Source organism: Amblyraja radiata, chromosome 1, assembly GCF_010909765.2.
Source record: "Amblyraja radiata isolate CabotCenter1 chromosome 1, sAmbRad1.1.pri, whole genome shotgun sequence".
Lineage (NCBI taxonomy): Eukaryota > Metazoa > Chordata > Chondrichthyes > Rajiformes > Rajidae > Amblyraja > Amblyraja radiata.
The window spans coordinates 149,236,394-149,358,289 of record NC_045956.1 but is presented as its reverse complement, the minus strand read 5'-3'; the positions used below and the strand labels follow the sequence as shown (position 1 = coordinate 149,358,289).

At 42.6% G+C, this 121,896-nt stretch overlaps 1 protein-coding gene across 4 annotated transcripts; it reads right to left on the bottom strand.

Annotated features, from left to right (window-relative positions):
* Nucleotides 1–7,833: 7,833 nt before the first annotated feature.
* On the bottom strand, nt 7,834–84,694 carry LOC116980377 (interleukin-11 receptor subunit alpha-like). Of its 4 annotated transcripts, XM_033032555.1 has the most exons (14): nt 84,553–84,680; nt 53,064–53,134; nt 50,525–50,607; nt 50,263–50,356; nt 44,486–44,546; nt 39,230–39,396; nt 36,786–36,900; nt 30,328–30,494; nt 26,478–26,635; nt 18,558–18,699; nt 15,544–15,642; nt 14,877–14,967; nt 12,510–12,581; nt 7,834–10,322 (listed from the first exon to the last, which is right to left on the bottom strand). In XM_033032555.1, the coding sequence occupies exons 4-13, from the start codon at nt 50,354–50,356 to the stop codon at nt 12,512–12,514; spliced, it is 1,164 nt and encodes a 387-aa protein (XP_032888446.1). In that variant the 5' UTR covers nt 50,525–50,607; nt 53,064–53,134; nt 84,553–84,680; the 3' UTR covers nt 7,834–10,322; nt 12,510–12,511. The 4 variants fall into 4 exon arrangements, with proteins under 4 accessions (XP_032888446.1, XP_032888429.1, XP_032888437.1 ...); XM_033032538.1 differs by lacking the exon at nt 50,525–50,607 and having other exon boundaries at nt 53,064–53,119; nt 84,553–84,694; XM_033032546.1 differs by lacking the exon at nt 50,525–50,607.
* Nucleotides 84,695–121,896: the final 37,202 nt, after the last annotated feature.

The window sequence follows — 121,896 nt, the reverse complement described above, 5'->3', positions numbered from 1 at the left end:
ACAGTGTGAAAGCAAAGACTTTGAAAGATTTGTTGTGTAGAAACAGCGTCAGTGTCTTTTGACCCAACTTGCCCACACCGACCAACACGTCCCATCTACACTAGTTCTACCTGCCTGCGTGTGGCCCCTATCCCTCTAAACCTGTCCAAGTATTTATTGCACATTGTGAAGCTACTTGCCTCAACTCCCTCTTCTGACAGCTCATTCCATTCCCCCACCAACCTGTGTGAGAAAAAGTTACCCCTCAGGTTCCTATAAAATCTTTCCTCCCTCACCTTAAATAGGAACCAGAGGGTGCCTTTTTCAATAGCCGCTCCATTCTCTCAGCATATGACAGTCCCCCCATCCCGGGAATTAACCTTGTAAACCTACGCTGCGCTCCCTCAATAGCAAGAATGTCCTTCTTCAAATTAGGGGACCAAAACTGCACACAATACTCCTGGTGTGGTCTCACTAGGACCCTTTACAACTGCAGAAGGACCTCTTTGCTCCTATACTCAACTCCTCTTGTTATAAAGGCCAACATGGCATTCGCTTTCCTCACTGCCTGCTGTACCTGCATGCCTACTTTCAATGACTGATGAACAAGGACCCCTAGATAGATAGATAGATAGATAGATAAGATAGATAGATAGATAGATATAATTTATTTGCCACACAACCAGGGTTGGTGGAAATTTGGGTTGTCAGCAGCAGTACAATAATAAAGAACACACAATAAAACTGTAACACAAACATCCACCACAGCATTCATCACTGTGGTGTGTACTTACCCTTTTCCCAACTTCACACCATTTAGATATTAATCTGCCTTCCTGTTTTTGCTACCAAAGTCCTCACATTTATCCACACATTTATTCACTCAGAGGGTGGTGGGTATATGGAATGAGTTGCCAAAGGAGGTAGGCACAAAATGCTGCAGTAACTCAGCGTGAATGGCAGCATCTTTGGCGAGAAGGAACGGGTGAAGTTTCTTCAGTCTGAAGAAATGTCTCGACCCGAAACGTCACCCATTCCTTCTCTCCAGAGATGTTGCCTTTCCCGCTGAGTTACTCCAGCATTTTGCGTCTACCTTCGATTTAAACCAGCATCTGCAGTTCTTTCCTACACATTCTGCCAGAGGAGGTAGTTGAGGCAGGTATAACAACGACAATGCAAACAGTACCTCATGTAAATGTAGATTGTATTTGAGCATGTGTTTGAGCCATCTAACATAGGCAAAGGTTCATAGAGTGGTTGGTTTAGGCACAGGTAATATTACCAGAATGGAGTTGCTTGCACCATAAAATGGCATGCGTGCATATGATATGTGTAACTAAGTAAGCAAACATAAATTTATACATTCACAATGTTATAACTTGTTTATTTTGAAAAGACTAGTAAATATAAGAAAATTCAAATTACTGTGACAAAAAAAGTGTATTCATGAGCAAGATACTGGCAATTTTCATTAAAAATTGCAAATGCAATTCAACCAGTCAAATTTTCTAGAATGAAAAAATTGTCAAAAGCTTTTTCTCAGAACAGATGCTAAAAAAAATACATAGCTTTGTTCATTAAAATCACATTTGATGTACTGAAAATAGATCTTTGGAACCAATAAAACATAACTTATTAAAAATCTTTTAGATACAACAGAAAATATTGAATAATACTGAAGTACAAGTATTGAAAGGTCCATTCATATATTTTACCACTAATATTAATTGTTCTCATTCACAAGAGAACACACAACATCCACAACTTGCCATTACTTTGCTGCTAAGTTAATTTACAAGTAAAAAAATAAAAGGTAGCTAGAGAACTGATGCTTCTAAATAAAATCAAATTCTAATTTACTCACCAATATTTAAAAGTAGTATTTCGCCCACTTACAAAATGATTCAAAAAAAATACAATGCTGGCATTTTTTATTCTCACATTTAGCTGTAATTTCTCAAATAGTTGAAATCCCCAGTATTTGATTATCTTTTGCTACTTTTCTTTACCGATATAATAGGACAATTGCCAAACTATCAAAAATAAACAATGTTCCTTCCAAAAGATAGTTTGGTTGGCTATTAAATATAATACTGAAGTGGCAAATACAATATTGCCCACATTAAACTAGGGTCTAGTGCCAAATTTGAGTATATGATATTATCATAAATGGCAGAACCCATGCAGTCTTTTCTGGACAGATTATTTTACAAGGCCAGATGTTCCAACATGTTGGTCGAGTTGCTAAACATAGATGTGAGAGTTCTGCTTCATCCACTATTGATCCATTCAATCAACTTGTCAATTTTCAGCTGAACTCAAACAAATTATTAATCCTACATTACATTTCATGGAAACTCATTAAAATTACTGAGTTAAACATCACCCATTACATACCACAAACATTATTTATTTGCTGCATTGATAATTTCTAAATAAAAATCATTCTCCACAGGGTAATGTTGCATTATTAAAATCTATGAGAGTCAAAATGCTTCAACTCATCAAGACATCATATGCAAGTATCTCCGGATTTGTCCCCTTTTCACAATTGGTATTTCGTAAAACAAATAAAGATGAGGAACAAAGCTTGCTGGCTAATTAAAACTGGTCCAACTTGTATTTACTTTGAGGATGCAACAATATCTTTAAGATTTTCATAATCAACAAAGCTTTGTTTTCAGAACTTTCCTCTAATTTCCACTCAAGTTATTTGTATGCAAAATCTCCCCAAAATCGATATCATTTCACTTTCGATCAATGCACATTTTAGAAAAGTTAAAATAACTCCGGCATCTTTAACATGACATTTGTGACAGTGGCAATCTATAAATTGGGATTACAGTTTTAATTTGTGAGAATATGAATGAATTTACTGTCAGAGCAGCAAATCAGTTCAAATCTTTAACATCTTTATTGGTACCCCATGTGTTCAGAGGAGCCAGTTTATTTTATAAGCTTTCCTAAACGAAGGGTTTCGGCCCGAAACGTTGCCCATTTCCTTCGCTCCATAGATACTGCTGCACCCGCTGAGTTTCTCCAGCATATTTGTCTACCTTTGGTCTGTGCAATAAGTGGAAACTCTGAAAAGTATATTTATTCAACCAGTTTTTTTGGATGGCACTACCTTGTGCTGTTTTTCTTAAAAGTAGCACAACAGATCAGGGAATAGGGATTTCCACTGAAAGCTCCAGAATCCTTTGTACACAATACAATTATTTTGGTTGATTGGTTCCAAGATAAATATCCCAAGTCCATCCTTATTTACATCTGGACATTCTTGCCTAGATTGTTGCTTTTCAGTAACAACCTTTCAATGGTGACGTCCATACAAGAAAAGGAGGTACAAATGAAGGGTAAAAGCAAGCCTTTAATATTAGTTTTAAGTAGTAACTTTTTAAAAATAATTCTGATAGTATTAGGCATAACAATTAATGAGGGAGGGGATAGAGTCCTAATGCTTCATGTTGAGGTCAACAATATAATGAGTGGACAAGGAGGTCCTGTTTGGAGAATACATGGAGTAGATGACTAAAATTATAGAACAGAGAACAGTGCCTATCCAAAGGCCTCTTACATGTTATTATTGTATCTGCTTCGCTCAGAGGAAGGTGGGTATGTGGAATGAGCTGCCAGAGGTGGCAGTTGAGACAGGTACAAAATCAACATATAAAATGCACTTGGACCAGTACATGGCTAGGAAAGGTTTAGGAGGGATATGGGCCTGGACGAGTTGGGCCAAAGGGCCCGTTTTCGTGATGTTCGACTGATTCTCTATCAACATGCCAAATGTCTGGATTATTTCCTCAAATATGTGCAATCTGGTATGTGGCTAAGATTACAAAAACAAATATGTGCCTGAAGATTTAGTGCCGGGACAAGGGATTTCATTTCACTTGTTATAACAGGTTGACCACTGAAACCAAAGCAGCCCCAATTGGCCTGGGACCAGGCTCCTAACAGAGAATTAAACTTGCAAATGTAAAAAAAGAATTAAATATTAAAATGCTGCAGGAGTTGCCTTTTAATTGGCATCAACTTTTCCCCCTAAAATTCTATGGTGATTTAATAAAGCATTCAACACTCACAGGTTTCTACCATATCAAATGGACAGTAAGGATCACAAGGCAATGAATGAATTTTGAAATATTGAATACAATTCAGGTATACATTCCTGCCTGAGGAAGGAAAAGTGTTATGAATGTTCCAAGATGGATAAATCTTTACTCACAATTAGGAATAGGGGGTCAAATAAGCATTTAAAACTTATTTTATTCTGAATGGATTTTCTTTAAAATTATTATTATTATTTATTTTTTTAACACGTCTTAATGTCATTGAACAGGTTCTTTTGAGATTTGTACGAGACATTTCAAGCTACAGAAATACGTGTTGGGGAGGATGCACTGAAGATTAGTGCAACCTGTGGAGTCTTTGTGAAGAATGATTGCAGTCTGTCCTTCTCTGACAAGACACTGAAAGGGCTGACTCCTGTGCAAAAGCATCTCAAACACAAGTTGTGTTGTATCATTCAAAGGGGCGTACATGGGTGGCAGCGGCACTCCGTATACAGAATATGTTCACATTGCTACAATGTATAGAACTAATAACCCATATGAATATATAGATGGAATATAAAGAAAGCCAAGCACTTCTCTGTATTCCTTGCATATATGAATAAAGTTTATATTGAAAGACATAAATATGTGAAAGAGCATAAATTTGCATTCTGTAAAATATTTTGCAATGGCCAAAAAATATAGCAAAGTTAAGCAATGTATTCAATTTTGTCAAGCCTGCATTGCAAGTTGAAATTGGGCTAATAATATTTTAACATTAGCTACTCTGTGGAATTTGCTATTTTAGAAACATAGAAAATAGGTGCAGGAGGCCATTTGGCCCTTCGAGCCAGCACCGCCATTCATTGTGATCATGGCTGATTAACCACAATCAGTAACCGTGCCTGCCTTCTCCCCATATCCCTTAATTCCGCTAGCCACAAAAGCTCTATCTAACTCTCTTTTAAATGCATCCAGTGAATCGGCCTCCACTGCCTTCTGTGGCAGAGAAATCTATAAATTCACAACTCTGAGATGAGAAAAAACGTTTTCACCCAGTTTTAAATGGCCTCCCCTTTATTCTTCTACTGTGGCCTCTGGTTCTGGACTGCCCCAACATTGGGACCATTTTTCCTGCATCTAGCTTGTCCAGTCCTTTTATAATTTTATGTTTCTACAAGATCTCCCCTCATCCTTCTAAATTCCAGTTAATACAAGTCCAGTCTTTCCAATCTTTCATCATACGACAGTCCCGCCATCCCAGGGATTACCCTCGTGAACCTACGCTGCACTCCCTCAATAGCAAGAATGTCCTTCCTCAAATTAGGAGACCAAAATTGCACACAATACTCCAGGTGTGGTCTTACCAGGGACCTGTACACTGCAGAAGGACCTCTTTACTCCTATGCTCAAATCCTATCGTTATGAAGGCCAACATGCCATTAGCTTTCTTCATTGCTTGCTGTACCTGCATGTTTACTTTCAGTGACTGGTGTACAAGGTCACCCAGGTCTCATTGCACTTCCCTTTTTCCTAATCTGACACCATTGATATAATAATCTGCCTCCTTGTTCTTGCCGCCAAAATGGATAACCTCACATTTCTCTACATTGTACTGCATCTGCCATGCATCTGCCCACTCACTCAACCTGTCCAAATCACCCTGCAACCACCTAGCATCCTCTTCGCAGTTCACACTGTCACTCAGCTTTGCATCATCTGCAAATTTTCAAGTGTTACTTTTAATTCCATCATCTAAATCAGTAATATATATGGTAAATAGTTGCAGCCCCAGCACCGAGCCTTGCGGCACTCCACTCACCACTGCCTGCCATTCTGACAGGGACCCGTTTATCACTACTGTTTCCTGTCTGCCAACCAATTCTCTATCCATGTCAATACCCTACCCCCAATACCATGTGCTTTAATTTTGCCCACTAATGTCTTGTGTGGGACCTTATCAAAGGCTTTCTGAAAGTCCAGATACACTACAGCCACTGGCTCTCCTTCATCCATTTTACTTGTCACATCCTCAAAAAATTCCAGAAGATTACTCAAGCAGGATTTCCCCTTCATAAATCCATGCTAACCTGGACCAATACTTTTACTGTTATCCAAATGCACCGTTACTACTTCTTTTGGGTTATCATGGTTTAGTTTACTTTGAATAACTAATTTATTGTATATTCATTTTTGTTATTGTTGAGTCCAATGGATCCATAAGAAAGAATTTAACTGGTCTAGTTCATATCCGGTGCAAATGACAAATAAACACTACTGATCCAGATTCATGGCGTGCTTCATTATATAAAGGGCAGCTTTTTTTAATTGACATCTGATGGCAAGACCAGCCTCAGAGTTACTGAGTGCAAAGTAGTCAGTGTATGGCATATTTCTGCTGCCAATTATGAAACAAGAATGAACGGAGAGGGTTCTCAGAGAACAGAGATTAACAGCATTGAATCACAAAGCCAATCTGTTCTAAACTGCACTGCAGCTCAGCATCTGGCTGCGAATCTGTGACATTTGCCCTTTCAAGCTTCACGACTAAATGTATAACTTCTAGACAGCTAAATAATTGTAATAGATAGAAGTTAGTCACAAAATGCTGGAATAACTCAGTGAGACAGGCAGCATCTCTGGAGCGAAGGAATGGTGATGTTTCGGGTAGAGACCCTTCTTCAGACTGGTTAAAGATAAGGGAAACAAGAGATATAGACGATGATGTAGAGAGTTAAAGAACAATGAAAGATTGTTGTTGAACTTTCATTGGAGAAGAACTTCTTCAATATTGACATACCTTGACATAATCATCTATATATATATATCTCGTTTCCCTTATCCCTAACCAGTCTGAAGAAGGGTCTCAACCTGAAATGTCACCCATTCCTTCTGTCCAGAGATGCTGCCTGTCCTGCTGAGTTACTCCAGCATTTTGTGTCTATCTTCGGATTAAACCAGCATCTGCAGTTCCTTCCTACACAATTGAAATAGATATCTATGTTTACCAGCCTACGATCAAGAAATGTCTCAAGCATGTATCAAATACATTATAAAGCATAGCACATACAGAACAGGCCATTCAACCCACAATGCCAACTTAAACTCATCCTATCTGCCTGCCCATGATCCATATCCCATCAACATCTGCCTGTTCAAGCGCCAGTCTAAATGCTTCTTGCATGTTATTGTATTTGCTTCTACCACCTCTCCTTGCAGTATTTTACAGGCACCCTGCATTGAAAAAAAAATGTCCTTTAATTTTCGCCTCTCACTTAAACCATGTCCTCTAATATTTGACATTTCTACCCCGGGAAAAAGACCGATCATATCCTATCTATGTCTCAAGTAATTATAGACTGCAATCAGGTTGCCCCTCAGCCTCTAAAAATCCAGAGAAAACATTCCAAGTTTGGCAAATTTCCCTTGTAATTAATCCTCTTTAATCCAGTGTGCTGGTGAACCTCTTCTGTACTGGTTCCAAAGCCTCCACATTCTTCAATTGGAACTGCAAATAATATTCAGAATTTAGCATAAATGAGTTTATGCATCTGCAGCAGAGGCAACTGACTCCTTGCATTGCTGATCAATTGTAACAAAATGATGCAAGACAATTTTGAGAAATCACTGGCCCCCATGCATCTAGTTATAGACTATATCCAGTATTACATTCTCTCAAATGCAATAACAGTGTATTTTTAAAAGGTCAAAACTTTTGATAAACACCTGTTCAAATCACCATTACTTGGACTTTAATATCATCTCCTCAAATGGCAATTACCTTATCCTAAGTTTCAGCTATATTTTTTATCAATATCAAATGTTCAACAATAAAGCTATCTAGAATTAGAGATACTTCAAAAGGAATTTGACTGATAACTTCTAGAAAACAGTCAAAGCACATTGCTCAATTGGCCTCTTCTCTGCTCAGAATGACAATATCTGTATGGCATAAATGAAATATTAGCAACTTAGTTTATCAATTTAGTCCTTGATGCTAACGTTTTCAAACCTAACCATTCATGAGATCAGTGAGGCAGTGGAGGCCAATTCTCTGGATGCTTTCAAGAGAGAGTTGGATAAAGCTCAGAGTCAGGATATGGTGAGAAGGCAGGAACGGGGTACTGAATGTGAATGATCAGCCATGATCACAGTGAATGGTGGTGCTGGCTCGATGGGCCAAACGGCCTACTCATGCACCTATTGTCTATTGAGATATTCTTCTGGTAGAAGCAAGCCGACTGGTTGGTTAGTAGAAGAGTTTCATAGCGACTCACTTGACAGTTATGATCTTGCAATTAATGCAGCCAACTCTATGACAAATAATTGACAGATGTTGGCCAGTATAAGTTTCATTTTCCCATCCAAGATGCACTAGTTGCTTCACAACAGAAAGTAGACCATACTCAGACAAGTGCCTTTTCTCCTTGCACCAACTGCTTAGTAACTGATTTTTAAACTCATTTATACGGCAATGCTAATTTGTGGTTAACAATTATATAACGTGCATTGAGGGCTACCTACTGGGAGGGGGGGGGGGGAAATAACTGCCTTTCTTATGCCATTCACTGTCTCTAAATTGTCAGACTGCCTTTCAATGTGCTGGATCAGCACACATTCCTCCTATTAAAGACAGGAGATGAAACCACCATTTTTGGTCTCCATCATCCTTTGATACCTCTCAACTTTTCCAATGAACATCTGATTTTTCTTGCTCAACTTCCCATAAACTTAAAATGATTAAATATTCTCACCACCAGTCTTCATCTGCCAAGGCCCGACAATCTGAATTTCCTTCTGTTTCCATTTCTTCCTCTGACCTTCATAAATCCCATAGTTTAGACCAAGGTTTTGAACATCTGACCTACTCCTTCATTGCGGCTTGCCCTCAGGTTGTTATTTGATTCTGCCCATCAAGCAATTTTGCTACAATATAGATATAATGGCAGATCTCGTTGTTTGGCTCATTCACAACTTAAAAACTGATGTTGCAAACAGTTTTAATATCTCCAAGACCTTCAATAGTAATTTCTAGATTTGTATTAAAAAGCATAAATTTCCTCAAAATATTGGCGAGAAATCAATAATATTGAAATTATACACAGAAAACATGATATTTCATATTTAGCAATACTGGCAATTTTAGTGAAGGATAACAATTATTTTACAATGTTTTTCAGATGGCACATTTTCGTTTAATGAAAGTACTCTTGTTTTGGTGGATTCACTGGGTTTAAAAAAAGCTTTAAAAAGCCAATTTTTAAACGTGCTTTTCAACCTGGATGACCAAGCAAATTTTACTGTATCAGGAAAATTACAGAGTTAACCACATTTTTCAAGAAAGTATTTTGCTCAAACTTTGTACAGCTTGTATGCGTGTTTACGTGATGAGCGTGTGAAATAAATTTGTACAGAAATTGAACCAATTTGGAAATATCTCCATTAAATAGACATTTAAATGTCTTACTAAATCATCACCATGCTTTGGCAAGGTATTCTTTTGATTGAAGAGCAGCAGCCACAATTAAATTGATGCAATTTGACATTTCAATAATAAAGAACAAAAAAGTTAGGAACCCGAATCATTAAGCCACCTTTAATTTTTATGGCTATTATCTAAAATGTTTGATTTCAAGCACAATTTGTGCAAAAATATTAAACTAACAGCACTCCTGCTCTCTAACGGTTAATTTTATGTATAGTTTATGCTCTACAGAAATGAGCAAGGCTGCACAGACAAAAAGCAGCGATGTACATAATCCGCATCTTATGTCTTTTCCCTTCGATGTACATCAACACCTGTGCAACACAGAGCATTTCTCCTTTGCAATTAAAAAGTCACAGAAAATACTTTACAGATGTGATTCTATACTCAAATGGTCAAGAGCTTTAAAGTAAGCAAAGACCAAAACTGGCTCAGACTTTTACACGTAATAATCACTATTTCCTTAGCACTTAGCTCCAACTTCCTGCTGCAACAGTTGTACGGTATCTTGTGGTTGCAGGTAACGGAGACAGTTAAAATTAAGAATGATTTTTTCTTCTGTACACTGCGGACATTTTGCGACACGATGCAGATCTGAAGACTCGCCACATTCTTTCTGATAGTTATCCTTTGTTAGTCTTCGGAAGCTGCCAACATTTTTCTTCTGATAACAAGCAGATGTTTTTTGGTTGTTGAGTTCATCGTGTTTAAATTCTGCTTTTCAAAAACCAAACTTAGCGGCAGAAACCAAACCGCATCAAACAATTTGTGACATTAGGCTATGATAATATAGCCAAATTCTGGAAAATACATAAATGGATATTAAGAGGTCATTAACAAGGAAATTTAACCACTGCAATCACAACAAATCAGTTTCCAATAAACTTATAGAGTTTTGTAAAAACATTGTATTTAGTATGTACTGTTGAGAACATCAACCAAGTTAAATGTGGTAGGTACACAAAATTGCTGGGGAAACTCAGCGAGTGCAGCAGCATCTATGGAGCGAAGGAAATAGGCGACGTTTCGGGCCGAAACCCTTCTTCAGACTGATGGGGGGTGGGGGGGGGGGGGAGAAGGAAGGAAAAGGGGAGGAGGAGGAGGAGCCCGAGGGCGGGCGGATGGGAGGGTGGAAGGATACAGCTAGAGGGTTAAGGAAGGGGAGGAGACAGCAAGGGCTAGCAAAATTGGGAGAATTCAATGTTAATGCCATCCGGACGCAAGGTCCCCAGACGGAATATGAGGTGCTGTTCCTCCAATTTCCGCTGTTGCTCACTCTGGCAATGGAGGAGACCCAGGACAGAGAGGTCGGATTGGGAATGGGAGGGGGAGTTGAAGTGCTGAGCCACCGGGAGTTCAGGTAGGTTATTGCGGACTGAGCGGAGGTGTTCGGCGAAACGATCGCCCAACCTACGCTTGGTCTCCCCGATGTAAATCAGCTGACATCTAGAGCAGCGGATGCAGTAGATGAGGTTGGAGGAGATACAGGTGAACCTTTGTCGCACCTGGAACGACTGCTTGGGTCCTTGAATGGAGTCGAGGGGGGAGGAGAAGGGACAGGTGTTGTATTTCTAGCGGTTGCAACGGAAAGTGCCTGGGGAGGGGGTGGTGCGGGAGGGAAGGGAAGAATTGACGAGGGAGTTGCGGAGGGAGCCGTCTTTGCGGAAGGCAGACATGGGGGGAGATGGGAAGATGTGGCGAGTGGTGGGGTCACGTTGGAGGTGGCGGAAATGGCGGAGTTAAATGTGGAAACTGGTTGGAAGCATCTAGGCATTTTCTTCAGTTTAGAGGACCTTTATCATCCCAGTCGTCCCCTCCTCTCCCCTCTCCTGTCAGGCAGAAGATACAAAAGCTTGAAAACACACCAACAATACAGGAATTACTTCTTCCCTGCTGTTATCAGACTATTGAACAGTTCTCCCATAGGCTAAGATGTCTGTTAACCTACCTTATTGTTTGAGGTGCAACCTATCGCCATCAGACTATTAAACACTACAACCTCCAAATAACCCCTATACTACATAGACTTGGAGGCAACCATTAGCAAAAAAATAAAAATCAATATAGATCTATACATACACACTGAATGTTTCTGTTGATTATTATGGCGTGCACAGAGTACTATGTTGTGCTGCTGTACATTAAAATTCTATTGTTCCATTTTAGGACTTATGACAATAAAACACTCGATTCTTGCAGACCATGGATGATTTCTCCGTAACTAACACCATAAAGCTGTAAAATTATATTCTGCACTCTGGCATTTTTCTTTTTGCACTACCTGTTGGATTGTGTATTTGAGTACAGCTTGATTATACTGATGTGTGATATGCTTTGATTGGATAGTACCCAAACAAAACTTTGCTATATCTTTTTGAAAAACGTTTTCACCCAGCGAGTTGTGAATCTGTGCAATTCTCTGCCACAGAAGGCAGTGGAGGCCAATTCACTGGATGTTTTTTAAGAGAGTTAGATTTAGCTCTTAGGGCTAAAGGAATCAAGGGATATGTGGAGAAAGCCGAAACGGAGTACTGATTTAGGATGATCAGCCATGATTATATTGAATGGCGGTGCAGGCTCGAAGGGCTCAATGGCCTACTCCTGCACCTATTTTCTATATTTCTATCTTAGTTCACGCAACAATGATAAAGCAATACCTAATCAATCCCCCCAAATTTTAGAAATTAAATTAAATTTGTTCTCACAGAACTTGCAGAAAAAAAGATTTTAAAAATATATATTTTGAAAAACTTTGTTGACAAACACGTGGCTCTGGGAGCTGGACATTTTACGAGGAACGCAATCTATCCCATAATACAGGATCACCAGTATGTATTCCAGTAATATGTTCCAACTTAATACTTAAATGTAGAAAATTGTACCAATTCCCACATACTGAATTATAATAATTAATAAAAAATTGCTCCCATTTTTGGTTTCTTTAAAAAAAGATTGCAATAGGGAAGGAGCCAGAGTTGTATACATACCATTAAAAATATGGTAGTGTCTTCTTCATCAAAACGTTGGCCTCATGTGCTTCTTGATTTTTCTTTCTGACCCTGGAAAGAAAATATGTTCAATCATCCTAAAATTTAAAGATCGGATTCACATTCAGGTAACAGTTAAGGTGATTTACAAAGCAATATACTAAAAATACATTTGAAGTAACTGTTCAGACTATAGAGTAATGACTGATAATATATTGGCCATTCTCTAATTTCGATCAATATCAGGAGCTGCATCTTCAAGTTTGTCCTGCAAAACATATTGCTTACGTTTTGTTCCAAGTAGAACTAAAAGGAGGCAAGCGATCCTTTGGCTAGTTCCCTGGCTGGTGATTACTGAGCAATTTTCCCCATTTATTCATTTTCAAGACATGTGCATTGCTGCAAAGTCAATATTTATTCCCACAACCCAAAGGCCGTGAGAAGATGGTGGTAGCTGCCTTTGTGATCTGCTGTAAACCTTCTGGTGAAGTGATGGAGTGGAAATTCCAGGATTTCGACCCTGTGACAACGAGTGGTCTGACATACATTTTCAAATCAATCCAACATGGAGGGAACTTAGCTACCATGGTGGGAGATGCTGGAGTAGCCTACCTGTAGTACAACCGCAGTGCATTTGGCAAGTGGTACAATTTGCCATTACTGCACGCCAGCAGTGGAGGGGATGAATGGTGCCGAGGATGCTGCCAAATAAAATGGACCGATGTTGTACACTCTGAAAATTCATCTCTCCCCACTCATCACTTCTAGAGGCCTCAGTCCCACCCATGGGACAGGATGTAGCCTGGGATTATGATATGGTATGATTCAGTGCTTACAATTGCACTAGGTTGCTGCTTAACTAATCTACGGGGCAACCACCTGGTTTGGACATAAGACCAGAGGCGTTCGAGGAAAATGTTGCTACGTTAACAGAGCTAGGACCTAATTTGCCGTGCACAAATTTGGTGTGTTGGGTGACATCAGTTGGCTGGTTTAGTTTTAGTATTTGTTTTTAATGTTGTAAAATGCAAAGAGCTGAGTGATCTGCAAAACCATTCCACAAAGTAAGAAAAAGCCATGTATACGCAAAAGAAAAATGAAAAGGTTGGGAAAAGGGGAAGTACAACGGGATCTGGGGGTCCTTGTACATCAGTGTATGAAAGTAAGCATGCAGGTACAGCAGGTAGTGAAGAAAGCAAATAGCATGTTGGCCTTTATAACAAGAGGAATCGAATATAGGATCAAAGAGGTCCTTCTGCAGTTGTACAGAGCCCTAGTGAGACCACACCTGGAGTATTGTGTGCAGTTTTGGTCCCCTAATTTGAGGAAGGACATTCATGCTATTGCGGGAGTGCAGCATAGGTTTACAAGGTTAATTCCCGGGATGGTGGGACTGTCATATGCTGAGAGAATGGAGCAGCTGGGCTTGTACACTCTGGAGTTTAGAAGGATGAGAGGGGATCTCATTGAAACATATAAGATTGTTAAGGGCTTGGACACACTAGAGGCAGGAAACATGTTCCCGATGTTGGGGGAGTCCAGAACCAGGAGTAAGGAGTAAGCCATTTAGAACGGAGATGAGGAAACACTTTTTCTCACAGGGAGTGGCAAGTCTGTGAAATTCTCTGCCTCAGAGGGCGGTGGAGGCAGGTTCTCTGGATGCTTTCTAGAGAGAGCTAGATAGGGCTCTTAAAAATAGCGGAGTCAGGGGATATGGTAAGAAGGCAGGAACGGGGTACTGATTGGGGATGATCAGCCATGATCACATTGAACGGTGCTGGCTCGAAGGACCAAATGGCCTACTCCTGCACATATTGTCTATTGAAAGGTGATTTACTGTCCTTACACAGTGTGGTCTATGCACGAAACAAGAGAGATGCTGGGAAAACTCAGCCAGTCAAAGAACATCCTTGGAAAGACAAACCAGTCAATTTGCAGACTTTAACAGGTTTCTCCTTCCACAAATGTTGCTTGAGCGGGCCAGTTTGTCCAGCATTTCATTTTGTTTATACACAAGTTAGACTAAGGGCAGAACATTTCTTCCTCTGAAGAAAGAACTTTTAGTGATCCTGAAGTCTTATTACAAAAACTTGCAAGGTCAGGGTCATCACCACTATCGCTTTTCTTTCAAATTCCAGATCACTCCCGTGTCTGAGTGTTATTTTAAGTCAGTTCCAAGCACCCAAATACACAACAGTAACCAAACATAACTACCACACTAGGATTTGAACCCTGGTCTCTGCAGAATGTAACCTCTGTGCATTTACCACACCTTGTATTAAAATAATTAATTTCTGCTTAATAAGTTAAACATAACACTACCTCAGAATAACATATACAAATATCAAAAGTAATCCAAATTTATACCATAACACAAACACGGTCGTTATTGTGAGTAGTCCAACCAAGATGGCAATTGAGATCAATATGACAGCGTCCTTATCCAACACATCAGGATCTGTGGTCAAAACATTAGAAACATGGTCAGATTTTAATGCTACAGAATAACACAAAAACACACATCTCACCATTTAGAATTTATTTGTGGCAGAATTTTAAACAAAACATGGAACTTATCCACAGTTTGTCAATTTATCTTCCCTGCTTTTATATTAAAGCAACTATATAATTGCAAGTTGTGTTACTGTTGCTTTCACCATGGAAGTATTAAAATGTATTGCATAATGCGAAAATGGGTTCAATTACATTTCTATAATTAACTTGCTAGTGCTCGTGCTATATTTAAATTATTATTAATCAATTTATCATTTTTAATTGGTTTTCAAAAACAGAAAATATACCACCTTGGGGGAAACTGTTGGAACATGCACAAAGTACTAAGGAATTCATTCTTCCAAAACAGACTCAAAAAATCACATCAGAATTCCTTCCCTTCAAGTGATTTATTGCACCAACATTATTCCTTTCCACTGGCCTGGACCCGATTCTACAACATACCAAGTCTTATTATGCATTGACATTATACACTGATCCTTTACTGACTACCAAGAATAACATTAAACTCTGAATTTACCTAAAAGTATTGAAGTCGGAGAAGAGGCAAATACTGTTTGTTGACTGTGAGAGTCCATGTAGTCCATTGTAAATGCAGGGATAGTGGTTGGGATAATTTCTGCATTGGAAAAGAGTTGATTTATTAACAAATTTCTATATGAAAACAATCACACAAAGTTTTAATCTCATATGTTTGCACTCAAAAGATTTCAGTAGAGCAGCTTCGCATATTTTATGCCATTAGCTTGTGGAAATGTAATCACTACACACACAAATGTAGATTTCCTAAATTTAATTCATTGAAACACACGAGGAGATGAGCCCAACATTCAGTATTCACAAGACAATGGTCCCCTATCAATCTGCCTCAATGCACAGCACTGGCGTCTAACAATAAAGGTTCATGGCGAAGCCCTGGAGAATGTGGACCCCTTTCCACATCTTGGGAGCCACTTCTCAGTGAAGGGAGACCTTGATTAAGAAATTCATTGAGGAAATGTGTGTTTGAAAGCCAAGACTTGAGCAAGCACAAAAATCTCATGGTCTACTAGGCAACAATAATCCATGGCCCCTTGTAAGATTGGGAGACTGACTACCTATAGCAGGCATGAAAGCTACCATTATCGTTATTGCCACAAAATCCTTCGAGCCCATCATTTTTGAAGAAGCACACAAGAGGATGAGATTTTACACCGTGTAGCCACAAAACCAAGATTCCTCTATATCTCAGAGTTGCGCAATATTCTCCTCTGTACTAAAGTAGGTGGCAATGTGGACAGTGAAGATGGGCATCAAAAATGACGGCAGGATCTTGATCAGCTCGTAACGTGGGCTGAGGAATGGCTGATGGAGCTTAATGCAGATGAATGTTGCATTTTGGGAAGTCAAACTAGAGCAGGACCTTCACAATGAATGGTAGGACCCTGGGGAGTGTTGCAGAGCAGAGTTCCCTGAAAATGGTGTCCCATGTAGGATGGAATAGAAGGCTTTTAGTATATTGGCCTTCATCAGTTAAGGTATTGAGAAGTTGGGATGTTATGTTACAGTTGTTGGTGAGACCACATTTGTTTTAAAGTGTTTAGTTTTAGTCACCCTGATATAGAAGGGATGTTAAGCTGGAAATACTACAGAAAAGATTTACGAGGATGGTGCCAGGACTCAAGGACCCAAGCTAAAGGAAGAGGTTGGGCAGGCTTAGATTTATGCTTTGGAGCGCAGGAGGCTGACGGGTGATCTTATTGAGATGCATAAAATCATGAGGGGAATAGATATGGTGAATGCACAAAGTCTTTTACCCAGGATTGGGGTATGAGGAACCAGAGAACATAGGTTTAAGGTGAGAAGGGAAAGATTGCATAGGAACTTGAGGGGCATTTTATTCTTCTCAGAAGGTTGTGGGTATATGGAAAGAACTGCCAGATGTAGTTGAGGCAGGCACTGTACAGCATTTAAGACACTTCAGCAGGTACATGAATAGGAAAAGTTTAGAGGAATACGATCCAAACTTGAGAAAATGGCACTAGCTTAGATGGGTAATCTTGGACAGACTCCCAAACTAAACATTGTACTCCAATGTAATGGGAAGACGATATAAGCAAATTGAAGACAAAAGCCTCCAGGAAAAAGCTGCAACCCAATGACTGTCAATTCTTGGGGTACATGAATATCCAATTCTATATGCATCGACAACATACATAATAAGCCCTGTGAAAACTGAGGGAGAATGATATCACTTGCTTCAGCAGGCATGTCCTGCCTCTGTCTGTGGAAGATGCTGGCATCTGGAGTCACCTCAGAACCCACAGAACTTAAGTGGAAGCAAGTCATCCTGGATTGCAACAGACTGCCCAAACTAAAAAAGGGAGGTTACACTTGAATTATCAAGGGCACTGTTGAGACCACATCCAGTGTACAGTATTGGTCATGTTATTTAAGGAAGGATGTTAATACACCCGATTCAGATCAGGGAAGCTGTAACGAACTGACACCTAGAAAAGGCAATGAGAGAGGGTTTTTTATTTTTTAGAGAAAATAAAATCGGGCCGTGCGGGGCTGGGGAACAATAAGGTTGGAGGCTTTAGAGGGCAGAGAGCCGGAAAAAATAAAATCAGAAATGGTGAGTGATATTAAGGTCTGGTGCTCATCTGTGGGGTCATGGTCCAAGGACCATGATCCCTGGTCAAGTCGTCCCTTCCCACCCAAACCACCCCCCTCCCCAGGTACTTTCCCCTGCAACCACAGGAGATGCAACACCTGTCCCTTTAGAAAAAGGGAAAGGGAAAGACCCTTTGAGGAAGGGTCTCGACCAAAAACATCACCCATTCCTTCTCTCCAGAGATGCTGCCTGTCCCGCTGAGTTACTCCAGCATTTTGTGTCTACCTTAGAAAAGGCAAGCTGTTTTATGAGAAACGTTTGAGAAAGTTGGGTTCTATGATAACGGGTAAATTATAGAGAATTGAATATTTTTAACACAGAGCCAGGTAGAAACTAGATAAAGAATGGGGTGTAAAGGTTCTCCTGGGAGGATGGGGATGTGAAGTTGGGGATACAATGGGAGAGCATGAGTAATGGGCCAAACGACCAGCCTCTGCTCTTATTCCCAAGTGCACCCAAGCTCTTCACATACTGTGGCTAATATTTAACCTGCAGAAAGTACTTGATTTATTTCTGTCCTTCAGAAAATAGCTGAGCTACAAAACAATGAAAGCTCTCTAATTAGAACAAGGTACTTTTATCCTGCATCTGAAGGTCAGGTGCATTAAAACGTCTTCTCCATCAATGAGATTGTTAATTTTCTTTTATTGCCACATCACTTTAGGTCAATTATTTATTTTATCCTTTGATCGCCTTTATAGACCTCTCAGCCATCTGTGAAAGCTGTGATTTGCTACTCTTAAATTTTACTTGCCTAACAAGTGCTGCTACGAGTGCTGTAGAATTTATCTCAAGTACACGCATTAAGTTCAACATTCTACAAAACCAAAACTAATTTGACTTTTGATTCTGAAACCGAGATTCTGTATTTTGCTTACCACTCCATGTAGTGACAAATACTTCAGAACTCCAGTCACTCCACTTCCCAAAGTCTAAAGAATCCTTTGCTTTAACACGAATCACATACAGTTGAGCAGTGATGGCATCAGTAATAGTTTCTTCTTTCTCGATTGTCTCCATCTGAAAATAAAGTTAAGGAATAGGATTCTAAACGCCATGATTGTTATTCAAGAGGAAATATTTATTTATAATTTATAATAAATATATATTTATAAATAAATAAATAATAAAATGGTTATCAATAATCTGATATATTGGGCAGCAGAGTGGCGCTGGGGTAGTTGCTGCCTTACAGCAACAGAGACCCGCATTTGACACTAAACTGCGGGTGCCATCTGGACAGTTTGTACGTTCTTCCCATGACGCTCCAGATTCCTCCCACATTCCAAAGCTGTGCAGGCTTGTAGGTTAAATTACTTCTGCAAATTTTACCAAGTGTACAGGAAGAACTAGTCTGCAGGGATCGCAGGTTGGCATGGACTTGGTGGGCAGAAGGGCCCTTTTCCTTGCTGAATCTCGAAACTAAACTCAAAACTAAATTATTCTCGTAGTTGGATTACAATTCCAACATTAGTATTCTTTACAAGCAAATGCTTATTTTGAAAATACTGACGCCACTTCTTGGCTTTTCTGAAACTTGAAATAGATCACAAAATCACTCCATATTCCCACCGTACGTTTCCTTCTGCTGTATAGTGGAGACTTTTCAATATAGTTGCCCAATGCCGTCCTTTCAGTTTCACACACAGCTCCTCCACAAAATGCCCACAGCTGATAATGATTCTTGGACAAGCTACAGATTTTCCAGACTCATGTATGTTATTCCTATTAACACCCCAACTCACATTTAATTAACTTTTATAATAAAATTTGCTTTGTTATAATAAATTTTCCCGGGGCATAGCTAATTGGAAAGAGGCATGATAAACTTCAATAAGTTTCAGCCAATTCGGGGTTGAACTCAGCATTAAGTTCAACCAATTATCCTACTCAACTAAAACTCATTTTCATGTGGTGAGCCAGATGACAAAACATTGGAATCTCAAAATATGACAGATTCCAGGTTATTGGAGCTCTACCATATTGGTAGTTCTGCTGTAACGGAATAGTTGTTCCTAAGAAACCTCGCATTATAGAAAATTGCATTCTATAAAATAATTGTGCCAGTGGGTAATAAGGCATGGGGGCTACGACGTTTCAGAATTGCAGTTATTTTTCCTGTAGGATTTTGGAACAAAAACTAAAAATATGAGGGGGGAAAGATTTCATAGGAATCCAAGGGATGCCTTTTTCCCCTCCAGAGTGAGTGGTGGTTAAATGGAATGAGCTGCCAGAGGAGATAGTTGCGAGAGGGACTATAATGATATTTAAAAGAGATTTGGACATGTGAATGGTTAAGGAAGATTTAGAGGGTATGTGCCAAACACAGACAGTTGGGACTAACGTAAATGGTCAGCATGGGCAAATTGGGCAACAGGGCCTGCTTCTGCGTTCTATGATTGATTTTATGTTAAATGCTAAATGTTACATTGTTTAATTGCACGTGTCAATAAAATTATTCCTGCCAATTTCAATAGCCGCCAACAGGGAACTGTGTTGTTAAGAGACAATGGTACATGATCAGTGCTGGGAGGGGAGGTTACATGGACAGTTTATTTTCCTTATTATATTTTTCCAAGACAACTTTTATTCTGCTTGTACGGGTGGCGCCAGCAATGGCTGCCTTGCCAACAGTCTGCCTGTCCCTCCCTTCTGTTAAATGTATGTTTTTAGTGTTCTTTAGCTTGTTTTATGTGGGGGGAGGGGGGAGAGAGAACATTAAAAAAAAATCTCTTACCTCGACGGAGATGCGATTTTTTACCGTATCGTATCTCAGTCTGTACTGTGGCCTAACATCGAGGAGTTGGCGGACTCTGCTGGAGACCGACTTTGGGAGATCCAACCTCGGGAGCTTGTGGACTTACTATCGTGGAGCTAGTGATCTCTTTGCCAGGGATCAACTTCTGAGCTCCAACCACGGGAGCCTGCGGACTTTAACATCGTGGAGCTCGCGGTCTCTGGTTAGAGACCAACTTCGGGAGCTCCATCCGCAGGAGCTTCGACTGCCCCGATGGATGGTTCGACTGCCCCGACCATGGGGGGAACGGAGGGAAGAAGATTAGATTTTATTGCGTTCCATCAGTGAGGAATGTTGGGAATCCGCTGTGGTGGATCTATAAGTTAACTTTTATGTAGTTGTGTGTTTTTTTTTAAAAGTATGGTTGTATGGTAATACAAATATCACTATCTTAATTGGTACGCGTGACAATAAAAGACCTTTGAATTTCCAAACTAACTTTAAAATGGCTCTTTTGTTCCGAAAGATAAGCCAACACAGAATGAGAAATTAGAGTCATACGGCACAGAAACAGGCTCACCTCATCCAAGCTGAACAAGTTGCCCCCATCCATGCTGGTTTCATTTGCCCACACCTGGCATGCATCACTTTGAAGAGTTTCTATTCACATATCTGTCCAAATGCCATTTATATGTTGTTATTTTTACTGCCTCAATTACTTCCTCTGATGGCTCACTCCATTAATCCACCACCCTCCGTGTGAATGTTCACTAACTTCTTATTAAATCTTTCCCATTTTACCTTCAACTAGTTCTTGATTTCACTACCCTGGGAAAAAGACTGCATTCAACCCATCTATTCCCCCAATGGAACATAGGCACATCATACCCAATATCTTTGTCATACATGATGCCAAGGCAACTCTGATTTGATACATGTGCAAGAAGGAACTGTAGATGCTGGTTTAAACTGAAGATACAAAAAAGCTGGAGTAACTCAGTGGGACAGGCAGCATCTCTGGAGAGAAGGAATGGGTGTCTGAAGGAGGGTCAGGAACTGAAATGTCACCCATTCCTTCTCTCCAGAGATGCTGCCTGTCCCGCTGAGTTAATCCAACTTTGTGTCTACTTCTGATTTTATACACCTCAGACTCCTGTGCTCCAAAGAATACAGTCCTGGCCAGTGCAACCTCACCTGATATATCAGGCTCCCAACACCTGTATATCTGCAAGACCAAACATAGACTTGGTGACCACGTCGCTGGACATTTGCGTCTGGTCCGCCTAGGCCTACAGCATCTCCTGGGTGCCAACCTATTCAACTCCCCTTCCCATACTGCCCTGGGCCTCCTCCATTGCCAGAGTAAGGCCATGCGCAAATTGGAAGAACGGCACCTCATATTTTGCTTGGGTAACTTACAACCTAGCATTATGAATACTGAATTCTCTCATTTTAAGTAACTTCTACTTAAACGCACCTTCCCTTCGCCTCCTTCCTCCACCCTAGTCATTTTACCAGTTCTGAAAATGCTCCACATTGTTTCCGTCTTGAGATCACGCCTTCGTTGGCCCACAATGGGCCTACCAGGCCACACCCTGCCAGAGGTCATTTGTGGTCGGCCCTCATCTTTTCTCACCTCCAGTTCTCCACATCCATGTCTCCTACCCCTACTTAGTCTGAAGAAACGTCCCGATCCAAATCGCCACCCATCCTTTTTCACTAGAGATGCTGCCTGACCCACTGAGTTATGTCAGCACTTTGTGTCTATCTTTTTCAAACTTTTGCAAGGTCAAGTTTAAAAGTGATGGCAAGACATATTTGAGAAAATAGTTAAATTCATACATCTATCCTAGAAATATCTTACCAAGCCCTTGGAGCAAATTACTTGTTTTGGGATTTTGGTAGTGACCATGCAAAGTTGGCCTGCGGAGGCAATTGAATGCAATTCATATTTTGGTACATATGAGAATTAAGCACTCTTGATGACTCTTGGATGAATGTATTGTTATTTTAAATTCAAATTTAGAATTTAAAGTACAGCTTGGATAGAGCCAAGCACAAGTATTACCACAATCCCCTTTGTACTGATTAGATTAATTTGTAAGGTAACCACCAACTTCTACCAACAGTACAAAAAAAAGCCTTTGAATACCTTGAAGAAGCTCCTATCCATGATATTGTGGTAATAATTATTTGGGGGAAAACTGGAAGGCAATGTATTAAGCATGAGCATTAACTCAGTTAAGTACAGGTTTGTGACTGACTTTACAGGTAATGGAAGTTTATTTACAGTAAAAAGAACAAGTCCTTCAGCCCTACCAGCCATGCAGATTAAGATGCCCCATATAAGCAAGTTGTGTGGCTCATATATCCCTCTAAACCTTTCCTATCTATGTACCTGTCCAAATTTCTGTAAAATGTTGTTAAGGTACTTGTCTTAACTACCACCTGGTGAAAAAGTTGCCCATCAGGTTCCTATATTACCCCTTATGTCCCTATGTCTCCTGGTCATTGATTCATTTACCACCGGTAAAAGTCTATGCATGCAGACTGTCAATTACCCTCACGATTTTATAAAGTCTATAAAATTACACTTTTGCCTTCAGTGCTCTAATTAATGCTAGGTTGCCCAGTCACTCGTTTTGCTCAGGCCCTCGAGTCCTGGCAACATCTTTGTAAACAACCTTGTGGAAAGCAGATTTAAAATTAAAATCTTTAATTATCCATTTTGCTATGCTTGTCACTCAAATCAGAGATTCATTCAGAGGAGAAATCATCAGCATATATTCCACACTGAAAGGCAATTGCCTAAGCAAGTTAATCATAGCTTAGTTCACAAAGTCTTTGATGAATATATTTTCTGCTGCCATTGTTTAATTGGAATCCATCCAACAGTTCGTTTAGGATTGGGGAATTATCAAGTAGTTCCGTACAAATAATAAAAACCCTGTGGGAAAGTTCACAAAACATCGTTGGCAGCTCCCGTGAATGCTGGCTATCACACGCTAAGCAAGGAGTTTTTGGCATTCGATAGAAAATATACAAATTGAATTGTATGTTTTAGGAGGTTGTATAATTCAGAGAATAAATACATCTCTATCACCGCAATAGTAACTTGGTAATTTCTCATATTCACCGCTTTACTATTCAACAATTTTATCTGCCAGTTCAATACTCAAAATTCAATCATACTGCAAAAACATCAACATCCCAAAAAGCATGATTTCCACATGCTAAAGCAGTCCACAGTCTTGGATATTAATCTTGGAACATATTGTTTATCTAGTTACTGGCCAGCTTCGAGAGACAAGATTTGATAGTGGAAGAGTTAGAAAAAAGTTGATTGGGAGTTCCTACTACTTAGCAGAAAGAGTTGCTCTCCAAGTTTAGGTATGTTTTTGGCATGTTTAGTTTAGAGAGGCCCTTAGGCCCACGGAGTCCGCTCCGACCAATGATGCCTGCATATTAACACTATCCTACATACACTAGGGAAAATTTACACATACACCAAGCCAATTAACCTACATACCTGTACGTATTTGGAGTGTGGGATGAAACAGAAGATCTCGGGGTGAACGTACAAACTCCATACAGACAGCACCCGTAGTCAGGATCGAACCTTCGTCTCCGGCTCTGCAAGCGCTGTAAGGCAGCAATTCTACTGCTGTGCTACTGCGTGTAATGAGGTACTGTGTAAAGTTTTGTCCAGCATGCTACCCAAAGAGATCTGATATACATAAATGCAATCCGCTCATAATCAAACAGGCCTCACTCCCCACCAACATCCTCAGGACTTTCTACAGGGGCACAGTGGAGTCTGTACTCGCGCATTGCATGAACACGTGGTACTCCAACTGTAACTGCTCAGACAGGAAGTCTCTGCAGAAGGTAGTGAGGGGAGCAGAGAGGATCATTGGCGTCTCGCTACCCTCGGTACAAGAACTGTTCCAGAGCCGCTGCCTGAAAAAAGCACTGAACATAGCAAAGGACAGACCGCACCCACTCCACACACATCTAGATCTCCTGCCATCAGGAAAGAGATACCGTAGCATCAAAGCCCGGACAACCAGACTGGTAAACAGCTTCCTTCCACAGGCTGTGAGGCTGCTAAACAGTCACTCCACCTGATTCTGCTGCTTTTGCACTGACAATGTAATAACTGGCACTGAGTAATAACTCTGGCACTGGCTCTGGCCACTTAAATCAGCTGCCCTGGACATTTTATGACTGTTTTTACTTGTATTTTAATGTTGCTCTATTTACCTGCACTTTTTTAAAAACTATTCGTACAGTTTTATCAGGAACTGGATTTTTTTAAATCGTTTTTATTTATGCGTGAAATGTTTAAGTTTTATGTGCGATGCTCCGGTATTCCCTGGGAAACATCTTCTCATTTTGCACTGTACAACTGTTGCTTTGCAAGATGACAATAAAGGATGATGATGATCAAGCACAAAAGAAGATGAAGATATATGCATCAAATCACATCTTCCCCCTTTGATAAAACTGAGGGCCTGTAAATGCACACAAGTGTGAGGTTTTACATTTTGGGGCCAATTATGAGGTCTGACCAGGGTACGAAAAGGATGACAGCAGAAAGCAGAGACCTTTAACCTGATTCCTTGGAGTGCAGGAGGATGAGGAGTGATCTTATTGAGGTGTATAAAATCATGAGAGGAATAGATCGGGTAGATGCAGAGTCTCTTGGCCAGAGTGGGCGAATCGAGGACCAGAGGACATAGGTTTAAGGTGAAGGGGAAAAGATTTCATAGGAATCCGAGGGGTGATGTTTTCCACACAAAGGATGGTGGGTGTATGCAACAAGCTGTCAGAGGAGGTAGTTGTGGCAGGGACTATCCCAACATTTAAGTAACAGACAGATACATGGATATGACAGGTTTGGAGGGATATGGACCAAATGCAGGCAGGTGTGACTAGTGTAGCCAGGACATGCTGGCATGTGTGGGCAAGTTGGGCTGAAGGGCCCGTTTCCACACTGTATCGCTCTATGACTCTGACCATCACAGATGGGTTAAGACACTGCACAGAATGGTACAACTACTGCTCATCAGCACGAGTACTTTTTTTTTTTACCAGGAGCATTTATTTTGCAATTTTATGCATCAGTATAATTCCCCACCACTAATAATAGGCAAAAAAAGACAAAAGACTGATGTTCATACATTAATAAAATTGCAATTTGATTGTAACAGCTGGGACACTTGAAATTACAACATTAACAATCCTTGAACCTTCTGAATTTTGTAGTCGGCAGGGGAGTACTCTGCATATCGCCAACTTGGACAATTTTACATTTTTATCAAGCCAATTAATCAATCCAATTAACCTACAAACCTGTACGTCTTTGGAGTGTGGGAGGAAACCGAAGATCTCGGAGAAAACCCACGCAGATCACAGGGAGAACGTACAAACTCCATTCAGAGAGCACCTGTAGTCGGGATCGAACCCGGGTCTCTGGCGCTGCATTTTGCAGTAAGGCAGCAACTCTACCGCTGTGCCACCGTGTGCCACCGTGACCGACAGTTGATTTTTAATTTAACAATACAAAATGAAAGAAAGAGTATGGAATGCATTATGTAATTCACTATGCTTTGGATCTTAAGACCATTTACTCCATTTGTTTTGCTCAATACTTTTCCAGTCTCCTTATAAAAGCATTAACTAACATTTTGCAAACATTTATTGTAATTAAATTGGCTGCCCAGTAGCAAAATGCATACTTCCCGACCTTTATTGACTAGCATCAACATCAATTGTTAGTACCAATGTATTTTCCATCAGTTAAAGTTCTAAGATTTCAGATCCCAGACCACAACAAGCTGAAGTGCAATGTGATCAGCTAAGATCACACCAAACACGTGACAAAGTCAGCACTTGTACATAGACAATATAAAAGACAAGCAAAATTAAAAATGCCACAATTAAAACAGAAATCAGCCAGAAAAGGGTGTGGTGGCCAGAGCCCCGAATAGATCTCCAAATTCATCAGAAAATTCAACACAAGCCATAAATAGTAACCTCAAGCCACTGGTGAGCTTACCCTAGACATGAAGTTGTTTTGCTGAAGTTTATATTCCATGATGAATTTTAATTCAAAATGTGGACTCCATGATAATGGATAGTTCCACTGGACTTTTATTCTTCTGGAAGATCCAAAAACAGGCTCAGCTTTTACATTCGAAGGTGGATCTGGCTGAACTGAACCAAAATAAAAGCAGAAAAATAATGACTGGTTAAACTGTCAGAATTGCTTACATCTGCTGATAATGTAGGCTTGTATGCTGATGATTAGTAAAAGTTATGGAGACAGAAACTCATGCCCATTTAGAAAAGTCCTCCGACATCCATTAAATAAAGTACTGGAGTAACCCAGGTCAGGCTGCATCTCTGGAGAGCATGGATAGGTGACCTTTCAGATTGAGACCCTTCTTCAGGATTAAACCCTAATGTTTATATTAAATATCCCATAACCTACAAGGCCGAGGATCCAGATTTAGGAGATGGTGTTTGGCCTGAGACCTTTTCTAGCTGAGATAATGCTACGGGTTGATTGTTTCCTTCGATGCTATGAACAAATCAGAGATCATGAGTGTGGGTTTTGTACGAATACAAAATAATTATTCCATTCAAGAGAAAAGGAGGATTTTTGATCCACTAAGTCTATGACAGCTCACCCATTACCCCAACTAGTTTTCCCTGCAATCTATTTTCCTACGTTTCCATCGGTTCTACCACCCACAGAGGCACAGCATTAACAGCAGCCAATTAACATGCCAACATGCATGCCTTTGGCAGGAAAGAAAACTGGAGTAGCCAGAGGAAACAGACGTGGTCACAAGAGTACATGCACACTCCAAACCTGACCTTTGATGCTGTCTATGGGCACTGGAGTCATGAAGCAACAGCATTATTAGCTGTGTGCTAGCCAACAATTAACTAAATATGCCAAAATAAATTTCAACTCAAATCATTACCCCATTCAGTCTGGACTTAACAGAGACGGGACAAACTGTCTAACCAACCCAATTCCAAGATGGAGATGCCTGCTGCATAAAAGAGCTTTAGTACTTTTCTAGCATTATAGTCATACAAGACAGAAACAGGCCCTTCAGCCTAACTTGCCCATATCGACCAAGATGTCCCATCTACACGAGTCCCACTTAGAAACATAGAAACGTAGAAAATAGGTGCAGGAGTAGGCCATTCGGCCCTTCGAGCCTGCACCGCCATTCAATATGATCATGGCTGATCATCCAACTCAGTATCCTGTACCTGCTTTCTCTCCATACCCACTGATCCCCTTAGCCACAAGGGCCACATCTAACTCCCTCTTAAATATAGCCAATGAACTGGCCTCAACTACATTCTGTGGCAGAGAATTCCAGAGATTCATCACTCTCTGTGCAAAAAATGTTTTTCTCATCTCAGTCCTAAAAGATTTCCCCTTTATCCATAAACCATGACTCCTTGTTCTGGACTTCCCGAACATCAGGAACAATCTTCCTGCATCTAGCCTGTCCAATCCCTTAAGAATTTTGTAAGTTTCTATAAGATCCCCCCTCAATCTTCTAAATTCTAGCGAGTACAAGCTGAGTCTATCCAGTCTTTCTTCATATGAAAGTCCTGACATCCCAGGAATCAGTCTGGTGAACCTTCTCTATGGCAAGAATGTCCTTCCTAGGAGACAAAAACTGTACGCAGTACTCCAGGTGTGGTCTCACCAAGACCCTGCACAACTGCAGTAGAACCTCCCTGCTCCTATACTCAAGTCCTTTTGCTATGAATGCTAACATACCATTCGCTTTCTTCACTACCTGCTGCATCTGCATGCCTACTTTCAATGACTGGTGTACCATGACACCCAGGTCTAGTTGCATCTCCCCTTTTCCTAATCGGCCACCATTCAGGTAATAGTCTACTTTCCTGTTTTTGTCACCAAAGTGGATAACCTCACATGTATCCACATTATACTGCATCTGCCATGCATTTGCTCACCCACCTAGCCTATCCAAGTCATCTTGCAGCCTCCTAGCATCCTCCTCACAGCTAACACTGCCCCCCAGCTTCGTGTCATTCGCAAACTTGGAGATGTTGCATTCAATTCCCTCATCCAAATCATTAATAAATATTGTAAATAGCTGGAGTCCCAGCACTGAGCCTTGCGGTACCCCACTAGTCACTGCCTGCCATTCTGGAAAGGACCCATTAACTCCTACTCTTTGCTTCCTGTCTGCCAGCCAGTTCTCTATCCACATCAATACTGAACCCCCAATACCGTGTGCTTTAAGTTTGTATACTAATCTCTTATGTGGGACCTTGTCGAAAGCCTTCTGAAAGTCCAGATATAACACATCCACTGATAACACATCCACTCTACTAGTTACATCCTCGAAAAATTCTATAAGATTCGTCAGACATGATTTACCTTTCGTAAATCCATGCTGACTTTGTCCAATGATTTCACCACTTTCCAAATGTGCTGCTATCCCATCTTTAATAACTGACTCTAGCAGTTTCCCCACTACCTATGTTAGACTAACTGGTCTGTAATTCCCCGTTTTCTCTCTCCCTCCCTTTTTAAAAAGTGGGGTTACATTAGCTACCCTCCAATCCTCAGGAACTACTCCAGAATCTAAAGAATTTTGAAAAATTATCACTAATGCATCCACTATTTCTGGGGCTACTTCCTTAAGTACTCTGGGATGCAGCCTATCTGGCCCTGGGGATTTATCGGCCTTTAATCCATTCAATTTACCTAACACCACTTCCCGGCTAACCTGGAATTCACTCAGTTCCTCCATCTCATTTGACCCCCGGTCCCCTGCTATTTCCGGCAGATTAATTAAGTCTTCCTTATTGAAGAAAGAACCAAAGTAGTTATTCAATTGGTCTGCCATGTCCTTGTTCCCCATGATCAATTCACCTGTTTCTGACTGCAATGGACCTTTATTTGTTTTAACTAATCTTTTTCTCTTCACATATCTATAAAAACTTTTGAAGTTAGTTTTTATGTTCCCTGCCAGTTTTCTTTCATAATCTATTTTCCCTTTCCTAATTAAGCCCTTTGTCCTCCTCTGCTGGACTGAATTTCTCCCAGTCCTCTGGTAGGCTGCTTTTTCTGGCTAATTTGTATGCTTCATCTTTTGTTTTGATACTGTCCCTGATTTGCCTTGTTATCCACGGATGCACTACCTTCGCTGATTTATTCTTTTGCCAAACTGAGATGAACAAGAAACATAGAAAATAGATGCAGGAGTAGGTCTTCTAGCCAGCACCGCCAATCAATGGCTGATCATCCAAAAATCAGTACCCCGTTGAATACCCAGTTGAGTATAGAAGTTGGGAGGTCATGATGCAGTTGTATAGGATGTTGGTGACCCTTGCTTTCCCTCTCTCTCCATCCCTCCCCACCCTAGTTTTCCTACTAGCTTCACTGTCCTCCTGATTCATTTTACTGTTTGTACATCTCATTGTCATCTTCCCCTCAACCAACGATGAACCATTCTACATTTCCTTGATCATCGTTTACTTTGATCCATCTTTACACACTCTTTGTACCCTCCCATACCTCTAGTTTCATTCTCCTTGACTCTCAGTCTAAAGGATCTCGACCCGAAACGACACCATTCCCTCTCTCCAGAGATGCTGCCTGTCTTGCTTAGTTACTCCGGCATTTTGTGTCCATCTCTGGTGTAAATCAGCATCTGCAGTTCCTTCCTGTGCAATAATATTATTCACCTGCTTTTCTATTCTCAATAATTTGACTCAACGTGTAGCTAACAAAGTTTCCATTTTATCACTGTTGTACTCATGTTAGCCAACTTTTATCATTGGAAGATCAACTGTTTTTACTGTTTAAGTATGCATTTTAGCCAAACAAAATTACTTACCAATGTCTGGTGTTAAAATTTCTAACAGTGTGGTCCTGTGGCCAACTGGATTGACAGCCGTTATATTTATTACATATGGGATGGGTGAAAATAATTCAGGATTGTCTATTTGACAAATATTACTAGGTACTTGTGTCGTGCAATTCCAAACGTTGCTCTCCGGATCCCTAAAAAACAAAAATATATATTTTTAAACCCAAATAATACCTAAAATATTGCAAACTGCAAATTTTAATCAATAGTTAATGGCTGTGTCGCAAGCTAAACAGGGCCAGTGGATGAGATGGGAGGGTGTGGAAAAGAAGAAGTTCAGCTGGAAGGACATGTGGGAGATGGAGGCGAGCAGAATAAGTTTCCTCATTCGGGCAACCTATGATGTCCTTCCTAGCCCAAAAAATCTCAACCAATGGCTGGGCGAAGATCCATCATGCCCCCTGTGTTCAACACTAGCCACACTTAGGCACATCCTCATTGGGTGTAAGGTAAGCCTCTCCCAAGGACGGTACACCTGGAGACATAATCAAACCTCATATCCAGCAACTTGTGAAAAAACTAAAGATAAAATTAGGTTTTTACTTTAGAAACAAATCTTGTTTTTCTTTTGAAGCCAAGAAAGACTTGTTGCTGCAACGTTTATGTCTGTGTTGGACTATGGTGATGTTTTATATATGAATGCATCTTCAAAATGCCTACAGTCTTTGGACACGGTCTACCACGGAGCACTGAGATTTGTTACTAATTTTAAAACCCTCACGCACCACTGCACTTTGTATGCTCAAGTTGGATGGTTTGCCCTGTCCACCCGCAGACTCCATCATTGGCATATCCTTATTGATAAGACTATCTTCGGTGTTCTTCCTTCATACCTGCAGAAGTATGTAATTCGAAAAAGCACAGGAACTTATCAGCTCCGCTCTGCGGACTTGTTCTTACTAACTGTACCTAAAGTCCGTACTGAACTGGGGAAAAGGGCATTTAGTTATGCTGCTCCCTTCGCATGGAACCAGCTGCTGAATAAACTGAAACTTAAGGAGCTGGTTTCTATAAACAGATTTAAATCCCTTCTTAATGATGTTGAAGCGGGCTCTTCTGTCTGTACATGCTTTGTTTGGTGATGTTCTGACTGTGACTCTATTTATATGTTCTCTGTTGTTTTTTTAAAAATTATTGTCTGTAACTGTGGAACTGTGCTGCTGCCTGTCTTGGCCAGGACTCTCTTGTAAAAGAGATTTTTAATCTCAATGAGACTTATCCTGGTTAAATATAGGTTAAATAAAAATAAAAATAAAGTGCTCAAATGCCTGGCAGCGACTCTGGAAAGCAGGAGAACAGCCAATAATGCCCTGCTGCCCAGAACAACCAACCCAGTTAAGACAATTGCCTTTGTTCGGGAGGGGGAACAAAGGCAATGGAAAATTCCACCAAGGACCAGGTTTGGACAGCTGGAGGCAGCCCGGGATTGGCAGATGCTGGTGGACGTGGACCAACGGCTTACAGTTCCATCAGAGATAGCCATCACCAACTTGAGGCCTGATCTTGTCCTCTGGTCGAACTCTCAGCGCATGGTGTATCTTGTGGAGCTCACAGTCCCTTGGGAGGATGCTGTGCAGGAAGCCTTCGAAAGAAAGAGACTGCGATTTACAGAGCTTGCAGTGGATGCAGAACAGCGGGGCTGGAGAGCCAAGATCTGCCCGGTAGAAGTTGGGTGTCGAGGATTCGTAGCAACAGCAACCTTAATGCTGATGAAGGACCTGGGGATCAGCGGACAAGCCCTACAGCAGGCCATCAAGGAAACATCACGGGTGGCAAAGCGGAGTAGCCAGTGGCTCTGGCTGAAGAGGAAAGACTCCATTTGGTCTCCCAATTAACCGACTAGACAGATGCAGAGAGGGGTGGTTCTGGGACGCCAGAATGCACCGCTGAGCCTACTGGAGACATCGTGGGTTCAATCAGCGAAACGACGAAGAAAGTAGGTGCCCATTTGATAACTCCAATGACGTGTCTGCCTAGCCTTTCTCAACATCGGAGGAGCATAGGTGAGTGCAGAAGGCTCTCATCACCACAGGGAGCAAGTTAACATTTGGCACTTTGGATTTTTAACATCTTGTCCTGTATATCTGGAAACACTACATTTTGCAATATGATACATGATCTTTGATGGGCCCTTAAAATTCAAGAAATATCCATAACACCTATTAAAGAATAAATGTTGTAATATATGAATTAAATGTTTAAAATATTGCAAAGAAACCGAGCTAGAAAGTTGGTAGCAACAAAATGACATCGTCCTGTTCCTTAGATTTCGTGAGATTGAATCAATGGTACACTGAACTCCACATATTTTCAAATTATGGACAGAAAAGTTCAGACGGATATGGGCGAAACACAGGAAATTGGACCAGCTTAGATGGAGCATCTTGGTTGGCATGGTCAGGTTGGGTCAGTTTCCATGTTATATAACTTTAGTTTAGGAATACAGCATGGAAACAGGCCAGTGAATCCACGCCGACCAGCAATCCACGCACATTAACGCTTTCCTACACCCACTAGGGACAATTTACATTTATACCTAGCTGATTAACCTACACACCTGTATGTCTTTGGGGTGGGGGAGGAAACCGAGGATCTCGAAGAAAACCCACACGGTCACAGGGAGAACGTACAAACTCCGTACAGACAGCACCCATAGTCAGGAGCGAACACGGGTCTCCGACGCTGCAAGCAATGTAATGCAGAAACTCTACCAATGCACCACCGTGGCCGCCCAGTCTGCATATTTTGAAATGAATGAATGAATGCCATTTTATTGTCACTATACACATGTACAATGAGATTAAAAGCAGCTCGTACTCAGTGCAGACATGTAATTAGTGCAAAAAACAAAAGACAAAATAAAAGGGGGGGGGGGGGGGGGGATAAGGTGCACAGTTCTGCGGCGCTATATACATATCTATAAAAAGACAAAGGGTGAATAAATAGGATTCCTATATACAGTATGGGTTATTGCACATATTTTAAAAAAAATTACAGTTACAGTACAAATTACAGTAGGTGGATAGATGGAAGTCCGGGGGTTAGGCTGTGAAGTCAGTACATGTGTGAGTTCAGAGAGGTTATGGCTTTTGGAAAGCAACTGTTCTTGAGTCTGTTTGTCCTTATTCTGATGCACCTACAGCGCCTCCCTGAGGGCAGCAGGTCGAACAGGCCAAATGCAGGATGGGAGCTGTCCTTGATGATGTTCTTCGCCCTGCTGAGGCAGCGGGAGGTGTAAATATCCATCAGGGAGGGGAGAGGGCAGCCAATAATCTGCTGTGCTGCCCTAACTACCCTCTGAAGCCTCTCCCTGTCTGCCATGGTGCAGCTGCCATACCATCCTGTAATGCAGTATGTCAGCAGGCTCTCAATGGACGAGCGGTAGAAGGTCAGCAGCAGGTTGGAGTCCAGGTTGTGCTTCCTGAGGACCCTCAGGAAGTGCAGCCGCTGCTGAGCCTTCTTGATGACCGCTGTGATGTTGTCTGTCCAGGAGATGTCAGCAGAGATGAGGATGCCGAGAAACCGGAAGGTGTAGACCCTCTCCACACACTCGCCGTTGATGTATAGGGGGGCTAAGTCGGTGCTGTGCCTCCTGAAGTCGACAATGAGCTCTTTTGTTTTCTTGGTGTTCAGAGCCAGGTTGTTTTCTGAGCACCAGGCTGTCAACTTCAGGACTTCCTCTCTGTAGGCTGCCTCGTCTCCCCTTGAGATGAGTCCGACTACTGTAGTGTCGTCAGCAAACTTGACGATGCGGTTGTTGTTGTGGGCCGGACTACAGTCGTGGGTGTAGAGACAGTACAGGAGGGGGCTTAGCACACAGCCCTGTGGGGAGTCGGTACTCAACATGCGAGTGGAGGAGAGGTGGGGGCCGAGTCTCACAGTCTGGGGCCGGTTGGTGAGGAAGTCCTTTATCCAGGCACATGTGAGAGTGGGGAGGCCGAGAGTGACCAGTTTGTCGATGAGAATGTCCGGAATGATAGTATTGAAAGCTGAGCTGTAATCCACAAAGAGCATCCGGACGTAGCTCTGCCCCAGCTCCAGGTGGCTCAGCACAGAGTGGAGAGCTACAGTGATGGCGTCTTCTGTGGATCTGTTTGGGCGATAGGCGAATTGGTGGGGGTCGAAGTCTGGAGGGAGATAGTCCTTGATGTGCTGGAGGACCAATCTCTCGAAGCACTTCGTGATTACTGGAGTGAGGGCCACGGGACGGTAATCATTTAGGCTGGTGATGGGAGACTTCTTCGGCACTGGGACGATTGTGGCTGATTTTAGGCAGGACGGGATAACTGCCTGGTCCAGGGAGAGGTTGAAGATTCTGGTGAAGATGACGGTGAGCTGGTGGGCACACGCTTTGAGCACCTTACCAGGTACTCCATCCGGGCCGGCAGCCTTCTTGGGGTTCACTGCCAGGAGCACCCGTCTGACATCGTTCTCCCTTACAGTGAGTGGAGTAGTACAGGAGCCAGGTGAGGGTGGGAGCAGGGCTGTAGCAGATGAGTGCTGCTGTTGTGATGTTTCAAAGCGGGAAAAGAAGCAATTTAGCTTCTCTGCCAGCGGCGCACTCGGGTCTTCTGTCGTTGTGGCACAGCCTCTGTAGTTTGTGATGTCTTGTATGCCCCGCCATACCTCCCGTGTATTATTGCTGGACAAGTGGGATTCTATGCTCCTCTTATGGTCCGCCTTGGCTTTTTTAATTCCACTTTCCAGATCGGCTCGAGCAGCCCTGTACAGAGCTCTGTCACCTGACCTGAAGGCAGCATCGCGGGCTCTGAGGAGTGTGCGGACCTGGCTGGACATCCAGGGTTTCTGGTTTGGGAAAACCCGAATGTTTTTGTCCACAGTCACGTTTCCGATGCAGAACTTGATATAGTCCAGCACCGTTCCTGTGAATGTTTCCAAATCCTGATGTTCGAATATGTCCCAGTTTGTCTGTATGAAGCAGTCCTGTAGTTTGGAGAGTGCATTTTCAGGCCAGGTTGTAACAGACTTTATGGTGGGCCTGGAACTGCGTCTGAGGGGGGTGTAGGCTGTGGAGAGCAGGAGGGAGAGATGATCTGACTGGCCGAGTTGGGGGAGGAGAATGGCTCTATACGCGTGCTTGATATTGGTGTAGACATGATCCAGCGTGTTCTCCCCTCTAGTAGAACACTTGACATGTTGATAACATTTCGGCAGTACAGTCTTCAAGTTGGCCTTATTAAAGTCCCCTGCAATTATGTGAACATTGCCCTCAATGTTCAGGAATCACTGAGCACACATACTTTCCAAGCTACCCAACTTGTTGACAGCCAGCCAGCTAGTCAATGAGGAGCCACTGGCTAGCAGCAGTACATGTGAAAGCAATACCAAATTCCAATGCAGGGATACTGCTGGAAAAGAACTTGAGTTTAGACAAGCACATTCCTGACTTGTGTGCATCTGACACTTTGCTCCACCTCTGGATTCACTACTGTGTCCAGGTAGTTTGCAGAGGTTACTGCACTAAAGGGTCTAGACACTCTCACACCTGGCCCAGGCACCATACTCCAGCCACAGCTGGCACAGCCCCATCCATTTAAATTGGAGCAAACAACAATCAAAGAATTAAAACAATTATCTTAACATGCAAGCATTGAAAATGCCTTTGATCAGTACAATGTGTGGGTGGTTCCTTGGTACCCACTTTCTGAGGCCTATTCACCACATGCAACGCCTCATAAATATGCAGTGGTTATAGAGATATGTTGCAGCAATGGGGCTGGCTGGCACAGACCGAGACAGACAGAGACCGAGGCCAATCCAACAATGCATATTATCTGATTAATTCTCCCTTATTTTTTTGTTATTAAAAAAATACCGATTCAAAATTAAATGATGGTGACCTTGGACTACTTGGGGAGCAAGAGCCCAAGAGTTTCCCTAGATGAACTTGACCCAAAAATAGAAAATAAAATGAAGTGCGTGACCCGGGTAAATGATAGATTAAGTCTTGGTCTCATAATAAGTCATTTTAATTGCTGTCTTTTAGGATCTATTAACACAACATCAATGGAACGTTTTCCAACTGGCAAATTAATCATTATGTCCTGACTCATATTCCTGCACTTACTTTGAAAAATATTTAATCTATGCCTCACTGAAAATTTTGGACCGACATGCAGGAACATTGAAGTAAACAACATTCCGGGAATCACCACGAGGAAAGCTGGTGGAATAGGACACAATTACTACACACAAGGCATTTAGATTAAAGCATAGGTAAGGCAGACGATATAGTCCAAATGTGAGCAAAGGAGATTAGTATAGATGGGTAAAAAGCTCAGAGTGGACACACTGGGCCAAAGGGCTGTTTCGGTGTTAAGTGACTCCAGGAACTGTAACATTCGAATAGAAGTGTAGCATTACAATCAGATATAATTCAGTGCAGATTTGCGAAGACATCTTACCTATAGGTTGCAATGTAACTGGTGGGAAAGAATTCCTTGTGACTCTTTTCCAAAGAGCAGTAAATTCTGTAAAAGTTTTGAGCCTCGCAGTGCACCAATGGCTTACTTGGAGGATCTGATAGTGAAAAGAAAACAATTCAGAGTTTTTCCAAAATCCAAAGTAAGGTAGTTACAGGAAACTTCCATTTAAGAAAGGAATACTTGATCAACTGAAGTGTAATAATTTGAAGTAAAATCCTAGAAATAATTAGAGGAAAAAGGCTAAGTGCTTCGACTTGGCATATAAATTATATTAAGGAGTGTCTTAAATACTAAAGAAAATGTAAAATTACCACCAGAAAATCGAAACAAAAAGAAACCACTTACCTATTAAGTTGATCTTGGCTCATCTTGCAGCTTATTCTGCTTGAAAACCAGAAGGCTAGCATAGATAGGCACATGTAATCACTTGCAGGGAAGAGTCAGTTCCTCAACATGCAGACTGAGGAGTGCTACAAATAACAAGCCATGTTCCTGCTTCCTGGAGGAACGCACATTGGACCCCAACTGCATTGAACCGGTTGCTGCTCTGGTGCTAATACTACATACACTGGCAATCACAGGAATTATCCAGCATGTGGCCTACCTAGCCTTAGTGTCTACTTGGCAATTTTTTTTTAAATGGTTGAAGGTAACCAACTTCCACTCCAGTTCTATGGATTCTGACACAACTGATCAGTCCAATATGGGAACCGTAGACTCTTCCAGATATGCGGCTCGGAACCTATAGTTGTGAAGTTGCACTCTCTTTCTGCTGTTTGTGTGTGCTCAATGTACAAATGCGTTTTTAAAGTACCATCCCAAATGCAACTACTTCACTTTAACCTGTTATGGACTAGGGATTCTCACAAGTGTGCACCTCTACTCCCCCAAGGAAGTTTTGAACACGTTCTTGAATGTCTTCCTCTGTCCACACGATAACCTTATCCCATGCCTGATGGAAACAACTTTGTCCAACCAGGGTTTTAATATTGGGGAAGTTGAGAGTGATGTTGGCTCACTTATCCTTCCTTCGCAATGATAGCACTTGACAAGTCTGCTGTAGATAGTCCTGATCTTAAAATTCATTTCTGAAACCTGAAACCAGACTCCTGATGCAGAATGCACTATTTGGAGCTTTCCAGGCATTACCAGGCAGACTATGGAAAGGATTCAAGCGTTTGCTCAAAATCTCCCTGGAAAATGCAATATCCCAATTACTGCAGAAATTCTTCAATAAAAAAATCATTGTATTGCAAAAAGTAAATTCAATACTACCAGGCATTAATATTGCTTGTATGACTTAAAGTGCTTTATCTATAACGAGACTAAGTGGGACCCGTTAGGTCCCAGCATCACACGGGAGGGCTGGTCACCAATGCAATATTCCATCTCTCCACCAAATCCAATATTGCTCGCCAGTGGGGGTGCAGTCTGTTGCGCTAGTATGGGTGTTGCGGGCCGAAGGTACTGGTTTCCAGAGGGCTAGTATAGACATTGTGGGCCGAATGGATTCTTGGGCTGGCATCCAACTGTTGCAACGATTTTAAAAGCCAAGCCAAGGCAAACAATTGGGCTGCAGCCACCTGACAACCAAAATTCATGTTGTTAACACAAACTTGTTAAAAAGGCGAGGCAAACAACTGGGCTGCAGCCACCCGACAACCAAAATTCATTTTGTGAACACAAACCTTTTAAAAAGGTGAGGCAAACAATTGGGCTGCAGCCACCTGACAACCTAAATTCATTTTGGAAACACAAACCTTTTAAAAAGGCGAGGCAAACAATTGGGCTGCAGCCACCCGACAACCAAAGTTCATTTTGTGAACACAAACATTTCAAAAAAGCCAAGCAAACAATTGGGCTGCAGCCACCTTACAACCAAAATTCATTTTGCGAACACAAACTTTAAAAAAATGCGAGGCAAACAATTGGGCTGCAGCCACTTTACAGCGGCATCGGGGGGGACTCACCATGAAGTAGACGTGCGTTCAGTGTTATTCGCAGCTCAGAGAGCCTTGATCCTCTTGCTTCTTGGGTCTGACAGAGACTGAGTGAGACACTACACTTCCAGGTTTTATAGTCCCTCCCCCTGCCGCCAGTGGGGGCAGCAGAGAGAATGGGGAATTAAAAAAAAACATTAATATCTCTCTGATCTTTCATCAATGGGAAAAATCCTCTGGTCCCGGAAGGCAGAGGCGTGCTCTGAGCGAGGTGCCCAAAAATGACGGTCGTTGGTGGCGGCGTTCTCTCGGAAATCACAGCACAGTGGGCCAAAAGCGGTCAAGATCCGACTTTTAGTAATATAGATTCCCACGCAAGCCTCAATAGATTCTGCATTCATTAATTTACAGATTGGAACATGCATTGTAAATGTGCATTCCAGGTTTATGACAGACAGTTATCAAATTATAAACTTTACTTACATCCAAGTTTTAATTGAGTTGAATGCAACATTTCCCCAGCTTCGCCGTGACAACTATAGTTTCCTTCCACAGTCAAGCTTGCCATTAACAGAAGGAGGTTTCCATTTTGTACTTTGGTACTGTTTGTTTGCACCACTAGGCTCCCATTAACTTTCCACTGAACAATCCTGTTAAAGTCACATAAATAAATAATTTACAGCATGCATCAAATGTCAAGAGAGAAACAGCATTTCAAAACATTTATCCCATGGCAACTTTTACCTATAGGCAACAATAATGAGCAATTTTAGTTCTTCCAGAAGCTTATTAACACGTTGACTAGAATATCAGTCATCTCGAACTTTTGAAAAATCTTTTGCAGCTTTGCTAGAAAGTTATTTTAGTTTAGTTTAAAGATACAACGTGGAAATAAGCCCTTTGGCCCACCGAGCCCAGGCCAACCAGTGATCCCTGTATAATACATAATAGGGACAATTTACAATTATACCAAGCTAATTAGCCTACAAACCTGTACATCTGGTGTGTGGGAGGAATCCGGAGCTCCTGTTGAAAACCAATGTAGGTCACGGATATAATGCACAAACTCCATACAGACAAGCACCCGAAGCTAGGATCGAACCCGGGTCTCTGGCACTTTATGCAGCAACTCTTCCGCTGCGCCACCGTGCCGCCATTTTGAATAGGCAAGAGAAAAGAGGGGCACGGTGCCACAGCGGTATGTTGCTGCCTTTTCATGCCAGAGACCCAGGTTCGATCTTGATTACGTGTGTTTGTCTGTGTGGAGCTTGTGCTTTCACCCCGTGACCTGCGCTGGTTTTCTCCAGGAGCTCCAGTTTCCTACAACACAACAAATGTACAGGCTTGCAGACTAACAGGCTTCAATAAAAATCATAAATTGTCACTAGTGTGTACAATAGTGTTAGTGTACGGGGATTGCTGGTCGGTGCGGACTCGGTGAGCCAAAGAGCCAGTTTCCATGCTGTAACTAAACCAAACCGATTTATTAATTTACCCATATATTTATACTCCTTATCTGGAGATTTATCATGTTTTCCCTTCCACGTTTGTAGACAAAATGATAAACTGTTTACTTTTCTGCTTTGGCACACGTGAGCAAAGTCTGCTCTCGCCAAGACTGTGTAAAGATTGACATATCTATCTTTTCACAAATCTTCAAAACAAGTCACAGGTTGGATATTAAGTAACTAAACTCAAAATATATGTTCATTAGATTCAATTTACCTACAGCCAAAATTCACTGAAATAAATACGATTCAATCAGCTGTCACCCCTGGTTTCTTTTAGCGTTAGCTTTTAGAAATGTTTGAATGGTGCACTGACTGGCTGACATTTTACAATTTCGTTGTACATGGTTCATGTTACAATGACAATAAAGAAACTATTCTATTCTATTCTATTCTATTCTATAAGAGGTTTTCAGGAAAGGGTCATTGCTAGCACACATCAAGCTTATTACTTTCACACTCCTTCCCCATCTAACCTCATAATTACCCTCCCCATGATATTTATTGAATGCTTTAAGCTCCAATTTAATCATTATTGTCATATACAACATATCACAATTCCAAAACATTCATTCATCTTGATGAGTTTGTAAACCAACTAGAATTTAAATTACTGCTAAATCTGAAGATGCATTTGAATAACTTTTGTTCAGTGTTCCTATCCAAAATGATAGTCTGAATAAAAACTGGAAATAATTTTAATAACCAATTGAAGATTGGAATTAAAAGTGCAATTGCCCTCGCTCCAAAAATAACCCGAGTAAAAACATTTCACAAAAGAATTGTATTTCTACATTTTATCACAACTGCAAAATATCATGGCTGGCTAAGATATTTCACAAATCTAATATGGAACATATTTGCAAACAGTCTCGATGAAGAAATTTGGCCAGATTACTTAAAAGATTACTTAAAGGAAGATGGTCCAACAATCAAAACCGAGGTAGATAAAGTTGTGGGTTCAAGGTACGAACTCCAATTTTGGAATGCAGAAGAGATGCAATTAGAACTGATGATATTCAGGAACCTAGAATTTAAAATGAGGGTATAGACAGCGTATAGACCTATACGACAGATCAGCCACAAAACTGGAATTGGGAACTTGGTGAACAGGAAATTAAAGTTCTTTGTGTAAAGCTTCCAGCAAAGACTGCTTTTCTTTCATTTTGCTCTGCAACCAGTTTGGGTTAACATATGCCATTGAATTGCTTTGCCAGCATTTTACAAAGGCCTGGCTCACTTCAATACACCATCCCATGGGGATTAAGTCTCACAAGCCCAAGAAAGTCAATGCTGTTGGTAAACAATATTCCTAAACCACATTGTTGAGTAATAAATAAGCAAGAAAAGGAGAACTAATAATGAAGCTTTATTCTTGAATTCCTGTCAGCACTTAACATGATCTCCTATTCTATTTTGGGGAAGACATATCCAAAGAGTTTTTTCACTGCCAACACATTACTGCATTCCCCTTTTATTATCACCATCTTTTGAAATAGACTGACACAGCACAAATGTCAAGAGAAACAGATTAGCATTAGTATGTGGCTCAAACATTGACCACACATCCACTCTTAAAAACAACATTCACAGGCCTTTTAATCTTAATTATCTCCTACTACAATTCATTGAAAAGTCACTCCTTTTCAAGTATTTTCTTTTTTCTTAGTCCTTATTTAAATGTATTCAACCTATCTATGACAATGTAGTTGGCCCTAACTAAAATAAAATGACTTCACCTGAACCTAAGAGGCAAATTTGATACTCATTCTTATCCGCAACTTATCCTCAGTTCTGGGTTCAAGATTACAGGAAGGGGGTGGAGGCTATGGATAGGGTACAGAGGAAGTTTACCAGAATGATGCTTGGATTAGCGGGTATTAGCTACGAGGAAAAGTTGGACGGTCTTGGATTGCTCTCTCTGGAATGCCGGAGGTTGCGGGGAGACCAGATAGAAGCATATAAAATTATGGGAGACAAGATAGAACCTTTCTCCTAGCATGGGAATATCATATACTAAACGACATAGTTATAAAGTGGGGTGGTAAATCTGTTTAGTTTATTGTCAAATGTACTGAGATACAGTGAAAAGCTTTTGTTGCGTGCTATCCAGTCAGTGGAAAGACAATACATGATTACAATCGAGCCATTTACAGTGTATAGTTACAAAAGGGAATAACGTTTAGTGCAAAGTAAAGTCCGATCAAAGATGGAGATGTATGGGACAATTTTTTTAATTTTTTTTTATAAAAGAGGGTGGCGAGTGCCTGGAATGCACTGCTGGAGGCAGATATGATAGTGGCATTTAAGAGACTTTTGGGTAGGCATATAGATATGCAGGAACCCGAGAGATGTGGATTATATGTAGGCAGATAAGGTTTGGTCTTGGCATCAGGTTCAGCACAGACTTTGCAGGTCAAAGAGCCTGTTCTTGGCCGGTACTGTTCTATGCTACTCTCCACATTGGCTGATGCAGGTGACTACATCCAATCCTTCAGTACTAATCCTCTGGGAAACTACATTCATCCTCTTTCCTATTTATAAAGGTTCCATTCCTATCTATACCAATATAGCCAGACAAACCATGTTTATCTTACTGCAAAATGAATACAGCGTTCATCTACCCATTGAACCTCCGACAGGTTTGCATCCAGACATGTGCATACACACACACACACACACACATGTACATGCGCACACAGTGACTACTGTACCGTCAGGTTGTCCAACCAATGTCCTAATTTGGCGAACTTTAGGGTAACACTGACTACATTCCCTTTGCCCTACACCATTATTTAGTTCCCCGTGACAGATTTCATCCAACTACCTAGCCACCTTTAGTAAGAACTGGACATCATTGCATCTTTTGGAACATCAAGCTGAACTTCAGGCCTCTTCCCTATCCCCTTCCTTGCAAGGGTATGTCTTTCTCCTCTAAATCACTACAACATTGCAACTCTAATCCAGCCCCAATGCTCCCAGAAATCACCAACTTATTTTGCCATCAATAAACCACATTACTACCAAACCTGTGGGAAGGAACGGCAGATGCTGGTTTACACCAAAGGTATACACAATTGCTGGAGTAACTCAGCGGGTCAGGTAGAATCTCTGGAGAAAAGGAATAGGTGACGTTTCGGGTCAAAATTCTTCTACAGACTGAGCTGAGCCTGAAGAAGGGTTTCAGTCTCAAATGTCACCTATTCTTTTTTCCCCCAGAGATGCTGCCTGACCCACAAGCTTACTCCTGCATTTTGTTTCTATCTTAACACAAAATCTAGTCCTTGATGAGCTACAGCAAATCTGTCGCCTTTCAAATAAAAACTTAGACTCCTTAGTAAACTCACCCCACCATTCTTCACATCTCCCTCCAGCGTTGCATACCCTCCAACCGCAATATCTCTACTCCCCTTGTTCCACTAGTGCATCCCTGCCCATTTATCCCACCAGTGTTGTTTCAATTGTTTAAGACTTATTCCCCAAATGGTTCCACTTTTTAAAACACTTAAATCCCATCACTTTGACCGATCACATTAACATCCCTTCGACTTCACCTTTTATTTGATCATAGAAACATAGAAAATAGCTGCACGAGTAGGCCATTCGGACCTTCGAGCCAGCACTGCCATTCAATATGATCATGGTTGATCATCCAGAATCTGCCCCGTTCCTGCTTTTTCCTCATATCCCTTGATTCCAAGAGCTATATCTAACTCTCTTGAACACATCCAGTGTATCAGTATCCAAATTTCACATGTCAGCTCTGAAATTTGTTCGTAACTGATAGAGTTGCTGCCTCACAGCACCAGACACCAGGGTTCAAACCCGTCCTTGGCTGCTGTCTGCGTGGAGTTTGCACATTCTCCTTTTGACAGTGTGGGTTTCCTCCAGATGCTCCGGTTTCCTCCCATATTCCAGAGAGCTTAATGCAAAAGTGGAATAACGTTGATAACAGTGGATGATCATTGGTTGGCCTGGACTTGGTGTGACAAAAGGGCCTGTTTCCATGCTGTATTTCTAAAACATACAGGCACGCTATGAACAAAGGATGTGGTGTTTAGATTTGCTGATCTTAGCCAAAAGATTAAATAATACGATATTTGGCTTGATACACAGTCAACTGAGAAAACATTGCAAAATGCCAAAAAACACAAAACTTGAATCAAAGGAAGAAATTTAAAATAAAGTCACTTTTTACACAGATCCATGGTTTACCAGTATTTATGAGTACCTGCCATTTGCAGCATTGCACATCAAGGTAATATCTGTTCCTATTCTTCCATACAATATGTCTAGGAGAACAAAGATAAACAATTACTCCAGAGATTTATTACTCCATCTTGCAACCTGTAGGACTGGTTATTGCACGTTATTCATGCTGACGTTATGGAAACATAGGTTAAGGGCACTTGACAACATAGCAATCTAAGTAGTCCATTTAAATATGCACCCTCCACTCACAATCGTGAAACAAAATGTAACGTATTTCCATTGTAACACTTATTTCGAACACTACCAGAGTTAATCTATGTATTACATTGAACAGGGTGGCACATCAGATTAGAAAACAGTCCAGAGTAAAAACCTGTCCTAACACAGGACCTAATTACCAGCAAAAAAAAATCTACATTGCAACATCCATTAACTGAAAATATGGCACAGATCATATTCTAATGAGCACATAATTTACAATGTTTGCTGTCAAAACTCCCTTCAGATGAACCCACATTTTAAACGGTCATTCAAATCGGCTAAAGCTTATACTAAATGCTAATATTTATTAGAAAAGACCAGTATATACTTAATTATGTTTATATGCACATATTAGCAGCAGCTTCTCAAAAATTATTTTTAAAACAACAAACATGACAAGTCAGCGAGAATTCTTAACGCAACCCCTTATGAATCATGTGTAGGAAAGAACTGCAGATGCTGGTTTAAATCGAAGGTAGATACAAAATGCCGGAGTAACTCAGGAATTCCTTCTCTCCAGGGATGCTGCCTGTCCCACTGAGTTACTCCAGCATTTTGTATCTACCCTTATGAATCATGTTCTATTAAATCGGTTGGACTTTCAACCAAGTACAGATAGTTTTGCTGTAATGTATTTTTCCACATGGTGAATTGGATGTAACATGATTGATGAATTAGGATACACAAGTTTTATTACATGTGCCCAATAGCTTTTTGCATGATTTCAATCAGAAATGAGAGAATCACTTACAATTCACTCTGGAAATTGACAATCAGAATAAATTCTGTCTTGGGAGACAAAAAAAATAAATGGTTTCTATATAATCTCTCTGCAGTCTCTTAAGAACATAGCTGCTGCTTTCACAGATGGAGGCCACTGAAAATGATAAGTGATTGCTTCTATTGATACGTGCAACAATATTTTATAAGATCCATAGGAGGTGCAGCCGAGAAAAGGTAGCCAGCATCATCCAGGACCACACCATCCAGATCATGCTCTCATTCCACTCGTACCATTGGGAAGAAGGTATAGAAGTCTGAAAACCATGACCACCAGGTTCAGGTACAGTTGCTTCCTAACAATCATTAGGTTCTTAAACACTACAAATACCAACTAAATTACAAACTGTTTTGGTTGCTAACATTGATTTTTTTGTGTTATCAAGAAAAACTGTTATGTTGCTGCAAGTAAGAATTTCATAGTTCTGTTTCAGTACACATAACAATTAAACACTCTGGAACAACATTGCAGACAGCCTTTATTTACAGTTTACAGTAACAAAAATAAATATACTTTTTTTTATTAATTAACCTCCTTTGGTTCCCCCTCTAGTATGGATAGCAGGTTGACAGAAAACAAAGAGTGGCAATAAAGGGAGCTTTTTCTGGTTGGCTGCCAGTTGCAAGCCGATTTCCACAGGGCTCGGTGCTGGGACCGCTGCTCTTCACATTGTATATTAATGATTTGGACGAGGGGATTGAAGGCTTTGTGGCCACGTTTGCGGATGATACGAAAATAGGTGGAAGGGCAGGTAGTGTTGTGAAACCAGGGACTCTGCAGAAGGACTTAGACAGATTGGTAGAGTGGACAGAGAAGTTGCAGATAGAATAGTGTAGCAAAGTGTGGAGACATGCATTTTGGTAGTAGGAATAAAGGCGTCGCCTATTTTCTAAATGGGGAGAGAATCCAGAACTCAGAGGTGCAGAGGAACTTGGGAGTGCAGGTGCAGGATTCTCAAAAAGTTAATCTGCAAGTCGAATCGGTAGTAAAGGAAGCAAACTCAATGCTAGCATATATTTCAAGGGGGCTTGTATACAAAAACAGAGATGTAATGCTGAGGCTCCAGGGCCACATTTAGAATATTGTGAGGAAGGATGTACTGGCTCGGGAAAGGGTCTTGTGGAGGTTTACAAGAATGATCCCAGGAATGAGTAGGTTAACCTATGATGAGCATTTGTCAGCACTGGGGCCCGTACTCGCTGGAGTTTAGAAGAATGAGGGGGGACCTCATTGAAACATACAGAATATTGAAAGGCTTGGATAGAGTGGATGTGGAGAGGAAGTTTCCACTAGTGGGAGGGTCTAAGTCTAGATGCCATAGCCTCAGAATTAAAGGACGTTCTTTTAGGAAGGAGATGAAGAGAAATATCTTTAGTCAGAGAGTGGTGAATCTGTGGAATTCTTTGCCACAGAAGGTTGTAGAGGCCAAGTTACAGGTGCACAACCTTTTATCCGAAAGCCTTGGGACCAGACACTTTTCGTAATTCAGAATTTGTCGGTCTTCGGAATGGAAATTTTTTAGCGTAGATTTTAATGGCTGGCTCAGTGGTAGAGTGCTCGGCTCATATCCGCAAGGTCGCGAGTTTGCGCCTTGATCCCGGCAGTAAACTCGGTCGCGTGTTTGAGTCTTCAATGTAGTTTTTTCTTGCAGAATAAATGTTTGTATGAAATGCAGTGTAGGAGAGGTGTACTGACTGTGTGGGCAGAACTTTGGAAGTGATTGCCCACCAGTCTAAAAAGCCGCTGTGTCTCCCTGTCCCTGGGATAGCAGGGGGCGATCAAACAGCACAATACCCCCTCCCCCTCCAACTCCAGAGGAATCCGCTCCCCAATGGGCCGCTACGGTGACAAGTGGCAGTTTGCCCACAGCCCGAGCTGCGCCCCCTCATCCGCCACCCCAAGAACAAGACGTGCCTTGCACACCATCAGCTTCTGCCCCTACGTGTTCCTCTGGAGTTGGAGCGGGGCTGGAGTTGCTGCTGGCCGTGGGTCTCTGGGATCTCCGTGCTTGCAGTGGGCCTGGGGGTCGGTGTCCCGTTGGTCCTGACGTCTCCGGCCACCCCCCTGGACTGGAGCTGAGACTGGAAACTGTACCGCCCTTGCCCCCTCCCTCTGCAACTGCAAACAACCCCACTCTCCTGCAAGGGCGGTACAGTTCCCGGAGGATGGCAGGTGGCCGGAGACGTCAGGACCAACAGGAACTCGCTCCCCGATGGGCCCCTACGACGCCCCGAGCTGCGCCCCGTCATCCGCAACCCAGGTTCCTCTGTAGTTGGAGCGGGGCTGGGCTGCTGTTGGCTGTGGGTCTCTGGGATCTCCGTGCTTGCAGTGGGCCTGGGGGTCGGTGTCCCGATGAGGGGGCGCAGCTCGGGGAACGGCTTCTGGTGGTCCTGACGTCTCCGGCCAGTTTGCAGTTTTCCTCTGGAGTTGGAACGGGGCTGGGCTGCTGCTGGCTGTGGGTCTCTGGGATCTCCGTGCTTGCAGTGGGCCTGGGGGTCGGTGTCCCGTTGGTTCTGCTGCAATCGCCGACGTGAAGACAGTGCAAAGCCCCCGCGCCGGTGCAATGGGCGGGGAGCTGGAGAGGGGAGGGAAGGGGTCACACACATGGCCGGGAAGCAGAGGGGTGTAGGTGGGGTGAAACTGAAGCGAGCGACAATCTGCTGCTGCCTGCCCGCTGAGTTAAAATGTTCCCACGCAAGACTCACGAAACACTGTGTATCGTGAGTCTACCGTGGGAACTTTTTAACTCAGCGGGCAGGCAGCAGCATATTGTCAATTATTAACCCTCCCGCGCAATATACCCTCACCTTCTCTTTTATGAATGGGGATTTAGTTCCCCTTTCTTCGAGGACCGACCGGAGGTTCCGCTGTCACCTCTGCGGGCCGCCCTCGGTGAACGTTTTCAAGGACCTTTCTTCAAGGACCGAAAAAATGGCCGCTATTCGGAGGTTTTCGTTATTTGGATCTTCGGATAAAAGGTTGTGCACCTGTAGTGGATATTTTTATCGGTCGAAGGGCATAATTCTACTCCTATCAGTTATGACTTTACTGAAATTTGCTGTTGTTACACAATTTTCTGTGATGCACGGTTTCTTTGTTATAAATGCAACTATTGTACATTTCACTTCATTGGAATTTTCCCAGGATGATATTATACAAAGGTGAAAAGGCTATATTTATATTGCCCTTTTCATGATCTCACCTAAACCACTTTTTAGTCTGTGAGGAACTATAGAAGCAAAGTCAATGTGCATTCCTTTCATCCTACTTCTGCCCTCAAGTCAATCAATCATGCCTTGTGCAAGATTTTCATTAACTTTAATAATTTAGTGGTTTCTCTTATCAGATTCAGACTCAAACTTTATTGTCATTGTACAGTGTACAAGTACAGAGACAACGAAATGCAGTTAGCATCTCACCCAGAAGAGCGAACATAGAATAATGGAACAGTAAAATATATATGTACCGAGATGAGAAAATCATTTTTTACACAGAGAGTGGTGAATCTGTGGAATTTTCTGCCACAGAAGGTAGTTGAGGCCAGTTCAGGCCAGTTCATTGGCTATATTTAAGAGGGAGTTAGATGTGGCCCTTGTGGCTAAAGGGATCAGGGGGTATGGAGAGAAGGCAGGTACAGGATACTGAGTTGGATGATCAGCCATGATCATATCGAATGGCGGTGCAGGCTCGAAGGGCCGAATGGCCTACTCCTGCACCTATTGTCTATGTTTCTATGTACATACAGTAGCAGTAGTGCAATTTGTCTGGGGGAAGGAGTGTCCGGGGGAGGGGGGGGGAGGGGGGTGTCTGGCAATCACCAAGGTACAGAGTTAAGTTGTATAACAGCTGCAGGGAAGAAGCTGTTCCTGAACCTGCTGGTCCGGCAACGGAGAGACCAGTGGCACCTCCCGGAGGGTAAACAGTCTGTGGTTGGGGTGAGAGCAGTCGCTGATGACGCTGCGCGCCCTTCGCAGACAACGCTTGCTTTGGACAGACTCAATCGAGGGGAGTGAGGAACAGGTGATGCGTTGGGCAGTTTTCACCACCCTCTGCAGTGCTTTCCGGTCGGAGACAGAGCAGTTGCCATACCATACTGTGATACAGTTAGTAAGGATACTCTCGATGGTGCAGCAGTAGAAGTTCACCAGAATCTGAGGAGACAGATGGACCTTCTTTAGTCTCCTCAGGAAGAAGCGTCGCTGGTGAGCCTTCTTGACCAGTATTGAGGTATTGTGGGTCCAAGAAAGGTCATCAGAGATGTTGACCCCCAGAAACCTGAAGCTGGAAACACGCTCCACCTCCGTCCTGTTAATATGGATGGGGGTGTGCGTGCCGCCCCTAGACCCTCTGTGGTCCACAATGAGTTCCTTGGTCTTCTTGGAGTTAAGGGCCAGGTTGTTGTCAGTGCACCATGCTGCTAGGAGCTGGACCTCCTCCCTATAGGCCGACTCATCGTTGTTGCTGATGAGGCCAATCACTATTGTATCATCTGCATACTTGATGATGGTGTTAGTACCATGTACAGGTGTGCAGTCGTAGGTGAAGAGGGAGTAGAGGAGGGGGCTCAGTACTGTGAGGAGAGAGCTCATCCTGTGTCAAGCTGCGGTTTGGATGGTGGAAAGACCAAACATCTGATCAACTCTGCAGCCACTCCTTAAGCCACAAAGGCAACACACTTCTAGCTTCATTGATAATTAGTTAATCAAAAGCAAATTTTAATGGCGTCTTCTTTTTAAGAAAGGCAACAAGCTTACCATTCCCTCTGAAACCATTTGCATCAGCTGGATTCAAAAATGAGACAACGGCCAAAACAAATACATGGTAAATGCAGGAGGTAGAACCAATCATCTGAAATAAGAACAAAATAAGAGAAATGTATTATCCAAAATGACTAGTCCAATAACTTGTCCATAAATCTTAAAATACAAACTTCAATACAAATCTTGAGCAGTATGTTATCAAAGATTCCCACCAGATTGCAGCTAAATATTTGATTTATTTTTTTTAAGTACTAACCTTTTCTTTTTAATCAGAAAGTGGCAGAGAAACACCAGTGGATTTAAGGCTTATCAGGATAGGACAAAAAATTTTGCACAGATCTGTTAAAACCCCAAATGTCAGAAGAGAAATAAAAATGTTCAAAATATCAAAAACTGAAAGATGATTGAGTGTTTAGCTACTTCCAGACTATTTATATTAGTCTCGTTAGAGAAAGGAAAAAAAAATCCTGTTTATATCTTCACATGTGATGCACATTATAACTGAAAACAATTCTAGAGAAATTATGATGTAGGGTCTCGACACAAAACGTCAACTTTTCCTTTGCCTTCATAGGTGCTGCTTGACCTAATTACTTTGTGCATCCCTTCCCACCACCCCCACCACCCCAAGCCACTGCATTTCTACTTATTCCTCTATTCTCAACTGTGGAAGTCTAAAGAACTAGTGATCTCAATCTTGGAGAAATAGTCAGTCTGTCCAGATTCACCTTCTGTATTCTCTTCTTTCTCTGGCTGACTACGCCAAGCTACTCAAATATAATTATTACAGGAGCATCTCTATCAATAGTTCCTTCTCTTGACCATCCAATGTTCCGTCCTTGGCAATATTCTCCTTCCTCATATGCACAAGGTCAGATTCTGCATTTAAGTACTGGAATTTAGAAGGATGATAGGCGATCTTATACAAACATATAAAATCATTAAGGGATTGACAAGCTAGACACAGGAAACATGTTCCCATATATAACCATATAACAATTACAGCACAGAAACAGGCCATCTTGGCCCTTCTAGTCCGTGCCGAACACTTACTCTCACCTAGTCCCATCTACCTGCACGCAAACCGTAACCCTCCATTCCCTTCCCGTCCATATACCTATCCAATTTATTTTTAAATGATAAAATCGAACCTGCCTCCACCACTTCCACTGGAAGCTCATTCCGCACAGCTACCACTCTCTGAGTAAAGAAGTTCCCCCTCATGTTACCCCTAAACGTTTGTTCCTTAATTCTCAAATCATGTCCTCTTGTTTGAATCTTCCATACTCTCAATGGAAAAAGCTTATCCACGTCAACTCTGTCTATCCCTCTCATAATTTTAAAGACCTCTATCAAGACCCCCCTTAACCTTCTGCGCTCCAAAGAATAAAGACCTATCTTGTTCAACCTTTCGCTGTAACTTAGGTGCTGAAACCCAGGCAACATTCTAGTAAATCTCCTCTGTACTCTCTCTATTTTGTTGATATCTTTCCTATAATTTCCTATAATTTGGCAACTAAAATTGTACACCATATTCCAGAATTGGCCTCACCAATGCCTTGTACAATTTTAACATTACATCCCAACTTCTATACTGAATGTTCTGATTTATAAAGGCCAGCACACCAAAAGCTTTCTTTACCACCCTATCTACATGAGATTCCACCTTCAGGGAACTATGCAGTTATTCCTAGATCCCTCTGTTCAACTACATTCCTCAATTCGCTACCATTTACCATGTACGTCCTATTTTGATTTGTCCTGGCAAGATGTAGCACCTCACACTTATCAGCATTAAACTCCATCTGCCATATTTCAGCCCAGTCTTCCAAATGGCCTAAATCTCTCTGTAGACTTTGAAAATCTACTTCATTATCCACCTATCTTAGTATCATCTGCATACACACTAATCCAATTTACCACACCATCATCCAGATCATTGATGTATATGACAAACAACAGTGGACCCAACACAGATCCCGGAGGCACCCCACTAGTCACCGGCCTCCAACCTGACAAACAGTTATCCACCATTACTCTCTGCTATCTCCCATTCAGCCACTGTTGAATCCATCTTGCTACTCCTGCATTAATACCCAACAATTGAACCTTCTTAACCAACCTTCCATGTGGAACCTTGTCAAAGGCCTTACTGAAGTCCATATAGACAACATCCGCCGCTTTACCCTCATCAATTTCCCTAGTAACCTCTTCCAAAAATTCAAGAAGATGTCAAATATGACCTTCCAGGCACAAATCCATGTTGACTGTTCCTAATCAGACCCTGTTTATCCAGATGATTATATATTTTATCTCTAAGTATCCTTTCCATTAATTTGCCCACCACTGACGTCAAACCAACAGGTCTATAATTGCTAGTTCCCGATGTTGGGGGAGTCCAGAACCAGGGGCCACTGTTTAAGAATAAGGGGTAGGCCATTTAGAACTGAGATGAGGAAAAACAGAGTTGTGAATTTGTGGAATTCCCTGCCTCAGAAGTCAGTGGAGGCCGACTCACTGGATGCATTGAAACGAGAGTTAAATAGAGCTCTTAGGGCTAGTGAAATCAAGGGATACGGGGAGAAGGCAGGAATGGGGTACTGATTGTGGATGATCAGCCATGACAACATTGAATGGTGGCGCTGGCTTAAGGGGCCGAATGACCTACTCCTGCATCTATTTTCTATATATCTATGTAATACCAGGCTGCACTCTATAACTTTAATACCATATCCTTCTCAAAAATTATTTTTGTGAATCTCACAACCTCAACCAAACTCTTGAACAGGACTCACCTTTTTAGCTCTACATCAATTTTCCGTCTGCATAGGATAGCTCATTGGAACAGCTTCTGCATGAAAAGTTCCTACATTTAAAAAAAAGGTAACAATTACTTTTCTAGAAATGTTGAATAAGTAAAACAAACATTGTCTTTCAAGGCTGGAATTTGATCTATACCTTGGCAGCAAATTAGCATTCAACAGTATTCAACAAAATAAAAAATTATCTTAAAAAGACACCATCATTCAATGTTAATAACACTCGAGAAACACTTTTCTGTCAAAGTCACTTAAAATTGGATGTGGAAGAATTCATTCCCAATAGGGAGCATTTATTATAATGTGTCAGATCACATTGATAACAAGTTTGCACACTGTAGTGAGAAGAGCAGACATGAGAAGCCAACATGACCATATATGAGCTCTGGCTCAAACCCTCTATCCTCACCACTCACTGTAATAATAATAATAATAATAATAATATATTTTTATTGTCATACCAACGAGATTTGGTATGCAGCTTCCATCCGATGTCATAACATAGATAACTAATAAAATTTAGATTTAGATACCCCGAGAACATGGATTGTAAAAAGAACAGTAAAATAGTCAAAACAGTTCAAACAGACTAAAGTGCAGATGTGTCTGTGCGACGTGACCATCCGAGGGAGACAGTCCAGGGGGGGTGGCACTCAGCAGGGCCGGTTCAGAGCCGCTATAGCTCTGGGAATTAAGCTGTTCCTGAGTCTGGAGGTTCGGGCGTAGAAGGCCTTGTAACGTCTGCCGGAGGGAAGTAGTTTGAACAGTCCATTACAAGGATGTGAGGAGTCTTTATGGATGCTGACGGCCTTCCTGAGGCATCGTGTGTGGTAGATGCCCTCCAAGGCTGGTAGCTGTGATCCCAATAATCTTCTGCGCTCAGTGGACGACGCTCTGAAGAGCTCTCCTATCCGCCTCCGTGCAGCTGAGATACCACACAGAGATGCCATACGTTAATATGCTCTCTGTGGTGCAGCGGTAGAAGGTTGTCAGCAGCTGTTGGGGCAAACCAGACTTTTTTAATGTCCTCGGGAAGAACAGTCGTTGCTGTGCCTTCTTGACCAGTGCAGCGGTGTTGGTGGACCATGTGAGGGCCTCTGAAATGTGAGTGCCCAGAAACTTAAAGCTGGACATTCTCTCCACACTGTCCCCGTAGATGGAGATTGGGACGTATTCTCCATTATGGGACCTCCTGAAGTCAATAATCAGCTCCTTGGTCTTGGAGGTGTTTAGTGACAAGTTGTTACGTGCGCACCAGTCCGCCAGGTTTTGCACCTCCGCTCTGTATTTTGTTTCATCACCGTTGGTGATCAGCCCAATCACTGTTGTGTCGTCTGTAAACTTGACGATGGTGTTGGTGTCGAATGCAGGAACAGTCGTGTGTGAAGAGGGAGTAGAGCATGGGGCTTAGTACACAGCCCTGTGGTGTGCTGGTGCTCAGGGTGATAGTGGAGGACAGGTGCAGGCTCAGTCTCACTGCCTGCAGTCGCTGAGACTACTGAGATGAAGAGTTGGATGTAATTTACATTGTTTAAACTAGGCTCAATATATTTTTTTTTTTTTAAGTCAGATTTCCTATGGCACATCAAAATCCAAATGTTCACTTCTTCGAAAAAACAATCCATTTTTGATTAGCATTTTTAAAAAGGGGGAAAGAAGACTTTCAGGTTTAATCGACAAAAGGATCCATGAAATGTTTCTTTAGAAAGGATTTTTTTTTTAAAACTAGTTTTCTAGTCCAGAATGGTACCCGATTGGCTATTATTTGGTTTAGTTCAGTTCAATTCAGAGATACAGCGTGGAAACAACTGAGACCAATTGACCACTCATTCACGCTAATTCCATGTTATCCAACATTCGCACCCTACACACAAGGAGCAATACACCAAAGCAAATTAACCTACAAGCCTCTACGTCTTTGGAATGTGGGAGGAAACCGAAGAACCTGGAGAAAAACACGTGGTCACACAGAGAACGTACAAAGTTCACAGACAACACCAGAGGTCAGGATTGAACTCGGGTCTCTGGCTCTGAGAAGCAGCAGCTCTAACACTGTGCCACCCTCTTGCATTTAAAACAATGGTATAATTTCATAATTTATTTCATTCATCACTATTCACTACCAAATACATCATGCCAAACAGATTTTGCATTACCTAACTTTTCATTAGTCAAGTCAAGTCAAGTTTATTCGTCACATACACATGCGAGATGTGCAGTGAAATGAAAAGTGGCAATGCTCGCGGACTTTGTGCAAAAAGACAAACAAACAACCAAACTACAAACAGAATCACATATTATTTTACATATTAAATATTGTGGGCGGAAGGAAAAACGTTCAGTAAAGTTAGTCCCTGGTGAGATAGGAGTTTACAGTCCGAATGGCCTCTGGGAAGAAACTCCTTCTCAACCTCTCCGTTCTCACAGCATGGCAACGGAGGCGTTTACCTGACCGTAGCAGCTGGAACAGTCCGTTGCAGGAGTGGAAGGGGTCTCCCGTGATTTTATTGGCTCTGGAGTTGCACCTCCTGATGTATAGTTGAGAAATATAAAAGTGGATAAGTCTCCAGGTCCGGACAGGATATTCCCTAGGACATTGAGGGAAGTTAGTGTAGAAATAGCAGGGGCTATGACAGAAATATTTCAAATGTCATTAGAAACGGGAATAGTGCCGGAGGATTGGCGTACTGCGCATGTTGTTCCATTGTTTAAAAAGGGGTCTAGAGTATGCCACAGGGTTCTGTGTTGGGTCCACTGTTGTTTGTCATGTACATCAATGATCTGGATGATGGCGTGGTAAATTGGATTAGTAAGTATGCAGATGATACTAAGATAGGTGGGGTTGTGGATAATGAAGTAGATTTTCAAAGTCTACAGAGAGATTTATGCCAGTTGGAAGAGTGGGCTGAAAGATGGCAGATGGAATTTAATGCTGATAAGTGTGAGGTGCTACATCTTGGCAGGACAAATCAAAATAGGACGTACATGGCAAATGGTAGGGAATTGAAGAATGCAGGTGAACAGAGGGATCTGGGAATAACTGTGCACAGCTCCCTGAAAGTGGAATCTCATGTAGATAGGGTGGTAAAGAAAGCTTTTGGTGTGCTGGCCTTTATAAATCAGAGCATTGAGTATAGAAGTTGGGATGTAATGTTAAAATTGTACAAGGCATTGGTGAGGCCAATTCTGGAGTATGGGGTACAATTTTGGTCGCCTAATTATAGGAAGGATGTCAACAAAATAGAGAGAGTACAGAGGAGATTTACTAGAATGTTGCCTGGGTTTCAGCAACTAAGTTACAGAGAAAGGTTGAACAAGTTAGGGCTTTATTCTTTGGAGCACAGAAGGTTAAGGGGGGACTTGATAGAGGTCTTTAAAATGATGAGAGGGATAGACAGAGTTGACGTGGATAAGCTTTTCCCACTGAGAGTAGGGAAGATTCAAACAAGGGGACATGACTTGAGAATTAAGGGACAGAAGTTTAGGGGTAACATGAGGGGGAACTTCTTTACTCAGAGAGTGGTGGCTGTGTGGAATGAGCTTCCAGTGAAGGTGGTGGAGGCAGGTTCGTTTTTATCATTTAAAAAAAAATTGGATAGTTATATGGACGGGAAAGGAATGGAGGGTTATGGTCTGAGCGCAGGTATATGGGACTAGGGGAGAATACGTGTTCGGCACGGACTAGAAGGGACGAGATGGCCTGTTTCCGTGCTGTAATTGTTATATGGTTATAGTTCCTGCAGGGGGGTGAGTGAAGTTTGGCCGAACGCACTACCTCTGCAGAGCCTTCTTGTCCTGGGCAGAGCAATTCCCAAACCAGATGGTAATATTTCCGGACAAGATGCTTTCCACAGCCGCTGAATAGAAGCACTGGAGGATCCTCGGAGACACTCTGAATTTCCTCAATTGCCTGAGGTGGTAAAGGCGCTGCATTGCCTTACTCACGAGTGCTGCGGTGTGTGATGTCCATGTCATATCCTCAGAGATGTGGACTCCCAGATATTTAAAACAGCTCAACCTATCCACAGTATCCCCATTTATCCTCAATAGTGTGTACGTCCTCGGATGATGTGCCCTCCTAAAGTCCACGATCAGCTCCTTATTTTTTTTGATGTTCAAGAGGAGGCTGTTGTCCTGGCACCAGAGTGCCAGATCAGCCACCTCCTCCCGGTAAGCCTTCTCATCGTTGTCTGAGATCAGGCCCACCACCACAGTGTCATCAGCAAACTTAATTATTGAGTTGGAGCAGAACCTAGCCACACAGTCATGTGTGTACAGAGAGTACAATAGGGGGCTGAGGACGTTGCAGTACAATATCACTTTAACAAGTTTGCATTTCTAGATTGGAAGATAGCAAAAGTAATGCCATTATTATTAGTGGAAAGTAGGAGAGAGAATGTTAGGAACACTTGATCTGTTAGTCTAATGCCAAAAGCTAATAAAAAGCTAGAATCTATAGCATAGGATATAATATCAGGGCACTGATATTGTACAATGTACAATGGGTAATGTGATATGTATAAATAGAATATCAGAGCTGCAAAATAAAAGCAGAAGCTTAGGGGCAGCACAGCAGTAGAGTTGCTGCCTGGGTTCGATCCTGACTACGGCTACCATCTGAACAGAATTTGCATATTCTGCCTGTGACTGTGGGTTTTCTCCTGGTGCTCGATTTTCTTCCTACATTCCAAAAAGTATAGGTTTGTAAATTAATTGGTTTCTGTAAATTGTCCCTAATGTGTAGGAAGAACTAATATATGGGGGGGGGAATCACTGGTTGGCGCAGACTTGGTGGGCCGAAGGGCCTGTTTCCACACTGTATCTCTAAACTAAACTATAAAAGTTTACGAGTCAGAGACGTGCGTGCATGTGCTTATTACCTTTAGACTTCATCTCTTGGGTTGTATATTAAGAGCGAGATGAGCCTTACACACACACACATGACAAATCCAGGATTAATACAGATCAAATACACACAGGGAACGTGGAAGGGAAGAGAAAGAACGAAAAACACAAATAGTGTAAAGAGCAGCAGATAAACAGCAGTACTGCAAGACCTTATAACCAGCAAAAGATTTGTTAAGGAGCTAGTGGTTCAAAAATTAATCTTTATTCAAAGATGTTAAAATGTTGATGAGCACCTATCCATTCTTTCGCTGGTGAATATAACAGAAATAAAAGTTTATTCTGTAAAAAGCTTAATCCACCTACTGTGATGACTATAGTGACGCCACATATTTCACATCATTGGATGGTACTATTAGTATTCTTATTTAAGAAGAAACAAAGATCTTACACAGTACTAGTATAACATCGCCAAGCCCACGAGTCGCAAAGGAGGAGGGCAACCAAGGCCCCAGTGTGCTTGATGCTGAACGAGCAGCAATTTCCAAACAACAGGATACATTAAATTAGACCACGATTGCTTTGAACATAAGAACTCAATAATATGCTCACTACATTACAGAAAAGAGAAGTTATTAAAGAGGATAACTAAGGATGAAATAAAGACTTTAAAAAAATCATCTGGAACACCAAGTGGAAAAGGCAATGCCCTGAAGGCAAACAAGTTAACACTGCAGTACAGAAAAAGGAAATAACAATCTTTGGAGCGTCCTTCAACATGGAAGTTACGTTCGAGAACTGGAACGTTTCCAAGGCTGTTCAAAAAAAATCACCAGAAAGCAAATTCAGTAACATTTCTCAAAAGGGAGTTGGCCACTTCTTGGATAGCAGATTATTTGTTGGGCAGTAGAATAGCAATAATAGGGTAGGTCTTTCACATAGTTGAAAGCAGGTACCGTGGTCCAGCGAAGCCCTTCCTGCGCCATTCTGTCCCACAATTCACTGTTGGTACATCCACACTTCCACCAGTTATGAAACAATCCCATGGAAATGCCACCCCCCATCAGTCAACTCCTCCCCTTCCTTAACCCTCTAGCTGTCTCCTCCCACCCTCCCATCCGCCCACCCTCGGGCTCCTCCCCCTCCTCCCCTTTTCCTTCTTTCTCCCACCCCCCATCAGTCCTCCTCCCCTTCCTTAACCCTCTAGCTCTCCTCCCACCCTCCCATCCGCCCGCCCTCGGGCTCCTCCTCCTCCCCTTTTCCTTCTTTCTCCCACCCCCCATCAGTCTGAAGAAGGGTTTCGGCCCGAAACGTCGCCTATTTCCTTCGCTCCATAGATGCTGCTGCACCCGCTGAGTTTCCCCAGCAATTTTGTGTACCATGGAAATGCTGCCAGTTTTGTCTTCACTATCCACTTTATCAGGCTTCCCATACACTCCCAGTCACCGATAACATTGTCACAAGTGCCGACTGTCAAAATTGCTTGGCACCACATCTTTAAATGCAAATGTGTAGGCAGACGATTAATCCATCAAATACCATGCCAGAAAACAATAGAGGAAACAAAATCTGTAATGATTACCAAGAAGTACAAACACTGCCCTGCCCCCAACTGGAAAAGAGAGTGTGTGGCAAACAAGAACACAGCAATTTATAAAGGAAGAAACAGAAAGAACAGTTCTTTCCCACAGTATGTGTAGGAAGGAACTGCAGATGCTGGTTTACACCGAAGATAGACACAAAATGCCAAAGTAACTCAGCGGGTCAGGCAGCATCTCTGGAGAAAAGGAATAGGTGACATTTCTGGCTGAGACTCTTCTTCAGACTTTGCCACAGTTCTGTTCTCATCGGACAGAACAGGTATAAAGGTCACCTGGCCTTCAACTTTCACCCTGCCAGCCTCCGCTTCCAACACATCATTCTCCAACATTTTTGCCACCTTCAACACAATCCAACCATCAGCCACAACTTCCCACCAACACCAGCTTCCACTTTCAGCAGACACCCTTCTCTCCGAGAATCATTCGTTCACGCATCCCTCCCAACCCAACTCTATCCCTTCACACACTTTCCACTGCCACCACAGGAGGTGCAACACTTGACCATACACCACCTCCCTCACCACCAAACAGCCTTTCCAGGTGAAACACGGGTTTTCTTGCACCTCCTCCAGACTTGTCTGTTGCATTTGATGCTCTCATTGTGGCCTCCTCTATATTAGCAATGTCAAGCCTACTTAACCATTTCACCAAACGATCACTGTCCACCAGGGGCTGCTGGAGCTCCTGGTTGCTAGCTAGTTTAATTCCACTTTGCATACTCGTGCCGGCTTCCATCCTTGGCATCCTCCACTTCCAGACGATGCCACACCTAATGCACCGGAGGAACAGCACTTCATATCCATATGGGTAGCCTGCAACTCAACAGTATAAACATAGAATTCTCAAAATCTAGGCACCCCACCCCCATCTCATCTACACTGCCCCCCTCCCTGCACATACACCTTTCGTCCCTCTACCCTTGCCACAGTTCCTTTCCCCTCCTCCATCTACTCATCTCCTTCCCTCCCTCGAACACCTATTGTTGTTCCCATCCCTCCCTCTGGTTCTACATTTCTCTCCAAATCAGATTCTACATCTGCACCATCCACCTTACCTCCAGCCTTTGAAATTAACGCTACCCATCTGCTACTCTTGCCCTCCTCACCCAAACCCACGTCACAGTCAGTTCATCCCCTTCTCCTCACCTCTCTTCACCAGCTTTCTCCCGTCCATCAGTCTCAAGAAGTCTGCCCATTGTTGTTCATTCCCTCCCCAGATGCTGCCTGGCCCACTGAATTGCCACAGCATTTTGTTTTTCGCTCAGGGTTCCAGCACCTACAGCCTCGTTTCTTGACTGAAAGAATGCCTTCAGTCCTGCAAATCTGATTCATTTACGGTATTTTCTACAGTGTTATTTCAGACCCAGTGCCAACCTGGTCATACTATAAAAATTTAAGTTGCAAAAAGCACTGACATGCCAAAATCTTTGCAAAAATTGACATCACAAGGATTTTGTCACCTGTTTTTCCCCTAAGAGGTTATCCAAAAGGTATGTAGTTTGGTGTCTATATTTAGAATATTTGATCAAAATTATGAAGAGCTTGTTCTAACTTGATTCTTCACCCATGAATCCCTTATTGGGTACAGCTTGAAGGAATTTTAGTGGAATTTGAGAATGTCCCTCAGAAAGAGTCGACAAGACATCAAAAAGACGAGCAGACATGAAATATGGCACTTTTATGTCCATGAGCGAGAATGACCTTCGTTCGTGTAAAATAAGCAATGGGAAATTGGCTGCAAGCTTTACCAAGGTCGCCCTTTGCTGATACACTATCATTCATTTTTAAATCACTATTTGGATAAATTATAAACCAAACTGAAAATTTTAATTGCCCAGAGATCAACATAATTTTGTTACATGAGACAGGGATGGATGGATTTGCAGTCAACCCATCTCTGGTGGTGTGGATGTTTTGGGCAAAAGTATCATTGTTATGATGGCGGGTTTGCAGGCAGGATTTTGATCTTCAACAACAAACACAAGTCAAAAAGCTGCTACTTCTGGAAGACGCAAATAAAAATTTGATTAGCAGAACGCACTCAGGTCAGCCAGCATCAAAGTGCCAGCATTTCAGGTGAAGCAACATTCAGTTTTCTGATTTCATATCTTGAATTACAAGCTTTTACTCTCTGTCTGGTCTTTTTCCTGCCTATTAGAGGAAAAGGGGCTTTTGTAGGTGAAGCAGTTACTACAGATTTCCAAAACCACCGCACAGCAGACATCAATGGGCTTTTGTTTGTGTGCCTGCCAACATTTGCGCTATTAGAGTTACTTCTATTTATTTTCCTCAGTCGACAGCTTGCGGTTTATAGCTTTTCAAGTCCTTGTTCTCGTATATTATAAGCAGAACACTGGTTACTGCCTCCACCATACACAGCCATTACCAGACGTGCACTGTTCTTCAGGCAAATAATTTACCCTGCTACTCCTCGAATCCTTAAACTAATTACGTTAAATCTACATCACCTAGTTATCTGATATTGTCTATTTATTATCTAGTTATCCTAGTGATAGGATCAGTCTGAAGAAGGGTATCGATCCGAAACGTCACCCATTCCTTCTCTCCAGAGATGCTGCCTGTCCCACTGAGTTACTCCAGCATTTTGTGTCTACCTTCGATTTAAACCAGCACCTGCAGTTCTTTCCTACTCACCTAGTTATCTGTCAGGGGAAGGGGTAGCCATTATACATATTGGAGGGATTCTCAAAATTTAAATACCCAAGTTAAGTTCCCACTCAATCCCCCATTTCTGACAACCTTCTACCGCAGCACTACAGAGAGCATACTAACACATGGCATCTCTGTGCGGTATCTCAGCTGCACGGAGGCGGAGAGGAGAGCTCTTCAGCGTGTCATCCACAGGGCGCAGAAGATTATTGGGACACAGCTACCAGCCTTGGAGGGCATCTACTACACACGGTGCCTCAGGAAGGCCGTCAGCATCCACAAAGACTCCTCACACCCTTGTAATAGACTGTTCGAACTCCTACCTTCTGGAAGACGTTACAAGGCCTTCTACGCCCGCACCTCCAGACTCAGGAACAGCTTCATCCCCAGAGCTATCGCTGCTCTGAACCGGCCCTGCTGAGTTCATATTGAATCCCTGCTTGTGTTATGTGCTTTCCCCAATGAGGGCGATAACCTTTGTGCTATCATAACATGCCCTGCTACCATAACATGCCCTGCTACATCTCAGGATTTGCTGAATGCAACCCAAGACACCCTCTGTACCCCAAAACATATTTTGAGACCAAGTCAAGATGCAGAGAGGAGCCTGCTGATATTATCAGCTGAGAAAGTGGCATTAAACTCAGGGTAATTTAATAATTCTATAACTAGTAATAATTACTATAACTAGAAATACTAGTCATAAATAGTAATTCTATTAATAGTTCTATTATTCAAGGTAAAATCAAGCATGCATCCTGGTAGAATATGAAGTGAGAAACCAATCTGATAGAAACTGCCTTGGTAAGTTTAAAAAAATATTTTAAAATCTCAGAATTCCAACATAAACAGAACCAGCTGCATAATGTTATTTATTTGTTAGGATGCAGGAGGTCACTATTTGGACCACTGGATCCATGTTAATGTATCCACACAGTGTGGAAACAGGTGCTTCAGCCCAACCTGCTCACACCGGCCACCATGAACTTTGTGGTGGAAAAATAAACAATACCCCTCAGATCCTTGAGAAGAAAGGGGTCTTTTGCAGGCGAAGCAGTTTCTACAGATGTCCAAAACTACTGCATAGCAGACAATCTTTGGGTTTGGCATGCTTGCCAAAATTGGAGCTATTTAAGTTACTTCCAATAATGGGCAAGTTCTTTGGCCCCTTCTCCTCAATTCCTTGAGCCCTAAAACTTATCCTCCTCTCTAATTCTTTTTTCTCTAGAAGGTAATTTAGAACAGTCAAATAGACAATAGACAATAGGTGCAGGAGTAGGCCATTCGGCCCTTCGAGCCAGCACCGCCATTCACTGTGATCATGGCTGATCATCCACAAATAACCTATCAACACCGCTTTGGGATGAGACGGGAAATTGGAGCAACAAGGGGAAACACCACAAATAAAGCAGGTAAATGAATCACACAGACAGCACCAAAGGTCAAGATCAAGTCAGGATCTTTCGAGCGAAAAGGCAGTCTCAATAAACTCCACTGATCCCATCGTTGGCCTGATCTTGTGGAGCTTCTCATGCAATCTCCTAGATCAAGCAACATGGAATTTGCAACACTTCCTAATCCAAATGCAGCAAAACCTTTCCGTTGGCTCCCTGGAACCTGTTCATGTGTCACCCACTAGAGCCCAGAACCAAACATCAAGGCACACCACTAGTCATAGGCCTCCAGTCTCCTTCCACCGTCACCCTCTGCTTCCTTCCATGAAGACGATTCTCTATCCTGGTCCCCAAATCTGAGGAAGGACATTATTGCCATAGAGGGAGTGCAGAGAAGGTTCACCAGACTGATTCCTGGGATGTCAGGACTGTCTTATGAAGAAAGACTGGATAGACTTGGTTTATACTCTCTAGAATTTAGGAGATTGAGAGGGGATCTTATAGAAACTTACAAAATTCTTAAGGGGTTGGACAGACTAGATGCAGGAAGATTGCTCCCGATGTTGGGGAAGTCCAGGACAAGGGGTCACAGCTTAAGGATAAGGGGGAAATCCTTTAAAACCGAGATGAGAAGAACTTTTTTCACACGGAGAGTGGTGAATCTCTGGAACTCTCTGCCACAGAGGGTAGTCGAGGCCAGTTCATTGGCTATATTTAAGAGGGAGTTAGATGTGGCCCTCGTGGCTAAGGGGATCAGAGGGTATGGAGAGAAGGCAGGTACGGGATACTGAGTTGGATGATCAGCCATGATCATATTGAATGGAGGTGCAGGCTCGAAGGGCCGAATGGCCTACTCCTGCACCTAATTTCTATGTTTCTAGGTTTCTATCCATTCAGCGATTTCTCCCATGCGATCTAACCTTTCAGAGCAACTTATTCTGAGGGATAAGATATACATGCATTTAGATGGACAAGGGCTGACTAGGGATAGTCAGTATGGATATGTACATGGGAGGTTGTGTCACATGAATCTCATTAAGTTTTTTTATGATGTGACCAAAAAGGGTGATAAAGGCATAGCTGGAGATACATGCATTTCTGTAAGGCATTCAACGAGGTTCCACATGTTTGGCTGCACTGGAAGGAATCCACAAAGAGATAGCTGATCGGATAGAAAATTGTCGTCATGGGAAGAAGCAGAGTGATGGTGGAAGATTGCTACTCAGACTGGAGGCCAGTGACTAGTGGTGTGCCTCGGGGCTCGGTGCTGGGCCCCTTGTTGTTTGACATGTATACCAATGATTTGAATGAAAACATACACGGCATGATTAGTAAGTGTGCAGGTGACACAAAAGTGTTTAGTATTGTAGATAATGATGTTGGTTGTCAAAAATTGCAGCAGGATCTTGATCGGTTTTGGCAGGTGGGCTGAGGAATGGTTGATGGAATCTAGTGTGAGGTGTTACATTTTGGAAAGTCCAATATGGGCAGGAAGTACACAGTGAAGTACTGGGGAGTGTTGTAGAGCAGAGGAATCCAGACGTGCAGGCACATCATTCCTTGAAAGTGGCGCCGCAGGTAGATGGGGTGGTCAAAATGGCTTTCGGCACTTTGGCCTTTGTCACTCAGAGTAGATCAGTCTGAAGAAGGTTTTGACCCAAAACGTCACCCATTCCTTCTCTCCAGAGATGCTGCCTGTCGCTGAGTTACTCCATCATTTTGTGTCCATCTTCAGTTTAAACCAGCAACTGCAGTTCTTTCCTACACATATTGAGTACTGAAGCTGGGGGGTTATGTTGCAGTTATACAAGGCGTTAGTGAGGCCACATTTAGAGTATTCTGTTCAGTTATGGGCAGCATGTTATAGGAAAGATGTCAAGCTGGAAGAGATGTAGAGAAGATTTATGAGGATGTTCCCAGGACTCGAGGGTCTGAGCTGCAGGGAGATTTTGAGCAGGCAACTAAGACGAGGACTTTATTTCTTGGAGCAGAAGCTGAAGGACGATGTACAGAGGTGTACAAGAACAAGAGGGGAATAGATAGGGCGAAATGCACAGAGTCTATTACTCAGAGAAGGTGAAATCGAGAACCAGAGGTCATCGGTTTAAGATGAAAGGGCAAAGATTTACTTAGAACCAGAGAGGCAGCTTTTTTACACAAGGGGTGGTGGGTGTATGGAATGAGCTGCCAGAGGAGATAGTTGAGACAGGCACTAAATCACAACATTTAAAAGACATTTGGACAAGTACATGTATATGAAAGGTGCAATTTCCACCCTGCACTCAAATACACTAGAACCATAGAAACATAGAAAATAGGTGCAGGAGTTGGCCATTCGTCCCATTGAGTCGTCATTCAATATGATCATGGGCTGATCATCCACAATCAGTAGCCCTCTCTTGCTTTTTCCCCCATATCCCTCGATTCCGTTAGCCCCAAAAGCTAAATCTAACTCTCTCTTGAAAACCTCCAGTGAATTGGCATCCACTTGAATTCCACAGATTTACAATTGAATTGAATTGAATTGAATACCTTTATTGTCATACAACTCTCTGGGTGAAAAGGTTTTTCCTCATCTCAGTCCTAAATGGCCTATTCCTTAGTCTTAAACTGTGACCCCTGGTTTTGGATACCCCCACCATGGGGAACATTTTTCCTGCATCCAGCCTGTCCAATCCATTAAGAATTTTATATGTCTCTATAAGATACCCTTTCATCCTTCTAAATTCCAGCGAATGCAAGCCCAGTCGACCCATTCTTTCCTCAAATATCAGTACCACCATCCTGGGAATTAACCTGGTGAACCTATGCTGCACTCCCTCAATAGCACGAATGTCCTTCCTAAAATTAGTAGACCATCTCCAACACCTTCCTCCCCTTTCTTAATCTCTTCATCACAGGAGATAAGGCTACAGACTGACATCCATTACAAACCTACTGATTCCTACACCTATCACGTCTTCCCACCCTGCCTCCTGCAAAGACTCTATCCCCTACTCCCAATTTCTCCATCTCCACCGCATCTACGCCCATGATGATGTGTTCCATAACAGGACATCCAAAATGTCCTAATTCTCTAGGGAACGGGAGTTCCCCACTTCTATCACAGATGCAGCCCCCACTTGAGTCTCCTCGGTAACCCGCAACTCTGCTCTTGCTACCCCTCCCCCCAGTCACAACTGCAACAGAGTCCCCCTAGTCCTCACCTTGCACCCAATCAGCTGTCGACTACACACAAAATCCTCCAACATTTTTGCCACCTCCAATGGGATCCCACCACAGGTCACATCTTCCCATCTCCACTGCTTTCCACAGCCACAGTTCCCTCCACAACTCCCTGGATTACTCATCCCTTCCCACCCAAACCAACCCCTCCTCAGCTTCCATGCCGGGCAACCACAGGAGATGCAACACCTCTATCTGTACCTCCTGTCTCAACTCCATCCAGGGACCACGACAGTTCTTTCAGGTCAGGCAGAGCTTCACTTGCACCTCCACCAAAATCCACTGTTCCAGGTGTGGACTCCTATATATCAGCAACACCAAGCGCAGACAGGGTGATCATTTCGCTGAACACCTTCGCTCAGTCCACCAAGGCCTATGCAATCTCCTGGTTGGCAAACACTTTAACTCCCCTTCCAATTCCCATACTGACCTTTTTGTCCTGGGCCTCTTCCATTCTCAGCGAGGCAAAGTGCAAATTGGAGGAATAGCACCTCATATTTTGCCTAGGCAGCTTACAACCCATCAGTATGAATATCGATTTCTCTAATTTCAAGTAACCCTTACATTCCCTCTCTCTCCGCCCCTCCCCACCCCAGACATCCTACTAGTTTCACTGTTGTCCCACTTAGTTTCATTGTTTGTATCCACTCATGATCACCTTTCTCACAGCCAACAATGAACCATAGAGGGCACCACCTTTCTTTGATCAATGTTGCTGATTTCGATTTGTTCTTTTCATACCCATCATTCCTTTGTTCATTGTACCTTTTCGTGCCTCCAGTTTCCCTCTCCCCTGACTCTCAGTCTGAAGAAGGGTAGCGCTGTACGATGGCAGCCTCGCCAATAGTCTGTCCAGTCATTTTCTTCTTTTGTTGTTTTTAGTGTCTTTTGTTGTTTTTGTTAAATGTATATTTAAGTGTATCTTTAGTTTTGTATTATATGGGGGGGGAATCTTTAATCTCTTTCCCCGATGGAGATGCAACTTTTTCCGTATCGTATCCCCGTCCGCACTGCAGCCTAACATCATGGAACTGGCGGTCCCTTTGCTGGGGATCGACTTCGGGAACTCCAACCGTGGGAACCTGTGGACTTAACATCGTGGAGCTCGCGATCCCTTGGTTGAGGATCGACTTCGGGAGAGTCAACCGCAGGAGTTTCAACCGCCTCGACGCAGGAACTTGGATCGCCCCGACAGCGGATGGTTCGTCTGACCGCGGGGAAAAAAGGAGGTAAGAAGATAATACGTTATTGCCTTCCATCACTGTGTGCTGTGATGGATGTTAATGTTAATTTTTATGTAGTGATGTGTCTTGCTGCTTTTTTTGGTATGACTGTATGGCAAATCAAATTCTTTATATGTTTTTACATACTTGGCTAATAAATTAATTACAATACAATACGATATGTTCTATGTTCTATGAAACGTCACCTATTCCTTTTCTCTAGAGATACTGCCTGACCAGCTGAGTTAGTCCAGCATTGTGTCTTTCTTCAGCAATAACCAGCATCTGCAGTTCCTTCTAACACAATGTTTAGAAGGATTGGGTTAAATACAGGAAGGTGGGACAAGTGCAGATGGGGCTTCTTGGTCAGCATGGGCAAGTTGTGCTGAAGGGCGTTTCCATACTGTATGATTCCCACCAAGTGTTTCATTCTTAGCTGCTTCCTCGTTCCAAGCAATAGAATCGGACAATAAATCCCAGTATTTCTAGCAACATCCACAGTTAAACAAAGAAAAAGGTAATGGGGAGAAAATGAAAATGCAAGCTCTGGGGAAAAGATGTGTCTGCATACGTTGTTTGCGGAATTGCTGAATAACATGAATCAAGAATAGATTAGTTATACATTTGATGGCTATAGTGCAAGTTAAAGCAGTTCAAAATTCTGAAGATCCTACAATAGATGTCAGTTAATATGGACTTAGCAATGAAAGCATTGCACAGAGGCAGAGTGCAGAAAGACAGTCACCACAGAGTCCAAAGTTTGGAGATGAGCCAGGAAACCAAAATTAGAGATGAACTCTAGTGCCAGCACTAGAGAGATGTCCAGTGTCCCTAGGGACCAAGAGTGGGAATCAGGACGTTAAGATCATGTGGAAGTGCATGCACAAAAATGGACCGTTTTTAACAAAAGCATCTGAAGTATAAATTGCTACGATTGTCTTCATGGTATCCAGTTAATAAAACATATAATGTACTAGACCAGCATCACACAGGAGGGCTGGTCCCCCAACGCAATATTCCACCTCTCCACCAATTCCAATATTGGTGGGCAGTGCGGGTGGGGGGTGGGGGGGCTTTCTGGAGCGCTAGTATGGGTGTTGTGGGCTGAAGGGACTCGTTTCTAGAGTGCAAGTAGGGACATTGTGGGCCGAATGGATTATTGGGCTGGCGGCTCAGTCACTCAAGTCTGTTGTGCAGGCAGCTCACGGCTGGTGGGCTAGCAGTTGACCCATGGCTATTCCTTGAAATTCCATTTCAAGCAGGGTGCAAAGCCACCAAATTCAAGTGCAGTTTCTTACCACTTCAAGCAGGGTGCAAGGCCACCAAATTCGTGCAGTTTCATACCATTTCAAGCAGGGTGCAAGGCCACTAAAGACAGCGAGTCGTGACCTCTCCCTCCTCCATCTTGCAGAGACTGAGCCACGCCCACACTTCTGGGTTTTATAGTCTCTCCCCTCTCCCACCAGAAGGGGCGTGCCCTTCTTGGCGTGATTGACAGAAGAGAGAATCTAAACATTTTTTAAACACTAATAACTTTTATTTTTCATCAATGGGAAAAATCCTCTGCACCTGATGAGCAGAGGGGGACTGTGAGTAGGATGGCCAAAAATCAGTCATACGTGGTAGCGTTTTTTGATTGGACTTAATTATATAGAAGGCAAGGCAACTTTAATTAGGCAACACAGCTTGAGCATTTCCAAACCAAAGGCAACACAGCTTGAGCATTTAAAAACCAAAGGCAACACAGCTTGAGCATTTAAAAACCAAAGGCAACACAGCTTGAGCATTTCCAAACCAAAGGCAACACAGCTTGAGCATTTCCAAACCAAAGGCAACACAGCTTGAGCATTTCCAAACCAAAGGCGACACAGCTTTAGCATTTCCAAACTATATTTTCAAACCACATTAAGGGCACTGACAGGTCATAATAACCACTCACAGTTTAGTAGACATGTGTTCAGTGTTATTCACAGCTCAGACTGAGAATTGCAACCTCTCACTCCCCCATCTTGTAGAGAATTGAGGCACCTCCACACTTCCGGATTTTATAGCCCCTCCGGAAGGGGCGTGACCTTTAGGAGAGAGAATCTCAACATTTTTTAAACACTAATAACTCTTTTATTTTTCATCGATGGGTAAATTCCTCTTGTCCTGCGCAGCAGAGGGGGACTCTGAGTAAGATGGCCAAAAATCACAGCCGCAAGTCACAGCGTCTTTTCTAAAATCAATATACAGAACAGGAAGTGGTCAAGATCAGACTTTTAGTAATATAGATAATTATAACCACAGTAGTAGGGGATGAATTATTGGGCCATTGCCACGTTTCATGATAGCAGTTGATAAACAAAGTGTGTGAGAGATGTGTGTGAGTGTGGAAAGGGATGTGATATTAGATGTGCAAGAATCCAATATGGAGAAGTGACCCATTGCAATAATCACTCTTTCACACACAACTAATAAATACATTATTTTTTATAAGAAATGGATAGGATAAGTTTAGAAAGATATTAGGAAAATGTAGGCAGGTGGGATTGATGTAGATGGGGCACGTTGGTCAGAGTGAGCAAGTTGGGCATATCCCTCTATATCTTTCCTCTCTATATACCTAGCCAAATGCCTTTTAAATGTTATATACCGCCTCATCTACCTCCTCTGGCAGCTCATTCCATACACCCATCACCCTCCAAGTTAAAAAGGTGCCCCTCGGGTTCTTATTTAATCTTTCCCCTATCACTTTAATTTATGTCCCCTTGTTTTTGATTCCCTATTCTGGGTAAAAGAGTGATATCTGACATCCAACTAGCAAACCCATATTAAGTATAAGATTACCATAAGATAAGAGAAATGAAATATTGCGATATCAAACACATGTTTATTAAGAGCATAGTGCTTTCATTTGAGCATCACATTTCACAGCACTAGGGGTTAATTGCCTGCAGAACGAGCACACAAGAAGGACATCCGACTCTACATCTGCCCCCATAATTTTATAACACATACTATACACTTTTCCGGTAAGGAGTTTTAGCTGCTCTGTTATTTACAAAATTAACTTGCATTCATGGATGATGAAAGTGATCAAGTAACCATTAATCTTTCTGAAATGACATCATAGCGCACATTTAGGACAACTTCACAATACAGTGCAAACAACCAAATAATGGTTTAACACAGGAAAGTCGTTTTAAAGGAGGATTTCATCTGTGAGAGCAACAGATGGTATCATATATTCTATCTATCCACTGGTGCATAACCATTAGAATGATGGTCACTATCATTGCACAGAGCAACACTTTATTATTAAGTATAAATCCATTAAAAGGCAAAGAAGCATAAATCTCTCATGACTGGCACACTATCAAACTATTCGTCAAATCATACATTTTAAGGCAAGTACTTTAAATGTAACATATAGAACTGTACAGCAACAGGAGCAGGCCCTTTGGCACACGATGTGCAGACTGAACATAATGCCAAGTTAAACTTATCTCTTCTGCCTGCACATGATCCATATCCATATACAATACTAAAAGCCTCTTAAATGCCACTATTGTATCTGCCTCCACCACCACCCCATCACCTTTGTGTAATAAACTTATCCTGTACATCAGCTTCAGAGGGGGAGAGAGAGGGGGGGGGGGGGGGAGGAATTATCTTTAGTGAGATTGAAAAATTAAGGTAGGCTTTAGAGCAATTATATTTTCTCCTCCATACGAATAATATCAAACAACTGGAACTGCTTTCTTTTCCTTGACAACAATACTGAAAAATATTAATTTCGTAGTTTGCGCCTTTCTTTTTGCATCATATTTATAATGTGCACACACTAACACAGTCGAACAGTAAAGGGCCTGTCCCACCAGCATGCGATTGCATGCGTCTAGCGCGACCAAGCCCGCACTGTTCGAAATCTTTGCGCGCCAAAGGCCTGTCGGCCCGCAGCCGCATTGAGGGCGTACGCAGCGTCTTGCCGTCATATGCAGCGTCTTGACGGTGTACGCCTAGCGTGTGGCGTTGCGCGATGACGTCACCGCCCGGCATGCCGTTGCGCGATGACGTCACCGCCCGACGTCGTGCGACGTCCAAATTCTGATTGGTGAGTATGATGTTGAGACCAGCCCCGCACAACTCCATCCGCGCTTGGAAGTGGGACCGGCCCCGCGAGGCCTTACGCCTCAAGCGACCACGTTAGGTCGCGCTAGACGCATGCAATCGCATGCTGGTGGGACAGGCCCTTAACAGGCAATCAAATCAACACACAAAACATTTTCTAAAAAAGGTATTATTTACTGCAAAAACGTTGTAATTTATTTGCAGTGTTTGCATGCTCCTCTATAACATTTGACATTAGAGTACAACTAGATTATTAAAACAAGGACAACTTCAATTCTTGATTTAAAATATGTATACAATTACCCCAATTATCCCATTCCAACAACATTACTCTTGACTCAACAAAAATAAAATCTGAAATATTGGTCATAAATTGGGTGCAAAAATGCTCCGAAACAAGGCTCAGAATGCACCAGAGAGCATCTAAAACCCCAGGGCCCTTAAGCAGGACCTGGACCCCAGCCGCAAGGAACTGAGCTTTGCACTTTAATTCAAAGACTTTATTGTTATTCAAAAATACACCAACAAATGCAAGTCTGAACAAAATTTAGTTGCATGTGGCTCACCGTGCAATATAAAATAACAAAAGGATAAAATAGATTAAAATATAAAATAGATAAAAGTGGAGGCACATTATATGGAATTCAAGAGTCTGATGGCTCGGGGGAAGAAGCTGTTGCAAGACCTGGCCATCCTGCTCCTTATACTGTGATACTTTCCCCGAGGGCAGCAGAGTTAACAGTCCATGATGGAGATGTGTGGGGTCATTTATAATGCTGTTGGCCTTGGACAAGTAACGTTTGCTCACAATGTCCCGGATTGAAGGAAGAGAAGTCCCAATGATTTTTTCAGCCGTCCTCACCACTCTCTGCACGGACTTCCAGTTGGAGGCTTTGCAGTCCCCAAACCAGACAGAGATGCAGCTGGCCATATGCTCTCTATGGTGCCCCTGTAGAAAGTGGTGAGGACGGGATGGGGGGAGGTGAGCTCTTCTCATCTGGCACAGAAAGTGCAAACGCTGCTGCGCTCTCTTAACAAGTGATGCAATGTTTTGTGACCAGGTCAGACTGTTCGTGATCTGCACCCCCAGGAACTTAGTGCTACTGATCGATGTAATTAATCTGTAGTGGTGTGTGACTGTGCAGGTTTCTCCTGAAGTCAACGATGACCTCCTTTGTTTTGTCAACATTCAGGATCAGATTGTTCGTGTTGCACCAGTCCACCAGTTGTTTCACCTCCTCCCTGTATGCCAGTTCATTGGCCCACCACTGTTGTGTCATCTGCGTACTTCATGATGTGGTTTGTACTAAACCTGGCACAACAGTCGTGGGTCATCAGGGTAAACAGCAGTGGACTCAGGACGCAGCCCTGAGGGGAGCCGGTGCCCAGAGAGATGATGTTGGAGGTGTTGTTTCCAACCCGCACTGACTGGGGTCTGTCAGTGAGGAATCCAGTAGCCAGTTACACAAGAAGATGCTGAGGCCCAATGAAACCACTTGTAATATGTGCTGCGTGCACTTATGTCAGATAATATTTTTGTAAACCTGCCATGCCACCCCCCACCCACCCACCCACCTTTGAAAAGCTTTGTATGGGCCTGGTGTATAATATTTTTGACACTGTCATAGGCCTTTCTTACATATGCTGTCACAACGCACTGTAGTCTCTAAACTGTAATTTTCCTTGCTCTACATTTCGGAATAATAGTGTTTTAAGCCGATAACTCGACACTAGCACTGGCAATAAATAAATAGCGCAGCTTTCCACCCCTTATCTCATTGGCCACACTCAACTGCACATCGGTGTCAATCTGGGGGACTCTTCCATGTTCTTCTCGTCGTGGGGGTGGGGGATTGGGAGGGGCCTCACAAGTGGAATAGCCTATTCATCTAAATCCGGCCCTGACTGGTTACGATATCAATCTTTGACACTTGCCCTCAGGGTCTGCATTTCCATAAATTTAGGTGTTGTCTGTAAATTTTACTAACAAACTACATTTTAACAGACAAGTCATACATAGAGGGTAGACAAAAATGCTTGAGAAACTCAGCGGGTGAGGCAGCATCTATGAAGCAAAGGAAATAGGCAATGTTTCGGGTCGAGACCCGATGTGAGTGTGGGGGAGGGGGGCATCATACATAGAGCTTCACAAACAGATGTAGAAGCACAGATCCCTGCAGAACTCCACTGGTCACACACCTCCAGTCTAAATAAATCCTTTCCACCACTACCCTCTGCTCCTATGAATAAGCTAGTTCTAAATCCCAATGACACAGTGGATCCCATGCATCTTAATCTTCAGGATTAATCTACCATAAATGACTTTATCAAATGATTTACTACAATCCCTATGGATAACATCCACTGTCCTAGCTTCAATAACCAACTTTGTTACCTGATCCAAAAACATGACCAAGTTCGTAAGATGTGACCTGCTGCGGACAAAACCACGATGACTGCCTCTACTTAGCCCATTCTCCTTCCCACATAATCCACTCCAATAGCTTCCCAACCACTGTTGTGAGGTTTACCATATAGTTTCCTGGATTACCACGACATCCCTTCTTAAACAAATGAACAACATTGACTATTCTCTAGTCCTCTGGACCTCGCCTGTGGTTGGAGAAGATGCAAAGATCTTCTTCAAGGCTCCTCTCTTTCATCTTTCAATAACCTTGGCTATTTAATTAAAATGTATAGTAAATTTCAACAGAAATTTCAAACTAACCCTTCTCTTTAGTAATTGTTCTGGATTATCACTACAATTTAACATCCCTTTACACTCAATGGATCTGTTACCCGACTTAATGTATTCAAGAGGGTGTTAGATACAGCTCTTAGGGCTAACAGAATCTGATTTTGGATGATCAGCCATGATCATATTGAATGGCGGTGCTGGCTTGAAGGGCCGAATGACCTACTCCTGCACCATTTTTCTATATTTCTATGTTAATGGCTATCTTTTGAGATTTAGGGATTGAAAAATACAGATAAAAGTAATTACACTTTCTGCAATGAAACAGACTTAAATGTTAAATTTGATATCAATCCAACTTTTTGCTTGTAAAAGAGTCCCGACCCAATAGATCACCTATCCATGTTCTCCAGAAGTGCTGCAAGACCTGCTGAGTTACTCCAGCACTTTGTGCCTTTTGTTGTCTATATTGCCTGCAGCAACTGGATGACATTGATCATTTAAAAATTAACTTTGTACCACTAATTCAAGGACATCTGGTTATATGTTGTAATTTCACATGAATGCAACAAGGTACGGGCACCTTTCCAGGAAAGTGAAAAAAAGACTGATCATGTTTTTTTGAGCTTGGATTAAAATTGTACATTTTAAAATCCACATCTAGTACTTTAAATTGATTTAATTCTATACATTATGGAATTATTCAAGTCTGAACATTAGTCAGAAGTCTCTGATTATCAATGACATTTGTTAACAGCTTAAAATGCCTTTCATCACAACTAGCTGCCAAAAAGCAATCTGGACATTCCTGGGACATAACCTCAAGATGGGATGCCAGTATACATGTTTCCATTTTATCCAGTTCCACATTGTGAGATAACTAGAATGGAAGGAAAGGTTTGCCAAGGCCTCCATATGTGGAGCAGGTTAACATGAGCAGGTGGGTATCCACTTCCAGCAGTGAATTTGGGCAGTCGGTTGGATCCAGGGCAAATGAGAAACAACAATTTGCTTTAAAAAAAAAAGTAATCTCCTAAAATATCAAGATCAGCAACATTCAATTTATCAATCCCTAATAATTTCAAAATGTGTGCAATTAAAATTTATGAACTTGACAGGAAGTACTAGGCACAACAGAAAATGACTGAAAACAAACAGCCGTTTTCCTATGGGTGTGGAAGCAGGAGGAAAAAGGAAAGGGCGGTCAAGATTAGTTCATAGATTTCCTCAAAATGATGTGGTTTAAAGCGACTAAAACCAAAATGTGAAAGGCGGATAAATTTAGCTAATTAGAATCAGTTTTATTGCAATTAAAATGATCATGATGCACAGTTGCTGTGCCTAGTAATTTCAGGAGAAGATAATGCTCCATTAAAAAATCTTGGCACAATTTAAAAAAAACATTATACTGTGTAAGAAGGAACTGCAGATTCTAGTTTAAACCAAAGATAGACAAAAAGCTGGAGTAACTCATTTCTGGAGAGAAGGAATGGGTGACGTTTTGGGTCGAGACCCTTCTTCAGGTCTGTAGAAGAGTCTCGACCTGCAACGGCAAGCATTATATTGTATCAGCATTATATGTGTGAAGGACATAAATTGTCCACCATGTTATCTGCCATTAGCTACGATTGGCCTTGAGGGTACATGAGCTGTTACTCCCCAAGGACTGGCTCTCTTGCTGGCACCCTCAATGTACACTTTAAAAAACATTTACTTGCACTAAATTGCAGCAAAGAACTGCTCTCTTCATCAAGCATTCATTGCCTATTGGGGCAGAAACAGCTGCAAAAACTATCCAAAACTAAATGTCATCATGGTTAGGTGGAAATTCACATTTATAACCTCGGGAATATAAATAATGGCTCAGAATTGAAAAGAATGTTCCAAAGCATACCATGAAGAGTGCTTAAGACAATTAGAATGAAGGATCAAGTGACAATAGTAAAACAATAGCCTGGTGAAGATGCATTGGAGGCAGAAAAATAATGTTACAAGATTTGATCTTAACTAACCAAAGAACTTAGACATAATAAGAGATGATAGGCTAATGCCGCTTATTGGGCAATGAGATGAAAAGCTAATGCCGAGTTTTACTGTTGGATTTGTACTGCCTTTTGGCCAATTAATTGCAACTCTGTACATACAGTATCCATGCACAAAGCTGCATTTACAACTATACAAATAGTCTTTAATATCTGTATGCCTGGAAAGACACGGGAAAACTGTTCTTAACTGGACACATGCTAATCAGTTCAAATATTAAGTTTAATACATCCTATGCAAGCCAGGGTGTCACCTGGAAACCTTTCAAAGTCTATTTCACACATGATACAATTTCAATGAATCAGACACAAGGACAAAGTGTTCAAGGACTAGTTCACAGCTGTTAATTTCTGTAGAATTAAAGGGGGGGGGGAGAGAGAGAGTCAACTCTGTGCATGATTGACTGACATTAAGATTAATTACTAATTAAGACAAGGCAGATGTTCTGGATGAATACCAACATCTTTTTCATTCAAGGTTTTAAATCAATTAAGACTGCACTGCAAACACTACATCTGTAAGAAGGAACTGCTGATGCTGGTTTAAACTGAAGATAGACACAAAAAGCTGGAGTAACTCAGCGGGACAGGCAGGATCTCTGGAGAGAAGGAATGAGTGACATTTCGGGTCAAGACCCTTCTTGATGCTGCCTATCCCGCTGAGATACTCCAGCTTTTTGTGTCTATCTTCGGTTTAAACCAGCATCTGGAGTTCCTTCTTGCACATGTAGTGTTTGCAGTGCAGCCTTGGTTGATTTAAAACCTTGAAACCTTAAAACAAAAAAGATGTTGTTATTCAACCAGAACTTCCGCCTTGTCTTAATTTGTAAGCGTTCAGTAAGCACAGTCTGAAGAAGGGTCTCGACCCGAAACGTCATCCATTCCTTCTCCCCAGTGATGCTGCCTGTTCCACTGAGTTACTCCAGCTTTTTGCGTCTATCTGCAAACACTACAAATGGATACTGCCTCATCAAAAGTCATCATGGAAATAAACAGTTAGAATGGACCTAAAAATATAACATAAGTGGTATAGCAGATGCTGTATGTGCATTCAAAACTGCTAAGCCATTCCACAAAACGATTAACTCTAACATTGCCACGTGATCCTTGTGCCCTTCTATTAGAATCCAAAATTCTATTAAATCTCAGCTTTGTAGTAAAGAATGTGTATGGAATGCTTGCCTTACTTGGACAAGCATGGGGTATACGAGTCAGGGAATCATGTTGCTTTACAAGATTTTGGTTAGGCCACATTTGGAATATTGTGTGCAGTCCTGACTGCCCCATAGCAGGATGAATGTGGAGGCCTTGGAAAAGGTGCAGAAGAGGTTTTCCAGAATGCTTCCTGGATTAGAGGTCACAAGGAGAGCATGGACAAACTTGATTTGTTTTCTCTAGAATGCCAGAGGTGGAGAGGAGACCCAATACAAGTATATAATATTGGTACGGAACATTTGCATTTTTCAGCTTGAAATTGTGCAATATGGTGCATACTGTAGCGAGTCTTTTAACTTACACTTGAATGCAATATATATGCTTTAAATTGGATTGGAGCGTTTTTGAAAGGAGGGAGGCTGTGCGATCACTTATCACTGGCCTTGGGGGTACCCGGTGAGGGACTGGAGCAACAGAGTGAGGAGAGGGTGTGGAAGAAGGGTGTCCCCCCTCCCAGGGTAGGAACTTTTTGAAATTTGATGTATTAAAATCATGTTTTCATGCACTGTAGAAGTATGATTTCAATGTTTTTTGTATGAAGTATTTTTAAGAGGTAACTTTTTAAGGGGTAACTTTATCCACACAAAGGGTGATGGGTGTATGGAACAAGCTGTCAGAGGAGGCAGGGATCATCCCAACATTTAAGAAAATGTTAGACTGATACATGGATAGGATAGGTATGGAGGTATGGACCAAAAGCAGGTAGCGTAGCTGGGACATGTTGGCGGGTGTGGGCAAGTTGCGCCGAAGGGCCTGTTTTCACACTGTATCAATCTTTGACTACATTATACCTCCACCATGCATGAATGCTTCAAAATCAAGTGATCGAGGTTTATTGCCATATACTCAAGCATAGAAACATAGAAAATAGGTGCAGGAGTAGGCCATCGGCCCTTCGAGCCAGCACTGCCATTCAATATGATGGCTATTCATCTAAAATCAGTACCTCTTTCCTGTTTTCCCCCATGTCCCTTGGTGTCGTTAGCCCCAAGAAGGAAATGTAACTCTCTCTTAAAAACATCCAGTGAATTGTCCTGCACTGCCTTCTGTGGCAGAGAATTCCACAGATTCACAACTCTCTGCGTGAAGAAAGTTTGTCCTCATCTCAGTCCTAACTGCCCCCCCCCCCTTTATTCTTAAACTGTGACCCATGGTTCTGAACGCCCCCAACATCGAGAACATTTTTCCTGCAGTTACAGTAAGTGAAAATCTAGCAGGCAAGCAGGATGCTTTCACCAACCACCCCCATTAGAAGTCCACTATCTTCCACCGTTTCTACCCAGTGCTTGGTACTTACTTCCAGCAGCCACTAAATGTCCTCCAGGATGCACCGAGCCGCAGCCTGATCCATGCCAGTCACCTGGGCAAATTCGGCACAGAGACTCTCAAGGCAGCGGCACAACGCTTCGACGCCTCCAACGGCCCGGGACTCTTGCACTGAGGCTGCTCCATGGCCAGAGCTGCATTGAGCGACTCGCCAGCCCGGCAAACACTCGCCAGCCCCGACTCCCCGTCCGCATGTGCCCCCGCCGCTGCTTCTGCTTCCAACACCCGCGGCCCATGCAGTTGATATGAGTTTTGAAATTTTCGTTGATCACAGAATTTCTCACAACAGAGTGTAAGAAATTTGTGACCTGCGTGAGAATTTGGTGAAATGCGTGATTCTCACACTCAATGCATGGGATTTGGCAGCCCTGACTCTCTCTCCCCTCTCCCACCTCACTCTCATACCTCTCTCTTCCCCGCTCTCAACCCCCCTCCCCCTCTCTCTCCCTCTGTCTCTCCTCTCACCCCCTCTCTCTCCCCTGTCTCCCCCTCTCACCCCTTCCCTCTCTTCTCTCTCCCCTCTCCCCCTCTCATCTCCCTCTCTCTATCTCCCCCTCTCCCTCGCAACACTCTCCCCCATCTCTCCTCTCACCTCTCTCTTCCCCCCCTCTCTCTCCCTCTTCTCTCTCTCCATTCACTCCCCCTCTGTCTCTCCCCTCTGTCTCTCCCCCCTCTCTCTCCCCCGTCTCCCTGTCTCCTTACCCTCTCTCTCTCTCTCCACCTCCCTTTGAGAGTCTGTCCCTTCGGCACAGAGACTCTCGCAGCAGCGGCGCAACGCTTCCGACGCCGCCGACGACCCGGGACTTGCACTGCTCCATGGCCGGAGCTGCAGCGAGCAACTCGCCAGCCCCGCAAACTTTCGCAGCCCCGCGACTCCCCGCATCTGTTCCCGCTGCTGGTTCTGCTCCCATCCCTCCCTCAGCCCCGGCTCTCCAACACCCGCGGACCATGCAATTTATCCGAGTTTTGAAATTTTCATTGATCACAGAATTTCTCACCCCAGAGCGTGAGAAATTTCTGATCAGCGTGAAGGCGTGAGATTCTCACGCTCAAATTGTGAGAGTTGGCAACCCTGCTGAAACACACCGACAGGGGTGGTGCAAGCAAATACAATGGTGACATTGAAGAGGCTTTTAGATAGGCACAGAAATTTAGTAACAGGCGGTTCGGCTAAACATTGTGGGTCAGTGGTCATAAGGTCATAAGTGATATGAGTAGAATTAGGCCATTCGGCCCATCAAGTCTACTCCGCCATTCAATCATGGGTGATCTATCTCTCCCTCCTAACCCCATTCTCCCCATAACCTCTGACACCTGTACTAATCAAGAATCTATCTATCTCCGCTTCCACAGCCTTCTGTGGCAAAGAATTCCAGATACACCACCCTGTTCCTGTGTAGTGCTTTATATATTCTATGCTTGAACCTTTATGAAGACCGAGTGCCAATAGTCCAATTGATCATAGAATTTCAAAAAAAACTGGATATTCAAGATGTGTAGCATAATATTATTTTCATTCCTCATTTCTGCCAATACATGGAGAGCAAGTCTGGCAAACTTCTTTCAAGTTATAACAAATCTTGCCTTGACCAAACGGAAAAGTTACAGTATAAATAAACTATCACACATTAAAATAACAGTAAAGCTGGTAAATTTACAACTCATCATAAGTCCATCATTCTTTAGCGCCTAATATTCAAACCCATGCCCAGAGATTTTGCTGTTATTTAAATTGGTGTCAAATATGTTTTCAGTAATTGCAGCAACACATTTCATTGCTTCCCTACGAATCAGCCAACAAATTATTTTATGCAAGAACGTTTAAGAGCAAATCTTATTCAACAATCCAATTGATTTAATTTTCAAATTACTTTAGTAAAAACATTTTTGTCACACGTCCTAAAATGTAATACTGTGACATGAAGACTGGTGATTAAAAACACATTTTTTGAAACATATTTTAGTAGCATTGATGTTGTTAGTATGGAAAAAAGGCTTGCTGATTCAAAATCCCATCCTTCCACGATGTATACAAAACATTAATTTTTTTTTTCATTATAGCCAAGCAATTTTAATTATGCTTTTCTAGGTTCATAAACAAATTGTAAAAAACATGCTTTGTTTATTTGTTTTATCCTTTGTGTCTAAAGTTTGCAAAGTTTAACAAGATAGGATTCATGCATTGAAATCACAGTACAGGTTACTTGCGTGAAATTCCTAGTGACTCATAAATGAGCGAGACTTTTTCAAATTAATGCAAAATTAGGATTTGATAAAGCAACACTATCCGTACCAGCCTTTGTTTCTTTCTCATCAGAAGAAATAGTTTAAAAAAAAAAAACTGACCAAGCTTTGGGTTATTTGTTCTGATGAGACAAATGTTGTCCTGTCCTCTGACAAAATGCCATGGGTTTTTGCACCATTTTAAACAAGGTGCTTGTTGCTATCTTTCGGGAGATTTAAAGCTTTACAGTAGTTTCAAATACATCAATCTCTGAACAAACTTTATTTTTGTAATTCAAGGAATTGAACCAAAGGTTCTGTAAAAAAAAAAAAGAAAATCTAAAGCAGATGATTATGACTTAATGACTCAAGAAATATTGGGGAAAATTGCCTAAAATGATACAAAGCTGAGGTTTGCAAATTTTGAGGTGGAGAAATAAGATATTTTGTGTAGAAACAAAAATGTTCAAGTGCTATTTTTTTTAAATGTGGAATGATCATTAAAAACTCAGCCAGTGAATTAAAATAAGATCATTTGGAAATTGGAGACACAAGGAATTGCAGATGTTGGTTTACACACAAAAAAATCCACAAAGTGCTGGAGTAACTCAGAGGGTCAGGCAACATCTGTGGGGAATATGGATTGGTAGCATTTCAGGTTGGATTCCCACTTCAGACTGATTGTGTCAGAATTGGGCTTAAAGCTGGAAGAGTGGGGGGGGGGGGCATATATGCCTGCATTTATACAGCCATATTTTTCCGATAGGTAGGCAAAGAGAAAGTGTGAGATAAGGATAGAAGAATGCGAATTGTGAAGCTAGAGGATGGAATATATATGGAAGAGGGGGAGAAATGAGTGCAAATCCATATGGAGTCCATGGAAGAAAGGGAGGGGAGGGAAGAGAGAAGGGGGAAGAGAGAAGGGGGAGGGGGGAGAGGAGGGTCGTTTGAGGTTAGTTACATAAAATTGCAGAATTGGTGACATTTGGGGTCGAGACATCCAAGCAACCTAATCCAGATGGGGTCTTCCCGTCCACCCCCACAACACAGTCAGTGTGAAGGGACTCGACCCAAAATGGCACCAATCCACATTTTTGCAACCATTTCAATCCTTCCCCTTCCCCAATATTTTTCCCATTAACTTCAAAGCACATCACTTCTACCCTTATCTGACACCATTCATCTCTAGCCGTTGTTCATCCATCTTCTCATCAAACTCCCTCCCTCACCTATCAATTTATCCCACCTCATCTCTCTTCCAGCTTTCTCTCCCTCCCACCCTCACCACAATCTGTCTGAAGAAGGCTCCAACACAAAACGTCAACCATTCATATCCTACCAGCACTGCAAGATGTCCTTCAGCGACTTTTGCCCACAGGCCCATTCCAGACTGCAGTAGTACATGTTGAGGGAGTCACTGAAGCCCGATTCAACCTACGCCAAGGTTCTGTGGGGAGGACCCTCATCCAGGGTCCTTCCGCTGCTGAACATTGAGGGGTAGAATCTGTCAGGGACACCCCTCAAACAAGGGAATGATGGGGACACCTCTCAAACAATGGCATTAGCATTATTTGTTTAAAGATAGATGCGAACACTAACGAGTATGACTGAACTAAAACTGAACTGATGACACTAACCAATGTATAGACGCTGAGAATATCTGAAGAGTTTTTGCACATTTTGTATGCATTTTTTTTTTAATTGTAAAAAAATCAAATTTTGGAAAAATCGTCCTCCAGAGATGCTGCCTGCCAAGTTACTCCAGCACTTTGTCTTCTTTTTTTTTGTAAAGCATCTGCAGTTCCTGGATTCTGGAAATGTATCTGAAACTATTATGTAACTCAAGTAAATGGGCTACAAAGTAAACATCAAAGAATTTAGTCCACTTAAAACTGAAAATAATACACTCCGATTACTCTTCAAGTATACAAAAAAAGACAAAGGTGGAGGCAGGTTCTCTGGATGCTTTCAAGAGAGAGCTAGATAGGGCTCTTAAAGATAGCGGAGTCAGGGGATATGGGGAGAAGGCAGGAACGGGGTACTGATTGGGGATGATCACATTGAATGGCGGTGCTGGCTCGAAGGGCCAAATGGCCTACTCCTGCACCTACTGTCTAATGACAACATTTCTACAACTCAATACAGAAAATAAACAAAAGTGTTTAAGAAGGAACTGCAGATGCTGGAAAATCGAAGGTACACAAAAATGCTGGAGAAACTCAGCGGGTGCAGCTGGATCTATGGAGCGAAGGAAATAGTCTGAAGAAGGGTTTCGGACCGAAACGTTGCCTATTTCCTTCGCTCCATAGATGCTACTGCACCCGCTGAGTTTCTCCAGCATGTTTGTGTACCTACAGAAAATAAACAACTTGAGGAAAACAACAGACGACAGATGCTGAAACTTGAAAAAACTAGCCTTTCAAATAAGTATTTGAAATAAAAACACTGCTTTGAAAATAAATAGACCTTTTAAAAAAAAAACACATCTCAACGAGTTAAAGTCTAATAAAGCGCCTGACTCCTTGAATAGGTCAACGTGGGGGGATTTGCGAGTTAAATGGGTAACGTAGTCATGGAGCCAATAGTCAACAATTTGTAACACCAAATTTCAGTACAAAAAGTTAAATGATACTATTTTAAATTGTTTGGCTACAATGGGTTGTTTTAAAGCTCGGAGAACAAACGCCACGTTTTGTAACGTTTAACAAACAATCCTCTCACGACATGCATCCCAAGCCAAGTAAACCTCATCGCCACACGGAGAGTGGAGGGAAAAAAACTCTTTCGCGAAACTTTTACAGTGGAGCCATAATTAGGGGAAAGTTTATTTTACCACATCCACAGCAGAGATCCCGCACTTCATTCCTGTATAGTTTGTTTATTGCACTGGTTACCTTATGCGTTGGTTCTGGATCATCCAGCAGGATTAACCACGTCTCCCTGGCGCTTTATCACTGCTCCAAGTTAACGAGCGCTGGACATTCCTGCGTCTGCAGCCCAGCCTGTCAATCAGTCACACAACTCTCGCTTCCAACCAGCGAGAAACCAAGAACCTCCACCAACACCGGATGCACCGCCCCCGGCAATCCCCAAAACACCATAGGTTGCTCCTACTGTCCATCCAAGCTGCTCTCTTGGTGGCAGAAGAAACGTCCTCAGTGTGTGGCGGATGAATGCTGAAATGAAATGCCTATGAATTATTCACGTGTTGCGCACATCTGTCGCCATCTGTAAGATGTCACATACACAAAGAGCGTTACCATTTTTCCTGAAGATTTATTTCTGACCTCAATTATTTATAAGAGAATCGGCGTTAACTGACAACACCACCTTGCAGGAAAAGACTCTGGTGAAAGGGTTCCAATGAAGGGTCATCTGGGATACTCAATCATATGTTTTGTAACAACTGTGAACTTTGCCTTTCGGCATGTTTCAGCGACACTGAACAGCTTATTGTCGGGACCTTTTGGAGAAGTGCCACCAGCGCAGTTTTTATAACCCTCTAGCAGGATGGACGAATCAATGCTTCTGACTTCTCTGATGCTAACATTTCAATCAACGCCAATGGACAAGCCAAGTTGTCTACATGCCTGACCCCAGAATCATTGGTGGCACTTCTCCAAGGTCCCGACAATAAGCTGTTCAGTGTCGCTGAAACTTGCATAAAGGCAACGTTCACAGTTGTTATAAAACAGATCTATCCCATGCTTCAAGTTCCAACATGGCAAGGGATCACCAGGAACAACTTTTAAAGGATGCCCTCAAAGCCCCAAGGAAAAACAATTCTCACTACCCAATGAGAATCACTGATCCAAATTAGCTCAAAACACGGAGCTGTAGAGTCATGCAGTGCAGAAATGGGTTCTTCAGCCCATCATGTCCATGGTCATGCAGTCCATAAGAACATAAAGCCATAAGACATAATAGTAGAATTAGGTCAGTCAGCTCATCAAGTCTACTCGGTCATTCAATCATGGCTGATCTATTTTCCCCTCTCAACCTCTCCATCAAGTACCATCTACATTAGTCACATTTTCCAATGCTTGGCCCATGGCTTTCAATGCATTGATAATTCAAATCGATATTTTTAAATGTTGTGAGGCTCTCTGCCTCATCTCCCACTCAGGCATTGCGTTCTGGATTCCAACAAACATTAGGAAAACATTCTGCTGAACAAATAGACAGGAAACACTGTGGAATAAGAGGCAAGTATGCAGAGGTTGTGGTGACACTGAATAGCCTGCATCTTCCAGAGGAGGCATAAGGAACTGCAGATGGTGGCTTACAAATTAAAGGCAAAGTGCTGGAGTAATTCAGTGGGTTAGGTAGCATCTCTGGAGAACATGGCTGGATGGCATTTTGGGTCAGGACCCTTTATCAGTCTGAAGGAAGATCCCGATCCGAAATGTCACCTATCTATGCTCCCCAGAGATGCTACCTGACCCATTGAATTACTCCAGCAACATGTGTCCTATTTTTGGATCTTCCTATGTTTAACTGAGAAACTGTGTTTCATCTATGGAGTCGTGGTATGACTGAGATAGAGAGTGAACAGATCATTGGCTCAAAATTGTTATTGGAAAGGTGAGGTGTGTTGGGGCTGGTGGAAATGCATATGGCAAGGTGGCAGGTGGCAGGAACCAGTGCAGTTTTAATGTAGATATGGTATTTACGTGTCAAGTCCATTGTAAAAAGCAAGAGTTACTGTTAAACTAACAATGACATTAACACTTCGATGATTCTTTATGCAGAAACTGCAAGGCAAAAAAGTATTTGAGGGCATATTCATAGTTAAATGTCAAGGTCCAGGTTTGTACCACTGCCCATGCAGTGAGTTTAGTGCTAGGTCATTCTTCATTTTTAATAAACACCTTTTTTTCCTCAATCAACCAAAGGCTATACTTGTGCTTTAATGCCATTGGTGCATGTTATCATTGATGCTTGCAATTGCTGACAGATGGCTCTGATTTGGCAAGTGGTCTATGTTTTCCAGCGTCTCATGTCAGAGGGCAATGTGGGACAGGTCGGTAGAGAACCTTTGTCTTACAGATGTAGAAACAAAGAACTACAGATGCTGGTTTATACCAAAGACAGACACAATGTGCTGGAGTAATTCAACAGGTCAGGTAGCATCTCTGGAGAAAAAGGATAGATGATATTTCAGGTCGGCGCCTTTCTTCTGACCCTGTAGAAGGGTCCCAACCCAAAACATGTGTCATCTTTTTTCTCCAGAGATGCTGTTTGACCCGCTGAGTTACTCCAGCACTTTGTGTATGTCTTTTGTCTTACAGATGTTGGGCATAAGATTATCCAGTCATATCCTTCAGTGAATGAGACAAACATCTCGATGCACAACCTCTGATGCCAAAGCAAACTAGCAGTTATCATTATATCACAGTTCAACTGCTGAAGTTTGAGTAATCTTGGTTCTAGAGGGAGGTTACTATAGATTGTCCCCCATCTCTCAAAACATGTTTTGAGAGGGGGGGACATTCCCCCCCCCCCCCCCCCCCCCATATTTTGTGACCTGGGCACCACAGCCAGTCCCAGATGGGCTTGCCTGCCTCAGGACTGGCTGTAGCGCCTAGGTTGGCTGGCAGGTCTGCCTGTAGCGCCCAGGTCGATTATGTGCCCCGGGACTGGCTGCAGTTCCCAGGTCGCAAAAACTAATTGAAAAAAAAAACGCCTGCGGGCCAGATGATTTTGGGTTACAGGCCTCATTGTGCTCCCACCACCCCCCCCCCCCCCCCCCCCACCCCCCATGTTTTAAAAACGATTTTGCCCAAGCGATTTCAGTGACAGTGCTCCCTTTATTATCATCCTGTTGGACTGTTTTCAGCTGAGGTTTTCCTGAATGCATTTCATGGTGATTGCCTTCAGATAATTCAATATTGCAAGTGGGGACATCAGCAAGCTTTCATTGTCTCACTATATCAAAGGTATAAATCCCAGAGGCTAGCTGTAAAACTCATTAGTTTAGTCGTATTTTCAAATACTAGTTTTATGACAACAAAGTTTCAAATTACGTTGTATTTCTATTGCAGCTTATTTGCTACTAAACTCCTGATTATGACTTCATGACTCCAATGCTCTCTTGGTCAGCCTTGAAGATGAAATCATGCAAAGTCTGTTCCAAACTCCATAAACACAAAATCATCCAAAACTCTGTTTCCTTTATCCTACCTCACTTCAATCCCATTATTAATGCACACGTTTCATTCCCCTTTATGAAATAGAAAGGCCCTTTATTGAACATCTAATGAAGGCACTTTCATGGTGTTATCAGGTAGAGTCTTCAAGATGTTCCCATGGCATTGAAATAACTATGATGCATGTTTAAATCAAGGCTTTGTTTAATTTGAAGGAGAAATGGAAGATTGTGGTATTCCTGAGTTGAACATGCCCTTGCACAAGTGGATATTGCAGATGGTAGAGTTTGGAGCAAGAGTTCATCGAGAGTGTTTTCACTTCTTGAAGTAATAGGTTTAGGGTTACGTTTAGGTTTATTATTGTATGTGTACCAAGGTGCAGTGAAAAGCTTTGTTTTACCTGATAATATATTTCATTATTGTGTCGATTAATTACTGCAATGATATTTATATTTTTCTAAATTGTATCCCCTCATTACAATTTTGTATTAGATTATAATATGTTGGCTTTTAACATAAGTTGTAATAAAGGGAAATTGAGGTTTACGTATAATGCCAACTGAGGCCAGTCAAAGCTTTTTTTTTGGTAGTTTTGTCTGCGGTTTCAATTATAGAACTGGACTCTGATAAATTTGTGTACTGCAAATATTGTTTATTTGCAGTTTGCATGATTTCATGTCAGAAATATGCATATTTTCTTCCTCTTTCTCCAAAGTTCTGGTTTGCAATCTCCTTAATCCCTTCTGTACTCTTTGGATATTGGGAATGGTTATTTTTATGCATTGCATGGTCTGCACTGTAGTAACATTAATTATTAAAGTGTTGAACCAACCATATGTAACAACCATGCTTTATCCCTTGTGATCATTATCTAATCCCTGAAAAATAAAATTAAAATTTGAACTGACATCATGTCTAAAAATAGTGATCGATAGTCAGGTCTATTTTCAAAATAATTGTTGGGTTAGAGGAAAAGCATTTTGCTGTGTTCTTGGGATCTTTGTGGATTCCTAAATTGAAGAATGGTTTAGTGGTCTGAGAAACGACTACTGGAGTTTCCAACAGATCTTTATTTGAAAATTCAAGTTGCAGCATACAGGCTTATCAGACACGTCTGCCCATAACGGTGGTCAGCGCTGAACTAACGCGCGCAAGGGAAAAACTGCGTGAAAACAACAGCCCCTCCCGAGTCACGTGACCGCGGCTTCTGAACACCGGGTTTGATATCTGCGTGCGCTAGCAGGCGGCGCTACATGGCCTTCCCCAGAACACGCGGTACGGAAACGCGCGGGTAAACGGACGGTACAACCGGAACGCGTAGTCCGTGGTCGCAGGGCGAGCGTAACATTTGGAACCGGTAAAACAGTACCGGAAGGACGCGAAAAATGCGAACGAGGGATGGGCGTAACAAAGGAGACCGGAGAAACGCGACCGGAGATAACAGGTGCAGAGGGCGGCAAAACAGCAGGTGGACATCCTCCACGCCGTGGAGTAGCCACTGTCACTGGGCTATCCTCGTCGACGTGTGCTGGCTTAAGGTGGCTCAAGGAGACAAACTCCTGCTTACCACCCATGTCCAACGTGAACGTCGAAACACCAGTACTGAGCACCCTGTACGGACCCTCGTACACCCGCTGTAACGGCGAGCGATGAGCGTCTCTACGGAGAAAAACATAAGCACAATCTCGTAACATAATAGGCACATGCACCGCAGACGAACAATGTCGGGAAGTGGGAACTGGGACCAAAGTACGCGCCCGCTCATGAAAGTCTGCCAACAACCGTGAGGTAGAAACCTCCTGGTCTGGAGGGACAGGCAAGAAATCCCCGGAAACCTGCAAAACCGAGCCATAAACCAACTCGGCCGAGGAGGCTTTGAGGTCCTCCTTAGGCGTTGTTCTGATGCCTAGGAGAACCAAAGGCAACTGGTCAACCCAATCAGGGCCGGTGAGTTGGGCTTTTAACGCTGACTTAAGGTGCCGATGGAACCGCTCAACCAACCCGTTGGACTCCGGATGATAAGCGGTGGTCTGATACAGCTTCGCGCCGTACAGCTACACCATACCACACCACAATGAAGACGTGAACTGGGCCCCCCTATGTGAGGGGACCCCGAAACAAGCGATCCAATGCGATGCAATGACCCTCGCGCATGCATCAGCAGAGGTATCCGCCAACGGAATTGCCTCCGCCCTCCTGGTAAACCTGTCTACGATAGTCAGTAAGTGGGTAGCCCCACGCGGACACGGCAAGGGACCTACCAGGTCTACATGGATGTGCAGGAACCTGCCGTCCGGGACGGCGAAATCCTGGACCGGCGGGTGCACATGTCTCTGCACTTTGGAGGTCTGGCAGGGGATGCAGGAACGAGCCCATGCAGCGACTTGCTTCCTTAACCCGTGCCAGATGAACTTCGCCGTGACCAAGGCAGAGGCGGCGCGAATGGACGGGTGCACTAGGCTGTGGATGGTGTCGAAGATCCGATGTCGCCAAGCTACCGGGACAATAGGACGGGCTTTACCGGTGGAAACATCACAAAGACTTGCACGCCATAGGCGCCACATGGCACTTCGACCAGCTTCAGTCCTGATTCAGCATTGTGATAAATCTCCATGCCGGTGTCTGCCCATTGGGCATCTGCCAGCTCCTGGTAATCAACGCTAAGGCTAAACGCTGAAACCTCGGGCAGCGCAGGATGGGACAACGCGTCAGCCCCAACATTCAGCTTCCCTGCCACATGCCGAATGTCAGACGTGAAATCGGAAATGTAGGCGAGGTGCCGTTGCTGTCAGTCAGACACCTTGGTCAAAGCGAATGTTATTGGCTTGTGGTCAGTAAACGCGGTGAAAGCGCGCCCTTCCAGGAAATAACGGAAATGGCGGATCGCTAGGTAAAGTGCAAGGATCTCTCTGTCGAAAGCGCTGTATTTAACTTCGGGGGCTCGTAGTTGCCTGCTGACGAATGCCTGCGGTACGCAGCGATTACCTACACGCTGCTCGAGGATGGCGCCTACCACGACGTCTGAAGCGTCCACGGTGAAGGCCGTTTGGGCTGATGCCCTAGGGTGTTCCAACATAGTGGCGTTGGCCAATGCGGTCTTTGCACCCTCGAACGCCTTCTGTGCCTCCTTGGATCAGAACTGGTTCTTAGGCTTACCGGCCAGGCTTTGAAACAACGACCGCATAATGGCGGCCGCCGACGGGACAAATCGGTGTTAGAAGTTAACCATCCCAATAAACTCTTGCAGACCCTTGACCAATAGAGGCTTGGGGAAGCGATGGATAGCGTCGACTTTCCCGGGCAGTGGCTGCGCTCCGTGAGAGGTGATGCTATGACCTAAGAAAGAAATGGAGCGCAATCCGAACAGGCATTTCTCAGGGTTGATCACCAACCCATGTTTGCGCAGCCGTTCGAAAGTAGGTGGAGGTGGTTGACATGCTCCGCTTGCGAGCTGCTGGCTACCAGGATATCATCCAGGTAGATGAAGATAAACGGCAAACCCCGGCCGACCTGATCCATTAGCCTTTGGAACACCTGAGCGGCGTTCTTCAAGCCAAAAGGCATCCTGAGCCATTCGAAAAGACCGAAAGGGGTAATGGTGGCCGTTTTAGGGACGTCGTCAGGGTGGACCGGGATTTGATTATACCCGTGGATAAGGTCGACCTTCGAGAAGATAGTTGCACCTTCCAGATGGACCGAGAAATCCAGGATGTTCGGGACTGGATACCAATCGGTTGTAGTTACTGCGTTCAAACGGGTCGGGCTTAAGGCCATCAGAAGTGAAGACGTGTCCAACATATGTGACCTCTGGAACCTTGAACTTGCATTTATTAGGGTTGAGTTTCAGGTTGATCTCACGTGCCCGGTCCATAATACGCTTTAGGTTGTTGTCATGCTCCACTGTGTCTTTGCCATAAACCAGGATATCAAGCATGATGGTGGCACACGGGAGTCCTTGGAAGAGCTGTTCCATGTTTCTTTGAAAGACTTCGCTGGCCGAGTTGATGCCGAATGGCATCCTGAGAAATTTAAATCTGCCAAATGGTGTGGCAAACATGGTCAGGTTTGAATACTCGTCATCTAGTGGTATCTGCCAAAATGAGCTTTTTGCGTCAAGGACGGAAAATACTGATGCACGCCTGATCTGTGCAGCAACGTCCTCGACAGTTCTCATTGGATAATACGGTCGCTTGATGGTTGCGTTCAAATCCTTTGGATTAATGCACATGCGGAGCTCGTCTTTGTCTTTCTTTAAGGTAACTATGGTGGAGGCCCAGTCAGTGGGCACGCTAATTTTGGCTTGTATGCCCATGGAGACCATGTTTTTTAGTTCAGTCTCAATTCTATCTTTCATGGCATGTGGCACACGGTGAAGGGCATGGACGACTGGGTCGACGTTGGGGTCAATGACTATCTTATTGGTCACAGGCAGCTTGCCTAGCTTGCCATCAAATAGAATTTTTATCGGGTCGTCAGATATTAGTAACTTGTGAACGGACCGGTCAAAGGAGACTAGCCCTAAATCTTGGCACGCATGGATGCCCGGCAGAGTCACAGAGTCAGATTTTAAGATATAGAAAGTTAGATTTCTTGTGGTGTTTTTCAGCACGCATTTGAAGGTAGTTCTTCCCGGAGGATACAAAACCTCCCCACCCGCAAGCATGTAAGGTGGAGCTGTCTCTAGTCAAGGCCTCATTATTTCTTATCTTGTTGTAGACGTTCACAGACATTACATTCACGCGGGCACCGGTGTTGAGTTTGGCCTTCACAGGCTTGTTATTTATTATCATTCAAACAGAGGGATCCTTACCAGCTGTGTGAAGGAGTGAGTGCACAGTCGACTCCTCATATGTGCTAATTGGATCATCCTCGTGGGCAGAATCGAGCTGGTCCTGTGAGTCTGGAATTGTTTGGTTTTGTTGCAACAGGTGCAGATTAGATGCTGAGCTGGAGGGTCTGTTACATAGAAACATAGAAAATAGGTGCAGGAGTAGGCCATTCGGCCCTTCGAGCCTGCACCGCAATTCAATATGATCATCTTTTTGCAGTAATTGCAAGGCTTTCCGTTCTCCGGACTAAATGATCGTTCCTTGTTGTGGAAAAAGTTACAATTTGGGCACCTCTGAGGAGGCTCATTGGTGAATCCCCGGTTAGGGAACTTAGTCCTTAGCTTTTGATCGGTCATACCACTGACAAGCTTGTCCCTGATTAATTTGTTTGTCATGACTTGAAAGCAGCATCGCTGAGCCATATATTTCAAGTCACAAATAAATCTTTCGACAGGCTCATCGGAAAACTGGTGCCTTGCGAAGAATCTCGCTCTTTCTAAAATACGATTTGAGGGTAGGTCGCATAGTTCACGGAATTTATGCAGTAAAACAGTGGGGTCACGCTTTGTCTCAGCAGGTACAACTACCTGATCGTTGGCATCGTGAATGGCTGGCGCGTATTCAAAGGTCCGCGCTCTCATCATGGCATCGGGTCCCGCCAGGTTAAGTAGGAAGGAAGCCTTGACAGCATCTGGTTCATTTCGGTGGACGATGTTGATATAGTGTTCGTAGTCGATTTCAAATAGCCCCCATCGTTCTACTAATGCGTTCGGGTCACATTAGTAGGCCGCCTGACAGATACGGCGAGAATGTTTAAATTCGGAAATCGCATATGTGTTTAACCATATTCTCTTTTTACGGGGAAGGATGTAGATTGGTTATTGCATGTGAACCAATCATAGTAGAAATAGCATCACTAACCCCACCTTACTGTATGCTTTATATTAACACCCACTTCGTACACTAGTCAGTCTTGGAAGCGGTGATGATGAACTAGCAACTAACAACCTCCTGTACCACTATATTATGTGTATTAAAGATGACCTTAAACTCCAGACTGTGTAATATGCTTATTTACAGTTTTCAGTTCAGATTTTCAGCATCTGTGGGTTTCTTTTGATTGTCAAATGTAATATATCCAATCTTGAGTGATGTACCGGTTGGGTGGCAGTGTGGGCTGTGAGGAAGACGGAGATGATAGACACAGTCTAGGAAAAAGACATGCGGCCATGAGTATATCGTGGAAACATATAAGGTCATGCACTTCAGTGGAAAAATTGAAAGACAGAGTAGTTGTGAATGGTGAGAGAATGAAAAATGTTGGCATTCAGAGGGACCTGAGTGGCTTTCAAATTGAATTACCAAAAGCTAACAGGTAAGATCAGCAAGCAATGAGACATGGAAGCAGTCTATTCATTTAATATCAGGGGTTTTAATGTGAGTGTGTAGCTGTCTTTCTCCAAATATAGGAAACCCAAATGACGCTGCATGTGCAACTGGTGCAGCTCTAGTCTCCCTTCTTAAGGGAGTATATAATTGTGATTAGGGGAGAATGTGAAAATACATCAGAATGAGTCCTTGGAGGATTTGGTATTGAGGAGACATTAAGCAGACCGGACTGATGGTCTCCAGAGGTTGGAAGAATTAACAATTATCTCTTTGAAATGTAAAATATTCATAAAGAGCTTGACAGGACGATTCATAAGTTCATAAGACGTGGAGTTAATGGTGCCATTGCAGTTACACTGGGGGACACAAAATACAAGGTTGACCAGTTGAGACAGGGGTGAGGAAAAAATTCCCATTACCAAAGGTTAGTGAATACATGGAATTCTCCAGCCAAGAATGGGGGAGTCAGAGAGAATAATTGCTCATTGCTTAAATGTTAACAGATAGGGCATAGTACTGAAAAAACGTGCAAGATAAATTGTGAGCCACAGTTATTGAATGTTGAACAGGCACGGAGGCTAAACACGCTACTCATGTTTCAATCTTGTATGTGTTTATATGGGTATCAGAAGGTGAATCATTCACCGATACTAGGGGCATTGCTTATCTGGAGTCATAAGTGATAGCAGTAGAATTTGGCCATTCGGCCCATCACGTACACAATACAAAATGTGACAATATCCATGTAATTTATGCATATGAGCTGAACTCATTCTCGCACATGCTCAGACTCGTACATATAATTATGTAAATCAGTCAGTGACCTTCAACTTGGAAATAAATCATTCCTGCTTTTGATCCCAACATGAGTGTGTTTGGAGCCATCTTTCTCAGTCTAATATGTGCTTGTTTTACATATATCATAAGCAGACGCATATCAAAACACAAAACCTCGTGGTTTAGGTTTAGGTTTATTATTGTCACATGTACCAAGGTGCAGTGAAGAGCTTTGTTTTGCATACTATTCAAACATATCACATCATACTGTACTTAAATCAAGTCAAACATAAGTACAGTTGGTAGAGAAAAAGGAGAAACCTACAGAGTGCGGATTATAGTTCACAACATTATAGCACAACAGTTCCATAGACAAAGTCTAATGTTAGCAATGTGGTAGAGGTGAATTAGACAGTGCCTATGATAATATAGAACACTGAACGTAAAACAGTCCCGCACAGGAACAAGCCCCTTGGCCCATGATGTATGTGTCAATCATGATACTAAATTAAACTAACTCCTTCTGCCTGCCATATCCCTCATGTCATAAGGAATAGAATTAGGCCATTGGGCCCATCAAGTCTGCCATTCAATCATGACTGATCATATCTCCATCCTAGTCCCATTCTCCTGCTTTCTCCCCATAACCTCTGACACATATACTAATCAAGAATCTGTCTATCCCTGCCTTCAAAATATCCACTGACTTGACCTCCACAGCCTTCTGTGGCAAAGAATTCACAGATTCACCACGCACTGTCTAAATAAATGTATCCTCATCTCTTTCCTAAAAGAACGTCCTTTAATTCTGAGGCTATGACCTCTTGTCACAGTTCACTCACTCATGGCTGCTCGACTCACACACACACTGTATCACACACACACCCTCCATCACACACACCCTCCATCACAAACACACACACTCACACTCACACCCACACACCCTCGATCACACGCCACACTCACACCATCACACACAATCACCCTCCATCTCACACACTCACACACACACCCTCCATCTCTCTCTCACACACACACGCCAGAGCAGGCGCACACACCGGCCAGCGGACGCACACCCCCCCAGCGCGCGCGACACACACACACACACACACACACACACACACACTCACACACCTGCCACCACACACACACACCCGCCAGCTCACACACACACTCGCCAGCTCACACACACACAGCCGCAGCGCGCGCACACACACAGCCCAGCCAGCGCACACACGCACACGCACACACACACCCGCCAGCGCGCACACACACACACACGCGAGCGCGCGCGCGCGCGCAGACACACACACACACACACACACACACACACACACACACACACACACACACACACACACACACACACACACACACACACACACACACACACACACACACTCTCACACACACACCCTCCATCACCCACACACCCTCCATCTCACACACACACACACTCCATCACACACACACCCTCCATCTCTCTCTCTCTCTCACACACACACACTCCGGGACATATGACAGTAAAACTCTCTTGACTATACTCACGCCCGACTTCTGGACTGAGCGCGACTTCTGGACTCAGGTCCAACCTCCGGACTGAGCACGACCTCTGGACTGAGTGCGACCTCTGGACTGAGCCATATAACCATATAACCATATAACAATTACAGCACGGACAGGCCATCTCGGCCCTACAAATCTGTGCCGAACACTTATTTTCCTCTGGTCCCATCTACCTGCACTCAGACCATAACCCTCCATTCCTTTCCCATCCATATACCTATCCAATTTATTTTTAAATGATAGAATCGAACCTGCCTCCACCACTTCCACTGGAAGCTCATTCCACACAGCTACCACTCTCTGAGTAAAGAAGTTCCCCCTCATGTTACCCCTAAACTTCTGTCCCTTAATTCTGAAGTCATGTCCTCTTGTTTGTATCTTCCCTACTCTCAATGGGAAAAGCTTATCCATGTCAACTCTGTCTATCCCTCTCATCATTTTAAAGACCTCTATCAAGTCCCCCTTTAACCTTCTGCGCTCCAAAGAATGGCTTGTCGACTCACAGTTCACTCAATAACGGCTGGTGGACTCACAGTTCTGGACTCAACTCTCACTCACGGCTTCCAGACTAACTGACTCACACCCCGCCTCCGGGGCTTTATTCTCCTCGCCCCCGGAAGGGGCGTTACATTTTTGGTGACTGACAGGCGTGAAGCAAAGGTGTTGATCTCACGATTTTTTAAACCTTCATAACTTTTCTATTATTTCACCGATCACAAAATAACTTGGTGGCTTGGAGCAGAGGAGAATGGCGAGTAAGGTGGCAAAAAAATCCTAGTGATATAGGGTAGTGTTTTTGCACAAATTTAATTACAACGCAGAACGGAAGTGGTCAAGATGCGAGATTTAGTAATAGTATGGATTTTATAATGATAATGCCTGTTTCTACATTTCATGTCATTCTTAATCTGATGTAAATCTTATCAGAAAATGTTCTCCTTAGGTTTGGAAAGACCTGAAGTTGATGAGCTGTGTTTAAGAGTTCATTACCCTGTGTCAATGCAATTTGAAATATTTTCAGCCAAGTCAAGCTGCATTACATAGCACAGGAATCCCAGTGGACTTTGGCTTTTGCTTTGAGCTCCACTTATGTTTAATTGTGAGAATCCATGAGTATTTTTAGTTTAGTTTAGTTTAGTTTTTAGTTTAGAGATACAGCATGGAAATAGGCCCTTTGACCCTCAAAGTCTGCACCGACCAATGATCCCCGCACGTTAACACTATCCTATACTAGGGACAATTTTTACATTTATACATTACATTAATACATTACATTTATACGCATTTGGATAGCAGTAACAGGATCGGTCCATGTCAGCTTGGATTTATGAAGGGCAAATCTTGCTTGGCTAGTCTTCTGGAATTTTTGAGGATGTAACACGTAAAGTGGACGAGGGAGAACCGTGGATGTAGTGTATCTTAACTTTCAGAAAGCCTTTGATAAGATCCCACAGAGGTGGGCAAAATTAGAGCACATGGTATTGAGGGAAGGATATTGACATGGATAGAAAATTGGTTGGCAGACAGGAAACAAAGAGTAGGAATTAAAGGGTCCCTTTCAGAATGGCAGGCAGCGACTTGTGGGGTGCTGCAAGGCTCGTTGCTGGGACCGCAATTATCTATATAATTAAAATTCTGATCTTGACAACTTCCTGTTTGCACAGCATTTTGATTTTAGAAAAAACGCTACCACGTACGGTTGTGATTTTTGGCCATCTTACCCCTGCGCTGCGCAGGACAAGAGGATTTTTCCCATCGATGAAAAATAAAAAAACTTATTAGTGTTTAAAAAATGTTGAGATTCTCTCTCCTGTCAATCATGCCATGAAGGCCACGCCCCTTCTGGTGGGAGGGGGAGGGACTATAAAACCTGGAAGTGTGGAGGTGCCTCAGTTCTCTGCAATATGGGGGGAAGCGATAGGTCACGACTGTCAGTCTGAGCTGTGGATAACACTGAACACATGTCTACTAAACCGTGAGTGGTTTTACTGACCTGTGAGTGCCCTTAATGTTGTTTCAAAATGTAGTTTGAAAATGAAAAAGTGTTTTTTGGTGTGAAAATGCAAAAGTGGCCTTTGGTGTGAAAATGCAAAAGTGGCCTTTGGTGTGAAAATGCAAAAGTGGCCTTTGGTGTGAAAATGCAAAAGTGGCCTTTGGTGTGAAAATGCAAAAGTTGCCTTTGGTTTGAAAATGCAAAAGTTGCCTTTGGTTTGAAAATGCAAAAGTTGCCTTTGGTTTGAAATTGCAAAAGTGGCCTTTGGTTTGAAAATGCAAAAGTGGCCTTTGGTTTGAAAATGCAAAAGTGGCCTTTGGTTTGATAATGCAAAAGTGGCCTTTGGTTTGAAAATGGAAAAGTGGCCTTTGGTTTGAAAATGGAAAAGTGGCCTTTGGTTTGAAAATGGAAAAGTGGCCTTTGGTTTGAAAATGGAAAAGTGGCCTTTGGTTTGAAAATGCTAAAGTTGCCTTTGGTTTGAAAATGCAAAAGTTGCCTTTGGTTTGAAATTGCAAAAGTGGCCTTTGGTTTGAAAATGCAAAAGTGGCCTTTGGTTTGAAAATGCAAAAGTGGCCTTTGGTTTGATAATGCAAAAGTGGCCTTTGGTTTGAAAATGGAAAAGTGGCCTTTGGTTTGAAAATGGAAAAGTGGCCTTTGGTTTGAAAATGGAAAAGTGGCCTTTGGTTTGAAAATGGAAAAGTGGCCTTTGGTTTGAAAATGCTAAAGTGGCCTTTGGTTTGAAAATGCTAAAGTGGTCTTGCCTAATTGAAAAGTAGTCTTGCCTAATTGAAAAGTAGTCTTGCCTAATTGAAAAGTGGCCTTGCATAATTGAAAAGTGGCCTTGCCTAATTGAAAAGTGGCCTTGCCTTCTATATAATTAAAGGTCTAATCTTGACCTTGCGCTGTATATTGATTTTAGAAAAAAACACTACCACCTATGGCAGTGATTTTTGGCCATCTTACTCAGAGCCCCCCTCCGCTCATCAGGTGCCGAGGATTTTTCCCATCGATAAAAATAAAAGAGTAATTAGTGTTTAAAAAATGTTGAGATTCTCTCTCCTGTCAATCATGCCATGAAGGCCACACCCCTTCTGGTGGAAGGGGAGAGGGACTATAAACCCAGATGTGTGGGCCGTGTCTCTGCAAGATGGGGGAGGGCTCTCTGTCTTTAGTGGCCTTGCACCCTGCTTGAAATGGTATGAAACTGCATTTGAATTTGGTGGCCTTCCAACTTGCTTGAAATGGTATGAAACTGCACTTGAATGTGGAGGCCTTGCACCCTGCTTGAAATGGTAGGAAACTGCACTTGAACATGGTGGCCTTGCACCCTGCTTGAAATGATTGTAAACTGCTCTTCAATTTGGTTGCCCTGCACCCTGCTTGAAATAGTAGGAAACTGCATTTGAATTTGGTGGCCTTGAACCCTCCTTGAAATGTAATGAAACTGCAATTGTGTTTGGTGGCCTTGCACCCTGCTTGAAATGGTATGAAACTGCACATATTTGGTGGCCTTGCACCCTGCTTGAAATGATATGAAACTGCACTTGAGTTTGGTGGGCTTGCACCCTGCTTGAAGTGGTATGAAACTGCATTTGAATTTGGTGACCTTGCACCCAACTTGATATGGAATTTCAAGGAATAAACGTGAGTCAGCTGCCAGCCCACCAGATGCAAGTGAGCTGACAGCACAACAGGCTTGAGTGACTGAGCTGCCAGCCCAAGATTCCATTCGGCCCACAATGTCCATAGTAGCCCTCTGGAAACCAGTCCCTTCAGCCCATAACACCCATACTAGCACTCCAGAAAGCCCACCCCCCCCACTGGCCACCAATATTGGAATTGGCGGAGAGGTGGAATAATGCGTTGGGGGACCAGCCATCCCGTGTGATGTTGGGACCCAACTGATCCCACTTAGTCTAGTTTACAATATATATTAATGATTTAGATGAAGGAATTAAAAGTAACATTAGCAAATTCGTGGATGACACGAAGCTGGAAGGCAGTGTGAACTGTGAAGAGGATGCTATGAGGATGCAGGGTGACTTGGATAGGTTGGGTGAGTGGGCAGATGCATGGCAGATGCAGTAAAATGTGGATAAATGTGAGGTTATCCATTTTGGAGGCAAGAACAAGACGGCAGATTATTATCTGAATGGTGTCAGATTAGGAAAAGGGGAGGTGCAACGAGACCTGGGTGTGCTTGTACATCAGTCACTGAAAGTAAGCATGCAGGTACAGCAGGCAGTGAAGAAAGCTGATGGCATGTTGGTCTTCATATCGAGAGGATTTGAGTATAGGTGTAAAGTCCTTCTGCAGTTGTACAGGGCTCTGGTGAGACCACACCTGGAGTATTGTGTGCTGTTTAAATCTCCTAATTTGAGGAAGGACAATCTTGCTATTGAGGGAGTGCAGCGTAGGTTCACAAGGTTAATTTCCGTGATGGCGGGACTGTTGAAAGAATGGAGTGACTGGATTAGTATTCACTGGCATTTAGGATGATGAGAGGGAACCTTATTGAAACGTATAAAATTATTAAGGACATATAATTGGACAAGCTAGATGCAAGAAAAATGTTCCTGATTTTGAGGGAGTCCAGCACCAGGGGTCACAATTTAAGAATAAGGGATAGGCCATTTAGGATTGAGATGAGGAATTTCATTTTCACCCAGAGAGTTGTGAATTTGTAGAATTCTCTACCACAGAAGGCAGTGGAGGCCAATCAAGAGAGAGTTGGATATAGCTCTTAGGGCTAACGGAATCAAGGGATAATGGTAGAAAGCAGGAAGGGGGTACTGATTCTGGATGATCAGCCATGATCACATTGAATAGCTGTACTGGCTCGATGGGACGAAGGGCCTACTCCCACACCTATTTTCTATGTTTCTATGTTTCCATGAGATGCCATAGTACTCCGTAAAATTAATCTTGGGATCTGATGTTTGGTAATAGGAGGTTGGCCTGCTAATCAGATGTTTGAACAAGATTTTGGGCAGCTGAGCGTGTGTTCAAATCGATCCCATTATTTGTTGCAATGTGGATTTCTGAAGAATTTAAACTTATTGCATAACTGTATACTCCAATCAGTAAAGAAAGAAACAAAAATAAACAACCTGGCTGGTGAACACAAACAAAAAGGTGAATTATTGTTCCATTTCATAATCTCCATTTGTATTTCTGCCAGTAACATTCAGTATGACTTCAATAAACCTTTTTTGAAGCAATGTGTACAGAATGTATTGTAAAATGATTTCAAATGTGTGTGTTTTTTTTAAGCAGCCTTTATAATGCTTTCAGTTCATTAAAGAAAATAAATTGGTAAACCAGAAATTAAACTTCACAAAAGAATAAAAATTACCTGCCAATTTAGCAATTTTAATTGTCATCTACTATTTTTTTTTTCTAATTGCAACATTGTGTGGTAATCGTTACCATTTTTGTTGAATGTCTGTTTATCACATTCGATAAGAGGGATCAACTAGGAAATAATCAAGAAGATAAATTCAAGAATATTACCTGCAAATATAACTGTTAATCTGTGGATGCTTGTGATTGTAACCCTGAACATACGGCAAGGACTATTATATGAGAGAACATTTAATGGCTTCAGATGAATTAGGAAAGGGGGAATAGGATCGATTAAATTGCTCTGCCTGGAGCCAGGATTAACCTGGTGGGCCAAATGGCCTCCTCCTGTGCCATAGTAAGTGAATGATGTTACCCTAATGTCCCTACTCAGGATCACTGCCTGTGGTCACCTCACATTCTTTCTCATCTGTCTGAATGTGGTGGACTTTCCAGAGGTATCATAGAACCCAAATGTTCAGCCTGAAGTAACAAACTTAATAAACCTCTCAAAATAATCCTCTCAAAATAATACACATGAATGCTTGGGCAATTGGCAAAGGTCCATTCCCAACTTGTCATGTTTCAAAGTTCTGAACATCATCACATAGTTTTTAGATGTCTTTTAGGCATAAAACAAAAACGTAAAACTGAAAGGAAAAAAAATCAGTAAGTTTCAAAATTACTGAAGATAACCAAAAGCACCTAAATTAAGTTAAAACGTAATAAAATAAAATAAATTTATGAATAAAACCCACTATGTCCCATCTGCCTCCTATTCTGCAGCCCCTACTGTTGCCTTTCCAATCATGCACCATATTTTAATAGAATATGCTTAGAAGACTAGGATTTACAAATAAATTCTAGGCTGTTCCATTTGGGTTAGTTATGAGCCCCAACCAATCATATCCCAGTTTCAAACTCAATTATAAAAACATAGAAAATAGGTGCAGGAGTAGGCTATTCAGCCCTTTGAGCCAGCACCTCCATTCAATATGATCATGGCTGATCATCCAAAATCAGTACCCCGTTGCTGCTATCCCCCCAAATCCCTTGATTCCATTAGCCCTAAGAGCTATGTCTAACTCTCTCTTGAAAACATCCAGCGCATTGACCTCCACTGCCTTCTGTGGCAAATAATTTCACAGATTCACAACTTTCTGGGTAAAAAAGGTTTTATTTATCTCAGTTCTAAATGGCCCACACCTTATTCTTAAACTGTGACCCTTGGTTCTGGACTCCCCCAACATCAGGAACATTTTTCCTTCATCTAGCCTGTTCAATCCCTTACGAATTTTATATGTTTCTATAAAATACCCTGTCACTACATTGTTAACTGCACAGTACATTGTCCTTTTCCATTGACATAAAAAAGCTAATTACATTACCTAATATAAAAGGTGGCGCAGTGACACAGCTGGTTGAGCTGCTGCCTCAGTGCTGGTGACCTGGATTCGATCTTGACATTGGTGCATTCTGTGTTGGAGTTTTCCCATTCTTCCTCTGACTGTGTGTGTTTCCGCCTGGTGCTCCAGTTTCCTCCTACTCCCAGGTTAATTGTAGATTGCCCCTACTGTGTAGAGAGTGGATGCGAAGGTGGGATAACATAGAACTAGTGTGAACAGGTGGTTGATGGTTGGTGTGGACTCAGTGGGCTGAAGGGCCTATTTCCATGTTGTATCTCTAAACTAAACAACTTACTGTGGGATTGTATGTAGGAAAGAACTGCAAATGATGGATTAAATCGCAGGTAGACACAAAATGCTGGAGAAACTCAATGGGAAAGGCAGCATCTCTGGAGAGAAGGAATGGGTTTTGGGTCGAGACCCTTCTTCAGGGATTATGATGGATCACATCAGACTCCCTTATCTTATTTTGAACATCTTGCTCATATATAGTTACATTCTAGACAGCTGATTTGGAGACAGCAAAGCCTGCTACCAGTAATGAGAAACTAATATTTTTATTATTAATAAATGATATCTATTTATTAATAATGATAAACCAAGGTTACTTGAACTTCAATGGTTGAGCAGCAGTGTGCAGGCAATACTTGCCTTTGCGTTTGCTCAGAGGCTAAGTTCCAAGCTAATATGGCTCCTTCACTTGAGTATATACAAAGATAGTTCTTGCACTTAACATTCACAAGACCAAAACATTTACCAACTTTCTCCCACTATACAACATTACCTTTTGAAAAAAAAAGTTCAGTGCAGGACCTAAATAATGTCAACCATTGTTTGCAGCTTGCTAGCTTTGTCAGTAAAGACAGTTATGGATGATTACATTTACCATTGCAATTGGTCAATTGAGAAAAAGGGCATTTGAAGATCAACACCTCAAATCTGGCAGAAAGCGCATGTTTTACTCGGCAACAGGGCATCGCAGTAGGGCAGCTGGTAGAGCTGCTGCCTCACTTCGCCAGAGACCTGGCTTCGAACCTGACCTCAGGTGCTGTCTGTGTGGAGTTTGCACATTCCACTTGTGATCGCTTGGGTTTCATCCAGGGTTCCAGCTCTCTCCCACATCCCAAAGATGTGTAGGTTTGTAGGTTCATTGGCCTCAGTAAACTGTCCCTAGTGTGTAGGGTGTGGATGAGAAAGTAAGATAACATAAAATAAGTATTTAATGGATGGTTGGCCTGGATGCGGTGGGCCTGTTCCATGCCATATATCTAAACTAAGCAGTGATGTCCACCCTCCCTTCAGAGACTTGAACCACTTACAGCAGCCAGCTCAACACTCTGGAAAAATACCACTAATGACTCCATACAACTCTCCAATTTCATTGAAAGGATGAGCAAACCAATGTCAATGTATTTACCAAGCCAACATCCACAGCCTTAAGGTCCTAATTATCCACAGGCACCTCATTTGGGCAGGACTCTTTCCAAACCCCATTGCAAAACAACTGATTCTCAGCTATATACAGATTTACAGAAGTTTGGTCACAAAGGCTGGACTTACAGAGCATATTAAAGGAAAGAGTAGAGACGGAGGCACACAAGTAGCTAAAGGGTGAGTTGCAGTTTATGGTCGTGTTAAAATAGAGGAAGTTTAACGTGCCAAAATTGGATGCGCACAGATGTAATGAAAGATTTCAGGACTGGAGGAAGGGTGTGGCCTTCGCAGGATTTGAAATCAACTTTAAAGTCAAATAATTATTAACTGGGATTCACTAACTCAGCAATCACTATTATAAATAGAACATAGGACAGCACAGGAACTGGCCCTTTAGTACATAATGTCCATGCTGATCATGAAGCTAAGTTAAACTAATCTCCTTTGCATGCACATGATCCATTTTTCACCGTTCCCTGCATATCCAAGTGTCTCTCTAAAAGCCTCTTACAATACAATACAATACAATACAATTTATTTGTCATTTGAACCCCATTGAGGTTCAAATGAAATGTTGTTTCTGCAGTCATACACACAAAAAAAAAAACAAGTCACAACACAATTTACACAAACATCCATCACAGCGCATCTCCTCTTCGCTGTGATGGAAGGCAAAGACTTATCTCTCCCCTGCACTCCCCATTCCCCTCCCAATGTCAGAGTCAAAGCCCCCGGCGGGCGATGGTAATTGCCAAGCGGCCATTTATGCCGCGCCGGGTGGTGCAAGACCGCGCTCCGGGTCTTGATGTTGGAGCCCCCGGCGGGCGCTAGCAAAGTCCCACAGCCATTCCAAGCCACGCTGGGTGATGATGTAAGGACCCGCTCCAGGTACTCTTCAACCCCACAACTCGGGCGGGTGAAGTCTCCGTTGCGGAAGCCCTGAAAAGCGGTTTCCCAGCAGGGACCCGCGGGCTCCCGGTGTCACTGTCCACCAGACGTGCGGTAAGCCTCCGAATCCCCGGGGTCGGGTCGCAGCAGCGCGCCACCACCGCTCCTCCCGCTCCGAACTCGGCCAGCTCTACGATGGCGAGTAGGTCCGCAGGCTCCGCGACTGGAGCCCCAGGTCGTTCCTGCTGGAGGCCGCTCCACGTTGCTCAGCCCCAACGACAACGGAGACCCGACAGGGAAAAGGTCGGGTTCTCCGTGCAGGGGATAGATTTTAAAAGTTTCCCCCACCCCCCACACACATACCCATACACATACACAAAAAAAAATAATAAAAACTACATTCAACGAGACAAAAAATAATAAAAAGACGGATGGACTGCAGAGGCCGCAGCGACGTGGGTCGCGCCGCCCACCGGACACGTTACGATGATATCTGGCTCCACTACCACCCTTGGCAGCACGTTCCAGGCACCCAGCAATCTGTACATGCACATTGATACTAATACTAAATCTCTCATCTTGACCACTTCCGGTTTGCATTTTTTAAAAAATTTGCGCAAAAACGGTACCCTATATCGCTAGGATTTTTTTCGACACCTTACTCGCCATTCTCCTCTGCTCCAAGCCACCAAGTTTTGTTCCGATCAGTGAAATAATAGAAAAGCCGGCCGTCCAGAGGGCACCGAGAATAAAGCTGAAGCAGCGGAGTGTGGGCTGTGTTGCGCTGGCAGGGGTGGGCTGAGTTCCGCGGGCGCGGGCGGGCTGTGTTCACGGGAGGGGGCTGTGAGCACGACAGGCGCGGGGATGGGAGCGGCTGAGTGAGTCCCGAGCCGGGTCCTGGAGCCAGGAGTGCAGTCGGAGCCGAGGCTGGGAACCGGTGAGACCACACCCACCCCTCCCCCACACATCCGCCTCCCCTCCCCACAACCCCCACAACCACATCCTCCACACACCCCCTCCCCCACACACCCCTTCTCCCACACACCCCTCACCCACATCCCCCTCCCCCACACCCCCCCCTCCCTCACAACCCCCCTTGTCTTGTAGAGGAGCATGTAGAGGAACATGTAAACCAACATGTAGAGGAACCAACGAGAGAGCAGGCTATTCTAGACTGGGTATTGAGTAATGAGGAAGGGTTAGTTAGCAGTCTTGTTGTGCGTGGCCCCTTGGACAAGAGTGACCATAATATGGTTGAGTTCTTCATTAGGATGCAGAATGACATTGTTAATTCAGAAACAAGGGTCCTGAACTTAAAGAAAGGTAACTTTGAAGGTATGAGACGTGAATTGGCCAAGATAGACTGGCAATTGATTCTTAAAGGGTTGGCGGTGGATATGCAATGGAAGGCATTTGAAGACTGCATGGATGAGCTACAACAATTGTTCATCCCAGTTTGGCAAAAGAATAAATCAGGGAAGGTAGTGCATCCGTGGATAACAAGGGAAATCAGGGATAGTATCAAAACAAAAGATGAAGCATACAAATTAGCCAGAAAAAGCAGCCTACCTGAGAACTGGGAGAAGTTCAGTCCAGCAGAGGAGGACAAAGGGCTTAATTAGGAAAGGGAAAATAGATTATGAAAGAAAACTGTCAGAGAACATAAAAACTGACTGCAAACATTTTTATAGATATGTGAAGAGAAAAAGATTAGTTAAAACAAATGTAGGTCCTTTACAGTCAGAAACAGGTGAATTGATCTTGGGGAACAAGGACAGGGCGGACTAATTGAATAACTACTTTGGTTCTGTCTTCACTAAGGAAGACATAAATAATCAGCCGGAAATAGCAGGGGACCGGGGGTCAAATGAGATGGAGGAACTGAGTGAAATCCAGGTTAGCCAGGAAGTAGTGTTAGGTAAATTGAATGGATTAAAGGCCGATAAATCCCCAGGGCCAGATAGGCTGCATCCTACTTAAGGAAGTAGCCCCAGAAATAGTGGATGCATTAGTGATAATTTTTCAAAACTCTTTAGATTCTGGAGTAGTTCCTGTGGATTGGAGGGTAGCTAATGTAACCCCACTTTTTAAAAAGGGAGGGAGAGAGAAAACGGGGAATTACAGACCAGTTAGTCTAACATCGGTAGTGGGGAAACTGCTAGAATCAGTTGTTAAAGATGGGATAGCAGCACATTTGGAAAGTGGTGAAATCATTGGACAAAGTCAGCATGGATTTATGAAAGGTAAATCATGTCTGACGAAACTAATAGAATTTTTCGAGGATGTAACTTGTAGAGTGGATAAGGGAGAAACAGTGGATGTGTTATATCTGGACTTTCAGAAGGCTTTCGACAAGGTCCCACATAAGAGATTAGTATACAAACTTAAAGCACACGGTATTGGGGGTTCACTGTTGATGTGGATAGAGAACTGGCTGGCAGACAGGAAGCAAAGAGTAGGAGTAAACGGGTCCTTTTCACAATGGCAGGCAGTGACTAGTGGGGTGCCACTTTGGTGGCAAAAACAGGAAAGTAGACTATTATCTGAATGCATCTCCAGCATTTTTGTCTACCTTCGATTTTCCAGCATCCGCAGTTCCTTCTTAAACATTGGTAATCATTCAAATATTTTTCTCAAGGATTAAGTTAAAAGTCACATAAATTATACAATGTGAAAAACACCACTAATACAAAGGAATCTTCAGACTAAAAACAATGATACAATGATACAATGATACAATGATACAATGATACAATTACAATGATACAATTTATTTGTTGTCATTTGAACCCCATTGAGGTTCAAATGAAATTTAGTTTCTGCAGTCATACAAACAAGAAAAAGAAACAAGACACAACACAATTTACCCAAACATCCATCACAGCGAACCTCCTCCTCACTGTGATGGAAGGCAAAGTCTTATCTCTCCCCTGCACTCCCCATTCTCCTCCCGATGTCAGAGGCAAAGCCCCCGGCGGGCGATGGTAAATATGTCTCGCGGCCATTAAAGCCGCGCCGGCCGGGCGATGTAAGGCCCTGCTCCGGGTCTTGTTGTTGGAGCCCCCGGCGACTGCTAGCAAGTCCCGTGGCCAATTAAAGCCGCGCGGGCGATGTAAGGCCCCGCTCCAGGTCATCCTCAACCCCGCAACTCGGGCGGGAGAAGTCGCCGTTGTGGAAGCCCCGAAAAGCGGTCTCCCAGCAGGGACCCGCAGGCTCCCGGTGTCACCGTCCACCGGGCCAGCGGCTGGAGTCTCCGAATCTCTGGGGTCGGGCCGCAGCAGCGCGCCACCACAGCTCCTCCCGCTCCGAACTCGGCCAGCTCTGCGATGGTAAGTAAGTCCGCAGCTCCGCAGGCTCCGCGACTGGAGCCCCAGGTCGTTCCGGTTGGAGGCCGCTCCACGGTGCTAGGCCCCAACGACAATGGAGATCCGACAGAGAAAAGGTTGGGTCCTCCGTACAGGGAAAATATTTTAAAAGTTTCCCCACCCCCCCCCCCCCCCCCCAACACCCATACACAGACCCAGTTAAAAAAAACACTATAAACTACACTCAAACGAGACAAAAAATAAAAAAAGACAGATGGACTGCAGAGGCCGCTGCGACGTGAGTCGCGCAATAGACCAATATAAAGTAAAATCCTATATTCTGCAATACATTTGTTCAAAAATCCCAATGGATTTGCACTTGACTCCAGGGATGCTGTTTCCTGTGCTCCCTAGCATGGTGACCCAGTGGTAGATTTGCTGCCTTACAGCGCTTGCCGCGCCAGAGACCCGGGTTCGATCACAACTACGGGTGCTGTCAGTAAGGAGTTTCTACGTTCTCCCCATGAGCGCGTGGGTTTTCTCCGAGATCTTCGGTTTCCTCCTACACTTCAAAGACTTACAGGTTTATTGGTTAATTGGCTTGGGTTTGTATACTTGGTATAAGTGTAAAAACAGTGTGAGTAGACGTGCTAATGTGTGGGGATCACTGGTCAGTGCGGAGTTGGTGGGCTGAAGGGCTTGTTTCCGTGCTGTATGCCTAAACTAAACTAAAAAAATAAACTCTAAATTAACCATGGCCGTGCTATCCATGCTTCCTATAAGCATTGTGCAGCGCCATTTCTTGTGTCATTTTAAAACGATGAGGCATTATTCCCTTCACCACTTAAACTCGTCAAGTGCTGTTGCTCGTGTTCCCTTTAAACACATCGGAACCCAGTGTCCCCGGCTTCCTTATGGGCGCTTTATGCTTCCACACTTCCTTTAAACACACCAACCTCTCACTTCCCATGTTCCCTCCAAATTCATTGGAGCCTATACATCATATGCACCATTTAAACTACAGGATGCTGTTTCTAGAGCTTGTTTTAAACACTCAAGATAAACTATTACGCTGTATAAACACATGATTAGCTGTGTCCTCTTTAAAGTTACTGCCATCTGTTTCCTGAACACCCTTTCAACTCACTAGGGCCCCTGTTTCCTGCACTCTCTTTAAACTCACTGGGGCCCCTGTTTTCAAGAGAGTATTCACGAGTTAGATTTCACTCTTAGGGATAACGGAATAAAGGGATATGGGGAGAAAGCAGGAACGGGATACTGATTTTGGATGATCAGCCATGATCATATTGAATGGCGGTGCTGGCTCAAAGGGTCGGATGGCCTACTCCTGCACCTATTGTCTATGTTTCCAGCACTCTCTTCGAACTCACTGGGCCCAGTTTCCTGCACTCTCTTTACACTAAAGTGGACCTCCTGTTCCCCTGCTCTCTGTAAGTACATTGGGACCCACATTTCCACATTCCTTTTATGATGACCAATTGGGTTCATTGGAATATTTAGTGTATAACTCCGTATCATCTAAAATATAATCTGAACTGAATAATAGTGATACCCAACGGTCCAGAAGGTCTGCCAGTCCGCCACTACCAATGTTCTGATGATACCGATCATTGGAAATTTACTATAAAGGTGTTTAACCATACAAGCACACAGTAAATTACATTTTTGCTTGGTTTCCATCAGCATCACTAAAATAGTAAGCTGTATTTTAAACTTATTTGTTAAAGCTATTTTTCTGGAAAAGTTGATTATTATTGAATTACTTCTCCGTTTATTTGAAAGTTATGAGCTATAATTATGATCTGTGTTTCCTTCCTCCTATGAAAGATTATAATTAAAAATAGATTCACCCAAGCATAAAGTGAGAGTAGCCAGTTATAGTTTACATTTTTAAAGAAAGGGCATTGTTCACACCAGTTAACAAAACACAAATCTTGAGTTAAACTAAATTTCTAATCTCATTGCCTTTCTTTGTGCTTTAAATAAAGTATTTTGAGGAACTGTTTTATAAACTATGTGAGGAATTCAGCTATAATGAAGGTCTCGATTTCTGAAAGGCTTCTCCATATAATCCAAAACATATTTTGGCACTTCTGGATGGCAATTGCTTCACTATAATGGCCTAAGCTATATAAGGTTTATTTTTGTCCTTGCCAGACAATCTGCCAGACTGAATCGTTTGTTTTTTGCAAGAAGTGCCAATTTTTCCATTCAATTGATGTGAGGCAACAATGGTTTCTGTATTACTTCTTTGTAATATGCATATGTCTTCTCAAAGTTTATTAGAACTTTATAGTAAAGTTTATCAGCACATGATTTTATATGACTCCAGGCGGTAAGATACCGAGTGGTCTAACTCAGAGTTGGCAGATGGCAAATCATATTCCTATAACTCCACAAGTGTCCTCTAATATCACTATTATCCACAAGGCAGTAGATTGAGTAAAGGATGGGAGGTAAATATGGGTTCTAGTTGGCCACTGTTCTCTGATCTCAGAAGATGGACTGAATGAAAAAAAAATCTTGCCCAGAAAGGATGTCAGGGGTTATGGGGAGAAGGCAGGAGAATGGGGTTGAGAGGGAAAGATAGATCAGCCATGATTGAATGGCGGAGTAGACTTTATGGGCCAAATGGATGAATTCTACACCTAGAATTTATGAGGATGACTAGCTGAATACAAATGCCTGGTAACAGTGCCTGAGATAAGAAATAATACAATGATGTGATTGGGCAACAATGGGCCAAATGGCCTAATTCTACTCCTATTCCTTATGACATGACCTTATGAGGATGGGCCATGTGCGTGCTGGTGGTCGAACGCGTAGCCGAGAACAAAGGGGAACTGCCGAGAGGGAGAATAAAGAGTAGATTTGTTGGGCCGAATGGATTAATTCTATACCTAGAATTTATGAAGATGACCAGCTGAATACAAATGCTCTGGTCACAATGCCTGAGGTGAGCAATTATGCAATTATGTGATTGGGCTATAAAGAGTTTGTAATGTAATAATTAAAAAAAGGGTGAATTAAACATGTTTCCATGTTGTATGACTCCGTCTAACAAACATTAACCAAGGACTATTTGTAAGGTCATTTCAAAGATTCCCCGTTAACCAAATATTATGAACAATGTTTTCAACTAATTTTCCCTGTGCCTTTTTAAAAAAAGTATAGGATAATGATTGTTTTTGCCAACATTTCATTCTGCATTATTAATGAGATAATGAGCATAAAATGCAAGTTGTAAATTGTATTTTTAGAAACATAGGTTACGAGTAGGTGTGGGGCATTGGGTCTTTCTAGCTGCTGCAAAACCCAATACAATAATGACTAATCTTTTGTCTCAATAGCATATTTCCAGTCCTCAGATCAAGTCAAGATATAAGTGTTTATTAATTGTTATATGCATTGGGAAAGTAACAAAACAATGCCGCTTTACAGGCGCATGAATGCAACTACAGAACAAACAAATATACAATAAACAATAATACTGTAAATGATCACTTATCCTAGGTAACATTTGGGATATGTTGTTGGTGTGGGCAAGTTGGGGCGAAGAGCCTCTTTCGCACGCTGTATGAGTCTATGACTCTCGTCAGGTCATAACAGTACAAGTCAAATTACGAAGTACAACATTTATACAAAGTGCTTGGTTGTTTGATGCCGAGGTAAGGTTGTGGTTAAGGTTGCATAGTGTGGTTCACGAGCCTGATGGTTGATCGGAAGAAGCCATCTTGAACCTGGAAGTAAAAGTGCTCAGGCTCCTGTATCTTCTTCCTGATTGCGTCTCCCAGGAGGCTGCGGAGTAGACTAAGTATATACGTTAATAAATTAATACATTCTGATCAAACTGGGGTTATACCCAAGAGACACTCGTTTAGCAATTTGAGACATCTGTTTAATATAATGTACTCACGTAGAACGATAAAGGAAGACATCAATTATTTCAGTAGATGCAGAAAAAGCATTTGACCAAGTAGAATGGAAATATCTTTTTACAGTATTGCAAAAATTCCAGTTAGGAGAAAATTTTATTTCATGGATAAAGTTGCTATATGACAAGCCGACTGCCGGAATACTGACTAATCAAATACTCTCACCTAAATTTCAGCTATCCAAGGGCAATAAACAAGGGTGTGCATTATCACCCCTGTTATTTGCCCTTGCGATTGAACCATTAGCAGAAATTATGAGAACACATCCGAATATTCACGGCTATGATACTAAATATTCTAATAATAAAATATCATTATATGCAGATGATGTATTACTATATATCACCAATTCCCAAGTTAGCATTCCAAACATACTAAATCTTATAGAGGAATTCGGTTTCTTCTCACGATATAGAATAAACTGGAACAAAAGTGAAATTATGTCAATAAAGCCTCAAGATCCGACACATCTTCTAAAATTTCCTTTTAGAATTGCTACGGAAAAATTTAAATATCTTGAAGTTCACGTAACTAGAAAATACACTTCTCTATTTCAAGCAAACTTTTCACCATTAATTACCAAATTAAATGCCCTTATTCAATTTTGGAAAATTGACACTATTATTCAAAGTCTAAACTGAATAAGATCTTCCCAATGTTTCTCCTATTTGTGATAAATGTTTCCTTCAGGAAGCAACTATAACCCATTCTTTGATGAGAGGCAGGTATATCACCACTTTTTTCTCTCTTTTTCTTTTTGTTCTTTTTTTTCTTTTCTTTCTTTCTTTTATCCACTCTTTGGCTGCACTATGGGGGTCTAGGGGTCTTATCTTTGGCTGCACTATGGGGGTCTAAGGGTCCTATCTTTGGCTGCACTATGGGGGTTTAGGGGTCCTATCTTTGTACCTCTCACTTATCCTCTCTCTTTTTCTTTCTCTTTTCTTTTCCTCTATTTTAAAGTTAAAAATGAATATGTACATTAACTGTATAATTTTATATGCCGATTGTTTTATTCTTGTACATTTGCTTCTAATAAATTAAAAAAAAAACCCATATGTAATATGCAGGGAATGGAGGGAATGGGTTATGTGCAGGTGGATAAGTGATGGTCTTGGCATCATGTTCGGCACAGACATTGTGGACCAAAGGGCCTGTTCTTGTGCTGTACTGTTCTATGTTCTAGACAAATTGCTAATCATCTTGTTCTTATCTTTGAATTCTTGTATAGAAATGGTACCCCAGTGCCCTGTTCACACATTGGTGTAATCTAAATGTCCTTGCCATCGAGTACTTTGCTCAGAATGACTCAGAGCTACTTTAAGCATCACACATCAACCCCTATCTACAAACATAAATTGCAACCCATGTACAGGGTGAGTCACTGGTTGAGGAGAGAAGGGGAATTTTTTTAATTGAAAGTTGTTTATTGTTTTTAATATTGGCTTTGCAGAGATTCTGTTATTTCAGCCAACTGATTTATTTTACAACCATGACTGTGAGTAATGGGGAAAACCACAAAAGAAATGAAGTTGGTTTTTGTGTGGTGAAGAGTGGCTGATTTTACATGACATTGGTTTTGTAATTGTATAACTATGACGAACAACTAAACACTGTGTCAAGACTAGATAAGCGATTTAATGTTACTGCGAATAACATTTAATGAGATAAACCTTTGACTTAAAAACCAAAGGTAAAATTATGGAACAAATATTGGGACAACATCCATATTGGAAAAAAAATTGTAGATGGGCTGTGATAGATGAAATGTTTGATGAGTCTTAAAATCTTATGGCATGAGAGGGGAGGGAAGAAAGAGTAAACTGAGAAATACAGTTTTGAAGGCACAGGAAAATATGGATCAAAAATGAAGATATTTTGATTTAAATCATGATTTAACTGGTTCATGATTCCTCACCAGATTCATGATTCATCATCAGACTGATTCCTGGGATGTCAGGACTTTCATATGAAGAAAGACGGGATAGACTCGGCTTTTACTCGCTAGAATTTAGAAGATTGAGGGGGGATCTTATAGAAACTTACAAAATTCTTAAGGGATTGGACAGGCTAGATGCAGGAAGATTGTTCCCGATGTTGGGGAAGTCCAGGACAAGGGGTCACAGTTTAAGGATAAAGGGGAAATCCTTTAGGACCGAGATGAGAAAAACATTTTTCACACAGAGAATGGTGAATCTCTGGAATTCTCTGCCACAGAAGGTAGTTGAGGCCAATTCATTGGCTATATTTAAGAGGGAGTTAGATGTGGCCCTTGTGGCTAAATAGATCAGGGGGTATGGAGAGAAGGCAGGTACAGGATACTGAGTTGGATGATCAGCCATGATCATATCGAATGGCGGTGCAGGCTCGAAGGGCCGAATGGCCTACTCCTGCACCTATTTTATATCTTTCTATGTCTATGTTAAACATTATGAGGACACAGGGTTTAGGAAGATCAGTGAGAACTGGTTTAGTGAACAAAGAGGAAGAATGTACTGAGGAGGCAGGTGCATGCAATACATACATTTACAGTATATGAGCATATGATGATGGCAAATGATAAAAAGAACTGCTGGCTAGATGCATCTTGGCTTCATAGCTAACCACTCACTGCTCTTAGAACAATGGACAAGGGGCGAACTGGCGTGGGGGAACCGCCGTGAAGAACAATGGACAATGGGGACCCAGCATGGGGGGACCACCATGATAGAGGGAGGAGCGGGAAAAGAACAAAGGGGGAACAGGCATGGGGGGAATTTGTTACTTTTTAAGTTACTTTGGCAAGGTATGCAAGCAAAGAATTTCACTGTGACTTGCCCCAATAAAATATTTTATTCATTTCTCTATTCACTGCTCTTAGAATCCTCCATCCCACCCTACACACCAACATTAATCTCTTGGGAGCGCAAAATTAAAAAATGGCTACATTGGGGGTAGTGGGGATGGGAGGGAGAGGAGTGAAGAGAAGATACAATCCTCCTTGAGCCAGAAAGTTTATATCATAAATTCCAAGAGACCATAGTGACCATGAGGCAGATTGACCAATTGTTCAGCCTTTTTTTTAATGCGTTGTATCATCTCCCACAGCAAAGAATTTGCTTAGCTCTCCATCCTTTAAGATGTCTGCAGACTTGCACTCGCTGAACAAGACAGCAAAGTGTTCCTATGATTTTCTGTGGAAATAAATCTTTTTTGACATCTCACCCAGAAGGGAACATAGTTTATTGAGCTTCCTTCAATGTCTTGTGAGGTCCCAAAGCAGCTTTCAGCACACAATCATAATGTAGTGAACGTAGATAGCAAGATTGCTCCCACAGTGTCTTCAGATGAAGTGTGGCCTGGTGGCGTAGCGGTAGAGCTGCTGCCTCACAGCGCCAGAGACCAGGGTTCAATCCTGACAATGGATGCTGTCTGCATGGAGATTGTAAGTCCTCCCCTTGACCCGTGTAGGTTTTCTCCAGGTGCTCTGGTTTCTTCCCAAACTTCAAAGATGTACCGGTTTGTGGGTTAATTGACCGGTAAAATTGTAAGATTGCCCCAAGTGTGTGTAGGATAGTGTTAGTGTGTGACAAATTGAACCCCGGCCTCCCGCGTGACAGGCGGGGTTACTAACCACTCTACTAACGAGGAAAAAAATAGCATGCACTATATATCCGCAATCAGAATTCTTCATCGACTCTTCCATCTTCACTTTCGCCTTCTAGAAGCAAGCATAACTTGATTATTAATCTTATTAAAACACTAGTTTTAGTTTAAAGTCATACTGTGCACACCCAACCCTTAAAATCAGGCATGATACCCAGTATATACTCCAAAACATAACAGTCCCAAGCTTTGATAGCATGAAACGTCTTCCTCCATATCCGATCAACTCATGGATTCTGTTGTGGGGGGACGTTTGTGTTGAATTCCATAATGTGTTGTGTCCATTTTCTTTCTTTATTTATTTTTAACCTTTTTCTATGGTTTGTATGTAAATTTATTATTTAATTTATGTAAAGCACTTTGGTGTCAATGCAAGTTGACTTAAAATGTGCTATATAAATAAAGCAATAATAATAATAACAATAATAATAACCTCATCTGTCTAGCCAGGATTTGGAAAATATTCCAGTAACAACAATGCTGAAGTGTGAAAATCCTTTAAAAAAAACATGATTTTTAGCAATAAAGTTCACCGTTAGGTTTGATTTAATTTCCGGATCATTAGCAGAGATTTCAAATCCCAGCTCAAGCTTTGTCCAATCTCTGTCATTGATCCATCTCTTATCGCTTAAGAAGCGGTTCACTGTCAGTTCTCTGGAAACTTCTTCCGCAGGATTTTCTTTTGTGTCAACATATTTAAATTGTGCAATGTTAGTAACTCCCAATGCTCTTTCCATTGGCAGATTGTCTCTGATCAAATCCAACTCTCTGGTTTCTTTGGCTCTGTCATCTAGTGGAATGCTTTCACAATTGTCCCTGATCCACTTGGAAAGTGTGAATCCTCCCTTATTACAAAGGGAAGTCAGATGTTCTACTGGTAGAATTGCTCCCTGCTCAGTAGACATGGATTTAAGCAATCATCCTTGTGGAAATTATTCTTCAAAGAGATTCTTACTTCATGAAATATTGTATTCTTGCCAAACTTGCATTTCAAAGTCTGGGTACGTTGCTCTGCCTTACAATGCTTATTCAGTAAACTAACACTTTCTTGTTTGAAAGGTAAGTCCAGACAATAGTGTCCGTCAATCTTTACTGAATAGTTCATAATATCCATGAACTTCAACTCTTCATTCGACATCTCTTCAGATTCTTTATTGGTACTTTCATTGAAGTCATGATGGTACTGCTTCATCACCGGCTTTTCTAATTTATCTGTAGATATTTGATTAACAGCAATGGTAGGATAGTTCTTCTGATTTCTGTTTTCGTTGTTCCTTTTCAAAGAACCAATGATAACCCATCCAAGTTGGGTTTTCGTAGCGTACCGTCCATCACCTTGGCTCCTAACAATCTGCATAGGTTCCAATGCTTTCAAAACATTTAGACAATAGACAAGACAATAGACAATAGGTCAGTAGGCCATTCGGCCCTTCGAGCCAGCACCGCCATTCAATGTGATCATGGCTGATCATCCCCAATCAGTACCCCGTTCCTGCCTTCTCCCCATATCCCCTGACTCCGCTATTTTTAAGAGTCCTATCTAGCTCTCTCTTGAAAGCATACAGAGAAGTATTAATTTCTGTCACTTCAGGTAGCTCCGGCATTCCCTCTATCTCTATCCCTCCCCCACCCAAGTTGTACTGGATTTTCATTTTCACCCTACAAACAGCTGTGGCCTGTTTCCTTTATCATCATTACTTTTTTGCATATCTTTCATTCATTGTTCTTTATCTCTCCACATCACCATCTATATCTCGCGTTTCCCTTATCCCTAACCAGTCTGAAGAAGGATCTCGACCTGAAACGTCACCGATTCCTTCTCTCCTGAGATGCTGCCTGTCCCACTGAGTTACTCCAGCATTTTGTGTCTATCTTTAGCAATAATATTAGCTCTGCTATTGTGCCATCCCAGGTACTTTGTACTGGGCCTGTAAAATATTTTCATGGGTGAACAATGGATAGGTCATAGCTGCTCTGCTGATTATTAAATTGAATAGTTACATGACTATTTTAGCCAGAGGAAAATAGGTTATACCTTTGGAGTAAATTTGTTCTGTTTTTTTGTACTGAGTGCCTTGCAGTTAAAAAATAAAGGAAAGTAACTGAAAATTATCTGGGCATAAATGGCAGATCAAAATCAGGATCAGTCAATGGAAACACTAGATAGCTCCAAATTCCTCATGTGCTTTTGGTTTATAGCTTTCCGTTTATATTCGGTACACAAATCTAAAATATACTTTTGAAATGTCGAGAGAAAAATAAGCATTGGAAGGGAGAGGATAAACTCTGGAATATTTTCCAAATCCTGGCTAGACTGATGAGGTTGAAGTCTTCTTTCACTGAAGCAGCTCCAAGAGTGCCACAAACTTATTGAGCCCTATCTAGCTCTCTCTTGAAAGCATCCAGAGAACCTGCCTCCACTGCCCTCTGAGGCAGAGAATTCCACAGACTCATCACTCTCTGAGAAGAAGTGTTTCCTCATCTCCGTTCTAAATGGCTTACTCCTTATTCTTAAATTGTGGCCCCTTGTTCCGATAAGTAGATCAATCCCTGAATTTATTTCAGATATCTTGACATCCTTCAGGTAATGCCATTGTTTCAAGTCTTCATGTCTTGGTATATTTTGACGACCAACTGGCATGGTTCCATGTGTAAACACTTCAGATATTGGTATAAAATTATCTTCAAAACTGGATATCTCTGTACTTGTAATGTAATGACTCCTGCTCTCTTTATCTTTAGTCATGGTACGTAATCGAATCTTAGTCTCTTCTCCTGTGACGTTCAGCCTTCTCGTCAGGTTTTCTGTTCAAAAGGTAGTCGAACTTCCGTGATCCAAAAAAGCATATGTTTGCAACACTCAAATTCGCCTTACTATTCCTCACAGATAGAAAAATACAAGCTTCAACCCCGGCTTCAATATGAGCAGTTACTTGAGGCGAGGTGATAGCATCTCTAGTAATTGGCTTCTTCTTCTGTTCCGTTTGCTCCAGTTCCTCTTCTTCTATTTGCTCTGGTTCATCCTCTTCTATTTGCTCTGATAGCTCTTCTTCTATGTGAAGTGCTTCAGGATGATATTGCCAGCACATAACAAATTATAGGACTCTTACAGTCTCTCACCATATGTCCTTTTTTCAAACATCCAAAACAGATTCCCTTCTCTTTCAAGAAATCCATCTTTTCTTCATACTCTTTCATCTTGAATCTTTGGCACCATCTTATGGTGTGACCAACTTCATCACATAACAAACAAAATACAATTTGCTTGCTAGTAGACACATTTCCTTTTATTCCATTATACCGCCTGCTTCATATCTCCACCTTTCTCTCATTCTTCTGGGCAACTTGCTCATGATGATTCTTGTATTACTCGCAAGATTCATTTTCTCCATGAGGCCGAGATTTCTCACCGAGCTGCAATAACCTCTCAGAATAATTGCATATTTACTCAATGCCTCCCCATCTTCTGGCTTGATTTCTTTCCAAGCATGGGCCTTCTCCATGTATGCGTTAGCAATCCTCTGTTCATTGCCAAAATGTTCTTTAAGTAACCTTCTCCCCTTTTTATAGCCATGGCTGTCTGGCTCAATTTGACAACTTTCTACCAGTGTCTGAACCTCTCCGCTTGTGTACTTCACCAGAAATCGTAAGCGCTCCTTTTCATCCATAATTCTCATTTCTAATACTTCTTCTAATGCCCTTACAAAAGCTTCATACCGCAAAGGATCTCCACAATATGTAGGAATTTCTGCTGGTGGTAGAATGAGTGAGGTATTTTGTTGAGCTATAAATATAAATTTAGCTTGACTTTTCACCAATGCCAATAATCCATACTGAAAACCTTGGCTTGGCCCCACCTGTTGGTAAACAGGCCTCTGTGACTTAAATTGGCCTGCTCGAGCCTGTGCACCAGGCCTCGGAAAAGCATGGTCTGCTATTGGTTTGTCTCGAGCCTTCACAGACGCTCCATTAGTAGTTTGTTTTGATCTAGCACTCATTTGTTGAGATGAAGTTTTACCCATCTTACTCTGATCCAATGGGTTTTCAAAGCCATGAAATCCGGTGGACCTCGATTGAGTGGAATTAATCTAACTGCTGACTCACTTGGAGCAGTTTTTTCTCTTGGTCCAGAGCTCATCGTCTTTGATGATCTAGAGCTGCATCTTGAACCATTTCTTTCCAATATCTACTTCTTCGTGTCTAGTTCCAGTTGTAGTCAGATAACCACTCCTCTGCCTTATCCATGAAACCATTGAATATCTTCATCTAGTCTTCCCACCACTGGGTGTGTCTTATGCGTTCTTCCCGAGACAGCAGTGAACACAGAAGCACAGTGAACCGTTTAATCTCTTCCCTGTTCGGGGACCCGACTTTTTGCCTGTCGGGTGTCCGATGTCGTTGGGCCTAACATCGTGGAGCCAGCGGCGGCCTCCAGCCGGAATCAACCTGAGGGCTCCAGTAGCGGAGCCTGCGGACCTGCCATCGCAGAGCTGGCTGACTTCGGAATGGGAGGAGCTTTGGTGATGCATGGCTGCGACCCGACTTCGGAAAATGCAATTTCGTTCAAACCAAGCTGTTTGAATGACAATAAAAGGCATTCTATTCTATTATCTGTTTCTTCTCGATACTTGAGTTTTCTGTAGCTTTCAATTGACTCGTTAACTTGCCATATCGCGTTTTCCTCCTTCTTAGTTTCTCTCAGGCCGGCAGGTTGTCCTTGATTAAGCTTGACTTCGCCACCTTGTGGTTCCTCAGGCATGGTTCTTTCTTCATCTTCTGGCTCCATGATTTTAAAGAGATCTTGGCAAGCCTTTAAATTGAACGAACAAAGTTTTCTCTGAATTCTGCTCCAACTTTGTGTAAACATTGAGCGGCTATTTTGAAAATAATTTCATCAGAACAATAACAAACTGATATTGTAGACAACATCTCTCAAACATCCATGGTCTTAAAGCTGATAATAGTTCAAAAGGAATGTGTGTTATCAAGAGTTCAAAACAATCCAAAGTGGAACTGGCTGGAATCTCCAGACATTGGAAAAACACTTTCTGGCTCTTCTTACAGAAGTCGTTTAAAATTAAAACTTTGCATAGTCGATTTTACTCACAATTTCTGTGATAATGTCTTTAGATCGTCAGATAAGTCATGTCGCTGTCGATAGACCTCGAGGCCATCTTTGGCCGAGATCTATTGTCTTCAGTTCCTCGGCTAGAACCGGTGTTCTGGCCAAAACCTCTATCGAGATCTTAGCCAAATCTCTGGGACTGGCAATCATCCCCCTGGTTGGAGGTACCCTTTCACTTAATGCAGCAGCAGATTTTTATATCATTCAAGAGATTACTCCCTCTATCCGCTAAATGGACTACTTGGCTAAGGGGAATGTCTTTGTACGCATGCAAGTCCTCCGTCAGGGACCTTCAGAGCTTCTTCACAGATAAATGTTCAAAACACAGTCTTTTGATTAATAAATTATTTATTGTTGATGAAAAACAATAAGGTACATCTAAACTTCTTCCGACTCGGTCACTATAATCTTCGTCGAATTCCAGCTTATTGCTTTAA

Excerpts from the sequence above, each read along its gene's own strand:
- LOC116980377 (XM_033032538.1), bottom strand. The coding sequence starts at position 50,356 with ATGATTGGTTCTACCTCCTGCATTTACCATGTATTTGTTTTGGCCGTT. Across the intron at positions 39,397-44,485 it reads TGCAATGCTGCAAATGGCAG|GATTGTTCAGTGGAAAGTTA; the intron begins GTACTCATAAAT and ends TGACTTTAACAG. Across the intron at positions 36,901-39,229 it reads AACTCAATTAAAACTTGGAT|ATCCTCCAAGTAAGCCATTG; the intron begins GTAAGTAAAGTT and ends TTTCACTATCAG.